This window comes from Fundulus heteroclitus, chromosome 6, assembly GCF_011125445.2.
Source record: "Fundulus heteroclitus isolate FHET01 chromosome 6, MU-UCD_Fhet_4.1, whole genome shotgun sequence".
Lineage (NCBI taxonomy): Eukaryota > Metazoa > Chordata > Actinopteri > Cyprinodontiformes > Fundulidae > Fundulus > Fundulus heteroclitus.
The window spans coordinates 21,935,644-22,077,786 of NC_046366.1; the positions used below are offsets into that span (position 1 = coordinate 21,935,644).

The 142,143-nt window shown below is 39.7% G+C and overlaps 9 protein-coding genes and 2 long non-coding RNA genes across 16 annotated transcripts; 2 read left to right on the forward strand and 9 right to left on the reverse strand.

Annotated features, from left to right (window-relative positions):
- Positions 1-8,448: 8,448 nt before the first annotated feature.
- Positions 8,449-35,699, reverse strand: gpt2l (glutamic pyruvate transaminase (alanine aminotransferase) 2, like). 3 transcript variants are annotated; one of them, XM_012882604.3, is made up of 12 exons: positions 35,491-35,699; positions 29,618-29,804; positions 24,133-24,222; positions 23,863-23,971; positions 23,367-23,500; positions 22,393-22,636; positions 18,851-18,930; positions 18,603-18,739; positions 18,285-18,459; positions 17,869-18,024; positions 16,660-16,772; positions 8,449-11,386 (listed from the first exon to the last, which is right to left on the reverse strand). In XM_012882604.3, exons 1-12 carry the CDS (start codon positions 35,523-35,525, stop codon positions 11,296-11,298), a joined length of 1,551 nt encoding a protein of 516 aa, XP_012738058.2. In that variant the 5' UTR covers positions 35,526-35,699; the 3' UTR covers positions 8,449-11,295. The 3 variants fall into 3 exon arrangements, with proteins under 3 accessions (XP_012738058.2, XP_021164139.2, XP_012738050.2); XM_021308464.2 differs by lacking the exon at positions 35,491-35,699 and adding an exon at positions 30,082-30,227; XM_012882596.3 differs by lacking the exon at positions 35,491-35,699 and having other exon boundaries at positions 29,618-30,183.
- Positions 32,595-35,484, reverse strand: fuz (fuzzy planar cell polarity protein). Its single transcript, XM_012882615.3, has one exon. The coding sequence runs from the start codon at positions 35,180-35,182 to the stop codon at positions 33,893-33,895; it is 1,290 nt and encodes a 429-aa protein (XP_012738069.2). The 5' UTR covers positions 35,183-35,484; the 3' UTR covers positions 32,595-33,892.
- A 1,771-nt stretch (positions 35,700-37,470) lies between the features above and the next one.
- Positions 37,471-42,276, reverse strand: LOC105940172 (guanine nucleotide-binding protein G(I)/G(S)/G(O) subunit gamma-5). Its single transcript, XM_012882647.3, has 3 exons — positions 42,088-42,276; positions 37,931-38,073; positions 37,471-37,774 (listed from the first exon to the last, which is right to left on the reverse strand). Exons 1-2 carry the CDS (start codon positions 42,163-42,165, stop codon positions 37,948-37,950), a joined length of 204 nt encoding a protein of 67 aa, XP_012738101.1. The 5' UTR covers positions 42,166-42,276; the 3' UTR covers positions 37,471-37,774; positions 37,931-37,947.
- Positions 42,277-42,357: 81 nt separating this feature from the next.
- On the reverse strand, positions 42,358-52,213 carry ssx2ipa (synovial sarcoma, X breakpoint 2 interacting protein a). 3 transcript variants are annotated; one of them, XM_036138338.1, is made up of 14 exons: positions 52,018-52,213; positions 50,916-51,056; positions 50,541-50,698; positions 49,225-49,431; positions 48,208-48,318; positions 47,985-48,120; positions 47,818-47,893; positions 47,552-47,729; positions 46,954-47,089; positions 45,001-45,137; positions 44,733-44,906; positions 44,534-44,651; positions 42,957-43,110; positions 42,358-42,861 (listed from the first exon to the last, which is right to left on the reverse strand). In XM_036138338.1, exons 2-14 carry the CDS (start codon positions 50,947-50,949, stop codon positions 42,720-42,722), a joined length of 1,761 nt encoding a protein of 586 aa, XP_035994231.1. In that variant the 5' UTR covers positions 50,950-51,056; positions 52,018-52,213; the 3' UTR covers positions 42,358-42,719. The 3 variants fall into 3 exon arrangements, with proteins under 3 accessions (XP_035994231.1, XP_021164151.2, XP_035994230.1); XM_021308476.2 differs by having other exon boundaries at positions 50,541-50,701; XM_036138337.1 differs by lacking the exon at positions 52,018-52,213 and adding an exon at positions 51,841-51,995 and having other exon boundaries at positions 50,541-50,701.
- A 911-nt stretch (positions 52,214-53,124) lies between these two features.
- On the reverse strand, positions 53,125-59,564 carry LOC105940157 (mucolipin-3). Its single transcript, XM_036138339.1, has 12 exons — positions 59,005-59,564; positions 58,458-58,625; positions 58,215-58,368; positions 57,380-57,461; positions 57,203-57,299; positions 56,917-57,016; positions 56,696-56,808; positions 55,663-55,812; positions 55,473-55,574; positions 55,267-55,389; positions 54,959-55,165; positions 53,125-54,870 (listed from the first exon to the last, which is right to left on the reverse strand). Exons 1-12 carry the CDS (start codon positions 59,224-59,226, stop codon positions 54,718-54,720), a joined length of 1,671 nt encoding a protein of 556 aa, XP_035994232.1. The 5' UTR covers positions 59,227-59,564; the 3' UTR covers positions 53,125-54,717.
- Positions 59,565-62,764: 3,200 nt separating this feature from the next.
- On the reverse strand, positions 62,765-66,206 carry bcl10 (BCL10 immune signaling adaptor). The gene is made up of 3 exons (XM_012882636.3): positions 65,750-66,206; positions 63,408-63,696; positions 62,765-63,321 (listed from the first exon to the last, which is right to left on the reverse strand). The coding sequence occupies exons 1-3, from the start codon at positions 65,798-65,800 to the stop codon at positions 62,900-62,902; spliced, it is 762 nt and encodes a 253-aa protein (XP_012738090.2). The 5' UTR covers positions 65,801-66,206; the 3' UTR covers positions 62,765-62,899.
- A 7,735-nt stretch (positions 66,207-73,941) lies between these two features.
- Positions 73,942-87,337, reverse strand: LOC105940180 (outer dense fiber protein 2). Of its 2 annotated transcripts, XM_021308498.2 has the most exons (17): positions 87,252-87,337; positions 86,787-86,953; positions 86,549-86,672; positions 86,324-86,455; positions 86,127-86,201; positions 85,950-86,021; positions 84,249-84,365; positions 83,970-84,155; positions 83,787-83,896; positions 83,564-83,699; positions 82,884-82,994; positions 79,954-80,058; positions 78,990-79,148; positions 78,550-78,650; positions 77,407-77,569; positions 76,278-76,403; positions 73,942-76,174 (listed from the first exon to the last, which is right to left on the reverse strand). In XM_021308498.2, the coding sequence occupies exons 2-17, from the start codon at positions 86,936-86,938 to the stop codon at positions 76,001-76,003; spliced, it is 2,043 nt and encodes a 680-aa protein (XP_021164173.2). In that variant the 5' UTR covers positions 86,939-86,953; positions 87,252-87,337; the 3' UTR covers positions 73,942-76,000. The 2 variants fall into 2 exon arrangements, with proteins under 2 accessions (XP_021164173.2, XP_021164175.2); XM_021308500.2 differs by lacking the exon at positions 78,990-79,148.
- A 135-nt stretch (positions 87,338-87,472) lies between these two features.
- On the forward strand, positions 87,473-89,725 carry ift22 (intraflagellar transport 22 homolog (Chlamydomonas)). The gene is made up of 5 exons (XM_012882676.3): positions 87,473-87,722; positions 88,632-88,714; positions 88,901-88,984; positions 89,075-89,277; positions 89,369-89,725. Exons 1-5 carry the CDS (start codon positions 87,684-87,686, stop codon positions 89,515-89,517), a joined length of 558 nt encoding a protein of 185 aa, XP_012738130.2. The 5' UTR covers positions 87,473-87,683; the 3' UTR covers positions 89,518-89,725.
- A 10-nt stretch (positions 89,726-89,735) lies between these two features.
- Positions 89,736-97,607, reverse strand: atp5l (ATP synthase, H+ transporting, mitochondrial F0 complex, subunit g). The gene is made up of 4 exons (XM_012882687.3): positions 97,507-97,607; positions 92,196-92,231; positions 91,801-91,961; positions 89,736-89,926 (listed from the first exon to the last, which is right to left on the reverse strand). The coding sequence occupies exons 1-4, from the start codon at positions 97,520-97,522 to the stop codon at positions 89,828-89,830; spliced, it is 312 nt and encodes a 103-aa protein (XP_012738141.1). The 5' UTR covers positions 97,523-97,607; the 3' UTR covers positions 89,736-89,827.
- On the forward strand, positions 97,606-98,502 carry LOC118563450. Its single transcript, XR_004931231.1, has 2 exons — positions 97,606-97,689; positions 98,085-98,502. It is a non-coding gene; the product is annotated as an uncharacterized LOC118563450 (long non-coding RNA).
- A 15,180-nt stretch (positions 98,503-113,682) lies between these two features.
- LOC110366586 lies at positions 113,683-133,215 on the reverse strand. The gene is made up of 2 exons (XR_002426806.2): positions 132,961-133,215; positions 113,683-114,197 (listed from the first exon to the last, which is right to left on the reverse strand). It is a non-coding gene; the product is annotated as an uncharacterized LOC110366586 (long non-coding RNA).
- Positions 133,216-142,143: the final 8,928 nt, after the last annotated feature.

Sequence of the window (142,143 nt, forward strand, 5' to 3'; positions counted from 1 at the left end):
ACTATTGGCGTTCATCTCTCTCAGGTGTGCCGGCGGAACCAACATGCCCGACTAAAGATCCCACCTGAGAATTTTAAAAATAAATCCTGATGATGCATATAAAAAAAAAAACATGCATAATGCAAAAGGAAACATATTCACTAAAACGATGGCAGTAAAATAATTAGTCTTTTCACCACAAAGAACCTTTTTGGACAAATATTATATCCCACATTTGAATTGCTGTTATGGTTAAATGTGAATTAGACACTTTTTTAGATGAAAAGCTTTCAAAATATGTATAAATAGCGGCCAGGAACGTAAAGATTTTGATTTCAATGACAAATTGATGGACACAAACCCCAATTACGAATCATGAGAAAATGTTTATGAAATATTTTCACAGAATTTTTTTAATTATGTTGAATATTATATTATTATTATTATTAATTATTATTATTATTATTATTATTATTATTATTATTATTATTATTATTTTAAGCCATTGCCACACTCTTTCTGGTCTGATTGCAGGTTGTCACATAAAAAAGAACGTAACATACGTTTAAGCTCATGTTACAACCAAACACAGCTTAGGCAGACAATGGAGTGATTGTTTGGGGATGTTGATTGTTTCAATTGGTAAAATGAAACTCTTCCAGTTCCAGCACAGTTTAACTGCAGCAAGAAAGTAGACATAACCTTGCCTGCAAGATTAATTCTCGCGGTATTTGCGCGTTCACAAACATACAAGAATCCATCTTGTACCGCTTGGGCTTCAACCGTTTGTGTCTGAACTAAAAAACGGTTCGGGCCAATCACGTTGCAGTATTGTGCTTTAAGGCGGGACATACCGGCTGTGATGAAAGCAAGAGCTGCTGAGCCAACGGCCGAACCAACATAAACATGGCAGCGCAGGAGGAGGCACAGTTAGCTGATGTTATCAAATCTGTTTTGTAAGAATCCACAATTTCATCTTTGAAAGAAGAACAAAAGTGCCTCGACTAGCTTACCTTCTCATGACGCATGTTGCTTATGTTGCAATTTTGATACCGTGATTGGCTAAAACCAACCTTTGGTAGGCGGGCACTAGGTGTTGCTTTGCCGAATCAGCTTGGAGAGTTCTGTTGAATGTCCCGCCTTTCCTTAAATGGATTCATCAGGACCAGTCCCAGATTGATAATGTGCAGAATGTAGAGTGCTACACGTTATAAATCTGCTTATAGCAGGTTAAAGCAACTGTTTTCAAAAAACTTTTTTGTCAATTTCAACTATGCAAAAAACATCTGTTGAGAACAGGTTCAAGTGCATCAAAGCTGTTGAAAGAAATGACAGATAATCAACTTGCCTTCTCTAAAGCCATTCATCCATGACTAGGGTGATTTTTTTGTCTTGTGCATGTAAACATTTAAAAAAATATATTTTGGTTAATTTTGGATGTAAATGCTAAGCAGAGTTGATTTGTATTTTTTTTAAAGAGACTCACAAGAGTCACAGGTTCTAACACATAGGTTTACTGCATCATAGCAAAAGACTTGTTTTGTATAAATGCAATCTTTGGACAGTTCTGCAGGACAGACAGCACGTATTTTTCATGCAGCTTCAACAGAGTGGAAAAATTTGTCAGATTATAGAGGTTCTGCCTGAAATGTGTTTAAAGGTGTTTTTGATACCTGATAAACCTTTAAAAAATTATCTAAATTCTATTCTGCCATTTTTCTTTTTAGTGTTGAGGAAGATAACTGAATTTTGCTCTAAACCAGGCTCCTGTCTGGCAGACCTGTAGCTCCACTTTCAGGCGAGAGGAGATCCTTCAGAGAGCTGCTTTATGCAGGTAAGATATTGACAGCTTTAATACAACCCTAAGAACCCCACATTAAAATTAACCGTTTTTCTAATCTTTTTGTTTAAAGTAAGAAGAGCTGATTTAAATTTGTGGATCTGAAAATAATCTGCTGTGTGAAATTAGTTTAAGTATGTCCATAAATTAACAATAAGTGAACAACTTAAAAAAAAAAAAACGTAGAACAATATAGATCTGTTTTATTCCCAGTAAAACACTTTAATTGCAGCAACATCTTGGATAACAGCAGAATTAAAACTGTTGAAAGGAGAATTGATAACAAGCAATTTACTGTCTGTGACAGTAAAAAAAAAAACAGCAGTAGACAAGGTGAGCGGGGGCAGGATTGTGCAATATTTAGTGCAGAAATTAAATGAACAATAGCAAAGAGAAATATTTGCAACGTGAACATCATTCACGTGGAGCCAGGCGCAGGTCAGTGTATCACACACACATCACACAGAGTCTGTTCAGAACAGCCGCATCTCTGGGGATCTGCTCCCAGATGGCAGCAGTTCGAATAAGTGGCAGCATGGATAAGTACGGTCCTTGCAGATACTGTTAGCTTTCCTGAGGCATCGTGTCTTGTAGACATCCTCCAGCTTTGGGATTTGAACTCCTACAACTCTATCTGCGCTGGAGACGACGCGCTGTAGCGCCTTTCTGTCTCAACTGCAGAGCCGCTGAGGAACCATGTGGAGATGCAGTATGTTAAAATGTTCTCAGCTGAGGAGAGGTAGAAAGTTCTCAGCATTTCCTCTGGCACTCCGGTCTTTTTCAGCATCCTCGAGAACAGTTGCTACTGCATCTTCTTCATCTGAGCAGTAGTGCTAATGGTCCATGTGAGGTTCTATGAAATGCGTTCTCCAACCTGATGTTGGACACCCTTTCCATCCTCTCTCCACTGATGCAGATCTAAAGGCCATTTGCAGCTTGGAGCTTCCTAACGTTGACGACCAGCTTAACAGGTTTTATCATCCTCACATAAGTGTCCTGCCCTTCAAGGTGAGTCAGATAAATCCTCAGAGGTTTGTTAGAGGAAATTAGTGAACTAACAGCATCATAGTAACCAAGAAACACAAAGCAGACCAGGCAAAGTGAGCATTGATGAAAGAGACCCATAGATCCACAGCTTAGGTGTAAGAATCGATTGACACAACAACAATCTTTTACACGCTGCATAAAACCTGACTTTTACAGAAGAGGGATAAAATATCCAAAACAAAGATCATTTTCAATTTACCTGACAAATATGGAACACTTGGTGTTGGTCAATCACAGTAAAATACACTGAAGAAAAATGTAAGGCACCATAGCATCTATGAGTTAGCCTTTCAAATCAAATAAAGGGTCAGTGCTCCACAGGTCAAAATACAGTGGCTTGCAAAAGAATTCATCCCTTCTGGGGTTTTTTTAACCTATTTTGTTACATTACAACCTGTAATTTAAACGTTTTTAATCTTGTTTTATGCGAGGGATCTGCCCAAAGTAAATTAAGTGCTGGTGCAACCAATTACCTTAAATTGTCACATAATTACTGAAATGAAGTCCATCTGTTTGCATTCTAACTCTCACATGACCTGTCAGTATAAAATACACTTTTTCTGAAAGGCCCAGAGTCTGCAACACCATTAACCAAGACCAAGGAGCTCCCCAAACAAGTCAGGGTGGGGGTTATAAAACATATCCAAATCTTTGACGCCCCCCCTTAAAATTCATCAACTTCAAATGGAAAGCACATGCTACCAAAACAAACCTGCCAGGAGAGGGCCGCGCACCAGAACTCACAGACCAGCCACGGAGGGCATTAAGCAGAGAGGCACAGAGAGACCAAAGGTAAACCTGAAGGAGCTGCAGAGCTTCTCAGCAGAGACTGGAAGATCTGTCCATAGGACCACAATGAGCTGTAGACTCCATAGAGCAGGGCTTTATGAGAGAGTGGCCAGAAGAAAATCACAATTTGTGTTTGCCAAAAGGTACATGGATGACTCCTCAAATACAGTATATCGAGGAAGGTGCTCTGGTCAGATGACATGAAAATGTTTTGGCATCCAAGGAAAACAGTTTGTTTGGTACAAACCCAATACATCCCATCACCCCAAGAACACCACCCCCACAGTGAAACATGGTGGTGGTAACATCATGCTGTGAGCATGTTTTGTTTCGTTTTTATCATTATGGCGCCAAATGCAGCGATATTCGTGAGGAATATCTGCTTGTGATTTGAGACTGAGACGGGGGTTCAATCTTCCAGCAGAACAACAACCCCAAGGTGCTCCTAAGACAACACTTGAGACCTATTCTATTCCATTCTATAAATACCTAGGAATATAAATACCTGGGTGTTCATCTGGACAACAGACTGGACTGGAGACACAACAGTAAAGCCGTCTACAAGAATAGATAGAGCAGACTGTACTTTTTTAAGAAGCAGGATCCTTCAAGGTTGAGACCGTCATCTCATCTGTTGGGGCAGCGGCATCAGAGCCAGGGACCTTAAAAGGCTCAACAACCTGATAAAGAAGGCTGGTTCTGTTCTGGGGACGACTGTGGAACCTCTGGAGACGATGATGCAAAGATGGATTTTGCACAAAATCAAGAAAATTAAGGACAATCCTGAACATCCTCTTCATGACACTGTCATTGGAAAACAGTCTCTTCATTCAAAGGCTTCTTCAGATTGGTTGTAAAACGGACGGCAACAGGAGATCTTTGCTGCCCACAGCCATCACCCTCTATAATAACTCTTTGACCAAATGAGCGACATCAACATTTAATTTCCCTCTGGGATAAATAAAGTATTTTTGAATTTGAATTGAATTAAGGGGTTTACGGGAAACATTTAAATGTGTTGGAATGTCCTAGTCAAAGTCCAGACCATTTGAGAGTCTTTGGTTAGACTTAAAGATCGTTGTTCACGAGTGAAAGTCATCTCACTGCAAAAACGGATCTAAAAACAAGTAAAATGCTCTTAAAGTTAGTCTATTCATCCTTGATTTGAGCCAGTAAACAAGATTATCTGCCAATGGAATGAGTATCTTTGCCCCTAAAATAAGAAAATTAGACATCCTGCACTTGAAATAAGATGATGGAGATGAATTGTTCCTATTTTAAGTGGAAAGATCTTATTCCATTGGCAAATCATCTTATTTACCTGCTCAAATCAAGGACAAATGCACTCATTTCAAGAAGATTTGACTTATTTTTAGTTCTGTTTTTGCATTGTGAAGGAGCTGGAGGGGTTTAGCCTCAAAGAATGGGCAAAAATCCCAGAGGCTCATCCAAAGTGAGTTACAGCTGGAATTGCTGCAAAAGGGTGGCTCTACAAAGTTTATGACTTTAGGGGTAAAGAGTTATCCTTGCTGAAGTTTTGTTATGTTGTCCTATTTGTGGTTTGACTCACAATTTAAAAATAATCCATCTTCAATGTTGTCTGCATGTTCCCTAAATGAAATGGTACAAACTCTCCACTTTAAATCCAGGGGGGGGGTGAATACTTTTTTCCCAGAATACCGTTATGATCCCCATTCACACTCACAGAATAATGAAAACATTATGATTACAAATTCTCCAACATCGGCGAGCTCCAACAGGCTATCAGAGCCGGCTAAATGAATCGCCGCCGATGAGACGGTGCCCTGACTGGTCACTGTCACAACCGGGAAAGCCACATGACAAGCGCTGATGTCTGATGCATAGCTGTCTCGCTGTCGCCCGACATCCTCACCCGAAATAATGATGACCTTTGATTCCCAAAAGATGTCAGGAGACAGGAGGAAAAACTGCAAACGCGGCCAATTAATTTGGGGTGAAGAGGAGTGGAACGAGGGAATGCGTCAAGCAGCTCGAGTGAACGTTGAAGGGCTCCAGGAAAGACAAAGCTCAGGATAATTAGGATTCAGAAAGCCCTTTGTCAAAGATAATTAAAGCTGACAGCCACTGTGGAGTGGAGAGGAAGAGAGCAGAAAATCCCTTCAAACTACAGGGCTCACTTTTAACACTCACTCTGCATCATCCTTCAGCCTCTGTCTGCCTCACACACACACACACACACACACACACAACCTGCAGTAACATCCATCATCGCCGCTCGCTCTGATATTGCACACTAGGCATTATAAGAGGCGACAGATCAAGTACGCAGACAATAAAAGCGGCTGTGGTTATTACAAGGGAAGCCTGTTGAGCCAGCTGCACATTATTAGAGCTGATGGTTCCTGAAGTGTGTCAACATCTCACCGTCTGAACCTCATTCTGCTAATTACTTTGTCTATAGGTTCCCACGCAAAAGTTCTTTTTCAGGGCCTAATATTTTTACATTATCATCACAAAATTAGATCTGTGAACGGAACAGCTTTTTTTTTTTTTTTTTTGTGACAACAAATCTGATTTTCTCATTTTCTAAAGCCTCAGTATGTTCATACAAACAATGGATGAATTGGCAGCAGCTTACAACAAATGACTAATTATTACTCAGCGGTGAGCTCTATGAATTACATAAACCCTTTAGTAATTCATCGGGGATGTTTTGGTTTTGTTTGGGGTTTTTTTGCCCCGTAGCTCCGATCCAGTTTTTATGTATTGAATTTTAAGATATTTAAGTGGACACTAATTTTGTTTTGTTGATTGCACGCATACAATAGCAAATTATTCACACCCCTTGAAGAATTTCATGAATGCTTGAAATGTTGACGTATTTGTTGATTTATGCTATTTCTATTATCGTTTTTGGGTTTTTTTTACATTATGTTCACAACCCTTGTTTTGCTAATCAGCATCAAAGCCTTTTTGAACACGAAAAGCAATAAACCTCTTTTTTTTTTTACCTAGATGTCTGTGACAACCTTTAGCTCTTTGTGTTTGCTGATCCAGTTTTTGTAAACTTGCAATTTCGACCAGAAAAATGGTGCAAACACACAAATTCTATAATAGGTGACAAAAAGTAACTACATTTAACAAAAAAACAAAACAAAGTGCAAGGAGGTCGTTCAAACATCAATAAATGGTAAAAATGAGGCAAAACTGGAAAATATGTCATGATAAAGTGGCCCTTGCCGACCTCTTTATTTGTCAACCTTGCTACCACCATGCTGGACTTCCCTTTTGCCTTCAAAAGATTAAATGAAAACTTTCTAGGTAGCTGCTGCAGCTTTGTCGGCCGCACCTCCATGATGTGACTCTCACGTTCTAACACATCTTAAAGATGCACTGTGGGTGCATCTTTAAGATGTGGGGCCACTGGCAGCACAGTGAACTCGTCGTCCCGTTAAACAAAGCCGCTCCAGAACGTTTGAGCTTTGCGACAGGGAGCCTTATCCTGCAGGAAGCAACGCTCAGATGTCACACAGCTCAGATGTCCTGAAGAGATGGACACTGTCGGCAACAACACTCAGGTAGGCCGTGTTGTTCAAATGATGCTCAGTTGGTACCAAGGATGCTGAAGTCTGATTAAAGTTTGCGCGTCTTTAAATGGTAAATGGCTTGCACTTGTATAGTGCTTTTAACTAGTCTTGACGACCTCCAAAGCACTTTAACACTATAGTTTAGTCATTCACCCATTCACACCCTGACGGTGGTGAGCTATGTTAGTAGCCACAGCTGCCCTGGGGCAGACTGACACAGGCGAGGCTGCCATGCATCGACGCCACCGGGCCCTCTGACCACCGCCAGCAGGCAATGCTGGTGAAGTGTCTTGCCCAAGGACACAACGACAGAGACAGTCAGAGCGGGGGATCAAACCGGCAACCCGCCGATTGCAGGACGAACTCCCTAACCTCTACGCCACCGTCACCCCATTTAACTGTCTTTAACACCAAAATGTAATCCCAACCGTTGAACGATGCAACTGAATGTGACGCATGATGATGGACGAGGCAACACTTGTCCGTTTTTGGTCAGTTTCCTGTTAGCTGACAGGAGTGGCGCCCAGTGTTGGGCTTCTGCTGCAGGTTCAACAGGCTCAGAGGGGGGATTCTACACGGCTCGGTTGTACGGCGCAGACATTTGAGCTTCTGTCGCCTCTCAATCATCTAACCAGTCGGGCTGTTCTCCTTCCACCCCTGACACCGACTCATTTTCAATCCACACAACTGCTGTGGTCTGGACGTTTTCTCCGAACCGCGCCACACTCAGTAGTCACGTAAAACCCTCCCTCGTCTCCACTCTGATGCTCAGCTTGAACTTGGAACAACTTGTCTTCTCCCCCACATTTAGACGCTTAAATGCATCAAGTCGCTGACATTTGATCGGGTTATTCTCCGTTCGTCTTAACAAGCAATTTACCAGGCTAATAAAGCGGCCGGTGAAAGGGGAACGCGTTGAAACGCAGAGCCAGCTCCCGATTATTTGCAGCTCCGGTTCCTTTAGTTTTCAAATGGAAGTGAATTTTTTGTCTAAATCAAAGAAAGAAAGAAAAAATACGGTTGAAAACAACTCCTTTACCAGGCTTCTGTCATGCAGCCAATCAAGCGTAGGAAACAGTGAGCAGAGCCGACGCAGGAGTGTTGAGAGCCTTGTTATAATGCTTTTACATTCGTTCATTCATTTTTACGCCATCCAGTATGAACTGCCCATGAACTACGCTTTAGAGTCATCTGCCCCCCCCCCCCCCACACAGCAGCGTCAAACACAGACATATTCATATTTTTAATCTCATCGTTTAAGCGCATCGATACAGTCACAGCTCTGTGAATGGAAAGCAGAATGTTCTCGAATCCTCGTCAGTCTGAAGTTCTTTGATCTTGGAGGCTTTTCCACCGTCCACACCAAGACCTCTCTGTCGAGTTTGATCTCAGCAACACGTCCTCCTTCAAAGTTTTACCAGCGGCGAAGGCAAGCAGGTACATTCCTCTCTCTGGGAAGCGGGGAGCTCCTTGGTTTTGGGTCTAGGGTCCGTGAGTTTGGCTGCAGTGTCCAGGACAAGAGGGATTAAGCGGGCTAACAAATAAATAAAAATAAACCTTCAGCATATACCTGCTGGCCATGTTTGGACCCTAAAAGGTACTTGAAAACAAGTCATTCGGGACAAAAAAAAAAGAAAAGAAAAAAGTTTATATATATTATGTTCTGGGGGAGAACAGATTGTTCCAGCAGAACATTTGAACCAGACAGACAGACTACCACCATATGCATCTTGGAACAGGCATGAGCTGGTTATCAGCAGCAATGTATATAGAGAATTATATATATATATATATATAAAAAATGTGTCTGTAATACAGTTTCTATAGTTTAAACCCCCTTTTTTTAAAAGATAACAGAGAAAGGGACGGAGGTACCAGGGTTTTCTCAAGCTGTATGGAGGACAGAGTGATCAAGCACTGCTCCGTCCCAATTTGTTGCTGTGCACTGCTGCTCAGCTTGCCATAATAAAGCATTGCTTTCAAGGAAGATAAATTTGGCTGTTTGCAAACATTTCTAAGCTGAGGAGCACCAACCATCTCTCTTATAAAAGTAACACTTTTTGGGAAACAAACCGGGAAAACGAATACCGACATTTCTGATCGGCATCGCGCTGCAGGCTAGCTGCTGGAGCAGACGGCCTGACTAACCGGTACTTGTGTTACTCTATTAAGAGCAAAATGGCACCGAGGTATAATATTCTAGCTAAATGATCACTTAACGTCTACAAATTGATGCTTTTTTTTTCTACACGTGTTTAAAAATCTATGTATTAAGGGTAAAATGAATGTTAAAATGAATATAGGTAATATAATTGTTGCTTTTATGTTTTAAATAAAAACGGATCGTGTTTTCTGGAAATATGTTGGTTTTTTTAACTCAAAGTTACCAAAGTGTGAAAATCTTCACACCAGCCTCAGCCCGTCTGGGGAGAAACGAAGCAAAGTTCAGTTGTGTTCAGGCGCTTAAGGATCCAAAAGCTTTTTAACCTTGAGGACCTGGACAGAGCTGCAAAACACAACTGACTGTAAAGATACGTCTTAGTTTAAGGAATTATTTTAGAAACTTGATCGTTGCAGTGGTGAGTAGCAGAATTAAATGTAATAGTTTTGAAAATGAAAACTATTTAGTAAAAGTAATATAAGACTTTGCATAAGCCTTTCTGAAAAAAATGCTGAGCAATTGTTAGTTACCTTTATTCATATTAAATCAGAAGAAAAACTAACTGGGAAACTAAAACTTTACGACTAAGCAAAAAAGAAAAAGAAAAAAAAAGGTTGAATTTATTATGTTTTCACTGTTGGACAAATGTGTTTTAAAAAGAAAATAATCAATGAATTTTGTTTTAGAGATCAAATCAGTGAACTTCATAGTAGGGTAGGTGAAGGAGGAATAATTATACGTGTATTTCTTGAGTTTTTTGTGTAAAAGAACACTGTGCTCACTTCCTAACAGGAGGAGATGAAAATGGATACTCAGTCAGTGAAGTGCTCACTAATCCCAGTTGTGCAGCAATTTTAATCAAGAGTTTGTTGGAGAAACTCAACGGCTTCTGATCCAAATCAGGCTGAAGCAGCACCACCCCAGCTGGGATCATTATGCAGAGGCTCTTTGCTTTAAACTAAACAAATTAATCTAAAAAAAAAAATGAAGGAAAAGTTGTCACTGCTCCTTTAAAACATTAAACTGCCGTGTTTAATGATCAACAAATCTTCTTAAACCGGTGACATTTTAAGAGCCCTGTATGTACAGCAAAAAAAGTGACGTGTGAGATGACAAATGTGCTGCATTCTGTTTCAATTAAGAAAATAAAACTAAAGTAAAGAAGAAGAAGAAAAAAAGAGAGTAAACTTTTCAAGATTAGGTAAAATTAAGTAAAAACAATAAACCCGTCTACATTTGTGTTTTGACAAATAAAAAAATAAAACTTTCAATACAGTAAACAACGAAAGCAAAGAAAATCCATGATCCGATTTTAAAACTCAAAAAAGAACAATTATTTCTCTAATTGTAAAAGGTCATAAACTCATAAAAGACATTCGTACAGTTATTACTACTCTATAAAATTAATGCCTATTGAAACGTCATGCAAGTGAGACTTTTTACGTATATTCTCACAATCAAGTTTAGTCTGCAGGAATGGCGTTTTATCAACCAGTTAAAACATTTTTTGAGATTTTACCTTTGTCTTTAACTGCACCGCCTGTTTTTTTCAGTTTCGCATCAACAGTTACCGTAAGCCCCGTCGTACCCAGAGAGTATTCACCGTCTTTGAAAGTTAAACATCACAGACTTTACAGGAAGCCGCACTTTGTGCACCAAAACTAAGACAGGGCCGTCTGTTATTCATTTCCAGTTTTTTTTTTTTTCTTTTTTCTCCAGTTCCCCTGTAAACTGGGTCCGTAAAAGTCCAAATGAGCTTGGCTATAAGTGCTTCGTCACGGGGACCACCAGAGAAACGGTCGTAGAAAAGGCACTTATTAGGGACAGATATATTCTGATTGGCTTAGACTTTTTAGTGTGGTTGGCAATATCTCCTCCTAACGAAGCGGAGGTCCAATAGATGCTTTCATCTAAGAATACTGCTGGGTGAACCTCTGGTGGAACTCCTTAACGTTGTTCAGCAGGATCTTCAGCTTATCTGTCGGTGGCAAGATGGTCATTCTGGGAAGACGGGAGAAACAAATAGCAAAAAATTAACATGAGTGTTTGGACATGTTGAAGTAGAATTGATCAGAATAGGAGAAAGTTACTTTAGGTGGAGTTATTTGTGCCAGCCAGACCTGGCAGCAACAGCTTTTAAGCATTTTTAAATGACAATGGCTGTTTCACATCAGTGGGGAGGAAGCAACTCCTCCAAGTCCTAAGCAGCCACGTCTCCTCAAATCACACTACAACCACCATGTTGGTTTTCTTTATTAAATGCTATTTTGATATTTAAAACAGAATATTCACAGAATATCTGTGGGATCAAGATTCGTTTTTTGCTAATGTAAGACAGACCTTTCTGCTCTTCTCGGTCAGCAGTGGTTTTCACCTTGAAATTCTTTGCCCATGATTTTAACTGAGGTGAGGGAGGCCTGCAGCGCTTTAGATGTTCTTAAGTCACCTTCTGGATGATTTGTTATAGAGCCCTTTTCACCCTAATAGCTGGGTGTAGATAGTCAAATTGAACTCAGCTTTCTTTTAAAGGGGACCTGTCATGCTTTTAAATCCTTTCCTTTTCACATTGAAATCATTCAGTTGTGCTCTAGATTAAGTGAAAATGCAATTCTTTGGTCTGAATTCCTCGTTAATTTACCCCCACTGTCCTACTTTTTGCTCCTGTTCTGAGGTGCGTCTGAGAGCGACACGTTTTGTAATACTGTGGTACTGTGTAATACTGTGACTTAATTGTAAAAAAACAAAAAAAAACAATCAAAGACTAAAAACTGACATTTAATCTGGTAAGGCAACTTATTCAACTACACAGCTGCATCCACAATCGGCTGAATAACATGGAACATACCTGTGAGGGTGAATGGAGTAAATTAGCATAACAAGCCAGCAACTCCAACTGGGAATGTGCTTGCCAGTAAAAGTTGTCAGAAATATGCTGAAATTAGACAGTGATCTTAACGGTGCTACGTACTAAGCTAACAGTACGACACCGATGACTCAGAGCAACATAAAGCTCACGTTCATCAGTGAAGTTGTAACCTGGCCAGACAACAGAGCTGTAAGCTAGCGCTAGCTGTTGTTAGCTTCACTGACAGCCCAGTAACACGGTTCTGTCTCAGTCTGGGACCTTCAAGCTGCACCAATCAATGCTCTGCTGTGTGATTGAAGACTGAAACAGCGGAACAAACAAACATGTGTTCAACCTTTAAGTTGTCTATAAGTTAAAGTTTCAATACATTTTTAAGTGGTCCAGGAGCAACCTAGAGCGCCTTCTTGCGGCTGTAGACCGTAATGTTTACTCCTTGGTTCATGGTGGTCAAAATGAATTCTCATTTAAAATTGATAGAAGTGCGGCTTATAGTCCAAAAATTACTGTAATAATTACGTAAAAAATAAGTAAAACTGAACAGCTTGAAAAACATGTCCCAATAAGAATATAAAGATATCTACTCAGTACACAGACAGACTAAATTCACATTTTCTTCACTCCCAGAGACTCCAAGTACACAAGCAGCATCTTTTGTTTAAAAACACCTCATTTGTGAAAGAGTTTGACCTTATCTTGTGGCTTAAATCCTTAAATGAAGTGAAAACAGGTCTGAAAAAAAAAAAAAAACTAGCTTCCACGTCTACGCCTGTGCATGCTGGTTAGCTGTATGGCAAACCTACTAGGTGTCATGCATAAACAAACCTGTGATTGGGCTATTATTGTAAATAAAGATGTCTGACATAAAGCGTGCCCATCACTCATCTCACCCTGAGTAAAAGTGTTGTCTTAGCACAGAACCCATCACTGAATAGTTACGGCAGACAGCAGTAACCTCGCGTAAGCAAACCCCAAACCATTTTAGCCTTTGTTACTCAAATGCTTTTATAGGTTTTAAAAGGGCTATTTAAAAATAATTAACAATAAAATAAGGTCATTTTCGGCCCAAAGCAGCAACTTTCTGTTCTTTCCTTTGAATGAAAAGGGACAACGATAAGACATTGCAGCCGCGTTCCCAAACACTAGAGTCCTCTCACGGCTGCCACTGTTGAGTCTTTTCGTTCGGTTTGAAACCTTCTACAGCAACATTCATTCGCCTGCCAACAAGGTCGCTCAGGAGGAGCTGTTCTTCCAGCAGCGAAAGTGCCCTTTGTTGTGTCAACTTACATTGCCTTGTTGAAAGGACTCGTCCCCTTGAAAATTTTTTTTCTCCACATTTTATAAAGTTACAATCACAAACTTCAAGGTATATTATGGGGATTTTATGTGCTCGACCCACACAAAGTGGTGCGCAATCATGAAGTGAAAGAAAAATGGTTTTTCGATATATACATATATTTCACAAACTAAAATATGCGTTTTGCATTTGTTTCCTTCCCCTCTGGCTCAAAACACTTTGTAAAACCACCTTTCACTTCAGTTACGGCTGTGTTTTGGGGTAAAGGTCTACCTCCTTTTGCAGATCTACACACTGAAACGTTTGCCCCTTTCTTGTTAGCAAAAAAGCTCAACCTCAGTCAGAATGGATGGATCTCGCCACAGATTCCCAGTTGATTTCAGTCCGGATGTTGACTGGGCTACACAGTGTTTTGGATTCAAGCCGAAAAGTTCAAATTTGGTCTCTACAGAAATCCTCGCCACACATTTTAGAATATCTTTTTGTACACAGAAAAAAAGGGAAACCCAGGCATAATTTTCTTTTCACTTAATAATTAATTGCTTCTCTGTCTTGTTCTGTTATATAAGCCCAAACAAATGTGGTAAAGTTGACGGTGCCGTCACAAAGGGTGACAAACTAAAATACCTCTGCAAGGCACTGTACAGATGGGACCAGTGTTGGGTAAGTTACTTTAAAAATGTAATCCGTTACAGTTACAAGTTACTTTGTTTAAAATGTAATTGTAGTGTAACTTTTTCGATTACTTTTAAAAAGTAATGTAACTAATTACTTTTGATTACTTTTTGATTACTTTGTTTTAATGAGTATTGACCCATGTTCAACATTTAATTTTTGAGAACTGAATGTGAACCTCAAAAAAGCGGAATTTCCTGTATATCCAATCAGTAGTTTAAGGACAAGAGTCAGCAAATGCAAATTCTGCCCTGTAAAACAATGACAGCACAATTGTTGCTGTATGATCTGAAGCCCAATTTGGAGCTTTTAAACAGGCTTTGAAAAACTTTGATAATTTGCTGCTGTAATATTATAGATTTTTTTAGAATAAAAAGCTAGCAGACGTGCATAATTAAAAATAACAGAAATACAATTATAGAGCATTCAGTATTGTAAGAAAGCCCACACTGTTTCTGGATAAATACATTATTGTATGAGTTAAGTTCTGTTCCGTTTTCTGCCTTTTTCGTTGTAAAACGGAAATGTCCCATGCTCCTGAATGCACCATAGCTTTCCGACGCTCACGAACGCAACACTGTGAACGCTGAGCTGTCTGTGGACGCCACTGAGCTATATAATACACTGGAGTGCTAATCACCGTCTGTTTGAACGAGTCGCTTTGAAGCCACCAGCCGCCATATTGGTACTCCCTATTTCCCCCCCAGTAAATAGGGAGTATGTGCGCTACAGCATCGAATAACGAGGATTTTCTCGTGTTCAGGGGGGGCTTAAGACTTTTAAAATGTCAAATGCCATATAGTTTTATGTTATGTTCTAAAAATATCAAGTACTGAGAAAGTCATATGCTGAAATATTTTGCATTTTATTCATTTAAATATGTATTTTTAACATTTATAAATATATAAATAACAATATACAAAAACATATATTTACATATGTGTATACATATATATACATATATACATATACACATACTTATATATACATATATATACATTTAATATAAATAACATGTAAAATATTTCAGCACCTAATTTCCTAGTAGTTCATAGTGTTAGTACATCCACTGACTGTAGAATTACCTATGAAACGTTTTCACAGAGCCAGAAAACTGCTTGTTGTTGCAACCAAATCCTATGGGATTCTGTGAGAATAGGGAGTAGCAAGATGGCGGCCAGTGACTTCAGTTTTTCGGCAAAATCAGCACTCCAGTGTATAATATAGCTCAGTGGTGGACGCGCGTTTGATTTTCCGCTTAAGACAAAGTTTTGCAGTTTCACAACACACGTCGGCTCTCACTGTTTATTGTTGTGGGTGAATAACAAGAGGTGGCTGTCAACAAGCTTGAAGGCTGTCATTTTTGATGCGCTGCTTGAGCTGAAATAAAACCGTGAAACGTCCGCTCGCTTGCTGTTCTTTCAGAAGGCTCAGGACAGGATGGATCATCAGAGTGATAGAGACAAGGAGCCGTAGCGGGACACGGCGATACAGGGCGCAAAGCGCAAAGGTTTTTCTTTATATTTTGAAAAAAATGTAACTAAATTTGTAATTCTTAATATTTTCGGAAGTAACTGTAACAGAATTACATATTTTCTCACTGTAACTGTAACGAATTACAGTTACTCTTTTTTTGTAATTAAATTACGTAACGTCGTTACATGTAATCCGTTACTCCCCAACACTGGATGGGACCCACAAGCAGTAAACAGGGTTCCTACAGCATAAGGCAAGTTAAATTCAAAACTTTTTAATGCCACTTGAAATAAAAAGATCAAATTCACGATAAACAAGAAAAACCTGGTTGCGACAACTTCACCCAAATGTTTATTTTAACATAAATCATTACTTTCTGGCCCAGTAGACATTTTGAAAAACATTTCATATAGGAAGAAAGCTAAAAAACACAAATTGCAGATATATTTTTAACAACTACTGGACTGAATTCACAAACTTTGTTTTGTTCCCTACTAAAATAAACTATAAATCAGTTTTAAAAACCACAACATAACCAGTGCCAACTCTTTTTCCCAGCTACGGTCCGGCCGCAACAGTTTTTATTGGTTCCGCTATCGGGACAGAACCAATAATTGTTAAATTGAGCCGTTCAGTAAATTTAAAAAAATATAATTGTGTCAATTGTTTTACTGTTTGGTAAGGATTACAAAAATAAAATCCTATTTATGACCTGGTAACAATTTTAAGACCTAAGAAAGACTGATTTAAGACATTTTAATGCCAATTAAGGCCTTAGTTTTAAGTTACAGAATTCAATGCCTTTTAAGACTTTTTAAGGATCCGCGGGAACCCTGGTAAACAATGCAGACAAAGGGAAGACTTTCAGTTTCATTAAATGGACTACTTAGTTTATGACAAAATGATTTCAACCAAAGACCTCCCAGCTATTTGCTACAGCCTATAGGTAGAAAGGTTCTGCACCTGAAGTGGTAGGTTCCCTCCTTTTGGCCAAAACCGCTTCCAGGAACGAGGCAAATTCCTGTCTCTTCCAGCATCTTCATGCAGTAAAACATGTCCGGCAGCTGACCCAGTTCCTACAACACCAAAACAAAGACGTTGAACCAAAGCAAGGACACCGGATGTTCTTTTGATAAGAGTCTATTGTGATCGATGGGAATGTTGAGCTTTTCCTGAATTTTTAAAAAGAGAACAGAGTCTTCCTTTTTTAAAAAACCGTAGATTTAAATGAAAACTTACTGACTTTGAGTTTTAATTAGAATTCTGTCTTTCAGATTACTTGAATTAGTAGGAACGTTTACATAATAAGTCCATTAACACAGCGCTGGACTAAAAAAAAAAAAAAAAAAAAAATCCAACATGTCCAAATTAGTCACCCTTTCAAGAAAGAGTTCCCTGCTGTACCTACCTCAGAAAAATGAATCAGTTATTAATCAGGCACACACTCCTGATAAACACTTGACTTTATTCCTCCCTGCGTTAATTGTCTTTATTCTGCTTTTTAAAAGCAGGCATCCTTTGTTCAGACTCCCTCACAGCAACAGTTCCTAGCGCACGCATCAAATGGCTGTTGATTAATCTTTTTCGTTGACATCAGGAAGCGGGTATCTCTACAGGTGTACGTTTTTTGAGGTACCGTGGGAATGAATGTATTGAACGGAGCCAGGCAGATTGATCAGGCTTCAGTAGGTCAGGCTGACTCTCACCTTATCCTCTAAAGCTCATCGGTTTCTCGGTGGATCCGCTCTTCCCCGCACCCCTAAAATTCCTACTGGGCAGCCAACTGTAAGGCAGACCGGCCACCGGAAGCCATTGGAAATCATTTGTTCTCCTTAGCAAACGGCGCGGGAGGGGGGGGCGAGGTGCGACATCACGAACAAGTTCAATTATTTAGTCCCAACTGTTGAACATAATTGCGGACCTAGTTTTTTTTTTTTTGTCCTGCGTGGACGCACGTTCATGGCTGTCGAGGTAGGCGAACAAAAGCAAGTTCACCGAAGAGTGACTGCTAGACTGGAGTGTTTTTCTTTTTTTTTTAGAAAAATATTCGTGTGCTTCACTCAACTCATTCTTCTGCTCTTGCTGCTCCTAATCGATGTAATTAGCCTGAAGCAACAATGCAAGGCAGCTCGAAGCACTGGAACGTTTAAATGAATCGGGCTCAGAACTGACCTTGGCCTCTTGAAGGGCCTTTTCAGGGATGGTCAGGCGAGGGAAGGAGTACATCGCTCCCTGCACAGGATTGCAGCGGATGCCCTCCACAGTATTGAGTACCTGCTCGGTAAGTTTGGCCTTCTCTGCTAAGACACTTAATGTAGCTGTGCGTTCCTGGTAGGGGAAGAAAAAAAATAATAACCATGTGAGCTACAGACATATTCGAAGGTTTTTCAGTCTCAAGCCGTAAGCGGAACACAAGGGAAAATGTTAGGTATAAAATATAATCCTTACTATTGCACTGACAGCATTTGGCAATGACAAAGCATGATATTCATGCTACACCAAGAAAAACTGTAATAATTAGCTATAATTAGCACATTACACCAGATGTGGCAATCAGTAGGCATGTTCAGTGTGCATCTTGTGTTCACCTTGATGAAGCGCTCATAGGAAGGTTCCCCAGGCTGAGGGGGGTTGACCACCAGGTCCATCAGAGCCTGTCCAGGAACGGGAGGACACAGACGCACCGACAGCAGCTTGGTCAACTGGGCTTTCACGTCGTCGTCCATGTTTATGATCTCCATGTAGCCTCCGCGGAAGCCACACCTGAGAGCAAGAGAGATCGACCGAGACGTGCGGTGAAAATAAAGGCAGAAGACCGGACATACGGCGAATAAACGCAACATGTGTTTTATGTGTTCACATCCTGGTGAGTTATTTGATTCAAACACAGAAATAGGAACACTCACTCGCCCATGTAACACTTTGAGGAAGAGTGGAACGATGCCAGTTCGACCGTCTCAGAGTACTCCGGGCCCATCTCAAACAGGACCTTCTTGAACGAGTGGAACTGGCAACCCTCGGCGTACACGTTATCCTGGTACACCTGGCAGCACGGGACACGAGGCCTGATGTTAGGGGGGGGGGGTGAACTGGATCCAAAGCAGGCAGAGGTTTTTAAAAAAAATAAATACACAACAGCATTAGCTGACAGTACCTCATCAGCCATCAGGAAGAGCCGTTCTTTTGCAGCGAATCGGATTACATCCTCGATGCACTCTCTGCTCTGCACCTGACCTAAAGAGAAGAAGAGGACCGCTTAGCTGATGCTTTGTGTTGTTCTGCTGCCATCTAGTGGACAGAACGAACTGCTGGAAAATATGTCATGTAGAAAAATGTCTTGCCCTTCTGCTTTTGTTCCAACATTTTAAATCTCTAACTATCTTTAACTAGTGAAAAATAAATAAATAAATAATAAAATATACCACTGATAAAAATTGAGGAGGAGAGTTGCTGGGAAAACCAAAATGTCCTTTAAATTTGTCCGCTACTTTAAGCATCCTAAAATGAAAAGCTTTTTGTTTTACTCTTAATTGATCAATAAACTACAACAAAATGATTTACAAATAATAAGGATGGCCTCTATCTGCAAAACAGAAGCAAATAGCACTTATATGAAATGCTTTACTTTGTTGTAAAATATGAAATGAAGTGACTCCTTCGTTGAGATGCACAGAGAAATTAGCTCGTGACCTTAACCAGTGAGTTTTGATATTGACTGAGCCGACTCGGTGGTCAGCCAGTTGGAAACAAAAAAATCGGCATCTCTTATCCTTATGTAAATATTTAATGATTGATCAAAACAGAAGGCTGTTGCATAGTTAGAATAAATGAATGAATGATTCAACAATCTAACAATACAGTGAGCTATAAAGAAGTTATATAGAATATCAAGGACACAGCTCTTATTAATGTTGAAATGACCTTATGCAAACAAAAAAGAATCCAATATCTTCCAGATTATGAGATGTGCAGGAAAAAAAGAAGTTTAGAAGTTTAGAATGACGCTATAGTTCTTAGCTCGGTTTTATTTGCATAGAGAGATTTGTCTGATAACTTCACTGTATTTGATACAGAGCTAGTAAATCCTACAACCTTTTTTTAAAGAGTAGTTCCACGTCGTTATAAATATGTATTTTTAGACAGTTGCATTTTTAATTTATTGAAAAAAATAGAAAAAAGAAAAAAGTATTTTGCTGTCAGTTTTTGTTTTTAAAGAAATGTCTGAATCGGTTATGATCAGCCAAAATCTCTACTGTTGTTGTCTGCTAATCTTTTCGCTGGCGTTCACAAAAATACTCAGAGTCCTCTCAGAGAGCTTCCATCTGAACTTAAATATTCCTACCTTGGAGTCTTAGCATAAGAGAGATTCAGATCACTGCTGTGAGCGACTCTGAGGAAGGAGATGACAGAAATTTCTATCTCAGTGAGGAGGTGTGGTTGAGCCTGATGCTAGTTGTGACGCTGTCTTTTAAGAACTGTGATTGGTTGATAGTACAAGAAAAAAAAAAAATCCCATTTCTAGTAATCAAAGATAATAAACTGGGTAAAGCAATCTGTGACACGATGATGAAAGTTATCAAAATTAAATAATTGTTACCCAGGATCAAAATGTTTGAATGTACCTCATTTACATCCTCATCAATGTTTTGATTTGCTTATTGTGATGTTTACGCGTTAGACAGAGGGTTCCATGGTGTAATGGTTAGCACTCCGGACTCTGAATCCAGCGATCCGAGTTCAAATCTCAGTTCAAATCTCGGTGGGACCTTCAAGTTAGTAAGAGTGGTGGCCTAGTGGTTAGAGCAGCGCGCTTGTGCTCAGAGAAGGTTGCAAATACCCGGTCGGTTCCATTCCCACAGGGTCCCTGAGTAAGACCCTTAACCCCAGACTGCTCCCCAGGCGCCGCACATGGCAGCCCACTGCTCCCCTAGGGAATGGGTTAAATGCAGAGGTGAATTTCTCCATTGTGAGATCAATGCTGTTCTATTATTATTATTACTGGTCATTTTACTACTTCATCTATTTGATATTAATGTGCACTCTCTGTCAGTATTTTACTGGGATTGCCTGCTGGTATAAAGCGGTTGTATTTGGCAAAACAACAAACATAAAATGGAGATAAAATGTGGAGAAAACCTAACTGTACAGAGGAGAAGCAGCTCTGAGAGGACAATAAAGGAGTGTTGGAAGGGAAATTGGTTCCTGAATCACAGCACAAATACACGGACTTTGAAGCGTAGTGCCGTAGATCGATGCACATTTTTCTCTGAGCGTCTTGGTGCTTTTACGCAGCAGCCTGGGATGTGAGAAGCTCTCCGTGCAGCAATCAAAAGCGAGGAGATGGCATCACACAAGCAAACTTCATATGACCATTTAGGCTACTGACATCATCAGGTACAATACAGAACAAAAAAGCTTTTTCACCTCTTTTATCTTGTCTAGAGTGTGTATATATTTTTCTGTGACTTTTTCAATTTCTTCTAAAATGTTTATTATAGAGAACATGTTCTGTAAATAAAAAAAAAAGAAAATGTTGTCCTATATTCTTTGTAAATTTCACACATTTTTGTTCATGATATCCAATATTTTTCCTATTATTTATTTATCCTGAATAAAATGACGTTACTAGAGCCACACCTTTAAGCCATCCGGACGCTGAAACTAATTAATTCCACCCTGTGGGGTTGATAAATGTTATCTTATCTACATATTAATAATTGAACGATTGTTAAAGAAATGTGTGTGCTCATTTCCTCCGTATCACTAAGAGCTATTTTTAGTCTTAGGATTCTTTGTAAATACGGGCACTGGGTTACAGAGTCACTTACAGACGCAAACACTAAAAGTTAAAGGAGCAATAAGCTAAATTTCCTTATTTTAGATAGAAAAACCTAAAAAAAAAATAGTTTAGTGAAGAACCAGAGGTATCCTTTTAGATGGATTATGGTATGACGTCCCACGCCATCTCTCTGTGTTGTTCTCCAGTTACTTACTTCTTCATTAGACAGGTTCCTCCGGGCTGCTGTTTAGCTCTGTATTTATTCTTTGTAAATATGTGCATAGGAGGTGACGAGTGAGAAGAGATGGGGTAATAGATGCTGAGTTGAAGCTGGAGCAGAGCTAGAGAGAGGCCTTGGCTTGATACAGATCTTGTTTGGGTCTACTGATATTGCTCAAGCCCCACCTAGTGGTGAAAAATCACGAATTGCTCCTTTAAGGTACTGTCTATAAGTTGTTTAAATAGTTGTTTTTATTTTGAGGTTTACAAGCCATCATCTAACCTTTGACCATAATAAAAAATATATTGCAGTCACTCAGACTATATAAAAGCATTTATAACTGGTTTATATAATCTAGAGTTCAACCAATTGTTGTAAAAAAATAACAACTACCGTATGTTTCAGACTATAAGGCACACTCAAAATAGCGATCAGTTAAAATGTGTAAGTACGACTTCGGTAAGCAATGAAGCCGCTGCGCTAAATGGGCTAAATTCTTACTTTTTTCCTGTAAATAAGTTCCTCAACAATATATGTGGATAATTTATTACATTTATTTTTGTTTTCAAGCCACTCACACAACCGTGATCGTTGCGACTGCACTCTCGCTCTGAGTGCAGCTCTATTATGAGGCATAAATAACATCATCAAGTGCGATCCCCTCCTTATAGGTCTGACAATAGTTCTGAAGGTGTACCTGTGGGGTTTCCAGGGTTGATGATGCACAAGGCTCGGGGGTTGCAGTAGAGTCTGGCCTCATTCAAAGCTCGCTGAAGCTCATCGATATCCAGACTCCAGCACTTGTCCTCGTTAAGGTAATAGTTGATCTGCACGGCGCCGAGCTCAGCGAGCGCAGCCGAATACAGCGGGTACTGAGGTATGGAGATCATGACGCCGGTGCGCATCGCACCTTCGCCGCACACCAGCAGCTTCAGCATGGTCTGCGAGAGAGAAGAACAGGGAACACACCATGAGGCACAAAGAGTCAATCCCTCCTGTTTACCTCCTGTATAGCAAGGTAAACGCTAATTATTACTTTATAATGATTAGCGTACGTTTTTACTTATTTTGCCTGCTCTGCAATTACTTAATAGCTTGAACGTTTGTCTTCATCACTTTATACGTTTTTGGTCAGTTAGTTTATTTATATAACACCGATTCACAACATGTCTCATCTCATCGCAGCTTCATTAAGTCAGTTTTATCAAATCACACAGCCAGACTGGTTAAAACGGTTTCTTCCTAGGAAAAACCCGCAGATGGCATCAAGTCATTGACTTACAGCATTCACTGCTCCTGGATGAGCATATTAATTCCGGAAATGTTTTAAAACCCCACAAATTAACCAAATTTTCACCTTGTGATTAAAAAAAACACAATGTCTGACAAACTTATATTTTACATTTCCAAAGATTTACCTTAAAGAAATAGGAATAAGTCGTGTCTCTGCAACATGTGCAACGACACAACTTATTTAGTGCGTCTAAATACAAAAGTTGTCGCTGGTTTAAACCTTATGGTCCTTTTTAAGCTGAAATATTTCATAGATCAATAATGAGCATCTCAAATAAAATTCAGATTATTGTATTTGTTTCAAAGATACCACTTTTGTGTTTTTTTTCTTCCCTAAATTCAAATAAATCACTAATTTTGTCTGATTTAATTATGTACCACAATGCCGTCGCTGGCCCCGGTGGTGAGGTAAATGTTGTCTGGATCGCAGGGCACGCCGCCGTCACGCCTCTCGATGTAACGAGCCACATCCTGGCGTACGGACTCTATGCCCTGACTGGCACTGTAGGAACCTGCAGGGAGACAAAGGCCGCTATAACAACGACTTTTCTTTGTTTTTCTTACAAACTAGGTTATACAAACTTTTGAATATTCATCTTTTTTAATTATTTTAATGTTTTAATGAAAAAACAACAGAACTGTAACCTTCATTCATTGCCGGTTTGTCTTTCTTATGTGGCTAAAAAGAAATTTCACAATGATAACACGTGGTGACAATAAAGAATCTTTGAAAACCAATCATTCGCAGAAAACCTTATATATCAATCCCAGTATTCAAATTCATACATCAGTATCACATTTTAAAAAGGTACTGATTAGTAACTAAAGTCAAAGCTCATTGGGAGTACATAGAGTGCATCACGGCCATACATACCCATGCTGTTTCCTCCGCAGGAGTTCAGAATGCGACATGCTCTACTTTTAGCATCCTCTGGGAATGCGCTGTCGCTCAGCAGCTCAGGATAAGAGCACAGTGCCAGTACCTTGAAATCAAACATGAGTCGGCACAATGATTTGAGCTCAAGCCTGGATCGCAGAGCACAGCAAAGCTGACGGAGATTTATTAAGTGAGGGGCAAACGGTTTTGTATGTAATCGACAATCTGAGAATCTATATTTGGAAGAAAGGACAGAAGCGGACCAACCTGTCGGAAGAACGTGATTGGCTGCTGACCCATGGCATGAGCGTCACCGATGTTGGCCTTGATGACCTCGGTGAAGGGCTTCTTCATTCCCTGAAATCATGAAAGGCATATGGAGAAAGTGTTGAATGCTTTACATCACAGGTGTCAAACTCAAGGCCCGCGGGCCGATTCCGGCCCATCAAGGTAAATTATCCGGCCCTCAAGAGCCAAAAAAAGGCATGTTACATCATAAAGTAAAGACATATATATCCTTTTAAGTGTTTAAAGTAGCTAAAACTGTAAGTGTAACTCACCCCAATATCAACTTTTTTTGCAGATAAACTATATAAACGGGGCCTAAGGGGGCTACTTTTATGTTACCGTGCATATTTTATACTACTATGTGAACTGAAATGAAACTATGAAATGAAAAGTATCGTCTCTACACATACAACTGGCCCTTTTAATGACTTCATGACGCCAAAGTGGCCCCATATAGAAATGAGTTTGAACCCTTGCTTTACATGATGCACAGTTTAATCCGTGAATATTTCAGTTTTTACAGAGAAGGAAAACGACTACAAACTCTCTTGACAAATAATAAACAACCGAGACACCAAGGCTTCTGCGCAGAATGTTAACCTGTTCCTTATCTCTTTAGCTTTGCAACGCTTGGATTTACTGAGGGAATAAAACACTTCACAGCTGAATGAGAACACACCCCAGTGTCAAAACTGCACCGGAAATTTACAGAAGCAACTGCGTCTTAAGTGGCTTCCTGTTGCATTTTCTTATGCAAAGAAGCCATTTGGAGAGGGGGAAAAAAGAGTCAGAGACAAATAAAGCTGCTAGAGAAGAAATGTAATCAAGATACAGCGCCTTGTGAAGGTGTCCATACTTCTTTACATTATTATGAGACCAGCACAGAATAGTGCAGAACTATAAAACAGAAAGAAGCTACATAGTTTGCTATTTATTTGACAAATAAAAATCTCAAGTGGGTGATTTATGATTGTGATTAGCCTCCCTTTACTCTGACAGCCCCTAAAAAAAATCAATAGCCATCAGTTCAGAAGTCCACTAATTAGTAAATGCAATCCACTCATGTGACATTTAATCTCGGTCTGGATAAAGCTGCTTCGAGAGGCTCAAAGATGTTCGTCGGGAAACATTAGTGAACAAACATCTTGGAGACCAAAGAACGCCACGGGCAAGTGAGGGGTAAAGTTACGGACACACTTAAAGCAGGCGTAGACTGCAAAACAACATCCCAACCCGTGAACCTCTCACAGAGCAACGTTCAATCCATCATCTGAAAAGCAAGGCACAACTTCAGACCGACCGCGGCACAGTTGTCCCCCTAAACTAACAGGGGCGACAGCGAAGCCGTTTAGTTTATGAGAAGCTCAGTGGAGACAAATATGGGATAAAAACCTGTTGCAGACGGTAAAAGACTTGAGACGGTGATGGAGGTTCGCCTTATAGCAGAACGGCGACACTAAACAAGACAACAAGAGCCACAATCTGACACAACAGGGGGGCTGTACACATTCTGTCTGCCCCACTTTATTTATTTACAAAATAATTTGCCTTCCATTTAAGCCGTGCATCAGTTTGTGTTGTTCTATCACATTAAAACCCAAATAAAAGTTATTTGTGGCTGTAATCTGATAAAATGTGGGAAAGTCTAGGGGCTAGAGTATGATTATGTCTGCAGAGCAGAATTGCTACTGGTATTGAAACACTTAAAAAAAAAGGGTAAATAAATGGAATAATAAGAAAACCAAAAGCAAATGATTGATAAACCCATAAAGGGAAACTGGTTATTTGGGACATTAGAGACTAAAACTACTTTAGTGAAATGAGAAAAAGAAATTGTCCTTTTGAAACAGGCTCGATGAAGACAGACTAAATATGGGGACAAGGCTGCAACTGGAGCAGAGCCCCTTATCAAACTGTCAGCCTTTGAAACACTGAAACAGAATCTGGTTTTAAAGAGGCGTTCAACCCCTTTGCTGTAAACTGAAAAAGAGCAAGATTACACAAAGAAGCAGCAGACTCCAAGTAATATTCATAAAGAGTGTGAAATTAAACTTTTAACTTAGCACATTTAAAGCCTGATAACACTGCTGAAAGATGAACTCCAGAGCTGCTGGGATCGCTGACACAGCACAAAGGCAAGCTGCTCCCAGCAGCGATCAGAAACAGGGTGACCGAGCAGAGGGAAGCCACCAGAGGAACCTCAGGAACTCTGACGCCCCGCAGCAACACAAACAGCAGCTTTGTTTGTTTTGTTTGTCCGATTTGTCCAATCCAGCTCAGGTTTTATGAAACCTGCGTCTCTGGCTGCGTCACTGGCTGAGGCGCAACAGAGGCGTATCTGAGGCTGAGCCAATAAGATCAAACAATGCGACTCACTCCCCCCTTTGTGAAGGGAGCCTCCCATTCAGGATGGTGACCTCTTGGAAACAAGTTAACCTTTGCACCACTGAACTAGAGTGAGAAGCACGACGCTTATTGGTTGTATTCATTGATACAATCTAAAGTACAAATAGTATTTGTCTAAAAATGTACTTTGATACTGTATCTCTGGTTTAATCCGCTTGGTTGAGAGTTCAAATTGTTTTATTAGGCCCACAATGAGCACATAATAAATCAACATCTATGAAAAAAAAAATTCAAGTTCTTCTTTATTGCTTTTATTCTGTAAAAAAAAATCTAAATCAATCAGACTAATGAAAGCCCCTTTGTCTCCGTCAACTTGGCTACTTTCTCTAAAATGTCCTTATTCGTTATCAACAAGTGGCTCATTGAGACGAAACAAAGGCTGCAATGTAATAACTTCACATGCAGCTTTTATCAGTGCACCTGCTGGGTGGCACCGTGTAACGCATACTGTGGATTATGTTAAAAACAAGGCGATACTTACACAGCCTCAGTCTGAGAAAAAAAAAAACCCTGATCATTTAGGCAACATGAGTAGGGAATTAAACTGTACCTTACTGTGCTTGTGTTCAAGTCCCAGACAAAAGAGAGAATGCCACTCTGACCCGTTTCCCAAAGTAACCCAACCCCCATCCAAAGAAAAGCTTGATAATGTCAGCACCGAAAAATGGAGGAGATTGTTTTGTTTTTTATTGTTTAAATCTAAAAAAAAAAATTTTTTTAACAGGTCAGTGGTTATGCAAAGTAGGGGAAAATGGGAAGAGAGAAATAATGTTTCCTCTGAATTAGTTTAGTAACAATACCAAAAAAAGAAGAAATGCTGCACCTTCCCTCCGCACCGATGCACTGATCACGCTTTTTAGGGACAATACCGATTTTCTTTTACCAAGGTTTGCCCTGCTAATTCAGATTTTATTTCTGTGAACTATAACACATGAAAAGAAAAAAAATACTTTATTGTGATCTTTTTTTTATAAATATTTATGTAGATTTTAATGTCATCCTTCTTCAATCTGAAAATTGCACAGCAATTCCCATTTATGCATCAAAGCATATGTTATCTGGGTATAATTAAACTCAAAAACAAAAGTGGATAGTGGTGGTTGGTGAGTTTATAGACTAAAAACGGTGGGAGAGACACAGCTTTTCTATAGTTGATCTGCTGAACCCAGTTCTGATCTCTGACCAATTATCTCCAGATCAAACCTAATTACATCTTCAGAAATGTATTTAATCACAGCTGAAAATCCTTCAGCATCTTGCTGAGCTTTACAAGCTGGATCCAACCGCAATGTCTTCTGCTTTTTGACCATCAACATATATCAGCTCAATAGCACCTGTTCCAGCTTTGGACTGCTGAGAAGAAAATAAATGAGCTGGAAGAAAACCAAATAAAACACAGCACCAATAAAGAGGAAGATCAGCCGAGGACAAGCCCGTGTCAAAGTAAACAGAACGTTACGTCTGTGAGGCCCAGTGAAGGATCTGGTTAAAAAGTTACCCCTATCATTACACTCCCAGCAAGGACGCGCCACAGAAACACGCTCATATGCTTATTCTTTCCACGGCAAAAGCACTCAGGAGAGGACAGTGTTCACACCAGACTGCACTCGGTACATTAACAGCTGCCACATCACCATAAACAGCGGAACAGGAAGGGATTCATCTGGGGGGGGGCAACAAAAGATGAATACAGGAAAAAAATATGATAGACTAAAACATGTTTCTCATATTCACAGAAGACACACTTCTCTTTTTTTAAGCGCTGTGTTGAAGGATGACTGGGATCAGTTTCATAAGTAAACGAATGAAGAAAGAAAGAAAGCAAATTTCTTTAAACTGTGAAAGTCAGTCGCCCGAGGAACTGATCGATCAGATTTCCCTTGAAATCGGTGACAGACAGGTTGATTTCTTTCTGTTCAATAATAGGAAAACTAACACAAGAAACTTTGATCCATTTTGGGGAGTTTAATGAAAAGAAAAAAATAGATAAAGGTTGGACATGGAGTCTTTTATACTTTTTGCATGTTATAGTAATTGGATCTTTTACCCCCAAAAATTTATATTGGCCAGTTTGCTTTAAGTTACCAAGGTTATATTGTGTAACAAAGAGAAAAGCATTTGATTTTTGATGTTTCCCATGAACAGCTATAAATTAACAAACTCAAGCTGAACAAAAAAAAAACAACTAGAGAAAATTGAGGGTAACCAACAACGGGGGTTTCTGCAAGCTTCAGTATGCAACGTGTAAGACCTTTGATTTTATATATATATATATAACCCTGGTAACTTAAGTTGTTAGTTTAATTGCTTTTAAACTATATTTAGGTTTCTTAATAACTGCAGGGAGGTAAATATAAATGTGGCAGCTTAAACCAATGTATTTTGATTCTAGCAGGGAAGTCCGGGTCTTTTAGGTTACCTTCTAGAAATCCAAGCCGTGAGCCCTAGAAACTTAGGAATTAACAAAACGACAATTAGGGAGGTTATATTGAGATATTTCAATTTAAGGTGCTGCAGAATGCATATTTATTACAAACTGAGAAAAGGAAAGCTAACATGATCAAACTGGTCTAGCTTGTCCAGAACGATCAGGGTCAGGAATTACTAACCAACTGGTGGACTTTGATATGTAGTAGCCTACAACAATGTTAAATTGTTGTCTTTCCTTGTTGGCATTTGTCCAGCTGATTCAGTATCATTTTTATTTATATTTTACATTGATCCATCTCTTCTTGACAGGTAAAATGTGTTTTTTTTTATGCGTATGTGTTTAGCAACAGCTGTTTTATTTTTAACACCCCCCACCCCTGTCTGGCAGGGATTAGAGCCTGGACCTGGGACCTTTTACATCAACATTCATTGGTTTGCATTGCCCCTTTGCGCAAACGCGCCGGACCCTCGCTCATCTGGATAAAAACGCGGGGTTCGCTCGTTCCCACTTCCGACCAAATTACGCACACCTTGAGAGCAGAGACATTTTTGACTCCTGGCACCACCAGCGGACCAGAGGCGCGCAGGCTCCAGATGGTTTCCCCATCAGGCGGCCGGCTCCACTAACCTCACTCAGCTCCCTCTCCAGCTCCACGGCGCGCTGCACGATGGGCCCCCGCACGGCGTACTCCACCTTCTTCACGGTGGGGTTCATGGTGTCGATGGTCAGCACCTTGGCCCGGGACATCATCCCGTTCTCGGACATTTTCTCCTTGGGAAGTCCACGCCGCGTAGTGCTCAAACTGGACAAGGCTCTGCCGGGAGGAGGAGGAGGAGAAGAAGAGGAGGACAGAGGGGGAGAGGTCAGTGAGCGGAACCTGGGAGCACCGCCACCCCGGTGCGCTCCGCCGGCGCCGGCGGACAACAGCGCGTTTCGCCCCGGGCGCAGAAGCTGCAGGGTTCTGGGCGACAGAAGCTGCGCACGCATGGCTGGCATGTTGCAGGAGTCGCTTTAGGAGAGCTGGTCGAGCTTTTTTTTAAAAAAAAGGACGGCAGCTCCACGGAGAGACCAGCGCCACGCCGGCCGGTTACCTCACACCGCGGCAGAGGAGAAATTCAAAGTTGTGTAATTGGCCCCTCCGCGCTCCTTTAAAAGCGGCTGAGCGATCGGACCTTTGCACCTCCCAGACGCGACTAAACCAAAAGGTGGCGCTTAGTAACATCTACCCCGTTACAAACTTTTTTTTTTTTTTTTTTACTCTGGAAAGTTTCAGGGAGAGAGCGCGGACCCCGCCCCCTTCTGCCCCATAAGCCCGTTATCCCAGCCCTCTCCCACCCCCAGCCAGCCGCGCACCGTGAGGCCGTCAATCAGGGTCACTTCTCCGGTTACTGGACCAGGACAGCTCGGGGGAAGACGCAGATCGGAACATTGTGCTCCGTGGCTCTGAACGCTGCTGTGTCTCCTATTTTACCCTGAGCTCCGTGCAGTTTGGGAGGAGGCGTATTTTTCTCCTGGAGTTATTCTGAATTCACTTCCTGCATGTAATGAAACCCTGATTTTACACTTTTTGCTGAGAAGCGTCCACCCCTGTATCTCCCTCTAAAACTGCCTGTAGATGCCGGGCAGTGTGATATAAACTAACCTTTGAACATTTTAAGGCCAGGCTTCACAAACTCCAGGTTGAACATTGGCTGTTTATGGGCCGTCTTAGTGCCACTTAGAAGCTGCGTGGCAGGAAAACATATCATCAAAAACAAACATCACCGTTAAATATCTAAATTTACATTAACTTGAATTAACCTATGTCTTCTGCGACGTCCCCTGCATTTTCCCTAAGCTTTAGGCTCTCGATCACTCAGGCGATCAGGTGCGGGACTAAAGCAGTGGAAAGTCCATCCAGGCTGCCAAATGTTTTGTAACTGCTCTTCTTTTTTGTACCTGTTGCAACACGTTCATTAATGATGCAAGTCGCTGGTGCAAATTAAGTTTGGCACAACGGCTGCTGTGAAATGATTGTGACATGGTGATTTATTTATTCTGGATAATATAGGACGGTTTTGGTCCGTCCCTTCTGTCTATACCCGCTAACCCATGCAGGGTCGCAGATTGGGTGCTGCTGCAGAGTCTGAATAAAGACAGATTATTTGAACTGTATGTGGGGAACAGGTTATAAGAAGGCTCTCTGATGCAGAGAATTCATTCTGGGAAAAGTCGGAGATCCCGGGTGGGTCCATTAGATTTATATGCCATGCAGCCATATTGGATTTTCAGGTTGGGACGAGGAGAAAACTCAGGCTCCATCCAAATACCCTTAATAACAGCTTATAGCTCCTGTTCCTTGACCTTCAATGGGGTCAACAGTAAGAACGCTAACGTGGGGAGGAAAGGAGCTTCACTGCAAAAATGGAACTAAAAGTAAGTAAAATTAACTTGAAATTAGTGCATTTTTCCTTGATTTGAGTAGCTAAAAAAGACTATTTGCCAATGGAATAAGAGTTTTGCACTTAAAATATGAACATTTCCTCTCCATCATCTTGATTCAAGTGCAGGATATATAATTATCTTATTTTAGGGGTATAAATACTCACTCCACTGGCAAATAGTATTATTTAACTGCTCAAATCAGGGGAAAATCTACAAATTTTAAGAAAATTTTACTTACTCTTAGTTCCCTTTTTGCAGTGCGGACTACTGAGCTGAATTCAGACAGCCTTTAACGCCGACGCCATTACATGATGGAAACGCACAGGTATGATCAGAGTCAAATCCAGGCCTACAGCCTTCTGGAAGTGTACAACACATTGTGCGGTCTCTTCTCTCTGCACATTTGCGTTGATTACCATGACGGCGCTAATACGGCATGTCATGCAAAGGATTGTGGGATACCTTAAGGGTGGTTGGCACCGGTAAGGGACGTTGCGGGGTTCCTAGGCAAAACTAGCCATGGGAGGGAGCATACAGGCTACTCTTCCTACCTCCTTCCTTACTGACCTCATTATTCGGACAGCACTTATCATGGCGACCGCTGACACACTTCCACTATGGCTATGAGTCCTTACTCTATACAGGTTTTCGGGTTGAGCCTCAGACTTTCTCTCATGGACCTCTCCGTTTTTCCCCCACAGCGAACATGGAAGTTTCAACATCGGAGTAAGAATGAAACGGATATTTAAACTCCTCCTTTAACCAACCAAAGTCGTGCCATGGAAAATAAGGTTATCGTTTCTGACTTTGTTTCTTGAAACAACAAAAGTCTTGTTGTGACGTCGTTTTCAAATGTCTGCCATGATGGTGCTACTTAGAAAACTTGATGCTCGCTGTGAACAGTCGGAGAACTGCTGTCGTCAGAGGACAAATATACAGCAGTGTCCTTTGATTGCAGAGTCAAACAGAAAGCAGCACCGGCTTCAATGTATCCTTTCACAGGAAAGCTGGGTGTGACGTTCTCAGAAAACACAAACTGTTCTATTCCCTGTTAGAAAAAAATCAGGGTTACTTACCGTCAGAGGACCCTTTAAAAAAAATATTAAAATATTTCAGCGTTTTTTCAAACACACCCTGAACTTTTTCACATTTTTGCCACTGTACCACCACAGACATCAGGGTATTTCACTGGGGTTTTATTTGAAAGAGCAGGATGAGGCATCTCATAACTGTGAAGTGGAGTTAAACCGGTGCATGGTTAGAAAGAGGCTTCACAAGTCAAAACGTGAAAATAAACACCGCACGAGGATTTCTCTCCCCTGAGTCGATCCCTCTTTGGCGCGAGTCTCTGCGAGCCATAAAAACTGAGCGTTTTTGTGCAACGCGGGCGAAACTTTGCTCTCAGCTGATCGCAGCGTCTGCTCATGTCCCAGACGTGGCTTGTGGTGAACTGCAGAAACAAACTCTTTCTGACTTTCTCTTCGCCACTCCTCCGTAAAGGCTGATTTTGTGGAGTTTCTAAATAGTCGTCCTGTCAGCAAATCCTCCCACCTCAGCCATGAAATTCTGCAGCTCCTCCAGAGACCGCCTCGCGGCTGCTGCTCCGGCTCATGCTCTCCCTGCCTGGCCAGGTCAGCTATAGCTCTTCAGTTGTTGTGCCATACTTTCTCCACCTTTAGACGACGGCCCAGTCGCTGCTTTGCGAGATGTTCAGAACTCGGGCTTTGGTTTATAACCCTTTGCTTTGCACTGAGACATAACATTATCCCTGACCCCCCCTCCTGCTGTGTTCCTAAAGATGCTGATGTTCTCCAGCAAACCTCAGACAACTGCACAGAGCAGCTGTGGTTACACTGAGGTCAGATCACGTGCGAGTGTCCTCCGTTTACTAAATGTCTGAATGTGTTACGCTTTCACATCTTCATTCCTCAATTCCTTCCCTCCCCCACTTTAAGAACATGACCGCTGAGGAGAATCGGGACACACCACGTACTCGAACTATGCTTTTAGGTAGGGAACCAGCACCCCCTGAAAAAACAACTCAGGATCTCTTGTACAATGAACTCTGAACACTAACACAGTATATGCTTGTCTTACATTAAACACGACACATGTTTCAAACGAACACAAAGCTGTGGACAAACGAAGCTCAGGAGTAACACAACGTCTGGGGTCATTGCGTCGACTCAAAGACGCCTAGACAAGAAACAGCAGGCGCCCGTTGATCTCAGTGCGACACAATCTTCACATTAATCTCCAGAACAGCGTGGCCAGATTTTCAACACAAGCCGGTGCAGTTCGGACACACGTGCCCAACAGGGCCTTTACTGTAAATAACAACACCAGTGAATCATCATCATCATCATCATCATTATTGTCAGGTGCTTTGTCCCAGTTGTATCGCCGATCTACTTCAGTTCTCTTGGCGACTAATTCGGAGTGAAGTCCGTCGCTGGGGGTGTCGCCCCGAAGGAACCGTCAAAACGCCGTTGCTGAGACGATGTCGGAGAGAGTCTGCGTGGCCGCCGTACGCAGGGCGAAGGTGGGCACAGACGGCGACATGAGCAGAAAGAGCTGGTGCTGCGGGGTCTGAAGTCCGTAGCTTTTGCACTCTTCGGTGACCAGGTAGCACTGCTGGGGCTGGTGGGAGAATCCGCGGAGGAGGTCTTCCGTGGGGCCCCCCCGCGCGCCGTCCTCTGGCGAGACGCCCGACGTCTCCTCCCGGGCGAAGTAGCGCGACACGCCGAAGACATAAAAGAGTCCGAGGAGCTCCCAGCAGCGGGAGCGCGAGAGCGAGGGGCCGCCGGACGGGGGGCCGGACGACACCTGCACGCAGGAGACGGAGCGGCGGCTTTCGCGGTTAACGAGGAGCAACGCCAGCACGTCGGGCCGCAGGGGCACGGAGCCCGGCAGGCTACGCTCGCCGACGGCCAGGCAGCCTCTCAGGCACTCCACCAGGGGCGACCACAACGGAGCCACCAGCTCCGCTTCCGCCCGGCGCAGGGACGGGGCGGGGCCGCACAGCACGCACACGTCGGCGCCAGGGAGGAGCCGGAAGCGGAGCAGGCGGTGGGCGACGGTGGGGCTGCCCTGAGGAAGGAAAACCGGGTAATCACAGGAGGCGGAGCCGGACGCGGACAGGGTGCGCACCAAGGCAGACAGCAGGACGACCTCCTGAGGCGCCAGGCGCCACCACTTCTCCGTGGCGACGGCGACTCTCCCGTGGACGAAGAGGCACCCGAACTCGCTGTCCGCAGCCCGGGCGAAGCCGTCCACGGCCTCCTGGAGAGGAGCCGGGTCTGGGGGGAGCAGCGAGTCGGCGCAGTGCGTGAGGCTCCCCAGAAGCCCCTGCGGCCTCTCATCCAGCAGCTGATCGATGAGGCAGAAGCAGGAGCGCAGGTCCCTCTTGAGTCGCTCCACGTTCCTGGGGCTGACCAGCTCGTCCTGTCCCAGCACCAGCACCATGCAGTTCCACGCGTTCTCCAGGAGGCGTTGCAGGCGCACCTCCTCCTCCCCTCCGCCGGACCCACCTCCGCTCACGGCGATGAGCATCACGCTGTCGCCGAACACCCTCCACGCCACCTTGCCGCCGCCCTCCGTCTCGCAGCAGGACAAGAGCACCCCGTGTCCGCCCCCGAACATGTGCACCCCGTTCAGGGAGCCGATGACCGAGAAGGGCAGCTGTTTGGAGGCCCCCCTGGTGAAAAGAGGAACCCCGCTGCTGGCCGTGAGGCAGAGCAGCTGAGTGGAACCATCCTGTAGCATCATCACCACCACCGCCACAATCAACCCACTCAACAAACTCGCTTTTCAACAGTGGCGGGTTACCAAAGCGCTCGGCTAACGAGCTCCATAGAACCGGTTGTGTAATGAGAGCAGAGGCTGAAACTCCCGGTGTTGCATCAGCAAGAGCTAGCCGTTAGCGTCACCTTAAAAAATAAATAAAAAAAATACTGGATAATAAACGGAGACAGACGTTAACCAAACTACCAACCGCTGCCGCTTTGTTTTCTGCCGCTAGCTTTCTGCTGTTCTAGCCGCGTTTTAAGCATGCTAGGGGTATCAAAAGAGGTTACCGTCGTTTCCACAGTAACGCTGTCCCATGATTCATTCTTCACATCGGCGAGGCTGGTTTCATCCGGCTGGTCGAGCAGCAGTTCCCAAGACACGAGCCGTGTTGTAACAGCCTGGGAGCGGAACACAGACACAGACCTGGGTTCAGCCCTGGGAGCTCAGGGAAGCGTCTTTCACAACCTAGAACTGAACCGGAATGCGCGTCTCGCGAGAGTGGGATTCAACAACTTCGCGGGCTCGCGAGCAGATGACGCGATGTAGTGACGCGTTTCCCCCACGGTATTACGTTATACCTGTCATATAACGAGGGTTTTATAACTAAAATAATAATAAAAAAAATGGCTAAAAGAAAAATAAACATTAAAACATTCAACATTTATAAGTCAAAGCTTATAAATATATATATATTTGAAAGGTATTTAGTTTAAATGTCTGCATTCTTATGCAACCAGGTTATGCAGCGTTTGCTTGTTTTTGGTTGACTTTTACAGAATGTCACATTAAAGATGGAAAATTTGTTTTTTAAGAGTTAAATATTTCTGTGATCTAACATACAAATGTCATCTATGAAAGGGAAGGGCACGAGTCAGACTTTCATTTTAATCCTTTTTATTTTATTGAGAAAAGGTTATGTTCGTAAATGGCTCAATAGGAAACCCAACACAGATCACTTTTGGGTTACAGTGGAAAATAGTATTTAATCATTACTACTTCTAAACCCTCCAAAGGCTAGAAATACTTTGGTCATTTAAGATAATTATAAAATTCCTTCAAGTTATAATAAATTATAGCCCCTCTTCTCATTTCCCTTTTTTATATTTACATTTAATATTGTTTTTTTATATATCGTTATTTACTATCTTTTTATATCTTATTTATGCTTTATTCCTTATTAACTAATTATAAATACAAAAATTATTTGTAGATACAAAATGTTAAGCATTGAGAGAAGAAAACAAATTAATACCTTTTACTCCAGGAGTTTGCTTTGTCCTCAATGCCAGCCCAGCAGGTTTGAAAGTATGATCAGTTGCAAAGTGAAAACTTCCATCGCTTACTTTTCATTTATTTTGTTTATTTTTTTTAGCAATTATAGGGTAAAGTCAGACTTGTTCTTGACTACCAAAACAAAAACTAAACATGTAGGAGAAATTATCCTTGGAAAGTTTTTTTTGACAACTTGTTGCTCTTGTGTAACTTGGGCTCTGGTATGCAGTGGAATGCCAAAATATTGATGCTGGAGATTGAACTCCTTCTTAAATCTTGTAGAGCCTCTGAGCTACTGAAGAATAGCATCCCCACACCAATGATATTGCCACCAGCAATAAATCCTGAAGTCACTTGGTGTTCCAAGTTGACGTGCAGTGCAGCGTTCTCCTCCACACATGGGGTTTTTGTGTGTGGGCTAGAAAGTTTCACTTTGGACTCATTTGACCAGAGCATCTCCTTCTCCGTGTTTTCTGTTCTCCACAGAGGTTGTAGCAAACAGCACCTCTTATGCCCTTCTTCCTTCCACTTTTCTATAAAGGCCAGATTTTACTTGGCTCATTACTATGTGTAATGCACGTCTGATATATTTTAGCAAAAAGGCAAAAAGTCTTGAGGGGATCATGCGATTTAGTTCTGCATTGGGAAAGTATACTCAATTTTGTTTTTTTGTTTTAATGTGTTCAAAGCGTTTTAAATCATCCTAAAGTCTATTCCATGCACCTATCTAAGATGACAGTAGTCTGGTTAACTTTATACTTGAAAAATCAACTGTTCACATTATTATTTAACTGTGTCAGATAGTGGATAAATAGAAGTATAATAATGATTAATTGTCTTTTTAGCATTTTTACCCCTCCTCAAATCTGTTTTTTTTATCAGACAAAAAGAACAAATCTTTGCATCAAGTCATCGCTGTAACTTTTCCTTCACTCTTTCTCAAGCTGTACTGTTTAAATGATTCGATCTCAAACACAAATAAAGCAAACAACAACTCTGTAGCTATGAATGTTTTTATTTTTTTAAATACAAAAATTCCAAAGCAATAAAGACCACTACAGATTGATAGAAAAAGGCACAATTATTGACTTAAAAATCACAGTGTGCCATGAAAAAAACCCAAAAGAAAAAAAAAAAAAAACGGGAAAAAAAAACAAAAAAACATTCCTTTTATTTGAATGTTACTAACAGTTTCTTTTCCTGACTTGAATGTGTTCTACATTTCCCGTGGCAGTAAAATGGCTTGGCATGAGGAGGAGTGCTGAGGTCAACGTTTCCCTGTAGCGTCTGAACGAAGGCCTGCAGGGTGAACAGACAGAACCACAGGTAGAGCGCATAGCTTTCACTTAAAAGAAAAAACAACAACACGTGAAACGAGACGACTATTAAAGCTACTTTTCGCGTTTCTTTATTAAGCGTGGGTGTGGTCGTGTTGCCTGAGTGCGTCCTGCTCACCAATGAAGACGGTGATTTCACAAGAAGGAGCAGACTTTCTGCGGCCTGAAGGGGTTGGTGCTGGAGGACACTCCGGTGAGCAGAGGGTCCTGCAAGGCGTTCTGCAAGCAAAACTGCTGCAGCTCCACAGCTGCCTGTGAAACCTGAAGGAAAAGAAAGCATTATTTCAATTATTGGAAATATACACAAACTGGAAAAATATTGAACAAACTGGATATAAGATATAGATCCCAGAGAGTTAACTCTGTGCATACATAGAGAACATTCACGTTATCCCTTGGATGGAGATTTTGGTATCAGCAGAATAAACACAAACTGAAGCAGCAGGGTGTCATTCCAACTTAGTAGTTGAAAACCTGTTGGATCGGCATCCGAGCCAACAGGAAAAGCGGGAGCGGCGTAAAAACAGAGCATCTTTCGCGACGTGGCCCTGCTGCTTTAAGAACGAAGCAGCTGAAAGTCTTTATCCGCAGGAATAGGTTCTGCCGAAGCCCCCTGAGGCGGTGGCGGTCTCTTTTGGATTTTGTGAGTTTTGATCACGGCGACACAGGCGGGCTGAGCTTTTTTTTAATCGCAAGGACCAGAAAAGTCCAACAATCTAATCTAACCATTAGATTAAGATTTAAAAAACTAAACGTTTTTTAACGTCGTTTCTGTGGTTCTTTAAGTTTAAGTACAAATCTTGTCAGACGGAGCAGAGTTTTCTGTGGAGCTTTTTCTAAATATCTTAAGCTGTCATTATCTCCTCTGGAGAAATGTTTTTTTAATCAATCTTAAGCTCGGTTTTTCTTCATCCTTCAACTATTGTATTTTTCGGACTATAAGGGGCACTTAAAATCCTTAAAGTTTCTCAATCCCTGAAAAGTGCGCCTTATAGTCCGGTGTAGGTACCAGATCGACTCGGGGGTCCTGCGCCTTCTCATGACGTCACTATACATGATTGGTTTAACGTTTGCACAATTACGCAAAATATTGTGATTGGTCTGGACAACTTACTAAAGTAATTATAGCTGGGTGTATGTTTTTATTCGAGAGCGGGATTGCGGTTTGTAAACGGCCAATTTTACGAAGAAATTCTCCATGGTCCCGATGACGTCACATTATGGCAACACCACTCAAACAAACTACAATGAGACCGCGGTTTGCATTTGTAATTAATCAAATTTATTTAGTTAATTTAGCAGGGTTTTTTTCTCAAAAGCTTCAGGCTTAAAGATGAACATAGACAAATGTGAAATCTTAGCAATTCAAAATAATCAATCCACTTTAATTGATAAAAATTAGGTAAAATATTTAGGTATAATGATTAACAAGGACCACACTGAAAATGACACAACAAATATTCAACCTATTTTACAAAAAAAAATCAACAAATATTTGACAGTTGGCTCAATTTTGGTAAGAATATTGTTAACAAAAACGGAAGGGATATCCAGATTAATTTATCCAGCATATATCTTAAATATACCAAATACGACATTAAAAAATTAATCAAATTCATCACAATTTCATCTGGAATAATAAAAAACATGTGATCAGAAAGAACGACATAGTAATATCAGTAGAAAAAGGAGGAACAAACGTTACTGATTTTGAAGTGATGAATGCCATGATTAAATTAAAATGGCTGCAGACTTTTATTAAAAATGAAAAGAGTTTATGGTTTAGTTTCCCTTCACAACATTTTTTTTTTTTAAATTGGAGGAAGGAAATTTCTCTTAAGATGTAACTTTGATCCTGCAAAATTACCGATTAAATTGTCAGACTACCACAGAAGCATTCCAAAATGATGTTAAAAGTTTTCATGCCTCGATTAAGTTACTGGAAAATAACCGTAAATTAACAAATAAAATTGATTTGTAGCAAATGGAGACCGCGGGCGTAATGTAGTTTGTTTGAGTGGAGTTGCCATATAATGACGTCATTGGGAAGCGCCAGGCCCCCCCGAGCCGATCTGGTACCTACACCGGTGCGCCTTATATGTGATTAAAGTTGTGCTTACTGACCAACTTTATGTGGTACGATATTCTCAAAAATCAGTTAAAATGTGTAAGTACAACTTTGGTTAGCAATGAAGCTGCTCTGCTAAATGGAGATGGAGCATTACGGTACACTGTGTCACTACCTGATGGGATCCCTGAGCTGTCTACAAGACTGCCTGACTGTAATGTCTAAACTAGAAGTGCGATCATGTAAAGGCCCCCCACATACCCGGACGTAGTTCACTCCGCGGAAGTCCGCGCGTTTTTGAGGCGGATTTTGAGCAGACTCCGTGTATTCATGTACGTGAGGAGCTCAGTTTTTACAACTGCGTACGCGGTGTCACACAATAAACTTCTTGGTGGCACGAAGTCTTTACATGGAACTGTTTTATATGTGAGCTTGATACACAGAGCCGCTCCAAGCAGGCGGCTGCAAGGACGCGCAGCATCAGTCCCGCTCTGTTCTCACTGACGGATGTGTGGTGAGTCAGCTCTAGGTGTTCAGCTAGCTAATTACACATTTTACCATTCCAATTCCCAAATACGCTCTACTATGAAGGGTAAAACATCAATCCATCAAGCTCACAGTATGCACAGAGTACATTGAGAATGTGGGAGCCTTTTGGCAGTACAATAAACCTAGTAAATTAATTCAATATAAAAGTTTTTTTTGGCCTTATGTTAGAAACAGGGCAGTGTCGTCCAGCTACTCTGTCCTGCCGACAGAGACGGTGTACGTGAAAGGTCGGAGTGATATTACCCACTTGGGAAGAATATTTAGTGCGCCCTATGGTTAAAAAAAGACAGTACTTTTAAAAATGTAAACCAAGTAAAATGATCAGAAACCTGTTTTGCTTGATTCACATTAACTGACAGCAAAGTTTAAATGGCTGAAACAAAATGAGCATATTTTCTATATGGAATTATTAAACGTATAATCCTTATCTTTTGTCAAACGAGGAGAGACGGAGGCATATTTAAGCGCTTTAGCTCCCCTTACCTTCCTGAAGGAGCTGAAAGCCACGCCTCGTAAACAGCGCAGCTGACTTAGGCACATCAAACATTTTGTATTGTGGACGCTGGTGCGCCTGCTTGTTGATTGACAGCTCCGTCCAGATGAATATGTGAATTTATTATTTAACGCTGTTAGGCCGATGTCTGATTCTTTAGCTGTAGAGTGACTACAGGAAAATGTTGCACTATTGTCTGAGTCTCAGTGTTGCAGCATGAAGCCCTACAGAACCTTCCACACTCAGGGCGGACTTGGAGGGGGGGCCCCTTCACTAAAGTTTGCCTAGGGCCCCAAAATGGCTAAGTCCGCCCCTTGTGGCATTGCACTATAAAAATACCTTAAAATGTCCCCTCATCTCATCAAAATAATGGTTATGTTTGATAAACCTGCCGCAAAGGTCCGTTTGGGACCAGCGCGTCGACTTTGACGTCTCATGAGGCGTTGCTGCGTAAAACTAGGAAATTATTAAATCATGAAGAATACATTTTAATCAATAAAACAAAAACCCAATATTTTTCTGAATACATATTTCATACATCTTAAACGAGCTATACATTCGTTTCCAGATGTAATTAATGGAGAGATTAAACCATTAATTTGTTAAATTGTAGGACTTTTGGATGTCCCATTTCTTTAACTACTAAATTGCATTTTTAAATATTGGAATTTCTATATAGAAATATGTTTAAAAGAGGATAAATGAGTAGTGGGCTAGTGTGTGAATATTCAGATGTTTTGTAACTAGTTGACTGAAGGCACAAATTATTAACTTGAGGATCAACTTTGAGATTATGGTTGTAAATAAAAAAGTAAACTTAAGTGCTAGAGGTTATCAGATCATAATTCTGGTTAAAATCAGTGTAATGCATATCTTCCAGCACAAGTTGTCCATTTGTTAGGAACTCCTGATGCTACCCCCGGCTAGCCTGTTAGCTCAACACATTTTAGCCCCTTTTTATTAAAAAAAGGTTACATGTTTAAAACAAAGAGAAAGGTTCCCTGAATGCCAACTCTTGAAGGTGAACTCCCTTCCTGCGCCTGTTGATCGTGGCCTACAACACGCTGGCAGCGTCCAGCTCTGCTAGTGTTAGCGGATCAGCGTAGCTGGCGACGTTTCTCTCTTATTTAACACAAAACACAAGCCAGCGGAAACTCCTGCTTACCTTCACTCTGTTTATGCTCGCCTCGAAACGGAGCTGCTGCACCGCCTTTTTCATGGTGGCCACGTTAGAGCTTGACATTCTTTGTGTTTCTGGATTTTCTGTTTATTTTATTTCTTTTCTAAAAGCAGAGCGATAGCAGCGATCCTTTTTGGGCGACGATGCTCTGACAAAAGCAAAAGATGCGAACATCCGGATTCCGGTTGTTCTGCTGCTTCCACTTTCGGACGCCAGAGGGCGCCAACGTACAGAGAATAAAAAAAAATGAAACACTTGGAGAAAAACCTTTATTGCGTCATCAGATTTATATAAAATTATGTTTTCACTGCCCCATTTTATTAAAACCTATAATTTTTTTATACTTAAAAAGTAAAATATATACATTTAACTCACTACTTGGCTAATAAATAAAGCGTATAATCTAACTTGTCAGTGCTGATCAGTTTGTAAAGAAATAAATAGGTGAACTGAGAACTCTTTAAAAGTGCTTATTTGGTCACTGACCCATCTATAGAAAATGAGTGTTCATCACCGCTGAGAGGGCAATAATTCAATGCTAAAGTTCATTACTGGAAATAAAAACCCATATTAAAAAAAATGACATTACAAAGGCACAAGTGTTTTCTTTTTGTTATTTAACCAACACTTTGATCGTCGCCAGATGTGAAGATGCTCATTTCTCCAGCGTGAGGTTGGATATTGGACCTGATCCGAGGGCGTCGATCTTCTATTGTGCTCGACTCTTGCCAGCGTCCTCGAATTGAATGATTGTAGGAACTGGATTTAAAAATAGAAATGCGATTAATAAGTAGTTGGACTGTGTGATCTTTAATAAATTGTGTGCGTGTGTGTATAAATAAATAGCGTACTACCTGCTGTCTGATAGGAGACGGAGTGTACGGTAAAGTTCAATCGTGGATGGCACGGGAGAACTTCGTGAAGGTTTAGGAGTTGAGAATGTAGTGTAGGTTGGTGACTTTGACCGCTTGGCTCTCACAGACGATGCCCTGATCTCTGGCTCACTTCCTGCCATGCAAGACAGACAATTTAGGGAAAAATCTATAATGACAGACTTGCAGACTTAAAGGTTATGGTGGGACAGTATCAGTAAAACATGCATTTGGGGTACTTTTGCAGAACAAAATCAGTAAAATCAAACATGATTAACTCTTATCCTTCAGCACAATATCTTCACCAATCTATGAGATTTAGCATCTCAGCTACTAAAGATATACCTCAGTTTGTGCATTAAGCACAGAGTCCATTCAAAATGACCCAATGTACTGACATGATACATTGTGCAGCTCTACTTCAGGTAAAAATCTTATGCTCACAAGACCTTTGTCAGTGGAACAAATTGAAAATCAGTTTATTTTTGGATGTTTTCTATTGAGTTTACCTTTACGCTCAACATTTAATAAACCAACTTTGGGCTTTAGTAGAATCTGCACATCCCTCTCAAACCTTTGGAAATCTAATTCAGCAATGGACGTCCTGGATGAAGCTGAATCAATCCCGAACAGACCTGAAATCTGGTACAAATGTTTTCCACTGACAAATTCTGAACTTTTTATATGTTTAGAAACTGTATTACAGCGCCTCCCAGATTTATGGACATAATACCATCCTTCCAGATCACTCTTGAAACCTTTCCACACTTGCATTTTGTTAAACAGCAGGTTCCAAGTAAAACCTTTTGCTTTAATAGACACGCTCAGACTCACTGAAGATCCCTTAAATAATTTGATTACATGAGCAGTGCCTTGCTACTACTCAACTTGTTCAAACAGCGAAGCTGTACTTATAGCTAATCATTGCCAAGGTTTAAACCTCCTGTACAAAAAGGTTTTGATGATCTCAGACTATGGGTATATACAAATCTAAACAGACTACAAGTTTATATGCCTGAGCGAGTCAGCCGTCTCACAGCAGAGATTTGACAACCTGAAGACGAGCCAGCCTCCGCCTTATTGAAACATGTCCAGTCGTGTAGAGACAAAATTATGAATTATCCTCTCAAGTTCGCTTGTTAACGCCATAAATCTCAGCTGAGATGTTCCTCAAATAAAAAAAAAGCTGATTCTTACATCCTGTTTTAAAATGATATTAAAAAAGGGAAAAAGCCACTCAGCAAAGACATCTAGGCTGAAATATCCTCCACACAGTGAATGACAAACAATGTTTAGTTATGGATGCTTGATTTGTTTTATAAGCTTTGAAACTAGGAGTGTTTAACAAAATATTTTCTAAAATTTTGTTGACCAATAAAAAGGACATTCAGTCCTGATATTTCTATTTGTTTTAGTGTACTTAGGACATGTAAGGAACAGACAATTATCTTGTTATAAGTAAAATCTAGATTTTAAAAACAGAATAAATAAAAAATAAAAAAAGGGGCTACATCCATGAAGGATCTCTTTTAAGCAGCATATTTATCACATTGACTTACTAATCGATAAGGCACTATGGGCATCTGATGAGGAGCCTCTCCTGCGATCTCTAAAAGGCGTAATGTTCAAAAACTGATTCTTGAGCCAGGCAGCACGGTCTTCCTCAAAGGCCATTTTCTGTGGGAGAACAAAGTTTATTTAGTTAAAGAAGTCATTACAGCAGTCACTAAAGGTACGATGATGCACACTGGCGCATACTTCTCGCCCTAAACGGATTGCAGCCTCGGTGAAGTTCTGTCTCTCCTTCTCAAAGTTTCTCTTCTGCTCCTCAAAGAGCTTCCATTCTTCTTTGAGGCGCTCCTTCTCCTCCAGCGTGTAGCCGTCGTTGAGGAGAGCTGCCGTCTCGTCATCAAACGACGCGTTTAGTTGTTGCTAAAAAAAAAAAAAAAAAAAAAAAAAAAAAAGTTAAAAATTAGCCTTCAACTTGCTTGCTGATCTTTCATTATGCTAACTAGCTGATGCTGACCTGGAGAAGTTGCTGTTGTGCATGAATGAACTCTCGGCACTGCTGGACTTCCCGCCTCATCCTCTCCATCTCATCCTCGTGGGTTTCCAAAGGTATCGTGTCCTTGTTTGACTCCATCTGATTCTGCACCTGAGAAGCTGACGACACGGAAAACCCATAACTGATTATTCAAAAACTTCCTTCCCAGCATAAAGCATGCATTACTCCCCCCCCACAAATAAGCAAAGTTGGTAGATCAATACCCCAAAAGCCTAGCAAGTGATATTGCAGAGAAAAGTGGTTTTTGCAAAGCACTGACTCAAAGAGGGACAGATACAAATACACACCAACCTTTTCAGGTTTTTATTTGTATGAAAAAAAAAAAAAAGTTTTTCTTCTGCTTCAAAATGGTGCACTACTATGTGTAATGACATGTCCAAAAAACAAACAAATCATCGTAGGTTTGCTGTTGTTACTTAACTAAATGTGAAAAAGATTCAGGTTTTTAACCTCCCAAAAAAAAAAAAAAAAAAAAAAAAAAAAAAAAAAAATTATATATATATATATATATATATATATATATATATATATATATATATATATATATATATATATATATATATATATATATATATATATATATACACACACACACACACACACACACAGGCCACTTTATTAGGTACCCCATGCTAGTAACGGGTTGGACCCCCTTTTTGCCTTCAGAACTGCCTCAATTCTTCGTGGCATAGATTCAACAAGGTGCTGGAAGCATTCCTCAGGGAGTTTGGTCCATATTGACATGATGGCACACAGTTGCCGCAGATTTGTCGGCTGCACATCCATGATGCGAATCTCCCGTTCCACCACATCCCAAAGATGCTCTATTGGATTGAGATCTGGTGACTGTGGAGGCCATTTGAGTACAGCGAACTCATTGTCATGTTCAAGAAACCAGTCTGAGATGATTCCAGCTTTATGACATGGCGCATTATCCTGCTGAAAGTAGCCATCAGAAGTTGGGTACATTGTGGTCATAAAGGGATGGACATGGTCAGCAACAATACTCAGGTAGGCTGTGGCGTTGCAACGATGCTCAATTGGTACCAAGGGGCCCAAAGAGTGCCAAGCAAATATTCCCCACACCATGACACCACCACCACCAGCCTGAACCGTTGATACAAGGCAGGATGGATCCATGCTTTCATGTTGTAGACGCCAAATTCTGACCCAACCATCTGACTGTTGCAGCAGAAATCCAGACTCATCAGACCAGGCAACGTTTTTCCAATCTTCTATTGTCCAACTTCGATGAGCTTGTGCAAATTGTAGCCTCAGTTTCCTGTTCTTAGCTGGAAGGAGTGGCACCCGATGTGGTCTTCTGCTGCTGTAGCCCATCTGCCTCAAAGTTCGACGTACTGTGCGTTCAGAGATGCTCTTCTGCCCACCTTGGTTGTAACGGGTGGTTATTCGAGTCACTGTTGCCCTTCTATCAGCTCAAACCAGTCTGGCCATTCTCCTCTGACCTCAACAAGGCATTTCCGCCCACAGAACTGCCGCTCACTGGATGTTTTTTCTTTTTCGGACCATTCTCTGTAAACCCTAGAGATGGTTGTGCGTGAAAATCCCAGTAGATTAGCAGTTTCTGAAATACTCAGACCAGCCCTTCTGGCACCAACAATCATGCCACATTCAAAGTCACTCAAATCACCTTGCTTCCCCATACTGATGCTCGGTTTGAACTGAAGGAGATTCTCTTGACCATGTCTACATGCCTAAATGCACTGAGTTGCCGCCATGTGATTGGCTGCTTAGAAATTAAGTGTTAACGAGCAGTTGGACAGGTGTACCTAATAAAGTGGCCGGTGAGTGTATATAGCTGGTCTAAAAAATTGCATAAGTACATTTAACATGAAAATAAGGTGTAAAATACTAAGCAGGATCCTAGCGTGCCAGAGATAGCAACCCTTTTACCGTGGTCTAATTTTTCCACATGGTTCCTCAGTTTCCTCCACTGCTGGCGGATGCTGTTGAGGAGTTGCTCCCTGGCAAGTTCACAGGACTGGTCCAACGCTTCCCTGCTCGTGTCTGCAGCTTTCTCTTCATCCACCTTGAACAAATGGTTAAAAAAAAAAAAAAAACACGATCTGTTAAAGCGCGCCAAGTAAAACAAGTCAAAAAGCGTTGAGATTTAAATAGAGAGGTATTTTCAGAGCGTGAAAACAACCCCAAATGTCAAGTACAGGGGTGGCAGCAGGGAATCAGGGACTAGTGCGCTTCCCAAACTACAATGCACTATGAGGAAATAAAATTATATGGAAATATTGACGCAATATTTCAAAAGAATTTAAAGCTCAGGCATAAATTAGCCTTCCAAATGAGCAACGGTCCAAACCACAGCACTAAATTAGTTAACTCTTAAGGACAACAAAGTCAGTATTTCTATACAGTGCATCCAAAACCTGGTTGCACGAGTTCAGCCGCCTGTCAAGCACCACTGAATCTCGTCTTTTGACCAACCTGCAATCTTCACTTCCTACTCCTTTATTCTGTCTGTGTCTAATCTACAAACCTGCTCCAGGCCGTCAGCGGCGTCTCCACTGATGGGTTGCTGCTGAGGACTCAGGATGTGCATCATCTCCTTCTTCATCTGCTGGAGGACCTTTTTAAGCTCCGCATTCTCCAGAATCAGAGCCTTCCGACTCGCCTCGTAGTCGTCGAGCAACGTTTTGTACATCTCCCTCTCGTGGCTGCAGGAAGACATTATTGTGCACTCAGACTGTACGTGCCTTAGAAATAAAAATAAAACTCTTATTGGCCAGTTGGTTTCCATAATACCTGGGTGTCAATTTGGCTGTCCTCCACTGACTCCTTTTTCCATCTGATCGCCCCAAGCAGTTCAGAACATCAATAGCTATTTTTTTTTAAAACACTAATTAGCTTTGGATAAAAATAAATAAATAAATAAAGCGTTATATAATGGTTCAGGAAAAGAATCAATTTACCTAGTTTCTTTTCCTTTCTGTCAACCAGCAGCTGACTGAGGCGTTCCTTCAGCTTTGAAGCCTCCCTCTCCTTTCTTTTGGCATCATGACTGCATTGAGAGGCACGGCTGGCAATGATGCTTTGGAGCTTCTGAACCTGTCAGGATTGGAGCAGACGAGCTGATCAGGCTTTCACCAAGAAAGACGGTCATATTATTTCTGAAGCACACGGGTAAAGCTCTACCTCCTCTTTTTCCGTCTTCAGACAGCTCTGTAGAGTCTTGATTTTCAGCTGAAGCTGCCTCTCGGTCTCGTGCAGACCCGACTTCTCCCTTATTGACAGCTCCAACTGGTCCTAAAGGAGAAAAAAAATAAATTAAAATCAAAACAGTAAAAAGGGTCACATTACAGGAGCTGCTCCCCTAAGCTGAAAGCCTCCGCCCTAAAACTGGTTTGTGCGATTTGAAGCTCAAGCAATTACTCCAACTACATAATAGGCAAGTCGCTCACAAATTGTTATGCAGTTATGTTCTGCTCCCTTATTTAGGGGTCGCCACAACAAGTCACTACAAATCGCACGCAGACGTGGCAGAATTTTTACACCGCATGTCCTAAATCCCTGAAAACGCACGTTACTCTTTGCCAGGGCGTGTTATTCAGAGAGAGTCCCTGGACCTGCGGTTCTGAGCATCCCTCTTCTCAACTCAGCGGATAGAGATCTCAACACATCTGTCAAACTGAAAGTCAAGATTGTTTTATTCATGGAGGCACTGACAGATTTCATCTGGTATAGGAGGAGTTCAGTGTCCGGTACGTCCTTTCTTTGGGACTCATAACCAAATTGCCACAAGTTTTAAGAAATATGTCAAAAAAAGATAAATCTTGCTGAAAAAGCTGCACATGCATGAAAGGAAAAAAAACAAATATTGCATTGCCTAAATGTTAAATAATAGAAGGTGAACAAAAAAAAATTACCATGTATAAACAAACTTACTTTTCACAGAATGAATCAACCTTAATAAATCTGATTGAGCTTTTTGGCTTTGCCTCTTAGTCCCTCGGCCCATTATCCAGACCGTCCTCATCTGACTCGACACGAAGAGGCCAGTCCACGTAAATCAGTTTAGCAATCTAAAGGTTGTAACCCATCGTGAATAATTACAGATCAATTCAAATATGTGTACACACATGGGAAAAAAAAAAAAAAAAAAGTCACATTTACAAGGTTGCATAACACCACAAGAGCCACAGACATACTTGCCTTTAGTCTGGAATTGCTCATCTGCATGTGCTCCAAGGTGTTTAGTTTCTTTAACTGTTCGTTCCCCATCTCCTCCAAAGTGCACATATTTCGCTTTTGGATTTGGAGCAATTCATACATGACATTTAGAGTTGGCACCGCATTTAGGCTCCTTCCCTCTGGTGAGCTGGCCTCAATACCCATGGAGAGGCCAAGCAAGGCGATCTCCTGCAAAAAAAAATATACATAAAAAAAAATAATACATATTCCTATTTCATTGTGTCATCAAATGATCGCTATAGCTTGTTTTATATTCAGCAAAAGATTAAGTGTTTGCAGATCAAGAATGTTACTGTACATACTCAACAAAAATGTATCTGAAAAGAAAAGACAAAATCTGATTTAAAATTAACAGAAACAGTACCGTTTTTCTTCATTATATTATCAAATTATTAGACAATAATCAGCACTCTGCATGTTGATTTATTGACTTACCTGAACTATTTGAGTTCTTAAACTTCAAATGAAAACACTTAAATTCTATAAAAACTCACACTTTCCACTCCTAACTCAAATAAAATCTACACTTAATCAGCCTGCTACCATCTTAAATCATCAGGGATCTGCAGCTAATCCAAAATATAGCAGTCAGAGCCGTAACCAACACATCATGATGCTCGTGAAAGCACCATGGTTTGTAAGAGGGTAGTTAATACAGTCTTGGTGGTGATCTATAAATGATGTTGGATCTCAATACATCCCAGAGTTGCTTGACGGGTAAAAATGATTAAAAACTCTCAGGTCATCAGACTCATTTTCCGAAGACTAGAACTAAATAAGAAAGTTTGAGCATTATTCAAACCTTTGATCATTTGGTTAAAACACGTGTACATCTAAAAAGATTAGGTCTTAACCAATTTATTTTACCAATGAATTTTTTACTAATAAATTTGCAATTTAGGGTAAAACTTTTTGCATTCATCTTAAGTACTTATATTTTCAAGCCTTTTGTCTAATAATACTATTTAAAAAGGCCTGGTAAAAAAACATAACATTTTCAACCTCCAATTTTCAAGAGTGTTGTTAAAGACATTGTTAAGAAATGTGTAATTGTTTAGTTTTGCCTTTTATTGGAAGTGACTTGTGTTGGATTTTGGACCATGCAGTAGATTTCTTTTAAAAGCAAACTTTATAACCATTTTATCCTGTAACTTTGTCTAAAAATGCTTTTATTTCAAACAATTTTGCTATCTTGAAAAGAAGAGACGCTCTCTTTATAGGATCTTCCTGGATAAATTAAACGTTAATGAAAAAAAAAAAAAAAGACATTTTCATACCTGATTGAGGTATGAAATGCACTGATGAACATTCTCTTCAGTACAAAAGGCACTTATTACACTGTAGGAGCTCTTGGAGAAGGGTAAAGAGCACACCGCCACATGATTTTGTCTTGAGGGAGACAAGGTCACATGTGATATGCTCGAGATCTCAGCGTCTTCTGAGAAGAGAACGGAGAGACAGAGAGAGAAAAAATATCACAGAAACCGTTATTACACTGCATCTATTGTGCCGTCCACCGAGTAGCCTGAACTGGGTTGATTCTATTAATAAGAATGAAAATGTGGGTCATCTAAAGCAGATCACAAAAAAAATAATACAGGCAAATGTGCCTTCCTATTCCTGAAATCCTGGAGCAGATTAAAGAATATTACCCATAGGGGATTCAGTTGCCCTCCACTCTCCCATTGGACAGAAACATCAGGACCCGGGGGTGAGAGGTCATGAGCTATTATCGGCACAGAAGTGGAAGAGCAGTCAGGCGGTCGATCAAAAGACCTCACTGGACCGGAACCCTGCAAAAGAGCATCAAACCATGAGACGGAGTGGCAATAATCTGGGCTGATGCCTCAATCACACGGGATTAACCGACAGATTTCCCTGGAACGGGTTTTTTTTTTTTTTCCCGACATGCAACCGGGGCCTCAGCCTCTGAAGCAGGTTGATCTCATCCCCAAGAGAGGATTTGCAAAGAATAATACACCGATCAGGCATAACATCATACCCCCCTTGTCTAGCAGCGAGTCGGTCCCTCTTTAGCTGCCAAAAAAAGCCTCAACAAGGTGGAGAATATACTTCACTAGACTCCTGATGGTGTTAAATGTTAACAGCAGATCCTTTAAGTCCAGCGAGTTGCAAGATGCTGTAGAAAGAGGTAATTTCTCCCATCAGCAGTCTTGATTTTATGCCTGATCAGACTATTAAATAATGCAATTAAGTGTTTGTTTCCCCTCCACACACATACAAATATATATAAAAAACTTGTACACCTTCAGGGGATGATTATAGAAAGCCATTCCCCTGGGAATACAGGCTGGACCAGGGAGACGCCAGACCAGCCACTCCCATTACTTTCCACAGTCAGACAGTGAAAAGCACATTGCGTGAAGAGACGGAAAAAAAACAACTGGCAACGACAGGGCGATAATGGTGTCAGTCAGATAAACTGTTGTCCGCTCCCCTGAGCCAGAAACACAGCCTTTATCTTCAGAGACAGGCTGCGGCGGGGAGCACAGCTTGTTAATGTCAAGTTACCCTGAAACAAACAAACAAACAAACAAAACAATGGCGTCCACTCACCTAACTTCACACTTGAGCTTGACAGGCGGTTATGGTTTGCTATTGTTTAAACTAAACCTGCAGCTAAGGTCGGGTTTTTGTTTTTTCCTTTTTTAAAAAGCGCGGTTCGTATCTAGGTGACAACTTGCGCTGAGTTCTAACGCCATAAACATAATTGCTTAAAATAGGTCAACTAACCTGGACTTTCTAAGTTTAGCGGTGAGGTTTTGATTACCGTCGCGGTCTGTTTATTGGAAACACCTGCGGTGATTGGTCCACATCCTGCTAGAAACGCTAAAAAACAACAAAAAAAAAAAACAAAACACTACTTTAAGACAGCTAACTGGAGATAACAACCCACAGGTCTTCTCAGCTTGCAGGCTGCAGCAGCGGCTGTATGTTTTTTTTTCTCTCTCTCTTTTGAAGCCGATCCTTTTGGTGTCTTCTAACCAAACTGCGTTGTTATTGGAGGAGGCGTTGTTAGGTAACCAGTGAGCCAGGCGTTCATTGGACAATCGCGTGGAAGAGAAAGCCTCCTGTCAGGTGTCTCTAGCAGGAGGGTGCTGCACTGCCCCCTAGAGCCGAGAGGCGGTAGGTGTCACGGTGTTTTCCAGCTGTATCTCATGACAGCAGCATTTACAGATATATGTAGCCGGCCGGACCGAGAATAATTTTTTATTGGGGGCCCAATTTTTCTAAATTTAATATTTGATGAACTCAGAATATGATCTAGGTTACTTTGCACAGTTAAATGGATCAAATTATGAACTCTTATTTTTGTCAAAGCAGGGGTGCCATTATCATGGGAGGGAGCTTGTGAGAAAGCCAACATCCAAATTGGATATCAAGATAAGTAAGGGACATTTTTGGAGTAAATGTGAAAAGTTATCAATCTACTAGGCCCATTCTAGACGCTATATAGTAAAGCAAAAAAGTGCATGCACGAGCAGTAAAAGTGCCTACTGACTACTGAACATTTCACAAATCTTAGAATCAGCTACATCTAGATTCCAGTCCTTCACTTGTGTCACTTTAAAAATGCTGCTGAGACACAGCTTTGGGTAATGATGCTCAGGTTAGATCATAGTCTGCGTGCACTACCTGTTTTTATTGTGTGTGTGTGTGTGTGTGTGTGTGTGTGTGTGTGTGTGTGTGTGTGTGTGTGTGTGTGTGTGTGTGTGTGTGTGTGTGTGTCAGTAGGGATAGGTTTTGTGCAGTGGACTTATGTTGTTGTAAGTACAGAAAATTAGCTTTGAAAAAATAAAAAAATCCTTAAACTGAGAAAATTAAAGAGTTAACTTATTCATGTGGATAAAAATATGTTTAATGAGATTTAGTGTAATGTCAATATCACTCTATAGGCACCAAAGTACAAAATATGCATATTGAATGAGAAGGAGTCTACTTGGTGAGAGAAGCAAATAAACATTGAACCAGTTAAAAACACATACACAAGTAACATAACATCCCAGGCAATATTTACAGTATATATAATCTTTTTACTGTATATATTTACAGTATATATATAATCTTTTTTTAATTCTCTGTGTGGAAGGACAGAGACTCTATTTCTGAAGCCCATACTAGGAAGCACCTTTAACCACCTAATATTCAGAATTTTGGTAATTGAGTACATCTCATGACCGTAGGTATAGGTGGACTAGAGCAACCTTTTTTCAAGACAACAGACCGAAACAGCTGCATTGCTGCATTTGAGGCTCCAATCCGTCTGTTCACGTCTCGCTCCCTCCTTCCATCAGTTGTGAACAGTATAGGAAACCTTAACTCCCCCTGTGGAAGACACTGACCCCTCGAACAATACACGTTTTTACTGCTTTACAACTATGGCCTCAGACTCATAGGAGCTGACCTTCACCCAGGCCTCTTTACATTCACCTGGAGACGGCCTGGTGAAGTCCAGCCTGCATTGCAAACAAACTCGATTTTGTGTTAAAAATGAGCGCAGAGAACTTAATTTTCTCATAAAAGAACTATAGGTACTCCTTAAAAGCATTCCTGGCATCTTGAGTCCACAACACCAGCAAATGGATTCCATGATTACCTCAGAGAACACAAACATTTTGCTCCTGAATTAGAGGGATGACAGACAGACAGAGCCACTTTTCTAAAACCCAAAGTAAAATGTTGCCAGGGAGGCTGAGACATGTAATCCTTTCACTGTTTCTTAAAGAGAAGCCTTTGAGTGTAACTTGTGTCTTTGGTTAATAACAGATCTGAGCAACACAGACCATATATGAAGGGCCTCTAGGCTCCATTCTAGAGGCAATATTACTTCTACACGATCCCTCCAGATTATGGAGTACTAAAACATCTCTGACAAAACCTGTGCATCATAGTCCACCACTATCAATGTGAACCAATTCTATCTATGAGTGGTTGTGTCACAATTCCCTCCATCTCAATGTAGAAGAGGCAGAAGTTGCTGCTTTTGGTCCCACAAATGTAAGATTAGAGATCAGCCCTTAACTAGACTAGCCAGAAGACTTTAGAGCAAGCAAGAAACCAAGGTGTCAGCATGGACTCTTAGCTGAATTTGAACTACCTCAAAGCGGATGACTAAATCAGCCTATTACCTCAAAGTGTTATCAGAATAAAGTTTGTTTCGTCTATACAGGATAAGAAAACGTGTGCATGCTTTTACATTACATTAGATTGTTGTACTGGTGTCTATGCAGGCCTCTGTCAGACATAAACCAGGGTGCTGCGGCTCATCTAACATCATCTCGTTCGTATAACACTGTTAAACAGTTTCTTCATGAACAAGTAGACCCTCAGCCACTGATAACGCTGGGCGCTACAATCAAAGACCCCATTGAGATGGTACCTTTAAGGGTCATTGTAGATTTATTTACTACAATTCCCCCCTCACACTTAATACTACGTCCTTGGGATTCTTTTAAGCCAGCTCCACGGAGAGCAGCAGCAGCTCGAAGATTCGCTGTGCTGCCATTGTCCAGACTCAGGCTCCACCTGGCATTCTGCTATGAAGGCGTGAAGCAGGGACTCTGGTTCAGTGTCTCTCTGGGAATGCTACAAAACAAAAACAAAACAGAAGTATGAAAATGCGAGGACGTTCATTTCAGGGAGCAAATTATCGGCTCTGGTAACACGAACTGACTTTGATGGTCTCGTAGGTGTCCGTGATGAGGGCGATGAACAGACTGAGCACCATGTAGATGAAGAGAGAAGTGAAGGAGTAGAGGTAGACTCTGCTGAAAAGCCACACCGTGTAGCTCTTGTCTCTCATATTCAGGAAGGTGGCGAACATGTCGTCTCCGTTTATGAGAGAGAAGAGGCACTCTGTCACTTTGTCAAGTGTTCGGAACTGAAAAAATGAATAAAACACGTTCTGTTGATAATAACCAAGTGACTATTTTGCGGATCGGGATCTTCTATGATGACACCCACGAAGTGAATGATTTATACCTTGTCGTGATAGGGTCCGAGTACGATCCAACCACAGAAGCAGTACCCGAGATAGATCATGGCAGCGCAACAGCAAAAACGGATAACGTTGGGAAAGGCGGCCCTCAGGGTCAGGATTAGGATCTGAAAGGAAGTGAGCAGGTTTCAGGTTCTCTAGATAGGATGGATGATCTAGACATGAGGAGAAGGTTTAAGGAAGCTCATACATTGTATTTCTTGAAGTAACCAAGGTAGCGAATAACGCCGATCCACACCAGCATGGTGGCTGTACCGAGCAGGATGCTGCAGACGTCATAGCTGGTCAGGAACTACAAAGTCAAAAGTTGGATTACAAGCTTGGAGGCACCTCCTTGAGAGTTTCCTGCCAACAGTGGGTGACGACACAAACAAGCAAACCTTGGTTTGTATTCCTATTTTCAGCACCGACCCAGCGATGGTTAGCGTGTCGCTGACGATGATGAACATATACCAGCCATTCACAAACTCCATACGTTCTGACCAGGTCACCAGTTTACTGAAGTAGGCATGGAAGAAAATGTTGAACTCCTACATAACAGAAAACAGCAGAATGTTATTTACACCTCGTCGTAATAATAACCCCGTCTTTTAATCCAGTACAGCGCCCTCCACAATTAAGGACAATCCTGATAAAGATATAATGCAGTTGCTATAAAATAAGCCTAATCTATTTTTGGAATTTAGTGTTTATTTTTACAGTCCAGAAGGTTTAATAAGTAATCCATAAATTCATGTTTTCTTTTGTATAAATAGGACCAATTTAATCAAAGTCCATCCTCCGAATCTTCCTCCAGTACAGTGTGCAATACAGTTTAAATAAAGATCCAAGAACTATTAGGTGTGCCAATAATTGTGGACAGGTCACCTTGCATGTTTATAAAAACAGATATTATTCATAATTTGTTATTATTATTGTTACATGCCCCCAATCCCGTGACTAAATAACAAAAAATCTAACATTTACAGCATGATATTATTCAGCATGACATTTATTTTGATGATTTTTGCACATCTTTACCAGGATTTGCCTGTAGAGGGTGCTATATAGCATCACTTTTTGAAATGTGACAGCACTTGGTGGGTATTTTACCATGAAAATTAAGTCATGCCTTCTAAATAATAACAACATTCGACAAAATAAGCAAAAAAGGTCATCAAAAGAGCAACAACAAGACATTAAGCGTGTGTATATATGTATATATATGTATATATATATATATATATATATATATAATACAAAAGAAAAAAGGAATTTAATCTAATTTACTCTTATAATTAATGACAGAGTTTGGAAAATTATTGCATGCACATACAAAAAAGGAAAATCTATTTGCAAATAAAGACGTATATTATCAGCGTTGAACTGCTTTATTTTGTATCCGCTTGTGCATTCTACTTTTCTTTAACTTACAAACTGGAGTTGAATTCCCTTGACAACAGATCGTGTGCAGAGGATGAGGGAGGCGAAGCAGGCGAGGATGACCAAGGAATCAAACATCAAGAGGAGATAGTCCATCTTCCCTGCTGGAAAACCAGAGTCACAGCTCTCAGGTCATTTGTTCATACTTTTCTAGATCTTAAATAGTTTATTTTTTTAGATTTTTACCGCATACGTTGTGGGTAAAAACTCACAGTTGCCTCTCACGTTGTAGTCACCGCACTCGTAAATTCTAGCATCATTTTCAACACCCACTTTTATCTTTCCGCTGTGTGCACGGTTATCAAATATGATCTGGGGGGGATAAAGGGAATTATGGTTATTTTTATAGTACAACCAAAAAATACAGATATATAGAGAACACTAAAACCTACCATCACAAAAAAGTAGGAATGGATTACAAAAAAAAAAAGATTTAAGATTTTGCAGAGTCCAAACATTTCTTATATGAGAGTATGGAAGTCAGAGGTTTCCACCAACCTTTATGTGGAAGCCATAGCAGTCCGGTAGCTCGTGGTGCCGCACAGTTTGCAGATTGATGGATTTCAGAGTGAAGTTGATGTTAACGGAAACGAGCCTGAACACACAGACATGCGATCAGCGGACAGCGCTGCCTTCAGCTGCTGCTACATCGGCCTTTTTATTTGGCTTCCCTACCTTTTGAAATCTAAAGAGAAGTTGATGTTCTTTGCCAGACTACTGTTGTCAAGCAGCCGCACCGGTGATATGGAAATACAATCTAAAGAGGAGGAAGAATGGGTTAAAATGTTAATTAGATCCCCTTCAGCAGGGAAGGGGAATTATTCAAAACAAATCTGACCAAGTTTGTTATTTCCTCTTTTCATGTCACACAAAATTCCAAATTATGGTCATTTTCCAGTCTTGACTTTGAGTCAGCTTTTATAAATACAGGAATCATGCCTCTTGATCTATTTCAGATTTTCCCAGGTTAAAAGCCACAAACGTTAAGTGTTTTATTAAGATTTTACGCGATGGACCAACACAGAGCAGTATATAAATAGTAGTGGAAGGAAAATGATACAAGGGTTTCAAAAACTGTTGCATGCATTACTTTCCAGACTCCCTTTACTCCGATACCACTGAGTAAAATCCAGCTGTTCTAATAGGAAAACCTATTAGGGGCTGCTGAAAACCAGAGCATACTCATGTGCTAGAATGGCCCAGTCAAAGTCCAGAGCTCCGTTTAATGGACAGTCTGTGGCAAAGCTTGAAAATTGTTTTTGTCAAACACTTGCAACATTTTTTTATGAAGATTTTTTTTAAAACTGCAAATCATTTTGCTGCCTCTTCTCAGTTATGCACTACTCTTGAGTGGGTCTGACACATAACACTTAAATGAAATAAATCGCAGTGTGCGGTTGTTACGTGACAAAAAAAAACTGCAAAAGTGTGAAGAGTAGGAATACTTATGAGAGGCTCTGAATGTCTTCCATAAAGAATTAAACCTGCCGCGGGTTTGGGGCCTCTGTACCTTCATCGATGCGTGGATCGATATAGAAGGTGTCTCTCCCCGGATCAATGGTGCTGTTTCTGTAAAACAGCCTGCAGACGGACAGCGGGGTGTACTCGCCGCCAACCCTCTCGTATGCAAGATTCCCTAAGGTCAGGTTCTGAAGGTCGGCGTACTGAAAGGAGGAGAGGAAACTGTTCTCAACGCGTTTTTACAATAAAAAAACAACAACAACCACACCAGCTTTCTGTGCCGTTCATTTACCCTGTTTATGACGTGGTAGATGTGATCATACAGGTCAGCTTTGGTGTAAAGAGCGTAGTTCCCCTGTCCGTGGTCCTTGAATCCTTTCAGGAAAAGGTGTTTGAAGGTCATTAGATTGTCCTCCTTGAACGTAGCCATCATTTCATTGCTCAGCCCGAAAAAGACCAGCTGTAAAAAAAAAACGCAACAGTGAGATGAGAAGCAAAACTCCGCAGATTCAGTACACTGCAAAAAGGGAACTAATAGTAAGTAAAATTTTCTTGAAATTAGTGCATTTTTCCTTGATTTGAGCAGCTAAAAAAGACTATTTGCCAATGGAATAAGAGTTTTGCACTTAAAATATGAACATTTCCTCTCCATCATCTTGATTCAAGTGCAGGATATCTAATTATCTTATTTTAGGGGTAAAAATACTCATTCCAGTGGCAAATAGTATTATTTAGCTGCTCAAATCAAGGGAAAATCTACAAATTTTAAGAAAATTTTACTTACTCTTAGTTCCTTTTTTGCAGCGTATAAAAACAAAACATAGAAAGTTTTCAACCACCTGTGCCGTGATGATGAAGATTTTCAGTATCTGCAGCAGCAGCTTCCACGGCTTCCTTCCCCTGGCTCGGTACTTCTCGCATGGATTCATGAAGAAGTACCTCAGCCTCCCCCTGAAATCCTCCACCGCCTTGGAATCCAGGGAGCGAGTGCTCCATCCCAGGCGTCCGCTCGGCCCGCTCCCCGCCGACCTCCGGGTCAGCAGCGGCTCCGATTCCTCCATCAAACCCGGAGAGCTGCAGGAGAAACCTGTCGTGAAGGCGGCTGGGCGCAGAGTACACTGTAAATCAGAGATCTTAATTGACAAAGGAACGCCGCTCAGCCATTCCAACCATTCAGATGTTTATCTAACTGGTTCTGCTGCATGTTATCCCCTTGGCTGTAGGTTTACTGTTCCTACTCTAGAACATTGAAATCCTTATGTAATTGGCCAGAAGGTTCTAAGAAACGACAGATGTCTTTGACGTACTCTAGCGTCACGGTGGCTCACTGTAGCACAGAGAGGTGAATTTAGTAGCAAACCAATTAGTTGTTGTTTTTTTAATTCTTGCTGGTAAATGTATTCGTTTGACTTAAAATAAATGACAATAAAAAAAATAAGTGAAAGCGATGAAAACTAATCCAGCTTGTGCATGTTCTGCAGCTCACTGCTCATGTTTTACTTCCAGCAGTTATGGTCTGTCAAATTCCTTTAACACATGTGTGGAGAATAATTTGAATAATATTAATGCAAAACTTACCTGCCAGCACCAGGCGAGCACCAGCGATCCAGAGAGCGATCACCCACCGAGCCGGGCCTTCAGCGTGATTTCCTAAAAGCAGCTTCTCACAGTGCATCACCACAGCCGCTTCACCGCACTCACCGTCATACCTCTGTGTCACTTAGGGTTTTTCCTGTTTTTCCACAACAGAAAAAAAAAAAAAGAGCCCTCGGGTGTGCGACACATCAGTCAGAAGCTGATCGTGTGCAGGATGGAGGAATGTTTTGATTCGTTTTTAATCAAAACTCAAAAAAGGAACACGTTTCAAGACATAAAAAACTATAACTGTGGAGGTTATGTGTTTTAGTTTGGCATAACTTTCTGTTTTTTGTCCTTTTTATCTTCTCTAAGTAAATATTATTAGCCAGGGAAAACACAGACAGTCGTGGTTTACGCTCAGTCGACCCAGTTATCAGCGAGAGGAATCTGCCGGCAGTTGCTGTTTTTGATTTGGGTGATATGACAGGGTTAAAAGGTTATTCTGGTGTTCTTTAAAAGGTGTCTGGACTCCATTTGATCCCCTCTTTTTCACAGTCATAACGTATTAACCCCCATCTTATCTCAACTGAACAATTTACACTGAAAAGCCATTTTAGATTTGTGAAACCTTTTATTGTAAAGAGAGCCACACAGAAGCATCTTTGTTGTTTTCATTGTCATTGTGAGTGCCCTACTGTGGGCTACGCATGAAAACCATAACATACAGACTGGTCACCCCCCCATCTTGAATAGCTCTACAGTCATAATGTTTGCTTTGAAAGAGTTTGTGAAGTCTTTATGTGTAAATAGGGGGTTTCTCAGTTTTCTCAAAAGCATTGCTGAAATCCATCCTTTCATCTCATGTGTTTTTTTAGGGCTTAATGTTTCTGATATGTAATAAAAAGGATTTTTTGAGCAGAATGGGTTTTTTTTCTGTCTGTTCCAGTGGTGGCTGTGTTTTTTTTTTTTTTATTAATGTGGTTGCAGAAGTTGGGGCATGCCCAGGGTAGCATTCATGCAAGGACCACCACTGTCTGCTAAACAATGGTTTTCTAAACCACATGATGAGCGAGAAAAACAAAAACAAAATCTTAGCCGATCCTTTTAAACCTGACTTCAGGATACAACAGAGACAAGGTCAGGCACAGAGATTTGAAAAAGGCAGGATATATTTTTTTTTTTATTCACATTGTGTTTTTTTATGACTGGAGACTTGTAGTGAAGACAATTTGGCAGAAATTCTTGTTCGCGCACGGTGACGCGTAAAAGCACCTCTTACATCAACTAAACGGCACCTGTCATGTTTTCACACCCGACAGTATCAGCAAGTTTTGAAGAAATCACACCTTTAATCTGAGAAAAAAAATAATAATACAGGATGCTTCTGATGGTGACTCAGATTTTTTTTGAGCTGATGACATGGAGTGGAAATTATGTTGTCTAAAGCAAATATTAAAGTATGCAACTGACCGCATCTGCACACGTTAAATCATCTGAATACAGTCATATATATATATATATATATATATATATATATATATATATATATATATATATATATATATATATATATATATATATATATATATATATATATATATATATATATATATATATATATATATAAAAAAAACAAACTTTTGGGGCTTCAAAAGCAAAGCAGGCCATCAAGGTGGCACCAGAATGATAAACCTTAGGTGGTAGAACAGCATAATTTTTACCATGGAAACATTGACTGGTGTAGTTGTGGCTAGGCGTGGGCCGCAAAAAGGTATACAGTAAAAAAGTCGACTGAGGTTCTTAAAAAGTTATGGATTTTAAACTTCTAAATGTCTCCATCAAACTACGTTCCTCATAAAGCTCTTTATGTGAGCGGATGAGTTTTGTGGCTGAACAAAGCAAAGAGTAGCTAACGTGCAAGGAATACATTATAGCTATAACAAGGAAAAAAAGAAGGAAATAAGGGAGACAGGAAGGGCAGGAAGACAAGAAGGAATGCAGGAGGGATGAGAGGGAGGACACAAGGAGGAGAGGATGAATCAAAGGAGGGATATGAGGGAGGAAGGAAAATAGGACACAAGGTTGAAATGAATGATATAAGGGAGAGAGGACGAACACACGGAAAGAAAAGAAGGAAATCAGTGCGTGTAAGGGAGGAGAAATAAAGAAAGGGCAGACGAGGGACATAAATGAGGGAGGAAGCAAAGAAGGAAACAAGGTAGAAAGGAAGGAAAGCAGGAGGGACAAGTGAAAAAGGTAGGAAGAAAATGACAACAATGCAATGGGTCTGAATTAAGCTTCCTTGTGAGAAAGGACAGATCGGACAGCTTTTAAATAATCCCAGGCAATAAAAAACAAACAAAACAAAAAAAAAATAAAAGTAAACCCTCTTCCTGTCATAGTGGAGAACCTGAAGGAGCGCCACCATCACTCTCTGAGGTAACAGTGATTCAAAACCGCACGCTAATGAGTATGTTTCAACTGCAAAAAAAAAAAAAAAAAAAGGAAATAAAAAAGGTGAACATTCAGCACAACAAGCGCTTGAAAACTAGTGCTATATTTAGCAGGAGTTTAATCTATATTTGTATTTAAAAGTGTGTGAAAACATTAACATGTTAGATTATTTTAGCAGCATATGAAGCGATTGTTCCATCGAACATTTACATCCTGTTATAAATCACCGTTTTAAGAATGCTTAAGTAACTGCTGTGATGAGAACCTTGTGGGGGTGGGGGGGGGGTAACATGCAGTGTCACATACATGGCATTCTGCTAAATGACAGGCAGGAAGTGACAATGAGTGTGTTTTATTGCGTGAAGTGGTCTGTCCCTGGTTGCACTGCAAAAACAGAACTAGAAATAAGTCAAATGTTCTTAAAATGAGTGTATTTGTCCTTGATTTGAGCAGGTAAATAAGAAGTTTTGCCAATGGAGTAAGATTTTTGGACTTAAAACAGGAACAATTGATCTCCATCATCTTATTTCAAGCGCAGTATATCTAATTATCTCATTTTAGGGGTCAAAATACTCATTCCATTGGCAGATGATCTTATTTACCTGCTCAAATCAAGCATAAATACGCTAACTTGAAGAATATTTTACTTATTTTTAGATCCCTTTTTGCAGTGTGAGAAGTGTCCTACTGAGGAAGGTGAGCTCAAAAGATGTTCCTGTGGGATGTTGGGGTGAGCGAGCGCGACCGCAGAGGCTGGAAATTAGGATCCCCCCCGCTGCTGCTGGTGCACCCCGGCGAGGAGGTGCCTACGCTGGAGGGAGACTCCACCAGGACCTCGTCTGGCAGCGCAGGGGCTCCCGGGTCCCCCGGCTTCGGGAGGCTGGAGGAGGCGGAGGAGGAGGAAGGGGCCGCGCCGAGGCTGGCCCCCGCGGCGGAGGGCAGGTCTCTGCACTTCTGTAACGAAGACATGTTGAGAGAGCTGGCGAGGTCTGAGGTGGAAGGGCTGCGCTCCCCGTCCGGGTGGAACAGGAGGGTGGAGTTGTTGGAGAAGGTGTTGGGGAGGTCGGTGGTCGTGGTCAGGGTGCTGAAGCTGCTGTCAGAGGACGAACTGGAAGCCCCTGCAGCTGAACGACGGAGGAACCCGATAAAGGCCAGATGAGCGGGTAAAGAGCACGTCGTGCATTTTGAACAAAGCAACAAACAAACTCACCTCTGAGGGATTCGAGCTTCTCGTTCTTGGCCTTCTGCACCTCGTCCGTCATTTTGACGATGATGAAGTTCTGCGAGCGCAGCTCCCGGATGGAGTCGATCAGCGCGTCCAGACCCCGAGGGTTCTCCGCCAGGATGTCCAGCAGCGTCGCCGTCCTCTTGGTCTGCGTGCTCCGGCAGCTGATCTCCTCCGCGTCGTCCCGGGTCAGGATCCTCCGGGAGCGCAGGAAGTCGAGGTGGCGGTCCGCCCGGATCTTGTCACAGAGGTAGGGCCGCAGTCTCGTCAGCACCTGGAGAGTCGGAGGCGGAGGCGTCGCGTGAGCGGGCAAAGAAATATCTCCCAGGAAAGCATGAAAATTATCTAATCGGTCATCTGAGACAGACCTCAGAGGTTAGAACATTATCAAACGGCACAGCTAAAAGGTCAGAGATAAAGTAGTGGAGACGTTTAAAACAGGGGTTCGCTTATAAAACAATATCCCAAGCTCTGAATCTTTCACAGAGCAGTTTTCCACTCATCATTGGGGGGAAAAAAGGACAGCCAACCATCTACATTCACTGACAGGCCAGATAAGGAGGGCATTAATCCAAGAAGCAGCAAGAAGGCCCACGGTAACTCTGGAGGAGCTGCAGAGAGTCACTAACCTGACTCTGCTAGCTGTATGTCGCTCCGCCTAGCTCCCCTCACATCCATCTGGGACATCTCCCATAGAAAGTGATTTCTCCAACCAATTTTATTGTCCAGCCAATCAGGACGCAGGGCTGGAGTTTCATAGATGTGATGTAGTGGAGAAGCGACCGTGACGTGAGACTGTTTTGATTCAGATAGCAATGGTGGCTCGCATCGAGGAAGCAAGCGTTAACATTGATGCTGCTATTTCTTTCATGTTGTCCAATCTACCTAATATTGTTTCATTAAAAGAACATCAGAGAACGCCTCTGAAGGCTTTTGTTGGTGGAAACCATGTTTTCGCCCTTCTCCCGACCGGATTTGGCAAGTTTTGTTTTCTGGGGCGCGCCCATGGCGGAGCGGTTAGCGCGAACCATATTAGGAGGCTTTAGTCCTCAACGCGGTCGGCCCGGGATCGACTCCGACCCGAGGGCTCTTGCCGTTCTGTCTCCCCCCTCTTCCTGTCAGCTCACTGTCATAAAACGGGCCATAGAGCCGCAAACACAATCTCATAGTAGCTTCACAGCATCACGGGTTAGCTTCGGATGTGAGTGGTGAAATAGCACCGTCCATAAAGTGGACAGACAAGTGGTCTTATCCAATCATATTCTAGGATTTTTGATAAGGCTCAGCCTTCAATAAAGGCAATTCCTATGGAGAGGTCCCAGATGTATGTGAGTGAAGCTAGGCGAAGCGACATACATCTGGCGAGAGTCAGGTTAGAGAGTCAAGGCTATGGTGCGAGAATCTATCATTAATTCTGGCCTTTATGGAGGAAGAGAGAGATCGTCCAAACAAAGTTTCCTGCTTCCAATATGCCACTAATGAGATCAAAATGTAACTTGGTAGCCTATATGTAACCCTCCCCCCAAAAAAAACAAAAAAAAAAAAAAAAAAACGGAAGTGACCCTTAACACACACGCCCCATGTTAAAACAAGGGTTGGCAGCATCATACTGTGGGGGGTTGCCTTTCCTCAGCAGGGAAAGAGAAGACGATCCGTCGATGGGAAGAAAACTGATAGATGGGGCACAGGTTGACCTTCCAGCAGGAAAATGACCCTGACCATGCAGGTGACCAAGAGCCACAACGGAAAGATTTAGACTAAAGCAGATCCACGTGTCAGGATGGATGGTCTAGTCAAAGCCCAGACCTGAATCCGGTTGGGAATCTGCAGCAAACTATGGGCTCTGAATTTTGCTGAGATCCTCTGTCCATCTGTGGAACTATTATGCAAGAAGATCCCTTCGACTTCACAACAATGCCTTCCTTTGTGTCGGTCTATATCCCATAAAATCCTAATAAAACCCAGTAATTTGTAGCTGTATCGTTAGAATGCGTGCAGGAAAGTTTAAGGGAACACATTTTTAAGGTACTGTGGCTGTCAACCCCCACATTTACCCTCGACAATAGTTCTCAAAACCCATTTAGTCAATAATGAAACAGAAAGCGCCATGATCTCTCGGTTTGATCTGTTTCTGACTGGACAGGGTGTTTCTATGGACAGAGAGAGAGATAGAGGGTGTGGTGAAGTATTTCCTCGTTTAATGGGCCTTTAAATCCAGACAACTACTCACAAACTGTGCCGGTCGGGTTAGTTCCCACACTCCTTACCTCCCCATCAGAAACCATTTCTATGATCGCGTCACCTGACGAGCCGATCGCCATACTCACGTCTTTCTTAATCTCTGCCATTTCGTCTTCAGTGAGGTGAGGAGCATCCATCTCTCTCTCTCAAATCAAAATCCAGGTGTTCCGGGTGAACGACGGCGGCTCAAAACAGCGACTTACAAGTTCCAACCAGTGCGATAAACCACACCAATAAATAATAAGCGAGCCTTAAAGGAGCTGAGGCCTCATAATTGATAGTTAAAAGACGGCCTAGACCCTTTCTAGCAAGGGTTTCTCTCTCAATCACGGATGAAAAGCGGCCGGACTTCCTGATTGTGTCGAGGTTATAATACGTCGACGGCAGAAGAGAGAAGTACTCCCAGCAGAGGCTTCACTTTTCCTCTCACGGGTCGCTTTTACTGCCCCTTTCTGCCACATACATTCAAACGCCAGACCTTTTCATTCACGGGAACTGGCAAAAGTTTCGACTTTCTGAAAGTCGCAACGCCGGCGAAAAGAAGATCTTTCACTTTTAAACGTTTTGCGACACAGGTGAGGCGCTACTCTCGCCGAGACCACCAGGGGTCGCTGCTGGACGCCTTTTCACACAGCGAGTTCATTTGTCTCGCAGTGTCACAAACAAACAAATAAATGCTTTTATTTTACCGTAAAGAGATCTGTACAACTGCAAGAGGCCTTCTTTTGTTTTCTCCCAATGCCAAGGTGCTGTACATAAAATATGAATTAAAATAAATCTGGATCTGGAGGACAAATTGCCTCGCAGAAGGTTTGATACCACTTAAGCTTTTTGACACTTGACACTGTAAAATCAGACTTATTTCGATTTTTTTTTTTTTGGTGACAGAGTGAAATACATTTCTGATGTGAAAGGAAAATGATGCATAGTGATGGGGCCACATAAACTCTTGGGGTGGCACACTGAAACTAAAAGCAATAATTTCAGGATTTTATTCTACCGTCGTAATAAAGCTTCCTGTAGAAAACTATCTTACCGTCGTAATAAAGCTTCCTGTAGAAAACTATCTTAAAGACTTAAGCTGGTGAAGATTCTCTGTCATCCAGGTCATTGTCATTCCAAAAAGAGTAAAAAACAAAGCAACTGGACTTGTTTTCTGTAGTTTGAAGACGTTTCGCTTCCTATCCAGAAAGCTTTCTCAATTAAATTCAGTTGAGAAAGCTTCCTAGATAGGAAGCGAAACGTCTTCAAACTACAGAAAACAAGTCCAGTTGCTTCGTTTTTTACAGACTTAAGTAAATGCCTACTGATATCTTTTGGTTTAATGTGTGACTTTTAATGTTACTAATGATCTAATGTGCATAGACAGACCAATAACAGTACAGTTAACATTTTGAGTTGAACAATAATTGCTTTTTACTGTGTAATCATATTAGGAATAAGGTGTACATTTATTCATTTATTGAAAACAAAAAAAAAATTACTGGGGAAAAGCAGAAACTGTCAGATAAAAATAAAAGCAAGGACAGAAATTATATCTTTGCTTATGTAACAGGAATTTCCCAACAGGGAACAATAGTTTTATTCTGATTACAAAGCTATACTGGATGTGTAAGAAACATTTATATCATTACTTAGTGTAAAACAAAAATACTAATTACTTTTACAAAAAGAACTTCCCAGCAAAGATCCATAGTCTCCAACTCTGGTTACCAGGCTTCAGAACAGCTTTATTCGCCTGTTACTATGCTTTTTGGCAAACCCATCCACACAAGTCATCAAGGTTTATGGCCCTAGCCCTTTTAGATTCTACACTCAGCACACCCAAATTGCTTAAACGCTCATCAGTCATGGTTCTCCTCAAGGCAGTTTTGATTAACTTTAACACAGAGGGAGAGCGGCAGGTGGTCTACAGTGTGTGAGAAGGTCAAGAAGAGTGGCTGCATTGCTAGCTGTGCATAATGGGATAAATACTAAACTTATTCTACTACAATTTACACTGGCGAGTGAGGTGGCCATGGACATGGCACAGGTGGCCCTGGCCACCCGCTGGGGGCACCATTGTTTTCCACCAGCATTGTAACTGAAATTTTAACATGAATTTGCTTTGATCTAAGGTAACCCACAGGAGCTTTGGATGTACTTTTTTGTCTTCTACTTGCTGTAAGTTGAACAAGCCCTATAAACAGACTCCCACACCTGAGCTTTGGATCCCTGCAGCTCCTACAGAGTTAACAAGGGACGCAGGCTTCTCAGATCTCTTTGACTGGCCTGTCATTTGAGGTGGGCTTGGTAGAATGGCTGTTGTGCCATATGCTGCCATCTTTCTATTATGGTTTAAATTGTTCTCCATGAGGCGTTATCTTCCATCTTCTCCACAAAATCAAACAAATACAAAATGGAGATCAGGCTGAGAGATCCGCCTTACAATCACTGACAGACATACGTCTGTCCCAGTTAAAAGTCAAAGCAAAAAATCTGAAGAAAACAAACTATTTCTGTATGTTTTTTTCTTTATTTTGTCTTTTATCGGTGGTTGTATAAATATTTTAAGCAGCCTACAGCTAACATGTGTTCTGCTATTACTAAAAAGTGTAAAAAGACTCAGAAGGGTGCAGATTTAGACACAACTACAAACCAATAGAAACAAATAGCAACATAGTATCGGTAAAAAAAAATTATCCAAATGAAGAATTACCAGTGAGGAACGACACTGATGCAGGAGACTGTGCTGACATAATTGTTTAAAACAAGCATCCTACCTATTAAAACATTTTTTGACCAGAATAATATTCATGGGGGGGAAAAAACTCATAAAATTAGTTTGAGAAAGGGGAGATGGAAGCCATTTACGTAAAGCGAGAAAAAACAACTTTGAACATAGGAGGAGGACTCGGGTTTGAACTTTCAAAAACTTACAACACAGCAATAGGTTTGATTCCTGCTAAGTTTCACCCCAATTCACACCTCCACGCATGTGACCACAACATTCTTCCTGTGAGCCAGGCAAACGCTCTCTGGTGTGAGGGACGATCAATTCCACGTTAATCTACATGTGAATCTAAGCTTTAACGAGGCCTCGCTGGTCTATAACGCTTGGAACTCCACACTACTCCAGACATTTTTAATTGAGAACGCTTCCTGGATGGGAAGCGAAAACATCTTCAGCTTCAGAATAGAAGTCCAGCTGTTTTATTTATTTTTTTCAACCTTTTTTGGATTGATCACGATGAATGAGAATCTTCACCAACATGAAATTAAGATTCTCGCCTCCCTTTAATCCAAATATTTCACAAACTGAGGACTCTTCAGAAGACGTCCTGCTGGACTTTGAATCATGCTCTGCCGTGCAATTTGCTCCCTTTCAGAACAGCCATCCCTGTGCAGAAAGTCAGGCTAATTGCGAAGCTAATTGCGGGGCTTCCCGTTGCCCCGCTGAGAGGTTTTCATGCAGTGAGAAGGATTTAACGCCGAGGAGAAACACAGGATCAGATAAGTGCTGCCCTAAAGCCAGCAATTCTGGAGCAAAGGTGTGACAGAAAAAAACATTATCTTTAAATGTCAAGTGTTGAAAGGTCAAACTCAATGTGGACGATTGTCTTGAAAAATAAAAAAAAGGAAAGAAAAGCTACACAGACATCTACAGAAATGACAATGCTCACCATTTTCTCTCCAGAAAGCCCTGGTGACATTTCACAATGTTTGTGCCGAACGATTCAGAACAGTAGCTTGGAGCCAATGCACAGTTATTTGCGAGAGCTTCGCATTAACTCCCCGTACAGACTGGATGCTGTAAGGACTGAGTCAGAGAAAAACAGACATCTATATGAATTATAAATGAGCTTTTCCCTGTCATTGAGGCATTCTTGTTCCCTTAATGTTGTCATCTTTAATACAAGAGCATATGGTCTGTTCCCAAAGATGAAGAAATGTGGTTGAAAACAGGAAATATGAAAATATGCCTGCTTAAATTGTATTATGAAGGATAAGCACAATGACCAAATATTTTAGTTCTCACACAGTTTCCCACTTGGCTTAGCACTGAAAAGAATGATTATATGACTATTTCTATTTGCTTTTACTAAGAAACTCTTAAAAGTGATGTTCTGTAAAGTTATTATCAGTAATTGTTGCCTGACCGGTGGGAGGCAGAAAAAGGAATCCATTTCTCAGAGCAACTGAAGGCCAACAGCTACCCAGACAGGCCCCTCGTTTGAGCTGATTTCAGCCTTTTAAAACATTTCTAAAAGTTCATATCCGTGGTGTGGTGGATGGGTGTGGTATTGATCACGTGGTGTCAGCAGTGATTGTAAGATCACCCGTTTTGCTCACCTGAGTAGTTGTCAGTGAGTGGGTGATGGGGGATGTCTACTTTTTGCTGACCGCTTTAAGCATTGGATGCCTTTTGTACTTTTTGCCTTTGATCACGGCTTGAACCTGTGGATTCATTTTTTTGCTTCATTGCAACTGGTGTTTTGAAGATCAACAACAATAAAAGGATCTTAACCGCAGCTTGGACTGAAGTTTTGAATAGCGAGCGCGTCAACAAGAATTCCCCTATTCAGCCGCTCGGCGACGCAGAGTTTGTTTGACTGTCGCCAATACGTGGGATACAGCATTGTAGCAAATTATACTAAATGTCTACACTTTTGCAACACACACACCGTAGTTATGCTCGCTGCTGTTTTCTCAGCCCAACAGTGTTACCACATGAGATCATGTTGGCAGTACGCTGGCTGGGAGTCATTTTTAAAAACAGGTCACATATAGAAAAAAAAATACATAAAAATACCGGAATCAAAACTGGAAACTCCCCCTTTGTTGGTACATAGTTGCTTCCATATGAATACATCTTTGTTTCGGTGCTGGTAAAACTGAGATGAAGGTTATGAGCTTCAATGCGTTGATGGGGACACACATGCACTTCCTTTACTTTCTGTTACCTCTATCGAACAACGTGCGACACAGTTTTTATTCTTTTTGCTATAATAGTTAAAAGAAAGCAACATTTACGCCTCCAAGCTTGGTGTGGTGGTGTTCTCAAAAGGAAAATGGGACGCAGCGGGTCAAGTCCTGAGGGAAAAGCAAACGTTGCCTTCCGCAGGCGAAAGCCGAATCGGTGCATCTCCGTACAGCTTTGTGAAAAAGCACTCGCTTCCACGAGAAACTGCACCAGGCTTGTTTGCTCTTTATGTGTTGGCACTGACTCAAAATGGCCTTTTGTAATCTCTGGTACGTAAAGAAGAACAAGGTGCCAGTCTGCTCCGCGCAGAGTTTCCGATAAAGGGAAACACACATTTTCCATCACGATTTCCTTTGTTGTTTGATGTGGATAGAGCAGGATGCTTTTTGTGCTGCTGCTACAAAGAAACCTTGCAATGTTCGTGCTGAGAAGTTTAACGCTTCAGGCTTGTTTTCTTCTTTCCTTGGACTGGATTTCATCCTCCTTAGAACTACACAGAACTCGTTGGCTTCAAGGAGACACAAATTTGAATCAACCTCACACCCTGACGGTTGATTGACCGGAATCACACCCTTTGCAAAGGCTCATTGCACGCATCTTCAAGCTCTCTAAATAATTTGTCTGTCAAGTTAGGAAATTCAGTTGCACACTGTTGTCAGCACTGCAGTGAAATTGTGTTGATTCCTGGGCCGATGCATACAATGAACAAATGATACAGTAAGTAAGCGTAAGTCATAGATTAAACGTCAACAAAATACGAATAAATCAGTGTAAGAAGAGTTTGCATCTATGTGTTATGGACAGATTATAAACAACGTCTAGGTGAGAAGGTGAACTAGAAAGTTATGAACAGCAAGAAATGAAGGGAAATAGACAACTGTGCATGAATAATAAATGAATAAATGTGGCAGAGACATCAGCATCAAGAGTAAACATTTAAGTAATAAACGATGCATAGAAATGCATTACACATATCCTCATTATGCGTATTACATCACCGTCTAAGGAAAAAAAAGCTGTTTTTCAGCCTTGACATGCAGGTGTGACTGAGTTTGAATCTCTTGGCAGAAACGCGTCTGGGATGACATCGATCTCAAAGATCTGACTGACCTGAAGGTCAGACCTGTAATAATAATAATAATACATTTGTATTACCAGACCATATGCCCATAGTCACATAAAAGACACAACACAGAAATACAAACTATCCTTAGTTAAAAATAAAAAATCAATCAAGTGCCTCCACAGACTGGATGAGTATTAAGAACTACTCACTGTCGGATCTGTGAGTGCTAAAATAATGCAGTTACCGGAACCATCCAGTTGTTCTCATAAAAGTTTACATTAAGCTTATTAAAAGTACAAACACCCACAGCAACAAACATCTGACGAGCACTTCCCCCCTCTGAGCATCCAAAGAAAGATTCTCATCTCATCATTCCATACAACATGCGCTGTTGTTTGTAGAATGCCCACAAGGGGGCAGTATACAATGGCGTAAAACAAGCTTTAAACAAAGCCACTTCACTTTTTCTATAGTTGTTCAGGCTGCTCACCTTTTTCAGTATGTTTAGTATTTATATCACAACTTGTGGTGCATTGATGTTCAATCCTCCAAGTGGCTCTCACACATGAATGGAAAGATGGTTGAATATTTTATAATAATGATTATCTTTATTAATATATATACTATATATGATAATAAAGTATATAATAATTATATTTCATGTGTCTGTAATACATATGTGCTTTAATGATAATTTCCTAGAATGCCTGCAGCCGATCAAGAAAGAAAACCACATGCGTTTTCCGAACAAAAAGAAGAGAGCCACCAAGAAGAGGTAAAAATGGGACAGAAGATGCAAGTTTGACTCTCAGACCCTGTGAGGTTTCTTAAATGCTGCAGGAGTTTTAAAAACATACACCACATTTCTGTAGCTGTTTTGATTTCCTTATTTTTTTTTTTGGAGGCGGGGGGGTTCAAGGGGTCTATCACTCTCTCTGCCTCACACCCCCTCACATATGCATTTTACATAAGACTCACTGAGGAGGATCTTGAATTGACTTCTATTCATTTCCATCCCTTTCTGTGGCCTAACCCCGACCCTTACATAACCAACGTAAACCTTATTCACACCTATTTCCTAAACCTAACCCAACAAAGGCCCTGTTTTTTGGTGGTAAAATACTTAAAATATATCCTCACTCAGTGTCGAGGACAAACACACACTAAATGCTTTGGTTAACTTATTGCCAACAGCTAACCATAGCTGAGACTCCAATCAGAGAGCTTCTTGCTGAAAGTAATCTGCAATAAACACAATGTATCTCCGCACAGGCTTCATTCTGTTAATGTAATTTACAAGTATGACTGACTTTATAACATGCCAAGTACCATAAAATCACATCAGTGTATAAACTGCACACTTTTGACTAAAACACTAAAATGTTAAGGCAACAATGATGTCAATAGTGACATACAGTTGAATAATTAGGCATGGGACTTTACATCTTGTTTAATTTCAGCTACCAATTATGCTTTTTGAGTGAGATTTTGTGTGATAGGCCAACAGTAATCTGAAGTTACAAAGTGTAAACATAATGATACTTGGTAATTTACTTTTTTACCAGAGTCCCCCCTGTGCGTAATTTAATCTCAGTACAAACCCAATGTTCCATGGAGGGCACAGTTTTATCCACCTTGGACATTTCATACAGCACTGTTTGATCCATAATCTTAAAACAAAGTTTGGCAAAACGTCAACTGCACCAATATATGTGCCTCCACCTAAACTGCAGGCTGGGCCGGGAGAGTCTGAGGAGTTGCTTCAGCATCTAAGTCATTCACTTCTATAGAGACCTAGACGCCAGTAAATACTGCAGATAATGCCTGTTATGTAAACCTGACTAGCTTTTCTGCTGCAGATGGTGGGCACAAGGTTGAGTTACACATTCATAAAGTTAAACTTCCAATAATCATTTATACTATGGTCAATGGAAGACAAGCAGTCAACCCCCAGCGTTCATTTCCAAACTTATCCAAATTTTGAAAGTTGCATGTTTTAAGTAAATTAAACTGAGAGGCTTCCTTACAGAGTTTAAATGTAATAAAACTAACAAGATGTCTGATGAAATTATTTTTGTATGTGTTTGCGCTCCAGACAAGAGACACACAATGTTCCAGTGTTCAAAAGATTAACCAGCCAGACCAATAATCATTAGCATGAAAGTGATGCTCAGTGCCAAGGTTGTTCCTGTGATGAAAACCACAGCAGCACTTTCTGTCTGAGATCCATTACAACCAGCACAATGACAGTACACAAAAAAAGACATGTTTTTATTCAAACTCTGACAGATTAGCCCCAGCAATTCACTTTTATTTAAAAAAAATAATTATGAAATCACCAGCAACTAGATTCGACATGTTTTGGGAAATATCCCAAAATTTCAAGTTATTCAGCGATTGTGCTTGCAAACCAAAAGCATGGCCTTCACAACTGAACAAATCATTTACAGCCTTATTCATCTCATACCAGCTGAGAAATAAAAGGACAGAAAAAAATCTCTGCAAAAACAGACGTTTGGTTTTACAGTCAGCAACATAAAGAAAAATGGCTGAGACATCGGAAGAGTAGATCTGCCAATATTAAAAAATATATAACCAAGCCACATTATATAGCAGTTAAGTGCATCACAGTCAAGTTTTTGGTACGTTCACAGACCAACGCAATTGTTGCATGCAAAATAACAGCGCTTAATGAATTGTTCATTTGTTTGCAAAACTGCAACCTAAAAAAAATTATATCCAAAATCACTAAGGGTGAGAGATAAAAGTAGGCAAATCTTTAGCGTAAGAATGAGCCTCTTGTGTGTTCATGTTAATAAACTGCTCAACCACTTAAAAGAAATTTCGTAATTTTTTTTTTTCTTAAAGGTGCACCTTCACCCAGGAGATAGTTGTGGGTTTCCCTCCATAAATAATCCTGCCTGGTTCTGCTCTGTGCATCTTTTTAGGATTGAAGTCCTGAGCATTCAAATTATTTGTGTTTAATTTTTACTCAGAAAATGGATGTTAGCCAAAGATTTTTTTTTAAATATCAAGTACAGACCAAAGATAACTGGTGCTGCGTGGTAATGAGTGCATGCAGGTCAGAGTTCTCAGACAAGAGAAACTCAGGAACCTAAATACAATAAAATCCATGTACAGTGAACAATTTGCAGGAACCTGAGATCCAACCAAAATTTAAAAATGCCCAGAATAATTAAATATTGCAATGTTCCACATGCAGCGAGCCTGGGGCTTGAGAACTGGTCAACACAACTGACCTGCAGCACACTGAGGATTGAGAACCAGATAAACCATCAAACAACTGCCCCGATTAAAGAGCTGAGAAACAGAAATCCTCACGGTCCACATTGGATCAACCATTCAATCTGAAGTTGAGCTCCTTAACATGGACGAGCCCTCAAAACAAACAAAAAAATCTGATGATCTCAGGAACTCTTAAAATGAAGCTCTTCCAAACAGCTGGACCCAGACGATCTGCAGAAACAGGAAGTGGACGCGTTCTCTGTGCAACAACATCAAGTTCTTCCACCCGGTGTTTAAGGCAGCTAAATCCTGATGACCGTCCACTTCCCGTCATCAACATTTGTTTTCAAACGATGAGTCAGAGTTTCCTAAATCCTCCACCGACCCTAGTTGCTCATTTCCCATCAGGGAGATGCTGGACGCTCTGGCCTCTCAGGTCATTTATGAGGTCAACCAATCGAAACAGAGCCTGGTTAACATTCAGAGCCAACAAGACACACAGACCAAGTCCTCAGATAGTCTGCTCATGTTTTTTGGTCACGTAAACAGAAATCTACTAAATGTTATATTGTAGGAAGACAAAAGTAGTTTGTCCTTCTGAATGGTGATTTACTGCCCCACACAAAGGTATGGATGCTTCTTTGATAAAACAATTCACATATAATCACATTTCTAGGCCTGCAATTAAACAGTGTTTCATATTAATTTAAATGCTTTTGCTGTCAACAACTTGCTATTAAAAAAAAAAAAAAAAAAAAAAAAAAGAGAGAAAATTTGACCCCGTTATTATGAGGACAACTGCTGCTGCACCTGGTTCACGTCACACTTAACATTTAGCACCTGAGAGTGTGCATTTATAAAAAAAAAAATATTACACAGCCTCTCTTTGGACCTGAGCTAAAATTCAGCCATCAACACCTAAAAAAAAAAAAAAAAAAACAGCATCTGAAGAGAGCATAAAACAAACACTGTTTTGAGTTTGTGACAAAACATTCCATCCCCCTTGTTTGCAATAAATATTACAGTGCATACTCACATTAAAAAAATTAAAAATACAAGCCATCATTTTAGAAAATACGATGATCCAAAAGCTGATGTTTGCAGCCCTTCGTCAAACATTGTTTTATACGAGTTTTTGAGGAAATCGATGTAGTTCTGAATGCTCTGCTTGTGGCTCTCTGATTGGTCCAGACTGAGCTGCAGGTCCTTGAGGCGCACCTCAAAATGTTTTTCCGCCTGCAGAACAAGGAAACACAAGCAGCAGTTTATTCTGACGCCTCATCGTTTGCTATAAGAAAAAAAAAAGAAAGGAGGATGCTGTGGGAAACGGGGTGCTCACAGTTTGCTTGCTTTGGCGAAGAAGCCTCAGTTCATTGTCCCTCCTGCTCTTCTCAGCCTGCAGCTCCAGGATCTTTGTCTGCAGAGCGTCTTCTCTGGAAGACGCCTGGCTTTTGACTTTGTTCACCTGAGACAAAACCAGTTGTGCGCTGAGGCTTTTCTCTCTTGATCACATTTATCACTGGTTGTTGGTTTGTGGCGCACGTTTCTCTTTAGTCTATGCCAGGGGTGTCAAACTAATTTTTGTTTAGGGGCCACATACAGCTTAATCTGATCTCAAGAGGGCCACACGAGTAAACTCATTCCAACATTAAATAGAACTAATAAAAGTGGACTTGTTGTTGATTTTTATATTAAATGAATTTCACTTTTACACAATATATTATGAATAACCTCAGCGTTTTTAAGAAAAGTATGTGCAATTTCAACAATACTTTTACTCAGTTAAACATTTACTTGTGCATTATGCATAGGAACTGATCACAGTGATTGAACAATGTTGAAAAAACATTTATTCACAATTTTTGGAACTTAAAAAAAACAGTCCTGCATGACAAAATACATCAAACAGATAAAAATTAAGAAAGGATTTAAAATAAATGTTCCACATATGAAGCTCAGTGCTACCATCTGCTGATTAAAACACAGCACATTATAGGAACTGCAGATTTTCAATTAAACGAGGTACATGTTTTTTTTCAATAATTGTTTTATCATTCTCTTTCTTTTATCTCCTCTTTCTTTCACCTTTTCTTTTTTTCTTCTTGTTCTTCCTTTCCTCTCCTATTTTCCCATTGTAGTGTCCATATCATTTGAGAGATTCCCCGCATGAATCATAATAAAACTATTCACATTCATAAATCAAGCGGAGCACTATGGCAAAAGCAGTACTGCTCCACTTGTGAAAGTCAAATCTGATGAGCTCTTTTTGGCATTAAGACAACAATTCGTATTGCCACATTGCCAGACAGGACACTAAAAAATATATATCTATATCTATATATCTAAATTGTTCGGCGGGCCAGAACCGGCCTGCGGGCCGTATGTTTGACACCCCTGGTCTATGCTATGAAACATCGTCTCTCGTGATGATAACTGCAGACTAGGCCCAGAGCACAGCTGAGGCTTACCTGCTCTCTGACATCCGCCAAAGCTGCTTCCAGCTGCCGGTTCAGAGCCTGACACTCTGAGGAGCGCTGATCCAGCTGCCGGTTGCTGTAGCTAAGAGCCTCCTCCTGAGCTGCGAGCTTCCGTACCAGCTCCAGGTTCTCCTGCTGCAGCTGGTCCATTTTTCTAAACAGAAAGGTTTAAACTACAGGTGTCAAACTACGGTCGTTGCGGCCTGGTATCCTGCAACCTTTAATAATTCTGTGATTATTAGCAGGACTCTGGAGAACTTTTGCGTATGCTTAGGAGGGGGTTCACCCATCTGCTTCAGCTACGTTGGACCAGGGATGCATCTAATACCTGCAAAGCCCAGGTCTGGAGCTGTAGACTAGAGTTGTACAACCACAGTTTAGACCAGGGGTGTCAAACTCATTTCTATATGGGGCCACTTTGGCGTCATGAATTCATCAAAAGGGCCGGTTGCACGTGCATAGACGATGCTTTTCATTTCATAATTTCATTCCAGTTTACATAGAAGTATGAAAAATACACAGTAACATAAAAGTAGCACCCTTAGGCCCAGTTTATACAGTTTATCTGCAAAAAAAGGTGATACTGGGGTGAGTTACACTTTAAGTTCATCATTCTGCATCACTTTTTCTCCTTTTAGACATTTCTGGGTTGTTTTAATGTGTTGTGGGAAAACTGACATCTAGTGGCAGGATGCTCTTACTACACAGTAAAAAAACAAAAAAAACATTCCCTACAGGAGGCACAGTTTCAGCCACTTTATACACTTTAAAAGGATATATGCCTCTACTTTATGACACAATATGCCTTTTTTTTGGCTCTTGAGTGCCGGATAATTTACCTCGACGGGCCGGATTCGGCCCGCGGGCCTTGAGTTTGACACCTGTGGTTTAGACTAAAGCACATTTGTTAGAACGGCCCAGTCAAAAAGCAGACCAAATCCCGAGAACATCGTAGGCTGGACTACAGAAAGCTACGCAGGCTTAGACAGTCTCCATCCAATCTAACTGAGGTTCAGCTCTATTTAAAATACAGACAAGCAAACATTTCGGTCTGTAGATGTGCAAAGAAACATACACCAAAGGACTTGCAGCTGCAAGTACAACAAACGGTGGTTCTGCAAAGGGAGTTCTTACCTTTGGAGAGCTTTGACTTTTTCTTGTATCTTCAAATTGGCCTCATGAAGAGACTCTTTCATCTCCACAGATGATCTCAGCTGCTCGGCTTGACTCTGCATCTGCACATCCAAATTTTTACATTCAGAATCGCATTATATGGAAGCCAATGAAAAATGAATGAATGAATCAGATAGTAAAATAGGCGGGAGACCAGACACAATGTAAGTGATGGAGAACAAACAAACATCGAAATACACACAGGGGTCCATCAGTCAACATGCTACACGGCAATCTAGTTGTTGTTTTTTTTTGTTTTTTTTTTGTTGAAACCAGAAAAACTCACAAGATCGAGAAGCAAAACGCACCAGGAGACACAGGGGGCTTACTACCACCTAGTGGTCAGATGAAGTAAGTTTTACATTTTACAACTGCTGAGGACAACAGCTAGCGTTGCACACCTTAAACTGCAGCTGCTTAACGGACTCTGACTTTTCTGAGCAGCTCCTCTCCAAGCTTTGCAGGTTCTCCCGGCATTCGAGGAGACTCTGCTCGGCTTCGCTCAGTAACTCGGGGTAAACCCTCAGCTCGTCTACGCGCCCCTGCAGCTCCCGCCTCACCTGAGCTCCGGAATGGGTGCAGTGCGGGGAATAGGCACAGCATAGAGAAAGTTTTAAGTTTGCAAAACTCCTCATCTTCTCTACTTAGACTTAGGATTGTCAAAAAACAAGTATTTAAGGGGTTTTATAGAAGAAATCAATTTATCAGCAGTAAAGGAAAAGCTGTAGAGATGAATATACTAGAAAAAGTGCAAGAGTTTTCTGCTTAAAGGAGACATATCATGCTTTTAAATCCTTCTTTTTCATGTTTAAATCATTCAGTTGGGGTCTATATGAATGGGAACCGCAATGCTTTTGTCTGAATTCCTCATTGTTGTTGCCCCACAGCCCCTCTTTTATCCTTGTTCTGAGGTACGCCTGAGAGCAACTGGTTTTGGTGATGTCTCTTTAAAACTAAAGGACGCACTTCACACCCCGCTCCCCTCCAGGCTGCAGAGAGTTCGACTCGTTCGGCCATTTTTGTAGCATGCTGGGGGACGGTTGTAGTGAATTGTGGCGAGAAATAAAAATGTGATATTCGAGAAAATGTTAAGCTAGAAGTCCATGACCTTATTTAGCAGAGCCGCAAAAAAAACATAATACAGAAAACTAAAAGGATTGAAAAATATGACCCAAACAGAAGATAAAAGATATCTATATAGATACCTGGAGAGAGTTAATTCTACTTTTCTGCCATCATTGAGACTTTAAGTATACAAAATATATTCAAGAGCTAAAAAAGTGGATTTTGCATGATATGTCCCCTTTAAAACCAACTGTTAGTCATTAATTGGTAAATAGGATGAACATGTGGATGTGGGAATACCTTCTCAACCTCTGTTTCTTTCCCCTCTCGGGTCCTTTCTGTTTCCCTGAGTAGATTTGTATATTTCATTCGAAGGCTCTCAATCTCAGTTTTAAGTTCTTCAACCTAGACAGATGGAAAAACAGTTGAGTCTTTGAGGAGATAACAGAGCTCCGAAGTTATAATAAGATACGAAATCCTTTATTATCCCACAATGGGGAAATTCAGTTGTGACAGTGGCAGAAACACAGACAGAGTTACACACAATTCTTAGAAGTGAAAAAGGCTAATCTAATGTTAGTCATCTCCTTTTTTTCCAGTTTTTCCATCTGCTTTTATTACATCATGGATATTTAAGTACAAAACACTCAGTTGGGTTTTACAAGCAGTCCCACCAACAAATCACAAAAATAACAAAGGGCTGAAGCTTGTTGCTGATTAGGCAGTGTGTTAAAGGGATATTTTAATATTTTTGGCATCTGTACAATCAGATCAGTCAAAATGTAGATAAAATGATAAAATCTGGATGATTAAATGGATCCATTAAGTCATAGTTTGCAATCATTATTAAACTTCAGAACTCCTCGTATAAATATTATAAATCTGTAAAAAAAAAAACTACATCAAAAAAGCATCACTTTGAACAGCACAATTTTTTATATTACTAAATAAAAAAGGTAAGACTAAAGCATTTGGTTATTCCTGATAATCCTCCATTTAAAACACTTAACACACAGGAAAACAAGCCTCAGGAGCGCAAAGAATTGAATACATCACAATAATAATATTAAAAAAGGATTTTGAGTTGATAAAACTACTAATGCAATGTGTCGTCAGCTTTGATCTCAACATCCATCCGTTGACTTTCACTTTGAGATCCAGAGGGGGAAACCCAGTCGTCCCTCTGCAGCTCATTCTGGCTCAGCTACTCTCCAGGAAACGGTAAGATCATTTGCATTAGCTCGGATATTTTAGTTGCTGTTCTGCTTGTCTGTTTTTTTGGGGGGTAAGTTTTGTTTCACAAAGCGAGGGTTGGAATCCAGAGTCAAATTCTTCATTTTTACCCACAAAATTGGCAAATAAAGTTAATTATGATTCTGATCTAAATGAGTTCCCAGCCCAGAAGAGATGTATAGGCCCTTGAGCATGTTCTGAGTTTCCTCCAGGATCTTCTCCCACTGAGACGTTCAAGTAAACCTCGCAAAAACAGAGGATCCCAGGAGGCATCCTAATCATTAGTCCTAACCACCTCAGCAGGCGTCTTTCAGTTCAGAGGAGCAGCGGCCCTCACCCCGTCTCCAAGGATGAGCCCAGTCAACCAACAGAGAAACCTCATTTGGGCCACTTGTATGCAGGATCTTGTACCCCTCCATCCTGCCATCACTCATGACACAAAAATCTTTGAAGTCCTACGAAGCGACTACATCCCTTACTTGAGCCTTTTAACTTCCTTAAATCCCACCCTTACATTTCCCTAAGAGTATTTCAAGGATTCCCCTTAATATTTTTATTCATTCTTTATAGATCCCTTTCTTGTCACGTTCAATGTGGTGTTCCACAGGGCTCTGTTCTGGGGCCATTGTTCTTTTTGATTTATCTGCTCCCGCTTGGCCCCCATTATTGTCATCGTTTAAGGATATTTCCTGTCATTGCTATGCAGATGATATCCAGTCGTATATTTACTTTCTTCCAAATGAAGTTTCAAAACTACGTAATTTACTAAAATGCCTGGATTTAATTAAAAGCTGGATGACTGAGCGTTTTCTTCAATTAAATGAAGAAAAAAACTTTAGTAATCATATTTGCTCCAGAAAAAAAAAAAAAAGATAAAACAACTATTTGGCCTCTTGGCACTTTGGCTAAAACTTCTGTCTGAAATCTTGAGATAACCGTTGATTTAGGCTTGACGTTTGAAAATCATGTCAAATCTCAGGTTCATTGCTGTTTCCACCATCTGCAAAACATTGCCAAACTTAGCCCGGTTGTATCTCGACTTGATATAGAAATTTTAATTCATGCTTTTGCTGCATGACGTTTGGATTGCACTTTACACATGACTTACCAAAACCTCCCGACTGGTTGCAGTCTGTACAAAATGCTGCACCTAGGCTCCTGACAAGAGCTTCTAAATTTTGTCATGTAACTCCACTTCTTATGCAACTTCTATGGCTTACCAGTTTATTAAAGAGATTTTGACAGAGCTCTCCAAGTAAAAATCTTAGTTAGTTTTGACTTGGAGAGCTCTGCATGGACAGACACCAGTGTACACTGCTGAACCATTACATCCCCACACCCCATTAGGGCTCTGAGGACCAGAGATCAAGACCTGCTGATTGTTACCCATACTAAATTGAAAACTAAAAGAGACAGAGCTTTTTCTTCTGTTGCTCCAAGACTCATGAATACCCTTCCTTGGACTTTGAGATCATCAGACTCTGTAGTTTCTTTTAAAGGCAAGCTAAAAACCTATCTTTTTAAATCTGCTTTTGTTAAATATTGTCTTGTGTTTGTTTCATCTTCTGTTGTAAAGCACTTTTTTGTGATTTTTGTCTTGAGGTGTTATATATATATATATATATATATATATATATATATATATATATATATATATATATATATATATATATATATATATATATATATATATATATATATAAGTTTGACTTAGTAGCCTTAGATAAGAAATTCAGAGATAACGAGTATGAAAACCAAATAGTGAAACAAAGCTTGGATAGAGTTAAAATCTCTGCAGGGATCCGGCATTAGTCTCTTAATCTCCCTCTACAAGGGGCTTACATTTTCTCTTGGCTAATAAACCAGAAGGACAATCCACAGAGAGTGCACAACTGTGCATCTTTCATTATGGTCTATGATTTAAGATGATGCTTGAATCAGTTTTAGACCTTTTTCTCGCTCCCTTCAGAGCGTTTGTTATTCTAAAGAATACAGACCTGATACTGGCATTGTTCCACATCATGTTTCCTTTCTAGAGAGACGGTTTTCTCTTCTATGAGCGCCGACTCGCAATCAGCGAGCTGCTCCTCCAACCGAGTCACTGACGCCTGCAATCATGCATGAATAAATATCATTTCAGCAGCAGATTGGAAGTAAAAGCTAGAAAATAACAGTTGTGTGAGAAATGTTGCCAGGTAAAAAAAAGAAAATAAATGCAATGCATAGGTGCATTTTGATCATTTAGATTTAGACAACTTAATTTGTCATTTTGTATGCACAGAGTGCGTACAGAACGAAATTTCGTTGCATACAGCTTGGATGTATGCAACGATTTGGATCAATTTCCATCCATCCATCCATTTTCTTAAACACTTATCCCTCATGGGGTTGCGAAGGGTTCTGGTGTCTATCTCCAGCTCATTTGGATAAATTTATTTCAGTAATTTAACAGAAGTGGGAGAAAAATCATGGATTTATTACACACAATGTCAGAAACCATATTTCAATCGTTTTTTATTTCTGTTTAGTTTCTCTACAGCTTACAGCTTACCTACTGAGTTGCACCTGAAAGCATCTAATAAACCACAAATAGCACTGCACAGAGCATTTCCTTTAGAATATTATATGATTGAAAAAGTGACCTCCATACATACACAAACTGTGGGGCACTTCATACCTTGAGCGTTGCATTACTGATGGTTAGGTCGCCGTTGTCAGCGATGAGTTTGTCGACCCTTCGCGTCATTCTTTCATTAGCTGCGCTTAGCTCGTCTTTCTCTTTCTGCAACCTCAGTGTCAAATCTGCAAATTGACTTTATTGGAGACGAACGATCATATGGTTCATCAGTATAACTGTACAGCTGTCTCACTGACATGCTGAAGTCTAAGATCATACAGACCTTTTCAGAAGGTCTATATGAGCAACAAGTTTTTCTCTGTCATCCGTCATCTGCTCCTTCTGCAGTCTCCTGGCGTCTCTTTCAGAACGGGCTTTAGCCAGTTGAGCATCCTAGCAGTGAAAGCAACTTCCTGAAGTTTTGTTGCACCACAGTGCGTAAAACCTGCCACTCACGATGCCTTACCTTTTCCTTTAGCTGAGCATAGCATTTTTCTATAGCAGCTTCAAACCTCTCCGCTCTCAGTTTCTGTGCTCGCGTCGCTTTCTTCAGAGATTCCTTGTCCTGCGCTGCCTTTTTCGTCACGGAGGCGAAGGATGCCTTCAGCTGATCGATCTCCATCTTCTTCTCAGTTAAAGTTCTCTCAAGGGTCTAGTAGAGCATATAAATGCATATTAATATCTTGTACAGTTAAACAAAAAATTTCTTCAACAGCCTTGGGTTAATAAGGTGAAGGGTCTTTACCCGTAACTGCACAGTCAGGCGATTGTTTTCTGCCTCCTTGTTGCGCAGCTGCCCCTGCAGGCGAGCACGAGTTGCTTCTGCAGACTTGGTGGTGTGAACTACGCTTTTAATGTTCTCCTGATAAAAAAGAAGACAAACAGAAAAAAACAACAACAACAACAACAACAAAAAGCCATGCTTTCAAACTGAATTGTTAAGTAAGCCAGAATGTACTGTAGGCATGGGCTGGTATGAGATTTTCATAGTAAGATCATCTGGACTAGATACCAAAGTTTTAATCTGTCTGTAAAAAACAAAAAAAAATCCTATTTATTTACAAAGCACATCTAAAACAACAGCAAGTTTTCCTGAAATGCTGTACAAATATCAGATAAACATAAAATCTAAAAACCAATGGATGAAAACTGATATTAAAACACTCAGACTAGAACGGAGACCATAAAATAGAGTATGTCAACACACACTGGGCTAAACGCTATCGAAAAAAAAAAGAAGTGTTTTTTAAAGAGACTTCGAAACAGGAAGCGAAGATCCCTGTCTAAAATTTAGAGGCCATGGGTTCCAAAGTTTGGAAGTCACAAAATTGCAAAATGTTAAATTGTAAAATGAACTCCGTGATGCACAAGCAGCTAATGAAGGGAGGACAACATGGGTGCATTGTGCTCATGTCTGTGTGTGCCAGTTAAAAGACGGGCAGCAACATTTAAAACAAACTGAAAACAGGCAATGGATGCTTGACTGACACCAGCATGAAGTGGATTGCAATGGTCGAGACAAGTTGAGATAACGTATTTACCTATCCGAGTTATGCATCAACAAAACTGGCTTAGGTTTTACCATCTGCCTCAACTAGCATTTTATTTATTTTTTTGCTAAACAGAGCTAATCTGTTTATTAAATTTAAAATCAAAGTCCTTAATGTCTGCCAAATGTGTTACATGCTGTTTGACGATTTGAGTACTTTTAGGCTTAAATAAAATAAAACTTTTGCTTTTGTTAAAGTTTAATAAATATAGGACTATACAAGCTTTAAATCTTCAAGGGAATTTAATAGGCGTTGGATGGAGCATGGACTATAAGATGTTAGAGGCAGGTAGGTCAGGCCGGCCTCAATGTTCTCTAAGAATAGACCCCAAAGGGATCAGGGGTATAAGGAAAAAAATCTGAGGAACCCCACAGGAAAGACGGGCTGAGGTGGACAGAGACTTTCCATATTAACATTAAACGTTCTGTTACTCAAATAGGAACGAAGCCAAATCAGTGTTGCACCTTCAGTCCCAACCAAATTAGTTGGTTAATTAGTCAGGCTATCTTGCTCAGGTAGCCAGCCTACAGTTGACCGCAGACATGCAGCTCATAATGCGCCTACTGAAGTTTAAAAAACATCACTTTGTTACAACTTTCAACCTAAAGTCGCTGAAGGCTTGGTTTCCTTCTTTCTTTTAAGAAAAACAAAAGTGTAGTAGACTTCTTTCAGCCTGCTGACCCCCAGAGTGCAGCAACGAACAGCTTGGGAGGGAGGGTCGTGAGTCAAATTTCACCTTCTCTAGCACCTGATGGAAAGGATGGTTGATATGGTGTAATGGAACATTTTAGAGAGCTTTACACCATGACATTTTAAAACGTTGGTATAACTTGATACCGGCAACCAGCCCATGCCTACTCTAAAAAAAAATGTGTATGAGCACTAGTTGTGCTTACCTGCTCTTCTCTCCGCATATCCATCAGTTTTCCAATCCTCAGCTCTGTCTCATTGAGATCTTTTTTTAAATGCTTATGGACCAAAAACAGCACAATTGTCAGTTTTTTTTTTTTTTTCCCACACCTCAGACCTTATTTACAACAATCATTTCAATATGGTTTAACAAAAACAGTCACCTCATTTTCACTTTCAGCTTTTCTGATTCTTCTCAGTAAGGTTTCCATCTTTCTGTCAGCATCAATTCGATAAATCTATCAGACAAACAGGGTAGCATCAATGCAGGCTAGGACAGACTTCCGAATAAAAACTGATTGCATATAGTTTTCTAGTCTGAATTTACAAAAGTAACACCACATAATAAAAAAGAATCTACCTCTGCATCTTGGAGATGTTTCAGCTTCCGTCGCACTGATTTGTTCAGACGCTTAAATTCCTCCAACCGTTCCAGCAAAAGCCCTCTCTGCCGTGTCATCTGGCTTCTGTCTTTAATAGACTTCCCAGAAGCCTAAAGTAACGCAAGTCTTATGGTAAGTTATAAATACATTGCAAATGTTTTAATCAAATGTGTTGGATACAAAATTGCTCAAACGAAGCGCACAGCAAATTCGTCTTCCACGGCATCTTTGAAGGCCACAAGCTGTATTGCTGCAGCGCTGGCAGCAGCTTCTGCATCAATGAGGACTTTCAGAAAGGGGCTCTTCCCATTGGTAAAGTTATCATGGCTAAAAGAGAGACGGTAAAGACAGAAATCTTTCAGGTATCTAATAGTTATTTGCCTTTTTTTTTTGCACAGCATATGCTGTGTTTTCCAAAACATGTGCATTACAGATCCTCACCCAGACTTAGCTGTTGTCTGGGGGCTGCTGTGTCCCATGTTCTCTCCTCCGGGTCCATGACTGTCGTCTAGGTCACAACGAGTCAGAGGGAGATCCTCCCTGGTGGGGCTGAAACCAAGGGGGGCACTTTGGGGTTTACCCTCTGGAGACATACCTCACACTAAAAACTAAAACAAGAGAGTAACAGTCAGCGCTAAAACAGAAGACAGAGCTATTGTGCAATGTGTTTTACTTTTAAAACGTGTATCATGATCTTAGCCGTAAAAATTTTACTTATGCCAGCACCGACGCTAGGGTCAACCCACAACAAGACGAGGTTCAAGTAGCGACTAAGCTTCCCGATCCACACTAAACACTTGCTTTTTTTAACGAAACAAGCAAGACCACTAACATATCTATTGTTATTACTTAATGCAAACACAGTTCCTTAAAAATATATGCTTTAAAAACACAAATATCACTCACGCTTTGGCTTTGTCTCTGTTCTTGTTGACGCTACCACAGACGGAAACGCTCCTTCGCAATACCCAAGCTTGATTGGCTAGCTTTCATGCGACGTCATTACGCAAACACAGTGCCGACAGTTTATTGGATTTTGAGACCGGGAAAGAGGCGGGTCTAAATTTGAGTAGAGTTCCCAGCAGCCAATGAACATAAGAGAAAGAAAAGCACTAGCTGAAACCATAGAAACGAAAAGGAAGTTTATTTCGTCTGCACAGATCACCTACCGATCTAGCGGGACCAGCTATCCACGAAGCTAAATTTATATTTTGTCTGCTTAAAACGGAGAATACTACTAGAATGTTTTAAAAAAATATAGCTTAGTACATTAGCTTTGCGTTGTCGGGGCTTCGTCGTCGCAAGTTTGCCTTCCAAGTTAATGCTCGGCTGGTGAAAATGTTTAAAGCAAAAATTATTTTCGTTGGTCCCAATGAGGTAAGACTGGCTGCCGTATTGCTCTGTCTTTTGCTGTAATCTGTGGACAAGTACGCTCTCATCTGGACTGTGACCGTTTGCATCAGTAAAATCATTCAGTAATACACGGAGACGTTTCTCAAAATCTAACCTTGTCGCATAAAATGACGTCGGTAATCTAGTATTTCTTCGTGCAAGCATGCAAAAGTCAAAAGTAGCACCTACTTAAATTCAATATTTTTGTGTCGTTTCAAGTGTTTCTATTATACTCCGCAATAGAAATACACTGGGCTGCAAAAGCATTCAAAACCTTTGAATTTAACCACTTCTTAAATTACAACAACATATTTTAACTTTATTGAGACAAATGTATCTATCCAACATAAAGTTGCTTTATTAACTGTGAAGTGGAAAGTCATTGATAGGTTGGTTTTATATGCATTTGTATAACACATCTGATGCACTACTCTTTAGAACCATCTTTCATTGCAATTGCAAGCCTTTGGGACAGTCCTGTGCACACTTTACTCGTCTTTAGACACGCAGAACTCTTCACAATATATGCCAAGCTCTGTCAGATTACACGGAGAACATCTGTAAATGCAAATGTACAAGTGTTGTTACAGTTTGTCAGTGGGTTTAGGTCTGAACTTTGACTGGGCTATTCTTGCACCAAATTTATATCTATACGGTCTTTTTTGACCCATTTAAAACAAAAGGTTGCAGAAATGCTTAGCACTTATTGTCGTAAGAAAATATTAATCTGGACAGTCAGACGTAAAGCAAAGCAGGCTAGGAAAAGCTTCATCAGTGCTTTTCTACTTGGCTGCAGGTTCCAAACAAAATAACACTACAAAGCGAATCATTTATTGCAAAATGTGGAAAGGATGCATGCATATTTTTAAAGCCAGATACACGCTTCTTTTTCAGAGTGGCAAAACTGTCCTTGCCAACTTTCTTTCGGACACAACAGAAACCGTGGGTGGAGAATACAGGCCAACTCAAGGAGTCAGGTACACTAGTCCTGTGGTGATGGTAGATGGCTGCACGTAATAGTATACTTAACAGTTTAATGTCCCCTTTGCTGATAGTAAAGTAATATTAATTTATCTCACTCAAGTTTGAAGCATTTTAGTGTTTAACGTCACAGCTCAGTGTAAAATTCTGTCTTGATTACTGGACGGCACTTCTTTCTCAAGGATCCTGGAGTTTGAATCCCAGCCTGACGGCAGTGATGTCAAGACCTGCGAGGTTGAACTTTGGGACTGTTCTGGGGATTTTAAGTTAGTTGACGTTTTTTTAAAAAAAAAAAAAAGGCTTATAATATTACAATGAAAAACAAGATTTTTCATAACTGGACTTTTTTTTTGTAGATATGAATCCTGCTGGCCTGCACTCATGAAGGACAGCAGCGGTGTGGCGATCATCTTCAATCCGGATGTTCCGAGTCACCTCAAAGAAATCGAGACGTGGCACTCCATGTTCATCTCCACCCAAAGTTTGCAGGACAGCCAGTGTTTACTCATAGCTCACCACAAGCCAGGGACTGAGGTGGAAGCTGGCCGGCTGCCTTTAGGTAAGCTTTATGTAGCATCTCTCAATTTAGTACTTATGTTAAAGGGCGTTTCCTGGAGTGATGTTTTTTTTTTTTTTTTTTTTTGATGCAGCACCAAATCTGAGCAGGCTGCCACTTATTCACTCCAACCTGGAGGAAGAGCCAGAGGATTTGCGACATGCTTTCTGCAGATACTTGGGAAATGTTGTGAAAGCGATGTCTGAGAGTCGGGAGCGGGAGGAGATGTCCATCATTACGTAGCAGTAAAGTCTACCAAACATCCATCGTACTTAGTTTGACTCACAGATTTTAAGTATGTGATCATTAATAACTTGAGATCTCAATGAGGTATTATAAAGCATTTTGTAACCCTGATATTTACCAACAGTTAGATGCTCCTGCTGGTTTTTGTTGTTAGATTGTACTTTTGTAAATCTTCTGTAAATAAAACATATCCACATATACAATGGAAGTGAATATCCGAGGCTGATTCTATAGTTTTATTCGAAAAGCAAAGGGAATTTTCTTGAGAATGTCACAATCAGAAGCGTGAAGAGAGGAAATTCATTAATTAGACATCGTATCCAATCAGGCTTCCTTTCCCAATGCACTCGCCGATGAAGAACCACATCAACACCTCGGTGGTCACAAGTCCGTTCCTCAAGGCATCCTGAAGCAGAAAAAAAAAAGAAAAAGAATTTTCATGTAAGAACAGTACTTTAAATTAGGTTCGTAAGTAAAAACAAAACATGATTATTCAGATCCCCCCTCCCACCCCACTCTACGTGGTTTGTTTTTCTTGTGATCGGGAGGTTTAGAATATGAATATCCTTTACTTAATGATAGTTCATTATAATCCATTACTATTGATTTGATTTCTCCACAAACCTTTCTGGAATGTCAGGTTTTTCATGATATGTTAGAAATTGTTTTTATAATCCGGACAGTCTTTTTTCCTGCAAAACTGTCCTTTATACTTATATATTATTAATTAAATTTTTCTGCAGGGATTATATTAACTCTGGCCCGTGCTCAAACATTTACCCGCAGGTCATTTCTTAAAAATATAAAGCTCCACAGAGTGTTTGCTCACAAAACAGACGTTTAAAGCATTCTCTGTAGTTGCCTCAAATACAGATGATCTGGTCTGCAATATGAAAAAGGGCCTTAGAATCCTGCAGTGGTAATCTGGCTCTACTGACGTCATCTGAATGTTTACGGCATCTTTCAGATTCACTGGCACCAGTAGTTAAAAAAAAAAAAAAAAAAAAAAAAAAAACTACTTCAACTTCAGTCGTATGACAGGTCTCCAACAGCGAGCTTTGAAGAATTTGACCGTCCTCACCACAGCCTGTTCGCCGTGTGTGGTGACAAAGTTCGCTCATAATTTACCCCCGTCTGTCACACTTGTAGCCGTTTTAAATGTTTAGCTAAAAGGCCATTTGTCGAGCTTTTGTGTCTCTCCCATTGTGAAGAGAAACTAAGCGAAGTTGCGTTTTTGCTGCATCTTCATAGAGATTAATACAGAATATTTTGCTGCTAATCTGTTGATAACCGGAAACATTTAAATGTGACACAAAAAAGCAAGATGAGAAGAAATCTGTTGGGAGGCTGAGTAGATAATTTTTTTCTGAAACGATGATGTCATAGCTTTGCTTCTCTCACACATACGCCTCACGCTCCCAAATGACAACAAAGATGGCGCCCGTCCGGTGTTGTGTTTACGCTAAGGCCAATATTGGCTTTGTTATGGCTGTCGGCGTCCTCAGACTTTTCCCTCCTAACGAGCCCGGTCTACACGGCGTGTCCCCTGCCAACCCATAAAGATCTTATTGAACATGCTTGATGTTTGTGTCAAACCCCATGCTACACTGCCACCTATGCATTTGACATGTTTAAAACAAAGCTTAGAGGGTTGTGTGTGCAGGTTTGTGCGGATGAAAACTTCTCAAAAAACAGTCCTATGTGTCCAAGATTATAAAAAAAAAAAAAAAAAACTGTGTGGGGATATATATATATATATAAATAAATAAAAATAAAATGATGAGTCTCTGCTCCAGCACACCCGATTCAAATGACTGCATCATCTCCTCAGCATCAGGTGCTAAGGATATAGTCACCCATTAAGCCTGGTGTGTGGCAGTAGGGAAACACCTAAAACCGTGCAGGACCAGGGTTGGTAACCATTAGAACTAAATGATATTCTTCTGAAATAAAATATTGGAATAGCACCAGTTTATAGATTTAAAAGTTGGATTTTTCTAAAAATTTTGTGAGATAAGACTGTTGCTGCAAAAAAAGTAAATAAGTTGTTTCCAAGTTATATTTGTCGGTTTTTGCTGTTTGAGCACAATCAAGGATTTAAATTTGTAGGTCAGTGGACAGAGCTCTTGAAAATCTTTCAAGTGAGAGATGTTTAGCTCCCAAAGAGCAAACTGTGAACCTGGGTGAATTAATGAGACATTTTATGTGCAGTTAAATCTGCCAAATAAAAAAAATAAAAAAATAAAAAACAATATTCAGGTTGTGGTCAATGAAACTCACCTTGACTGTGGTCTGTCCCAGCCGTCCCATCTGGTAGCTCTTGACCAGACCTTTGGCGGCCTCTATGGCTTTGGGGACCTCAGCAGGGGACGGAGGGACCAGCTCCACTCGGGCGTAGTACCAGAAGGTCGCTAGCCGGGGTTTGGAGTAGGTGACAGCGGCTGCAAGCACACGAACACCACCTTATTTATTTCAAGAAGTGAAAAAAGCTGGAGCGTTGTGTCGGGTTTTAATAGCCAGACAGGAGAACCTGAGGTGAAAAAATACGCAGAGGTCACAGAGAACCTGAGCAGGTGTGACACGCCGACCCAACGCAGCTTTTTAATCTAACTTCCTGCTTCTAGCTCCTTTTATACCCGCTGGAAAAGAAGAGCATAAAAGCAACGTTCACTTACCAGCGACAAGTGTGGGCACTTTAGCGACGAGATTCTTCTTCTTCTTCTTCTTTTCTATTATGGCGGGTCGCAATCAACTTTAAGGTGCATACCGCCACCTACTGTACACGAGTGTGTAGCAACTGTATTCTACATCAGTCATATTCTATTTTTTAATTTTGTGTTATGAAGAAAAATAAATAACGCTTTTCTTATCATACAAATATCCATTATATTTCCATCATTTCCCAATATTCCTTTCAAACTCCATTCTTGATCTGTCTTTCCAACTATTCTTCTCAATTTCTCCCTTTCACGTTCATATGTTTTACAGTTCAATAGTATATGTTCTACATTTTCTTTCTCTCCACATTTTTCGCATTTATCATTATTTTTCTTCCCTATTAAATATAAAGTATCATTTAAATATGTGTGCCCTACTCTCAATCTACTCATTATTATTTCTTCCCTTCTATTTCTCTCCTTAACATTTCTACTAAATATTGACTTCTGTATTTTATATAATTTCCTTCCTTTCTTATCTTCATTCCATCTTTTTTGCCATATTTCCATTTCTTTATTCTTAATAATTGATTTCCCTTCCCCTTTGCCAATAGGTATTTTAATCGTTATTGCCTGATCTAAAGCCCTTTTTGCTAATTTATCTGCCCTTTCATTGCCTTTTACACCTTGATGTGCTGGTACCCAACAGAACCAAACATCAATGCCACCTCTGTATAATCTAAATAAGCTATGTTGAATTTCTAGTACTAGATCTTTCCTATTGTTTCCTTCTCCTTGAATACTTTCTATGACTGCTCTGGAATCTGTGCAAATTACTACTCTGTCTGGTCGCACCTCCTCTACCCACTGCAAACTGATGATAACTGCCACCGTTTCTGCCGTAAATACAGATAGTTGATCAGATAGTCTTTTAGATATGTCAATTTTAAACTCAGATATATAAATTCCTATTCCCACACATCCTTTTGAATTCTTAGAACCATCTGAATATATTTTAACATAATTATAATATGAGTTTCTTAAGTATATATCAGTTTTTACCCCTATTTCTTTTAAATACCAATCGTTTTTCATTTTAAGTAGTTTTATGTCTACATTTACTGCCGGAAATATCCATGGAGGGCTAACGTTAATTGGATTAAATTGAGCTATTTCTTTATCTTCTAATTCATATATTTTAATCCATTTGTTTATGTTCCATCCAAATCCATTACTATGGAACTTTGAATATTCCCAACAATATTTTAATATTGTTGCATTTACATTTTCATCTTTTTTACTTTTTATTTTCATCCAGTATGTCAAAGCTAATTTTATTCTTCTTATTTCTAGTGGAATCTCTCCAGTCTCTACTAGAAGGGCATTAATAGGTGTCGATTTTACTGCTCCTGTACATATACGTAAAGCCCTATTCTGTAAAGTATCTATTTTTTGTAATGTTGTTTTAGCTGCTACTCCATATATAAAACTACCGTAATCTATTGTTGATCTCATGAGAGCCCTATATATGTTTAATAATGACTGTCTATCTGCACCCCAGTTATTTCCAGCCACAGCCTTTAATAGATTTATCACTTTCTTACATTTAGTTTCCAGATTCTTTGTATGCGTTTTCCATGTATATGATTGATCCAACCATATTCCCAGATATTTAAATTCTGCTACCCTTTCCAATGGTTGTTCATATAATGTTATTGTACCTATGTCTATGTTTTTCTTATTTGTAAAAATCATATAACAAGATTTACTTGTTGATAATTTAAAACCCCATTCAAAGGACCATTTTTCTACTTTATTAATCGCTTTCTTAATTTTACCTATAACAAATCTTGTATTCTTTCCTCTCATCCATAAAACTCCATCATCAGCATATAATGCAGATTTTATACATTCTTCTGTTTCAGAAAAGATATCATTTATCATAATATTAAATAGTATTGGGCTAATTGCACTACCTTGTGGAATTCCATTTTCAATATTCAATTCTTTTGAGTAATCATTTCCAATCTTAACTTTTATTTTTCTATCCTTCAAAAAATTTGCTATCCAATTAAACATTTTCCCTCCTATTCCCATCTGTTTCATTTTTATAAGTAATCCTTCTCTCCATAATGAATCATACGCTTTTTCTATGTCAAAAAATACTACAATCATAATTTCTTTCATTTTTAAAGCTTTCTCTATATCATTACTAACTCTAGTTATTGCGTCCATTGTTGATCTTCCCTTCCTAAATCCGCACTGATTTTCATTGATTAATTTCTTATGATCAAGAATAAATTCTAGTCTATTAATCACTATTTTCTCCATCCACTTACTTAAGTGTGAAGTTAATGCTATTGGTCTGTAATTATTTGGATTTGTAGGATCTTTCCCTGGTTTATTAAACGGTAGAATTATTGCTCTCTTCCATCTATTTGGTATTACACCTTCTTTCCATATTTTATTAAACAGTTTTAATATTAATTCTAATGTTACTTCAGGAATCTGTTTAAACATAGCATAGCATAACTGATCTTCCCCAGGAGCTGAATATCCTGTCCCTTTCAATACTGCTTTAATTTCCTTCATAGTTATATTTATGTCTAATGTTGAATTATATGTTTGACTTTTTCCCAAAATATTTTTATGTTTGCTAATTTTTTGATTCATCTGTTGTCTATGAATGTTTGTAAGATGTTCCCCACTATGTACTGCCGCAAATGCTTCCCCCAACAAATCTGCCTTATCTTTATTTAACACTACTACTTCCTGATCTCTGACTAAGGCTGGTATTTTAATACCACTCCTTTCCCCAATCATTTTCCTAAACATTGACCATACATTTTGCAATTTAATTTCAGATCCTATTGAGGAAGTATATTCTCTCCACGTTTTCTTTTTGGCTTCTTTAATAATTTTTCGAGCTACTGCTCTTTTCTTTTTATAATTAATAAGAGTTTCAAGTGTTAAATTTTTCTGCAGTATTTTAAATGCCCTGTTACGATCTTTAATCGCTTTAGTACATTCATCATTCCACCAAGGGACTACTTTTTTCCTTCCTTTTATTATTGTTTTTGGTATACTTGAATTTGCAGCATTTAAAATATGTTTTGTTATCTGGCTTGTACACTCTTCTATGTTACCTTTTAATGTAACCAAATGTCTGCTTTCCTCACACTTTACTTTAAATTTTTTCCAATCAGCTTTATTAAAACACCATCTTGTGATTATGACATCTTCTTGCCTCTTTATATTATCATTAATTATAGTACTTACTGGAAAATGATCACTCCCTATTGTGGATTCCCTGTTGACGTTCCATTCACATGATCCTACAAGACAGTCAGATACTAATGTAATGTCTAGACATGATGTTGTATTTTTATGTACATTAACTCTGGTACCTTTTCCATTGTTAAGACAAACTAGTGACCTTTCATCCATTATTTCTTCTATTATGTTGCCATTTTGATCTGTCTTTTTGCTGCCCCAGAGACTATTATGAGCATTAAAATCACCGCACCATACTTCTCTTCTATGTAATTTCCCAGCCATTTCCTTAAGCTTTTTACAATCAAGATTTTTACATGGATTATAATAGTTTATAATTTTAATATTACCATATTTTCTTACATTAAATATTTCTATAATAATACATTCTAATTCATTATTCATTTGGATTTTCTTATAAGCTATTCCATCTTTAATTAAGGTAGCACATCCTCCTCCATTACAATCACTTCTATCCTGTCTTTCCATATTATATCCAGGGATCTTAAAATCTAGATTTGGTTTTAACCATGTTTCTTGTATACATATAATATCAGGTATTATTTCTAATTCATAAATATACTTTTTAAATTCTTGTCCATTGGCTATTAAGCTTCGAGCATTCCATTGAAGTATATATAGAACCATTAAAAAGAACACTTGAATCCTAGTCCTGGGTATTTCCTGTAGTTTCAGTGGCACTTAGAATGGTATGTATTTGATCTGCTTGTATTTCTTTCATATCTAAAAATCTTCCAGCTGCTGTAACTATTTCCTTTATTTTATCACTTTTCTTCTTCATTTGCACTGTTACATTAACAATATGGCATATAAATGCTACAAAGTTTTCTTTTTTCACCACCATCGTATCTTCATCCACTCTACATTTATGCAAGCATGCATTTTGGATATTTGTATTTGGAGCCAGTATTTGTCTCTGCCCGTTCTGCACTTGATTTATATTCCAAGCTGAGTTTCTTTGACCTGTTTCTCCCATTCCTCTATTACTGTCTTTCTTTACTCTTTTTAAGGCTTCAGCATATGAAATTCTTTCTGTAATTTTAACTCTTTGAGCTTCCCTAGCTTCCTTTTGTATTTGACATCCACCATAAGCTGCACTATGTTCTCCTCCACAATTACAACATTTGATTTTTGCATCTTTCTCACATTTTCCATATTCATGTGGACCTCCACATCTTGCACACCTGATTTTTCCTTTGCATTCCTTTGCAGTGTGTCCCATTCTTTGACACTTGAAACAGCGGAGGGGTTTAGGGATATACTCTCTAACTCTATAGTTCATGTAACCCAGCTGGATATTTCCAGGCATACTATTTTCAAACTGTAAAATTACTGCCATAGTATCTTTAAGTTCTCCGTCTCTTTTACTTTTAATCCTAGTGGCATCAGTTATTTTCCCTCCTTTGATTTCTGCTTTTACATCTTCCATTGTCATTTCCAGCGGAACTCCTGAAATCACTCCTCTTAGCCTCGCTAACAATCCTGGTATATGAGTTCTAACTCTTTCCCCCATTAGGTTTTTCATTTTCATGATCTTTTGTTGCTGTGATTCGCTGTTAGCATGTATCAACACTCTTCTGTTGTTCATGATTCTAGCCATTTTTATTTTTCCTATTTCTGCCTCTATTGCTTTAGTCAGTTTTATGGGATGTATAGCTCCCCCCTCTTGCTTGAATTCTACCACAACTTTATATTCTGCTTCTAAATTAACTTGACTGTGTTCATCTGAATTCGCCCTTTCATTTGTTTTTGTTCTTTTGCTAATGTCTGCTCTTGTCTCACTTTCTTCTGACCAACTTCTTGCTCTTTCTTGTCTTTTCTTAATTGTTCTTTTCATTCGTGATGATCTAGAAATCATCCATTCCATCTCATTCCCACTATTTCCTCCTGATGTAGAAGCCATGTAGCTACAGTCAATGTACAGTTTATGCTAACCGCCAAATTTCAAATCCTACCGCCTTGTTTGTTCCGTCCACAGAGCTTCGACCAACCCCGCTCTCTCTGGGCGCAGTTTTCTCCTCCGCGACGAGATTCTGAACTTTCTGAGCCATATTGAAATCTCTCCAAGTACACCGCAGAGGAAAAAGGAAGAAGCGGGATCTGCTTCCGGGTTGGTAACTTCAAAATAAAAGCACGGACATGGAAGACTCCGCATAACTGTCTTACGAAAGCGGAGTCGGACACGGACAGCGCCTCAGAAGATGAAGACCTGCCACCAGTAGGGTTTTTTTTTTTTTTTTTTTTTTTAAACATTGTTCACAAAGAATTATTCAGGTTTACAATTTCTTTTGAATCCCCAGCGAATATTATTTATTACACGACGAGACACGGTGTTAAGATAAAAATCAAAGGTGTTTTATCGGGTCGCAATCTTATCTGTAAGATTGTTCAATATGAAACTCTGGTAGTTAGGTGCATAATTATTTACAACTGTATGACATTCATAAGAAAGCATAAATTATGAGAACCATACTCGAACTATATTGTGAATTATTTTGAATGGCACTTCAAAGTTATGATATGAATGTACATGTTTTTTCGCATGTTTTCTTTACATCCATAAAACAACGTATTCTTTAGTTTTTAAAGTATTTTGCATGTAATATGTTTCAGTTGCTGAGTCGCCGAGACAAAGGAATGTTCGGCTGATGATCTTTAAACCCGATGTGCTGACTTTCTGAAAGACTTCAGCACCAATGCGACAACCTGGAGAAAATTACAAGGACACATAGCCAGAGTTTACTGTGAAAAATACTCTGTTAAAACAGAGCCACCGCTACTACACCCAAGTTCAATTTCAGATGTATGTTTGTAAAAAAAAAAAAATGTTCTGCGACTTTGTTGTGTTTACACACGGAGGTGTTCATGTGCAAACAACAAAGTATGATCATGCTTTTGTACAGGAGCTAGTTTCAAAATGTATGTCTTTTGCAGTAGATGAACTTGTGCCAGTCATCATCCAGCAGAAGTTTACAAGTTGAGATTTTGTATCTTGTTGGAAAGTTAAGAAATAAAAGCAACATACAAACTTGTTGTGATTGTATTTATTGAAATGTATTTTGCGTTCAGTTGGTAGATAAACATTTTGGTATTTGTCATACATAAATACGTGTACACAAACCACTCAACACGCCCCCTAGTGGGAGCTTTATTATAACAACATCTTTACCAAAAACAAAATTGTTGACAGCTGCTTGTGTCCCATATTTTGTCACTTCAACAGTTTAGGCAAAACATTTGTAATTGCACAACATATGATCTGTAAAGAATCAATATGATGAGACAGTGTTAATGGCATAATATTTTTCAAAATTCCATATCGTTTTACAAGCTCAATTGCTCGTTCAACATGAATCCTCAGCTGCGATATATGCCTTGACTCTTCCACTTCTTTTTGCGAGAATTGTTACTTTCCCTTGGAAAATGGAGGCATGGCTAATGATGCCCCATAAGCAGCCAGTTCTTCTGCAATTAGAAATGCTCTATCGGCCAACACCAAATCAACAGGCTCATGTCTATCATAGAAACCGGATTGTTTGGTCAGTTCTTTATTGGAAGCTCGTCCACCCCAGTTGGAAGAAACAAAACTAACCATTCCATAAGGGGTGATGCCAATCAAGAATTTTGCTGTATTATGATGCTTGTAGTTGGACCATGTCGTTGCCCGGTCACTCAAATTCGCAGGTCGCTGAATGAAAATCTCACTACAGTCAATAATTACCCTAGCTCTCCTGTAGCGCCGCCTGAACAATTTTGGCATATTCTTCAGCACCTCACCTTTTGTTGGCCAACGTATGAGGAATTCCAGTTTTTTAGCTATTATGGGTATGGCGCTATTCAAGATGGCAGACACCTGTGTCGGGGCAACCTTAAACCGTATTGGCAAGTCTTTATTGGTACAGCCAAGTTTCAGTTTCATCAAAACCAGTAGAAGAATGTCACCAGAACACAATTTCCCGACTGGTTTCAGATAAAGACACACAAGGGACATTAACCACTGGAATAAGTCCACAGTAGGAAGTCCTGTCAATGTTTTTAATCACTGAGTTGTTGAGTATTGTGTCGGTAAACCGACTTGCTTCACATTGGGCCTTGAGATGTCGATTTTCATCCAGAAAACGTTGATAGTCCTGTTGAAGTCCTGCGTAATCCCTTTGTAGCTGATCATACTGCTGCTGAAGAGGGTCAGGGTCTGTTCCTGAAATGTATAAATTTTCTTTTTTAAGAATAGTTCAAAGCCTTACTGTTTCATTTGTACATGTACACACACACACACACACACACACACACACACATACATATATATATATATATATATATATATATATATATATATATATATATATATATATATATATATGTACATATACGTTCCAAAAAGAACCCGTGATGGGCGAAATCTGTGAAGTAGTAACCTTTATTTTCATTTAATTTCTTTACAATTATTATATACAATGAAATACTCCATAGTACATTGAAACTATAGAACAAAACCTTTTTACAGGCCCAAGCATTTGTTTAACAAATAAAAGTACTATATAAACGTTTTTTTCATTATTTACAAATAACTACTGTGCTGTAAAATAATAATTTTAATCATCAAATTGCGGAGATCAGCAACGACCCACCGCGACCCGAGTCATCGGATTAGAACGGGAGAAAATGAAAAATTATTATAAAAAAAAATAAAAAGTACAGTAGGACAAATAGTGACTTGTGTGTATTGCTGCTCAGTCACTGTTCTTCTGACTGAGGCGCTGCATCCGTGACTCCGCTCTGTAGCGTTTTTTTCTTCTAAAGCCCGTGGTGCAGGTGTGTTTTTTTTCGGGAGAAGAACATAGTTTTATTGGTAGTTGTCGCTCTCTTTTCTTCTGGGCAAAAAGATTCTTATAAACTGATATGCCACCATCGATTATGTTTGAGAACTGTAATGAACGGCTCATCAATGCAAATCCGTGAAGCAGCGAGACCGTGAAAGGTGAACCGCTATATAGCGAGGGTTCACTGTATATATATACATATATATATATACATATATATATACACATATATATATATATATATATATATATATATATATATATATATATATATATTTATTTATTTATATGCTGTTTATTCACTAATGTCTATCTGATGCCTTCACAGAGCAGATGCAATTTTGAAGAGACTAAGTCACAAAGACTTTGACGTGTAGACCCTTTATCTCTCTACCTAATATTAGAAAACTCACATTCTAATCAAAAATATGCGGGGTCTACTCTTATATTATGTCTATGCCAGCAACCCCCGTGACCCCATGAGGGATTAAGCGGGTCAGAAATTGGATGGATGAATTATTTAAGTAGAACATTGACTAGTGCAAAATTAAGTTGTATTTACCGGAGATGAAGTGTAGACTGCAAATTATGTCGTGGTATGATGGCTCCCACAGTCGATTGGGATTGTCTGCCTGCATCCTATTCATTGAAATTATCCATTTCTTTCGTCTTTGTTTGTCCTTCGGTTTACGAAAAAAAAAAAAGGTACATCCGACGACTTGAAATGCCTCTGTGTGCAACCGGGAGCACAACAAGTAATAGGCATTGTTTATATTTAGAAAATAAACAAACTAAAAGCATGCTCTAATTCACCCGTTTTGTCATGGTGGTTGGCGAGAACAGTCCTACCAGCGTGACCCGGGTGTAGCGCGGACGTAGGTCGTAACGTCACGGGTGAACTGGTCTATTGTGAGTGGCAAGCTTGACAAAATTTCTATACATTTTTAATACAATGATTTATATATGAGCATATGTTTATTTTAGTATTTGATTAATTAAATTAATTTAAATTTAAAAATATCTTCTAACGAAAATAAGACAATGCAATAAAATAGTTGGCTTTAACTAGATCTAAATTTACCACCGACAACAAAACAATTTAATTTTATGTAGTTTAAGTCAAGTTACTGAACTTTTTTTCCCCCCAGCTAACGTTACACCTAGGCATACCACATGCACATCAGTAAAGCGCTTTCACTCAGCATTGTGAAGGAGGTATGCCCTGTTTAAACTCAGACATTTGAGACAAGTGGAGAACATTAAAAAAAATGCTGCTGAAATGTTCATCTGGCTCTCCAAACAAGCTCACCCTGAGAGGAGAGGTCAGGAAGCAAAAAGTTGTCAAAAACCTGTCAACATGGGACTTGTGGCATGATTTTTTTTTTCTGCTAAACACATGGAAGTGTATTTCTCTACAATCAGAGACTGCACATGTTTATCTTTTATTGGAGATGTGCAAGGAGGAGAAACCTTTGCTCTCTAAGAAATGCATGAAGGCTCAACGGAGGTTTATCAAAGAGAACATAGATATTCTGTGGTCCAGATTGGTCTAAAATGTAATTATTTAGACACCAGAGGTCATGTTGTACAATCAAATATTTCATTCCAGGCAAGGCAACCCATGCCAGCTGTGATGTATAGAGCTGGAAGTGTTATGGTTTGTGGACGGTTTACTGCAGAAGGACCCGGCCAGAATTCTACCATCTAGCACAGGGTACACACATTTTCCTCACATGTGAGGAAAATATGAGAACATCTGTAAATAAAATAATGTTTAGTGAATAAAACAAAGTGATCTCTGTTGTTTACCTCTCCTTAAATCACTTTCCTCTGCATGGTTAATAAAAAAAGATTAGACAGTGACATCTCTTTTGAAAGAACTGTAAAGTTCCTAAAGTCTTAACCACGTTTCAATATCACTTTAGGCTCCCATACATTTCCAAAAAACTTTAAGAACAACAATAGTATGTATGTAGTGAATAACAATACATACTGTACATTCACTGTGCTGATTTTATGCTTCGCTCAACTCAGTCAAACATACTGTAAATGAATTACAGTAGAGATACAGTAGCGGTGTAATTGAAAGCACAGCAATAGTAATGTAAATGAATCATAGAACTGATTTTACTTTTTTAAATTGCATTACAGAAGCAATAGTGCAAACGCTATGTTCCTAGGTCCTTATTGGTATCCAGCTGCCAGTGAGTTATTGTAAAACTGACCAAAACCTCTTTACAGTGAGGTAATCTAAAGCAGAATATTGCAAGAAAACATTTATAAATTCAGAAAATGTCTGAAGGGTTGCGTATTACTGGCTGTAGTTATGAAAGGAGGGAAATAAACTGTCAGTTTTGTAATGTTTCGCCTGTGCGGTTTTACATGGATGACTCACTCTCGTCTGACTCATCCCGTTGCCCTCAAAAACAAAACACTTCCAAAACAAAACATGGCCAACAAAAGCAGAGCTGACATATACTTTTTAACGATAAACAAAAAATACCTCCCAATGCCATTTATTCACAAATTCAACTTACTTTATCAATGCAGGACACATATTATCTGTAAGACAATGTTAAATTGAAAACAGTCTAGGTGTTAATGTGCAGTTTAAGACAACATTTTTAACGTATTCGGGCATTTTCACTTTGGTTCCTAAATCTTTACGGCATTTATTCCAGTAATAGAAGACAGCGCTAACTTGAGTAGTATGTCTAACCTAGAAACGCTTTTAACTTGGAAACAATACTCGGATGTCATGTAGAAACTATTTGAGATTTCCTCAGCGCTAAGCTTCAGTGCTTCCTGTATTCATCAATTCTTAATTCTTTGTGACTGTTAAAGCCACACTAAAGTCTTACTAATAAGAATCCATGAAAAATAAAAACAACTTCAGAACATGAGAGCAGCATAAATCAAACGCGAGAAAGAAGCTCTTAATTTGTTAGTGACATTTGTAAAGTGTTTTACTGAGCTCATTGCTTTTCATTACCATGTTTTATACTGACTTTGTGTGTTGCATAGCTTTTTTACCTTGTATGAGGGTGCTTCCTAAAAAGTTTAATATCATAGCAAACATTTTATGTTAGCAATTTAAATCAAAAAGTAGATCTCATGGATTCATAGCCCTCATATCAGTAGTGATATTTATGGCACTGTTTTCTTAGTTTTGATGATTATGATTTACAGCTAAAGAAAATCTAAATATCAACGTATCTGAAAATTACATTTATCAGGACTAATAAAGTATTATAACACATGAATGTTATGGCCTGCTCAGTCACAGGCAAGACTGCTGACTTGATTTTGTCGGGCAAGCAGTCTTCACACGCACTGTAATCCACAAATGGTCGTTTGCTAAAGAAGCTGGCTGCTTGCACAGCGCGGTATCCGAGAGTAAGTGGGGTAGAAAAAAAAACACCAATGCGACAAGGTTGACTGCATCATTGAGCCAATTGTGAAGGAAAGTATAATTTTTTTTTAGGTGAAAATTTATTTTGCATTTCATATGGAAATCAAGAGCAGAGAGACAAAGTTTACACAAGCCTTGAAGTTTACACAGTATAATGATGATTCGAGGAACCGTCTCATCCGCTGCAGTCGGTCCGCTGCGTTAAGCCGTCTACGTAGAAAGTTTAGAGCACTTAATGCTCTAAGATCTTCAATTTCATTTTCCAGCAGGACTTGTCACATGACCACACAACCTAGAGTACCACTACCTGCTTTAATGACTTTAGTATTGCAGCAGGTTATACCATGAAACTGCCCTGACCCAAAACCACATACATAACGGAGTATTGCTAAGGGGAACATAAGGGACACCAGACCCAACATTGCAGATGAGCTGAACATCGCTATTAGAGCAACCTTCGCTTCCTTAACGGCTACAGGCTGATGACTTCAATGCCTTGCCACGCCGATGCAGTAATCCATGTAAGAGTCCTGACCAAGTGTTGACTACGTATACATGGCTGACAGTTTTACATTTAAAACCCTTTTATTGTTGGTCTTAAATCATGCTGAAAGTAGCTGAGAAACCACATTTCTGGCTTTCATAAGCTTTAAGGCATACATAATAGAATTAACAGGAATAAGAAACCCTGCAAGCAATGCATCTATATAATTATAAGTTTTACTTTTTGACCTGAATTACTGAAATAAATGAGCTTTTCAACAATATTCAAATTTGCTGAGATTAACCTTTACTCTATGAAGCCCACGTAAAGCAATCTAGGACAGTCACGTTAGGTGTTAAATTATTTTTGCCATATGCTGATGTGTAAATATTGCAGATGTGGTCGCCCTGTTGGTTTGATAATGCAATGTTTCCATATGGTTGTCTAATCTCTTCCTATCTTAAAGTTCAACCGCTGCTGTGGAGGTGAGCTGCCATCAGGTATTCACACATACCACTAGGGGGAGCTCTATAGCACGTCATAACAGATTCTGGTTAAAAGTTTTGTGTTGACTGCAAAAAAGATCAATGAACAGTGCTTAAATTTACAGTTCTGGGGGATTTAAAGATGCTTGATTATATTTTAGTAACTGGGTGTCACTTGTATTATTTTATGAGCTATTTATATTCATGTGTTCCTATAATGTAAAATAGTTCCACTCCTTTGGCTTGTTCTTTTATGGGGATTTAGTTTTACCAGATTTTGTTGGTTCATCAATGCAAAGCGACAACCAGAGTAACAGCACACAGATTTGAACTTAAGTGATCATAGTTTCCAAACACACCAGACACGTCAGTCTGACATACATAGAATGACCACTAAAAGAAAAAAGAAAAAAAAAACAGCCGTTAGAATTTCCATTTCAACATGTAATAAAAATGTCACTTTAAGTTTAATTTATAGAAGGTGTGACTGTTGTTCAAGGCATCAGTGCAGAGGCAGAAGCAAATTAAAATAGTGAATTTTGAGTAAGCCATAACATTAAGGAGCATTTATAATGACTTTAACTACTTAAATAAGCTTTAATGGAACAACTTTTTTTTTTTAGCTAAAATGGCCTTTACAAGAGAGCATCCTGGCAAACTCAGCTGCTATTACAATGCTGCACATGAAATATGACTTTATTAAGTGCGAGATGACTGAAAGGATTATAATTAATGATAAAAAAAAAAAAACATATTGGCTAAGATGAAATCACTGTATTTCTTTTGGAAAAACAAACTCAGTATCGTAAATGCTCCTGACTGATACCTTTTTGTGATTAAATAATTTTGACCCTTTATAATCTCCAAAACTAAAGGAAGCAAATAAGAAGAAAATCTTCAATTTAACTGGTGTTTTAGGTTAATCAGATTTGTTCTAATGACAAAGTACCAGTTCAAAGGTATGCCACCTTATGCAACCAAGCAGTTGCTGCATTTTGTCCCCTAGTAAATTTGTCTTTCGCTCAAATTAATAATTAGTAATGGATAAATGCAACGTTAAAGGTGGAAAAATCCCTCTCTCCAGCGACATCCTTCAGCACCTTGTGGATGGATCCTAAACGATTCCCTGGATGGGCTGAATAGTCCCTCCAGTGAGTCCTGGGTGTTCCCTGGGTTCTCCTTCCAGTGGGATGCGCCTGAAAACCCCCAAAGGGAGGCAACCAGGGGGCGTCTTGATCTGATCCCCAGGGACAATCCAACTTATTCCAGTCAAGGACCATGGCATCAGACTTGTTCCAGGATGTGTTCACTTTTTGAGATCCACTCTACTTCCATACAAGAGTGAAATATTCCTTGCATAGGGACAAAGAGAAAGTGTAAATCCCCAAACTTTGATGTGGTGTTGCAGTATCTCCTCTTTTCATGCTGTGATGCGGCCTCTACATGCAGACATGGCTAAAACAAATGACATCACCTCCTCAGACTTGGCTTTAAACACCAGCGCGCACAGACAGAGCTGCAGTGCTGGGCAGTAATCAGTGCGTTATGCTCCGTAGACAGATAAAGACCTCATTCAGTATTTATGGGGAAGTGTGAAGTTAATTGCCAAGTCTGGGGCTTTGACGTCATTTGTTTTAATCTGAATTGTAGATATTTTGGAATCCGAAACAAACGGTCTGTCTGTTTCTTCTTTGTAATTCCCATCTTAATCTTGACCAGACTGTTTATTTGCTTTCCTGTTGTGATTATGTTTGGCTTTCATCACATTTGTGTCACACAGTCTTCACATAGTCTTTGTCGAGAAAGACAGAGGAAAGAAATCTCCACTCTCATTAGATTTTAGCCCATACACGTCGATTACATTTTTCATCAGTGTTTGCAGAGTTTATCTTTAGCCTTGCAGCCTGCAAAGAGGATCATTGCCAGTATTTGGATATAAGATAAAGTTTTGATTGTCAAAACACAAGATTTGATAAATATTTAAATGAAAGAGCATTTCACAGCATTTTCTTTCATGAAAATATTTAGCATATAATTTGCTCAGCGTGAGTCAACATTGCAAAGTCTAAGCACGGTTTCTGCTTGCTAACATTAGGCATTAAAAAGCTGTTTGCAAATCAGCCCAACTGTGAGCTTTATGGAGCTTTGCATTCGAAATATGAGTTTAACGGCAGTCGGCAAACGTTAGTATGATGAAACTAAAGGTAAAAAGGCTTGTATAGCAGAGAAACACGTCCTGCCTTGCGGTTGTTGCTAAGAATTAATTACCTGCCATCACAGTTCTTGATTAAATATCTGTCAAATCAGTCAGCTGCTAATCTAGCACTCTGCACAATACACTCAAAAGAAGTCACACCTTTTTCTTTTTAACTTTCACATATGGAGCCTTACTGCTTTCGCCATAGTGCTCCACTTGATTTATATATGCAAGAAGCTTTATTAGATTTCATGCAGAGAGTATTTCATGTTCAATGGACACAGAAAGGGGAAGGTAGCAGAGGAAAAAAGGGAGAAAATCCATTGAGACAAAATGCTAAAAGATGAAAGAGAAAGGGGAGATAACAATAAAACATCCTCTGAGTCTGCTTCTACATCTGCAAAGAGAGATATAAAAAGAACAGCAAAACCACCCGATAAAGTATTACAGGTACAATCAGTCAACGATTGAAGAATATACAGTATGATTTAATACGAAATGTATAAAGTGACAGCTGAAGATGATAATAGGGGTTTTCTGTATAGAAGTGTGTCTGTAAGTACCTGAATCCAAGTTCAAGTCACACCTTTTACATGCATAACAAACTTCAGAGCTTTTCACTAGGATTTTAGGTGATGCACAAACAGAAATTAGTTCATATTTCTGAATAGATATTGAAATAATACATTATTTTACTAAACAAAATTATATGGCTTCACATAAACATCCATGTGCAATGAATTCGAATATTATTGAAAGGAAAATATTGCAGTAACTCTATTCAATATGTAAAATACATTATATAGATTATTTACACACAAAATTATGTTTTCCAGCCTTTTTTTTTGGCTATTTATGATTTTTCGTTTATAGTTAATGAAAACATTACATCTAAAGTGGCAGGCCAAGCAAGCAGAGAAGTAGCCAGAAGGTCTATGGTATTTCTGGAGGAAGTGCAGAGATCCTCAGCTCAGGTGGAAGAATCTGTTTAAAGTACAAGTATTTCTTCTGTACAACTACTTTCAAATCTACGCTCACTTTCCTCTTAACACATATTAACATGTTCACAAACATATTTCCCAGCTAAAGCATATAGGATTTTTTGCAGGGCACAACAGGGTTTACAATCTACTTAAGTCTGCAGCTGATCCAAAACAGAAACATAAGTGTGTTTTTTTTACACATACATATAATTGCTTCCCCTTTTCGAACCCACCATTATGATTAAATCAGAATGTTTTACAAATAACGCAACTTAGGTGAAAGGGAGGGTTCAGCTGCAGTAGATGTTTAGCAGCTAATTAGTCTCCGATGATTTATTCAAACAAGAACGTTTTACAAAAATCCCAACAACAGGATAACACAGTGCCTACAAATAAACACACATAATCCTCCAGGTGTTTAATGCACATACTAATAATGTGGTTATAATTCATATTGATTGTACTCATCTGTTTTTTTGGCCATTGAGTTCATCTCTAGTTGTGTGCATGCGTAGGTAATCATGTTTTGATTTTCAGTAAGAAAGAAAATCGCTTTATTGTAAACAAAAGCTTCAAAAATGAGCAAGCAATCAAGTAAATATGCAGAAACAAACCCCACAACACCCACCTAACGGAGCAACAGTACAGTACCTCACACTGGAACCAATTAAAAAAAAAACTTGATTTCCCTTAAACTCCATCCATTTCTGCCATTAAGCGTCTCAGGTGACTCATTAAAAGATTTCAAGTGCCCAGAAGTAACCACATTTGGTCACTCCGTGTGATTCCTAGCAAATTAACTTTGTAAAGACTCTCAGCAGAGGATTATGAGACATAGAATTTAATCTAAACTTATCTTAAGGTGTGCCTTGAAATCTAATTAATCTAGTCTCATCTTGAGTTACTACAGCCGCAGACCTCATGCTGCCTTTGGCATTGAAGGCTGTCAAAAATGTAAACACTTATGAATTATTTACTGTCATACTGAATGCAGATATGAAAAAAATACAAACACACCCTCTGAACGACGGTCTGTTGTTTCTCTGCTGTTTTTCAAACAAGGAATATCCTTCGTTTTCTCACAGAAAATGGCTTAGCCTCCAGCATGATCTTACATCTGTGCAATTTTCATTTAAATACACGACGCTGAAAACTGGTGACTCATTCATTTTTCAGTTGGAAAAAGTTGCATGCAGTGGTGCATTGAGTTTGTCGACGTGTACATGGGAAAAGTAGCAGGGGAAAAAGTACGCCTTATATAAGAGTTAAGTTCGCCGTGATGCAAATTCGTTAAGAGACGTATCTCTTTGCATGATTGCAAAGATCAAATGACACAAAAACAACAGGTGTATGACTCACCGCAGGAGAATCCAGATGGAGGAAAGAATGAGGGTGAGAAGCAAAAAGAAATCTCCTTTATCCTGTTCCAGAGCTGTAACACCAGGATCATAATCACAGTTGTTAATTATCTCACGTCCACTGGGCTAAGCATCTGTGGAAGCAGGTACTATCTGTCGCAGAACAATCTGTACTGCCTAAAGAAGTGTCTGCATAGTATTTAATGTCATGAACAACAAAAGATTAGTAAAACTCAAAGTTTGAGCAATGTTTTATGCTCCTCTTGTCAGTCTCCTCTTATAATAGTTAGAGATAAAAACTTGGAATCTGTGCCTGTTCTTACAGGATATATTTTACAGCCTCAAATATGAATTATGATATAAGGCTTTTATGTGATAGACTAACATAAAGAAATGTGTAATTGTAATGGGGAAAAACAAAGGAACAGCAACGACACACATAATAAACACACACAATAGCACATGTGCCATCGTGTAAAAAGAATGGAACCTCGAAGGGGCCTGGTCACGTGACTTTATGAATCTTCATGCAAGTAGCCCACTCCAGTTGCATACAAACGTTTTCCAATTAAATTATCGCTCCATGTTGGCTTGTTATATGTTATTTATGTGTTTTACACTTTGTTTTTATGTCACTTGTTAGTAAATGAAGCACTTTTGTGTATATTGACCATGACAAGACCACAAGATAGGAAGTACGGTATTGGGAATGTGCTTAATGAGTAAACAAGGAGAAACAATGGAGCCCAGAGTCACATATATTTTATAATGATGTTATAATGAATAAATAAAATCATAATTACAGTATATGTTCATTCTTAACAGGGAAAGCTAATGCCAAAGGATCTGATTTGCACTGTCAATTTGTCTGTACAATACCACGCAGCACATAAATGAGAAGTCTTCTCCGAATTGCTCCAATATGCCACCTCCAATATGGGGACAACTGCAATGCGCGATGCAGCACCCAACAAGGCTTCTACATATATATGTCTGTGATTAAGCCGAGTGAGTCAGCAACTTGAGTCAGCTAGTCAGAGGAGCAAAAAGGAAGAGGATAAGTAACCCCAACTCTTTAGATTGGGTTGGTCTTAGGGTTAGGACATGGCGAGCTGTCGCTTTACTGCGAGGCATTGCAGGACTGGCTCTTAAGGTGTGCTCACACCGAATGTGAACAAGGTGAATGGAGCGAGTAATTTACACGTTATCCCTGTGTAAAGGTGTGATCAGGAGCGAATTAGCGGTCGGGAATGCAAACAATGTGTTTCGAGCGCTAATTGGGCAGATAGAGCGAAGCAAAACTGCAAAAAGCACAGTGGACGTGAAACTAGAGTGAAACGAAATTTCGCTCAAGTTCAACAATCTAAAACTTTCTGTCAATTTGCGTTGCATTCAGGGTTCCTCCTCATGCATTTATATATAGATACATATTTAGACAGTAAGATTAGGCTATATTTCTATTGAGCGCTGATTTATTTACTGACCAAAGACAGATGCACAGCCTAGTTCATGTCCCAGAGGGTGATGCATCCCGTGACGAGGGGAAGCAGGTCCTCATACTGGGTCCTAGACAGACGGAAGTACTGGTGGAAGCGACCGTCATCCAGACGCGGCTCCCGGAGCAGGTGGAGGTACTTACCCAACCAGGTGCATCTCTGGAGGATCTGATGGACGCTCCACCTATTTGATGTGGTGAAGCAAGCGGGGCTAAATTTTGTTGCGTTTTCCATGCAAATTCTTTGCGAGAGAGAGGAGAAAGAGAGAGGCAGCAGCAGGCAATCAAAGCGAAAATTTTGTCTTGTTCGCATTTGGTGTGAACGCACCTCTACAGTAGCTGTGTCAATGGTCACCAGCATTTTGATAGTTCTGTGGTACTGCCGGCAGATGGCAGAACAATGTTGATTACTGCTGCCCGAGCCCGATGCAAAGGATCAAAAAGGACTAATTAAACACTAACAGGACGAATTGTTTTCATTTGAAGAATTTATGTTGTTTTCTTGAGGGCGTGTTTTCTTTTTTTTGGGTCAAAATACGTGATTAGGCCCCTTAGGGAAAAACCTAAACAAACACAAAACTGAGACATGGTATAAAGAAAATTATGACATAATATTTGCCTTTTACTGGTAAGCTCTCATCTCAGATATCCACATAGCTGGTTGCAGAGTTAAGTGGAATGATTTATACCAGAGAATGTCCACTTGTTGAAATGGCTCAGTCAAAGTCCAGACCAAATTCTCACTGAGAATCCACCACAAGAAACATGTTATTTACAAATACTATCCATCTAGCTTAACTAAGTAATGCTATTTTGCAAAGAAGAGTGGGCAAAACTCATGCATAGCTGGCAGAGACATATCACCAAAAGGTTTGCAGCTGTAATTTCTGCTAAAAGTGATTCTTCAAAGTATTGACACAGAATGCAAATGTTCATCATATGTCTCAGATTTTTATTTGAAAAAACAAATAGGTAAAAAAGATAACCATGTATCACTTTTTAACTTTACAGTTATAGCAGGTAACATAGGTATTGAAGATGTCCATTATTCGCTCAGTAAATATATTTCCAATATTTCAGAGATTCAGGTGGAGTTGAGATAAAATTGTCTCTACATGTTTGTAACAACCCAAGTTAGCCACACATACAAAGAAACTAAAATATATTAGTCCATATTTCAAGTTATCTGTAATGAACCATAATGATACAGAAAATAAGTATTGAACAGAAAAAGGGGAAAAAAAGGTCAAAAAGATTTCTAAGAAACCAGCCGAAATCTGTTTTCATGTACAAAGCATTCCTGCCAGCATGTGTGAATCAATATAAACTGGTTTAACATCAAATTATGGTCTATATAAAGGTTGCGCATTACCAAAGTATTGCACAGAGTGTTAGGATTGAAAATAACAGAGAAACATCTGCTAAAAGGTCTTACTTTACAGCTGCATTTCTAAACTCCTGAGTGCTCCGGTGAGCATTGTTGAAGCCATAATCCGGATGTGGAAAGAAGATCAATTCACTATAAAAGAGACATCGTCTGGTGCCCCTGGTAAGCTTTATGACAAAAAGCCAAAATAATAATCAAAAGAATTGTATAAGAGCCAAGGACCTGAAAATGAAAGGTAGAGTTTTTCACCCGAAAATAATTAGGTAATGCATTCAATCACAATGGCTTTCATGCATACTCCCTGCGCAAGACTCTGCTGCTGCAGAAAAAGCTTGTTGAAGCTTGTTTAGAGTTTGCTGCAGAAAATTTGGACAAACCAGGGAAATCTATGGAGATTATAGACTGATCAGATGATTGTGCAATGATATCTTTGGATATCATTGCACAAAGCATATTTGGAGAAAGAATAGTTCTGCACATTGCACCAAAATCCTCTTTTTTTATCAGCGGTTGATGTGCCTCCAATAAATAGCTGTCTCACACTTAAATAGGTATATGCCTTTTTTGTCATATAATTTGGATCAGTTGTTGCATATGCAATGCAAATAAATTATGTAAATCTGCAGCTGTGGTCACAGAATGGGACTCCTTTGAAGGATCTCAGAAAATTATAACTGTTAAAGTCAGAGATTCATAGCTGGAGCCGAGTAAATCTACAAAATCACAGTTAAAGGGAACATATCATACAAAATCTACATTTTTATCCCTTAAATACATTTTGTTTTGTACTTGGAGTCTCTAGGAATGCAGAAAGGGCTTGATGGGTTAAATAGTTGTCTGGCAACCAGAAGGTTGTGGGTTTGATTCCAGCTTCCCCTTGCCACATGTTGATGTGCCCTTGGGCAAGGCACTTAACCCTAAGTTGCCTACCGAGCTGCGTCTAGGTGTATAAATGTGTGCGCGTTAGTGAGAGCGACTGGGTTAATATGGCTATAGTGTACAGCGCTTTGGGTGGTCAGCATGACTGGAAAAGTGCTATATAAGTTCAGTCCATTTACCATAGAAAAATGCTATTTAATCCATGCAGGAGCTGCGTAGATATCTTTATATTCTGTTTGGCTCATATTTTTCAAGCCATTCAGTTTTTTCTGTTTTCTATTACTTTTTTAACAATTACGTCACAGTATTTGCTGTGGAATAAAATCATGAACTTCCAGTTTACCAATTTTGCGTATAGTGATTTTACAGTCCGAGCTTCAGGATGCCGAAGATCCAAGTAAAATGTTGAGCTGTTCCTTAAACTGTCCCCCAGCAAACTTCAAAAATGGCAAACTGGTTGATTTCCAGGCAAAGACTCTGTTTTTAAAGATACTCTACACACTTTTGATTTGACTGAGGTTGAGGTTCTAGGGGAGGACATTGTGGAAGTGTAATATTTAAATGCTTTATCTAGTCCAAGACCAATTTAGATGTGCATTTTAGGATCAATTATCTTTTAAGGCACCCATTCAAGCACTGCACAGGAAAACCACAGCCTCCTGCAAAAGGATTTATACCCCCTGGACTTTTTCACAAAATATAACCACCAACTTTAATGTATTGAGATTTTATTTGTAATATCAGCACAAAGTAGCACATCACTGTAAAGTTGAAGGAAAATGTGTCAGGGGTTTTGAAAACATGAAAAAAGAAATTATCATGACATTCCAATAAACAATGTAACAGTTTAGTCCATATACGATCATAATCTTCAAACTGGATTCCAGTTAAAGGCTCACATTGCGAATCTGAAAGTTCTTCAACAAAACCTTGCTAGCAGCAGCCCTTGGGTGACGTTGGAGCTTTCCTGGAGCCCTTGAGATGTACAGTGTGGTGATCACAGCTGGAAAAACTCTGCTCCTGTGATCTTTTAGATACACCGAACCAACAGAAGCAGATTTCCTCCATCACAAGCGTTGCAGTGAGAGGTTTAGAGGGGATGTGTGGAAACATTTACAGGCTTCCTCTGCTCTGATTAATGGATGATTGCGTTCCGTTCTGGCTGCTTCTTGGAGAGCGGCCATGATGAGGCTTTGCTTGACATGTGCAACGGGCCTATAGAAGCACTAGGGTAGAAAAACATGACTTTAGTTAGAGACAACTTTTTGAATTGAATACATAGCAAACACTAATTACAGATGCAAATTGTTTCTGCACAGAGCGTGGTATCTCAGTTGGACAGGCGATCCATTCCCGTTGGTGGCAGCGCTGTGTGTCTAGAGAGGGCCTAACTCCGGTTCCTGCTGAACTGAGCCAGTATTTGTTTAATATCAAACTGTTATCAGCTCAGTAGGCACAGGAGGTTGAGCCCAGGCACCTGCACCTCTCTGTTATCATCAGCAGGTTCCCTACCCCATGGAGCATAAGCCTCAAATTAGACACAGAATATTCAATTAAAGGACTTTAAGTGCCATTTAAAATGATAATTATTAGCTGCACTGAATTTTTTTTTTCCTCAATGTAGATTTCTAGTTTAGGTATCAAACAAACATTATTCAAAATCTACATAAAGCAACATTGCCAAACACTTTATGAAACATAAAAAAGAAAATATTAAATTACTATGTTAAAAGCAGCCAATCTAGAAAATACTTTTCAACATCTAAACACCACTTTGGGTAAATGAGAAGGTAAATAATCCCTCAGCTTTCCATTTTTTATTCAATATAGAAAGGTATAATTTAAGAAACGGATGGTGTTTGAAGTTTAGAATCTCACAAAATATCAGATGAACAAACGGAATAACATCAAGTGCTTCTATTTACCAAACATAAGGCCAAAAATAAAGAAGCAGTGAGTAAAAGTAAAAATCATTGCCATCAGCAAATGTACACATAACTAGAAAACATGTGTTCAGTAACTTCTTCAGCGTGAATCATCCAAGTGTTTTTTAACAAAAAACATTGAAAGGATATTACAAATAAACGTGACATTTGTTAAAAACAAAACCCACTTAATCACTTGCAAGCATTTAACAAACAATCTAACTCAATATATTCTGCCATTAATATCATTACTAAGATCAGTATAAGAGTTTTTCCTTTTCAATTTAATAGAATATTTTTTTTTTCAGTTTAATGGCCTAGGAGATTAAGTAAATGTATATTAATTGTTAAAAAAAGGATGGTTCACATAAATATCTTCAATAAGACTTCTTCTGTAGTTCGTCAGCTGCTAATCCAAAGATTGAAATTCCCACAGTTGTGTGTAGAAACATTTCTGCTATAACTGCTGCCCACACCAGCTGAACCAGTTAAACTGGAGCGTTCGAACAACCGAACATCAGACAGGAAGAGATGGCAGACACTCTCCTTCTCTGGAGAGTTGAGACATCAAGCTTTTTGGGGGAAATGTGATCAAGTCAGCTGCACCCATCACTGTAGTGTCATGCATGTTTTCTGACAGCTCAGGTCATATTGCGGCTAACCTAGCCTGTTTAGTGTGGTCATGCTGGATGTTGAGTTTTTCACTCACAGAGTAGCTCTTAGGAAATCACAATATCATTGAATTACTGAATTTGTTTCAGTAATTCCTTTCGAAAAGTGAAATTGTGTCGATTCATTACATATTTTAAGTTTTTATTTCTTTTCATTTCAAGGATTATGTACTACTACTACTACTACTACTACTACTACTACTACTACTACTAATAATAATAATAATAACAATAATAATAATTATAGATTTTCAGAATATTTGAACTATAAGTAACAGCAATAAATGAGTCTTTAATACAGAAAATGCATGTTATGACTGAGCAATCACGTACAAACCGATGAACGAAAAGTTGGGTGGAGGGAAAATTTGTGGTAGAAAGCATTGCGCACACAGCAGGGGACAGCATTGAGAAGATTGGAAAGCAAAGTCCATTCAAGAGGAATCAACTGCAGACAGAGGCACATCTTTTTTTGTCTTTTTACAAAAACCAGACCAGCACTTAAGCATGGAACTGGAGGGGCCATGATATGGGCTTGTTTAAAATTTGGGCCAAATATATATATATATATATATATATATTTGTAATATATATATGTATATATTAGTAAAAGGGAAGACGGGGGCCGTTGCTCACAGACTTCCCACACTACAGTAATAGAGATTGGCTAGATGAAAAATGGCCATATCACTTAAAGTAATTAGAGCTCAAAGTGATTATATCTGCAGTTGGACCATTGGGAGTGGCTAGTTTTTCAAATTCTAAAATGAATAAACAAATTATAAAAACTTTATTTGTTTTATAATTTGGGTGAAACCAACCGTTGAATTCTCCTTCCGGTTAAGCTGTTATCTGCTATTAGACACCTGAATATGTGCTACTCTTTTGAAAAGGGCTTTTTAAAAACACAAACCGGAAACCGCGTTTCGTGCTTTCATTAAACGCAGACACAAAAAGAAACTGGAAGTTAAACAAAACAAAGCAATTATAATTAGACATGGCTTAGGGAACAATGAGGAACAAAACTTGTGAGATATATCGAAAGTAAAAGGTATGAAAGGCATTTTGAACACACATCTTATCTGAAAACCTCGAGCTCTCTTCAAATTAGTTCTTGTTTATTCACACTTTGGCGCTTACATTTATGACCGGAAGCTACAGGCGGAGTACAAATCGCATCTGGCTGTAAATAAACACAGAAAAAAACGTGCAAAAAACGACATTTCTAATTCAGATTTTCTATCTTCTACATTGTCAATTCAAACCAGTTTTCTTTCTTGTATTACATGGTAAGAAAACCCCCTGTGAGACTGTGAAGAATAACATTAGCAGGACACACACACACACACACACACACACACACACACACACACACAGATCCACAATCAGGGCTGTTTGTTCGTGACCACCCATACAGTAAATGAGCTGAGAGTTCACAATCATGTTTGCTACTTGTTTTCCTGATGGGACATTTCCTGTACTTCCTTCCTGTATGAGTAAGGGTCCCCCCCCCCCCCTCCCTGCCTGCAGGCGTCGTCTGTCAGCTTTTATACCTGGTATCTGTATTCTCTCAGAAAAGGCTCCAAATCAGGTGTTACATAAAATAAACGGTGACAGGAGACACTGAATGAAATGACGAGTGCCTTTGGGACTTTCTTCCCCACGTATTCAAGCAGAGACGCTTGTTATTTTCACACGGTCGCTTGGAAACCTTGTGTCTCTGTTATGCAGCACGCCCAAACATTATTATTAATGGAAGCCAGAGACAGAGAACCACAAAATTATTATGAAAAAACAGTGTGAATTTTTATGTTTTTCTTCCTTCAAACGTGGCCCCCTTTTCAAGCCTTGGTGCGTTTTAGTTTTACATTAGTCCATGTTTGCCCGTGTTTACATGCCGACTTGCTTGCTGCTGTCACAACAGCGGAGAGCTGGAAATGTTTGCGAGGAGCGGAACTTAGCCACTGTGAACACAGGCTTTCACTGAACTGTTCACGGAGCGAGCTAAGTCCTTCACCTCCGCCAAACCGATCCACAGAAACACTCCCAGAGGCTCCACGCGACGAGCGCAGTGTCTACACCACTCCCGAACACTGTGGCATGATTTCAGCATTCTTTGTTTTAAGTCATTCGTTATGTTTTGTTTGTATGGTCACCTGTAATGTAATACATTATGTTTTCAGCCCATACCAGTTAATATATTTTTATAAAACCAGGCTGTTATTCCCGCAAAAATAAAGCAGTATGGTGGAAAAATATATTACGACACAAGCCTTTCATATCAGTCGATATCGATAAATATTGAGTATTATCTTACTTTGAAGTAAGGACCAGGAGAAAAAAACAGAATTTAAACTGTATTCCTAACCCTGTTTAAATGTAAACTTTAATATAGGTCAGCCCTACCACCCACCTTGCTTAGTTTGGCTGTGAGAGTCTAAATCCTTTGATTGAACATTTTATCTTAAGTATTTTATATTGATATTGATCAGATGTCTATCGCGATACATATTGATATTGATTTATTGCCCGGCCCTAGCTGGCTCAAACGTTAACTGGTAACGGCAAGATAGTCGACGCTGGTTACCTTGTCAGTATATCACTACGTGAGATATTAAATAGTTCGCTCAGCCATTTCTTGTGAAATACTTTCGATTTTAACCCATTAATGTATTAATAATTGATTTAATATTCATTCATTTCATAAGTGGCCATGGTATAAGCTGAATTTGCATTATCAGGTCATAATCTATCTATATAGATATAGAAATAGATATAGATATATAGATATAGATCTAGATATAATATTACATTTAATATTCATTTATTAAGTTTATTCAGCAGTAATTTAAGTGACCATGGTATAAGTGGAATTTGCATAATCAGGTAAAAACATCTATCTATCTATCTATCTATCTATCTATCTATCTATCTATCTATCTATCTATCTATCTATCTATCTATCTATCTATCTATCTATCTATCTATCTATCTATCTATCTATCTATCTATCTATCTCTCTCTCTCTCTCTCTATCTATCTATATATATATATATATATATATATATATATATATATATATATATATATATATATATATATCAATCTATCTATAGATATAATATTACATGAAGCCACTCCATCTCTCAATAAGACACTTAAAATAATTCCCAGATGGTGGAGGAGCATTTGTTTCTGGAACATGCATAACAAAGACCTCAACAGAGAGCAGTTCATGTTGACAGCGTCACGAATTGAAGACTCCTGTCGGTGTCTGCTATAGCTGGTTGGAAATCCCTGGCAATGTGATTTTCATTACATCACAACCAAATCACTCTGCCAGGAATCCCTCCAGCTAAAGCAACCGTTTAGCGTCCTGTTTGGCAGGACTGGAGGAGGAGGAGGAGGATGGATGAAGGCTAAACAGGGTGGGGGATCTGTGAAGGGAATGCAGCAGGTGAGGAAAGACAGAGAAAGCCTTGGAACGGCAGGTGTGTCTGTCTGAGCACACATCAGCGTGACATGGTACATTTACCCCTTCATCACTATGTAATTACACCACGCACGCTTTTAAATGCTAACACATGTGCACCCACACGTCATGCTTGTGGTGTAAGTGTGCGCTGAAAGGGTTTTCTGTCATTGATGCACCTGGACAAACAACTCTATTTTACATCTATAGGTTCCTGGTGATTGTGGCCCCGTAAAGCCGCTGCTGACTGAGTGCTTACGGGATTGTGTGCTAGTGATCCATCAGCCTTGTGTTTTGGAGCTCTGTGTGTGCCTGCGTCGTCTGAATTTCCAGAGTTAATTTTCCCCCTGAGAGCTGCAACCACACCCCTCCTGCAGGATATTTATCCATTCTGTTATATTGACTAAAAGGAATCGTCACAAAGAAAACCGAAGATTTTTTTTTTTTAAACGGTTCTCTCTGTCAATGTATGAAATCCTTCAAAATCTGAAAAAAAGTATCCAAACTGCACTAAATACGCAGACCTGTTTGAACTGATGCTTGTAGCTGATTGATAGGAAACCTGACATCTACAAAAGGGCTTTTATATGAAACAATAATTTAACTATATAATAAACCCGAACAAGAAGCATATTCATTACAAGAGATGGTGATTGCCAGTAGTCAGAAAGACATTCATACATTCATATTCAATAAATTACAATCTGTGTTCCAATAAGGGTAATTTCTCAGAAAAAAACTACCTTTTGAAGCTAATAACCTTTGATCTGGTATTGAACATATACCTTTATTCTATTCTATCGCAATTAAGCCCACGTTTCCAAATGAATTTTTTTTTTTTAAATATTGTATAATATATAATATTTTTCTAATATTGTAAAATTCAATCCTTAAATGTTTTTTATTAGCTGTAAGCAAAAAATCATCACAATCAAAAGAAATAAAAAATTTAAAGCATCAGTTTGCGTGTGATTAATCTACATAGGAATTAATCTCCATAATGTGCCTCTATTTGTACATTGAGTAATTGAAATAAATGAACTTTTCAATAATATTATAACCAGCTGAATTAACCTATTCTTTTAATTTTCGTAATTATGCCTCACAGATAATAAAATCCCAAAATGTATTTTTCTCAGAAAATGAGAATATTGCAAAAAAGTTTCATATTGGAAACTCATGGTGTTACACCCACACACCTGGAGGTAGGCTAGAAAATCAGGGGGAAGACTGCTGACTTGACAGAAGTTCAGAAAATAGTCGTTGGCGTCCTTCACAAGGAGGCCGTTGCTAAAGAAGATGATTGTTCCTAAAGTGCTGTTCACAAGCATATTTATTGAAGGGTTTGTAGGAGGAAAAGTTGTAGGAGGAAACACGATGCACCAGCAACAGGGAGAAGCGTTGCCTTGAGAGGATTGTCAAGTAAAAGCCGTCCAAGAATTTGGGGGGAACTTCACCAGGAGTGGACTGAGCCTGGGGTCAGTGAGTCAAGAGCCGCCACACACAGATGAATCCCACATATGGGCTACAAGCATCTTACCTGGGCTAAGGAGAAAAGGAACCTCACTCTTGCTCAGTGGCCCAAAGTCCTCTCATCAGATGAAAGTAAATTCTGGATTTAATTTGGAAATCAAGGTTCCAGAGCCTGGAGGAAGAGTGGAGAGACACAGAACCCATGCTGCTTGAAGTTCAGTGTGACATTTCCAGGGTCAGTGATGATTTAGGCAGACATGTCATCTGCTGGTGTTGGTCCACTGTGTTTTCTGATGACCCTAGTTATCAAAATCATCTACCAGGAAATTTTAGAGCACTTCATGCCTCCTTCTCCTGTTAAGCTTTACAGAGATGCTGATTTCATGTCCCAGCAGGACTTGGCACCTGCCCACACTGCCAAAGGTACCAAAAACTGGTTCAACAACCACAGTGTTGCTGTTCTTGATCGGCCAGCATACTGGCCTGACCTGAACCCCAGAATATATGGAGTGTTGTCAAGAGGAAGATGAGAGACGCCATAACCAACAATACAGATGTTGGACTTTGATTACGCCTCAGCAGACCCACAGGCGGATCACCTCCATGCCACACCCCACTGATGCAGTAACTCACGCAAAAGGAGGAACAACCATGCATTGAATTTAAAATAATTTTTCTCATTGATCTTTTGTATTATTAAAATTTTCTGAGACACTGAATCTTGGGTTTTCATTGTCTCTGAGGCAATCATCAAAATGACAAGAAATAAAGGCTTGAAATATTTCTCTCTATGTTTAAAGTGGCTATATAATATACAAGTTTCACTTTCTGAAAGCAGTGATAAACAATCTTGAACCTTTTCATAAAGTACATTTTTTTTAAAAGACTTACCCGTATACACACCCAAACACACATACGTGTGTGTGTGTGTGTGTGTGTTTGGGTGTGTGATTTAAATCTGAGCTTCTTAGATGCGTTACGTCTACCTTCGGTGTCTTTGCATCTTCATTCAATAATCTCATTTCCCCAGTCCTTCACACCACTTTACATTATTTATGCTTTTGCCTTTTATTTTCCATGCTTCACCTTTTTATGTTGATTCCCCCCCCCTTTTTTGATGTGGTTTTTCACTGCCTCCTGTTTCTACTTTGTGTTTGCCTCTTTGTGTGCAACTGAGTGGTTGAACATTTTTTAAATAAATAGATTACATTAACACAACTGACTCTTCAGTAGAAACTACTTTCGATTTTCTTAGTCACTATTTATTTCTAACAAGCAGGGCTGACTCAATAAAAATAATAATAATAACAATAATAATAATAATATGTTCATTTTATTATTCTTTTATTTTATTTGGAAACCACAGGTATACATCTACATCTGATGATTTGCAAGGCCACTCACTGTGCCAGGTACAACATGGCCCTGACAGCTTCTTGTAACTGGGTGAAATAAAGGTGGTGTCTGCTCTTTTCTATGTCTATGTTCCAAATAAACAAAGATAGTCAGTACAAAGGGGAACAAAGATGAGTCCTAACTAATCAATAGATTAGTTTGGTAAATATGACCTAGGTAGGTGAGGTACTGAGAAACTACCTTGATCTCTCATTTCTTTAACTTCTTTTAGATACATTTAGACTGTTCAAAAATTCATTGATTTTCCAGGTTGTTAGGATCTGTTTGCAACAAAAAGTAAAATTTCTGCTGTTTGATGTCAAGTACAATACTTTGGATGTTGAAATGGTTGGGGATTAGCAGCTGATGCCTCAGAATTGGTGGAAATACTACAGTGTAATATATTTCAGTTTAATTATGTTGAATGAATATTCATAATGCATTATCCACTTTAAGATCCCTCTGAGAGATATCAAAGTTATTGTTTTCTTGCGTCTATTTACAGATGTTTTCTTGCAAAACTATTTCGTTTATGAAATGGGACCAAAGAAGGCCCCATGCACCTCAGGGTATTTCATGGTAGATGAAAGATGGAAAATTACAGAAGAGATTGGCCTTTTAAACGATGACTAATAGCTGTAATGTTAACAGTCATACTGCACTGTTTTTATCTTGCGCACCCACTCAGTGGACTCAATAATTAATGTTTCCGTTCAGATCCATTTCGGTCTGCCTAAGCTGACCAAACTTAGTCTCAGAAATAAAAATGTTGGACAAGTCTTATGCAGGCGGAGTTTTAGATGCTGGAAATTTGAAATTTCAGACTGAAGCAGCCAAATAATTAGGTGTATTTAAGTATGCAGTTCCTCTCCCTTCAGAGCTTGATTTGAAACTGGAATTATTGCTGGATTGTGTTCGATTTTGAGGGTAAAATAAAACCACAGGACGCACAAGAGGCAGAAAATGTAACTTGACAACTTGGAAACACAGCTGACCCGCTGCCTGGTTTTACGGAACAGAAGTAAAGAGCGCACTGTGGCTGGCCTTTGAAAATGTTGATCCCAGCAGTGTTTGATAGAAGAAAGAGGAAATTTCAGAGACCGTTCCAGAGTAAACAGCCGCCTTCCTGCTCCTCTGATATTGATATTCTCGTTTAAGATTTCTCCGGCTGTGAGCCACAACATCGGGAGTTGCTACTGAGAGAAAAGAGTAATGTTGGAGGCGAAATGAAATGGCCTTCAAGCTGCCATTTTCAGTGCTTTATATAAACAATAACACAGATCCAGTTATGTGTTTGGAAAAGTTGCTCCTGAATGTGGCAAAATCCACCAAGAATATTTAATTGGTGTTACAGGGGTTTGTAACTTTAGGGTGTTTGGGTTCTTCCACCTTCCTTTCAGGGTTCCTACACGTTTTGCATGAAAAAAAAATCTTAGAGTTTTGCGGACTAAACTGTCTGAGGTTCCCAGTCCGTAATGTTCACATTTAAATATAAAACATATTTAACATATAGAGAATAAAATATCATATTAAACTATATAGCTATAATTTAATTTCTAATCTGCTACAAACAAGAAGCAGGAATTAAGAAAGGACACACGGACAGGAGGACATAAGGAAGGAATGTAGGACACAAGGAACAAAGGAAAGAGCTCACAGGAAAGGGAGGAAGGACACATGGGAGGGAGGTAGAAAGGGCATGGGTACAGAAAGAAGGTTGGACATGAAAAGGGGGGAAGGACACAAAACACAAAAAAAAAACGACAAAAGAAAAGTTCTCGACAAAACTCTGCTCCTGTGTTAAAGTTCTGCCTGGCTGACAGTAATAGACATAGACAAGTGGGTTTTTGGGCCTCAGCTCTGACACTCAGTCATAGTAACTAGATAGCGCTCTTTCTGCTCATCATCATATACATCTCCATCTCTAAATCTCTCCATCTTTCAGCCGCCTGTCCTACAGTGGTGTTTCCAAATGGAAATATGCCCCACTGCTTTAATAATCCTACCCTGAACTCAGAAGGCTCTTCACAACCATGTGAAGGTTGAAAAACCCCCCCAAAAAAACAGAAATGTTAATTATGCAATGGGTTGGTCAAACAAAAAGAGTCTCAAATGCTACAAAAAAAAGAAGAAAATCAGCCCAAATATCAATCAGCATTAAAGCATTTCCCCCCTGGGCTTAGGACTGCATCTCAGCCATGACCGTCTGACAGCTAAATGAGCAACAATTGGTCTGGCAGGGATCCACGCCGCCTCGACTTCCCAATAAAAGCAGGAAGTTCGGACATGACTAATGTCCTCCAATCACTCTCCCCGCCGGTTCCAACGTCGCTCATGTTTTCCGCTTTTCATTGTTCCAGCACAGAAGGGTGGATTAAAAGACCATGAAAGAACAACTTCAATTCTTTTTGAAATGTGAGAGCCTATGACGCAGTGATCCCTCCGTCCACCCATTGCCCAACGCCTACGTATCAGCGACCATGCTTCGAAGGATTGCACCTCATGATGATTAGGATCTTCTGAGAAATGTTGGTTGTAAAAAAAAAAAAAGAAATCTAAAACAACAGCTGTTGAACCTTCTCACCCAGAGGGTTTTTCAACACACTTCTGCACACACATGCGCCTTATTCTCTAAATGCTGGGTGACCAAATCCTTGTATTTTCACTGCTTTGATGATCATTGACACATGCAGCCCCACCAGTTGCTCCTTTCTTTACGTCACCACTCTGATCCTCTGTCCTGCACACGCTACCAAGAGTCCCTTTCAATTGGTTACATCACACAGATATTTTAAGTTCTCATGTGGCGCCTTCGGCTTCAGACGCTGTTTATTTCAGGCTGAAGGGTTCTCCGATGGTTTTAAGATACCTCAATTGCCCAGATCCTTGCTTTCTGAAGTTTTTTTTCTTTTTCTTTTTTTGGAAAAGTTTCCTTGAACTTAGGCTGTTTATCAAATCGTCATCTGCTTTTTCAATTTTAGGGGAAATACCGTAGTCGTTTTTGGGGTTTTTTTGGCCTTTGTGTGTCTATCTAACCTATGAATTATTGCGGCAGAAAAGCCTCATGAACATAAATAAAAAGACAAATAAGTGTTGATCAGCAATTAATTTCTTAAAAAAAACCCCAACTCTTTAGACAACGGCATTATATATTAACTCCAATGAGTGCTGAAGACTTGGTAGAAGATGATCAGCTGAAGGATAAAGCACATCTGAATCCCATTCATGTCTTCCTTTTTTGCCAATTTTCCTGAACTGTTCATCCGCTGCAAGTACTATTTGTTCCCAAAGATTTTTTCATCTAACTTAACATGAAAAGGAATAAATACATACAAAGACTAAAAAAACAACAAATAAGGACGATCCAGAGCCTTTGATCAGAGATAGATAAAGAAGCACCCAGTTCTATTTGGTGAATGAAGCAGCTCTACTAGCAGAAGGCGACTCTGCCAACCTCTTACTAACTTACTTCCACAGCTATACAGATGTGTATTCTGTTACAATAACCTGGCTGGTGCCCATATTGGCCCCAGCCAAGCTGTAGTGCCCGTATTAGCACAGATTCTCCACAGAGCTGGGCACTCTAAACCAACTTGCAGATTATCCAAAAGCACTGAACCAGTTCTTGGCTCAAGATGTGATGTTAATATGAACCTAAGCACTGACTGACACGTGCAGGGGAAATTCAGCATAGAGTTCTAACAAACCTTTTTATTAGAATTAAATGATGAGTTTGCTCACTTAAGCTGACATTAGGCCCTTTTAGCTGCTAAGTAGTTAGCGCAAGCTAGTGCTAACTGTGTAAAAGATTCAGAATTGGTCAGTCAATATATACAAAGCAATCGCTTTTCAAAAAGTTTATTATTCTTAGCTTTATTCATACTTTATTTGGTTTTAGTTTTTTTAAAATATGCACTGAAAATAACACACATATGATTTTTTACAGTTGCATGAATTTTTGAATTTGAATTCAAAAACTGAGTTTGAATTTTACTAACTTTGTTCAACTGTTTGTCTTTGATTTGTTTCATCTGATAATTTCTCATGCAGAATTGAAACATATTTTACTTGTTTAGTAATGAATGTTATGTTTTTTTCTGTTTATAGGCCTTTTTTGGGCAGTTTGAATGTGAGAATAAGGACTGTAAGAAGAAATTGTTCAGGATCTTTTAAGTGAGATTCTCTTAATAAGTTGCCAGCGGTCAATTGCTTGCCTGCAGTGAATAATTGTCTTGGCTTTTTTTGTTTAGTTTAAATCCTAATTAATTGGCCAAATCTAATGACTAGTCTGAAGGGGGTCAAGGGAAAAGCGGACTTGAAAAAAACATCTTCACAGTTCATGCCAATGCTATTTTATCGACCGTTAAACGATCATTATGCTTCCCATAGAAGGTTATTTACAAATAAGCTGATTATAACTTACATGGGAAATGAAGGTTGGAAGCAGTGTGCCACCTGTGATCGTGCAAAACTCTTCCGACAGTGTTGCTATAGTGGTATTCAGACGCCCCCCCCCCCAGTAGTGATTTCTGGTCCCAGCTGGAAACCCTCCACATCCAGACTTCAAACTAATCACAGATACACAAAGCTCCCACCAGCTGATCCTCTAATATTCAGGGCGCCTGTAAATACAACATTTTCTTTGTCTAAATGGATCACAGAATTATGATAAAACACCAGCTTCGTATTATCTCTTATGTAGATTGTTTATGTAGATTGTCTACATATGAAGTCAAAAACCAAAGCAAACTTACTAAAGTAAACCTATGTAAATACAGATCAAACTCTGCCATCTGGTCTTGTTTTGGTCACTTTTTCCAGTCCCAAGGCCAGTTAACATACTGATGAAATTGTGAAACAAATAGAAAACAAGAGAAACAGTTACTTTAGTGTTTATTATTATTAATATTCCCTTTTTCTTGCTTGCAATCCCCTCATATAAAATCTATTGTAATTGGGGTAGCCAAAAGCTCTTTCTCCTACTGAGGAGTTGGGAACCAGTGTTTCCACTCAGTAATAAAGTAATAGAAAAGTAAGACAGTGTAAAAGTCAATAAAGTAGCATTTACATGATTTTTTTTTACCTGCTTTACCATTGCCCTTGATGATTACTGTGACTAAAAATGCTTTCCATATTTCATTTACAGCATGTGTTTCCATACAGGAAGATCACTGCTGGCGCATCGATTTCAAGCTCAGTTCCATGTGCTAAGAATCATCGGCTTATGAATAAATATGAGCCCAATGCAAACGTAAAGGTTCTTGAAAGGTTCAGAAACTGAGTTTCAACAAACAACAATTGTGTGTTTTTAAAGGGGACCTCTTATGCAGAATTCACCTTTTGCATTTTTATTTTGTACTTCCATTTCTGTCTCTACTGCTACTAGTAAAACAAAACATACAGCAGTTTTTTGGCAATAAATAGATAAGTAAATGTTTTTTTGGTGTCTGAAAAAAAGAGCTGCCAAATATTACGTCCCAGTTGGCAGGCACTGCCCCTCGCCTTGCGACCCAAGCGGAGCTCCGCCCACTTCATTATTAGAAAAGGAGCACGCTGTATGCGCTGTTGTTTTGTTGTTAGCTGCAGTAAACAACATGTATCCATGCATATGTCATGGAGAGCAAAGCTGCTTGACTTCATTTTATTTTTGATGGGAACGTCCCAGCAACGTTGCCAAAGAAAGTGTGAGCGTAAACATTGAGTTGGGGGGGCGCGGCCAGTCCTAAAACAGCTCATTCTGAAAGGATTTGAAAATAGGCAGAACAGAGGAGGTAAAAACTCGCTATCTGACAATGATTTTGTGCAGAAAATGTAATCAATGCATTGTTTACAGCATGTGGTCCTAGCCTAATTTGTTTTAAAGAATGCATAATAGGTCTCCTTTAACCTCTTAAGACCTGAGAATTTTAGTCTAAACATAGATATTTCTAAAACAATCAGTTTCTCTTCAAGAATATATATTCTTTCTTCTGACAGATCTGTAAATGAGGTGTATAACTGATGAAACATTGATGTTTGAACAGAAACAATTTTTAAGCCCTCATTCAGGTGTAAGCTTATGTTAAAATATGTTAAAAGCTTATGTTTGGACCAGGGTTATCAGGTTATTGAAGTTGTTTTAAGTCTACATTGATTTTGGACAATCTTAGACTTTAGCTCTGGCTTCTCACACCATCCAATCTGGTTTTATATTAAAATAAGATGACAAAATTATTTATTGCTATAACATAAAAAAATATCTAAAAATTCTGTATTCTGTGTTAATCTTAGTTGAGTTTCATAGTGTCAAAGAAGAAATCTAGTGACAACTTTATTTTGCTCCTCTTTTTCACAAGTTGCCACGTTTGCAGCCCTTTATGATGACCTTCCACCTACAAGTGCTGGAATGTTCCATAGAACGACTAATAAAGTTGGCAAAAATTAGCTTTTTTCCCATCCTCGCTTTTATCAGGTAGCAAAGGGTGCTTGAAACACAAAAAGTGCTGTTATGGGAAGCCTGAAAGTGCGTCTATTTCCAAAGCACCCAAACATCGGCAGCTGCTACAGCAATCTGGGAGTGCATTAAGCCAACACTCGGCGCACAGATGGACCTGTTGTACCGGGGCCCACGCCGCCTGCTGTACAAATCCGCGGTCCTCTCAGCTTACCATCTCGCTCACTGGAGAGCTACTCGCCTGAGCGCTTCTCTTGTGATTACCCCGTGATTTTAACAGCCTCGGCTGTGCTGTATTTTGGCTAGACCCTTTTCCTGGGAGCCAGCCAAGAGCGCACATGATTGGTCGGCGCTGTGTTTTGGAGCGTGTAGATGCTAGGTTTATCCCAGTTTGACCTACAGCGTCCAGTAACCCACACTAAACGGCATCCATTAGACACTTTGATCAGTTCTGTGCTTTAAGGCAGTGCAAACTAAAGGAGGCGCTGCATTTTCACAAATTTGCGGGGAGGTTTTCTGAGCATATTGGCCTCATGTGAGAAGCAAATGCAGGAAGCTTGATCGAGTGGAAAGAGTAGAGATGGGGAAGAGTCAGAAGAAACATGCCGTTTGTGTGTATAGTAAGAGCGTTAGTCAGATCCTATATTAGCCTATCTTTGCACAAATTATTTTACTTTAATTTTTTATCTAGTGTAATATCGGCATTATTTTCCCTTTTTAATTAATCAAGTCTGATCATCAACAACACTTAGCACAGACTATAGTAATCAGTGGGGTAAATTGCCCTAGGAAAAACTTTGATCTTTTATCTTTTGTGGGTGGAAAAAATTATTTTCTTCCCTCTGCTTATAATTATTTACTAAAATTAAAAGATAAAGAGAGTGGTGTTTCATTATGTTTATTGTTCAACCGGAACCTAAAGATTTCATAATTACATCCACGTTCAACAACACCACTGGCGCACACTTGAAGGGTTTCGCTTCCAAACATAACCTGGAATGGACGCCTGTTTCCAGATAGTCTTAATCGTCAACATATGCGTAAAACTAAATTTAAGAAAAGCTCCAAAATAGGCCTAATTACAAAGCAGAAGATGGTTTACATTTGCCTGTGAAACAAATCAACAAAATTAATTTGGTTGCGGTTTCAGCTGCATGAGCCAAATCACTTCTGCAGGAACTCCTTGCCCACTAAATCTCTTGCAGGCCCACATCGTGGCGAGTCTGGGAGCTAAAAGACCCTAAAAAAAAGGGCCCTTAATTTTATTTACGTCCTTATGTGTTGCATGGGGGGAGGTAAAGCGTCTGCTTCTGGTTAAATTGCACTCTGCAGAGTCAAAGCCTAGGGTCTCGCTTTGAATGGTTGAACAAATTGCTACTTTGGGTGCAAGGAACCAAAGAGACCTTTATGGACCCTAAAGTACAGTACAATCCATCAGCAGAAGGAGTTTTCCAGAAATACACAGCAAAGGGATGCATCTATTTGTTTTGTACACACTAAATAGAGCTGATGTGGACAGTTACAGCTTTTACTACAATTGTTTTAATTGATAAAAGTGTTGACATGGTTTACTATTAAGCTAATGTTACTGAATCAGAGTGTGACACTACATCCTGCTGCACATTACTTATTTATGAGGAAGATTTTCCCTGCAGGAATTTTTTTCATGGCAAGTTTATGTAATTAATTAATTTCCCATTTGTGAAATTGTCTCTTATTTAGATGCTCTGTCCTTGCTTTGAGCTTTCCGGTGTAACCAAAGGTCCACTTGGAAACCGACTGTCAACAAACTACTCCTCAACACGACCAATACTGGAGAACTTTTTCAGAGGGGTAGGACTACAGGGAACAATGCAATAAGCATGCAATCCACTGAGATGAGACCCTAACTATGAGTCCAACCTCCAGCCAATCAACAGCAGCATCAGCAGGAGCAGCAGCAGGAATCATGGTTTCCCACACATAAATGAAGGTAAAGCGAGTTTACTGGGCTCGGAAAAACCAATAAAAAGCCTTTCTGTGAATGCAGCCATCTGTGGGACTTTTAAAACAACTTCCTGTAAACAAGTCTGAAAAGAACAAATCCTCTCGCACACATTCAACACATCGCCACTGCCTAGGACATGCCTTTCATCTCCGTTTTCCTCCATTTCTTCCCCAAGTCCGCTGTGCTTTCAGCTCCTCAGCTATCAGCTTTCTTTCTGTCTCGATCTCGGCTTTTTGTTTCCCTTTTTTCCTCGTTCACCGTCCACGTTTTGTCCCCGAAACACCTCGCCGAGCTGTTTCCCCTTTCATCAGACCTCTTATATCCACAATGCTGTTTTTACTTTATTATGAGAAAAACATACAGTTCTCCAGTAACATGGTATGCCAAAGTTTTAAAAAGTCATGGCTATTAAATTGCTGGTTTTTCACATTGTACCTAAATTTCTTTTTAATTCCGGTGGAAGAGCCGGAGCTTAGTACCCCTCTCCAAATTACTGCTTTTCACTGCCTGTCAGCTGGCTGAAAAATGGCTTCTTGCATAAGACAATTTAAGAATTTTTAAACATTGGGGGACAGAAACCTCCCCAAAAACAAAACATGGACCGTCATGATGTGGAGGCTTTAAATGAAAGCCAGCCACAACTCTTTTTTTGGTAATCCTCAGCAGAATGGCAAAAACGTTTAATGTGCTGTGAACTAAATATTTGAAAACTACTGCTAAATTTATCCAGCATTTATGGACTTTTTTTCTTTTATGTACTAAAATATTAAAATAAAAATTAAACATTGTGCGTAAAATTGCAATATCTGTCTTAATATTTGACAAAATACTGCAAAACCCTCAGACCTCTAGAATCTCACGCTGGCCGATGCCTAATAATGAGAAATTTTAGAGTCAACTATTATCCGTGTAGCTGCGGAAGCAAATAAAACTGAATTACTATACGCTTATGTATACGAACCCAAAACGTTAAAATGAGCGTTATATCCATTCACATGCAGCCCTACGTCACAATTTTCCGAGTGGAAATCTTAGCCAGCTCCTCAGCATGTCACACACTCACCCAGCATTTCTGGAGCCAGTGCATATAATTGACATAATCCATAAAACAGTGTGGGTTTTCCTAGTGCCTACAGTGCTCATGAAGTATCAGGCCAATAAAATTCAATAAGCGAGGCCTGGACACTGTCTCAGTCAGTGCTCCTCCAACGCTGTGTATTTTACTAGACGCGCCGTGCGTCTGAAGCAGTTTTACAGCGACGCCATGGCCAAACTCTGAGAAGCTGGACTTTTTCTATTTCCTCGACTAAAATCAACACTGATGTTTTGCTGTTAATCAGGATGTTACAGAAATATAAGACTCGTAGCAATTAAAAACGGCAGAAATAAATATCAGCTTTCATAATTTTCAGGTCCTGTCGTGGTGACATGCTACTGCTGCCACCAACCCTTTGTTCCAGGCCTTGCTTTCACCACAGAAAAGCTAAACCAGCTCTGGACTTACTCGACATATCTGACATACAGAATGAGGCAGGTGTGTTTATTCTGGGTGAGCTTCACAGGGTTTTGTCACAGTACCGGTAAGGTTCTTTTTATTTTTCTCCGAGGAAGCCCAGATCAGCCATAAAGAAAAAGCAAATCAGACAGGAAGTAAAAGTCTGCAAGCCTCGGTGTGCTGTATGCGCTCGTGTGGGCAATCACAGAGTGAGGTCAGGTGATGAAAAAATAAAAAGATCCTGGCTGCTTCCTCTGCTTGCGCCAACGTTCAACGTATGGAGAGGGAGGAAGGAAAGCAGAGAGCATGAGAAAGAAAAGACAAAGCCACGTGGTCACATGGAATCTTACGGTCTGCTTTTTTTTGTATTTCTACCACAATAACTATAATATAGTTTTTTATTTCGTCAAACAAACAAAAAGAACTTTGTATTCTCAGCTTAAAAAGCCAAATTGTCTCCGAAAAATGTAGATAACTGAAAAACACTGACAACGATGAATGAAACTGCATCTAGTAAAAAAAAATAAAAAATCATAAATGTTTTTAGAAAATTATAGCTTAAAGAAATGTATCAACTTTAAAATGGAAAGAACAAGACTGATCCCAAAAACCAAAAACAGACTGATATTTAAGTCGCCTGAAAAAACAAAAGCGGACCTTACTCAGATACGCTTCACTACATTCGATGTAGCTTGTACCATGAAGTTCAATCTCCGCTTAACTATTTATTCCTACTAAAAAACAAAAACAAAACAAACAAAAAATACAATTGTAGACGCTTGTTGTTTTTTTCTTTTTTCCTGTAATATTATTTTCGTTTTCACCACAGCTTTACATTCACAGGCCCATAATCTAGAATTATTTATCAGCAAAGGTACATAGAAATTTGGAAAATAAACATATGTCCCCCCCCAACAAATCCAGTTTAAAAAAAAAACCATATAGTTAAATAATCCAGTTTCAAAAGACAAACGCACATACTACGGCACTACTCAGTGTTCTTTGCATTAACTTTTTTTTTTTTAATTAAGTGAATACTCATTCAGACATTCACAGTTTCATTTCACCTTCACATGCACCACTTTTTTTTTTAATCTAAAATCTACTTCACAGAAGCAAAAACTCTTTTCATACTCACACATGTCTTTGAGAGCAGACAGCTTTAGCTACAACAGAAAAAAAAGCTCAAACTGAAGAGATCCACAAGTTAGGGAAAGTGCGCGCGGCGCAGAGCGAACGCGGGCCACGGCGTGCAAACATGTTGCTCACTAAAGCCTCAGAGCTCAAGTCCAAGGCTCAAACTGCGCTCGGAGCAGTTGCTCTGCTTGCTCCACCTCCTGCTGACTCCTCTTTAAGTTTGAAGGGTGTGGACTAAGTCAAAACTGCGACTGGAGAGAGTTCACATCATTCACATGAGTTTGCCTCTTGGAAAAAAAGAAAGAAGAAGAAGAAGAAGAAGGAAAAAAAAGGCACACCCTGAGGAGGGAGATGGCGCAATGAAAGGGAAACACTGAAGTCTTTCCCCCCCAAATAACAACCGAGGAGGACGGAGGAAACCTCTGGTTTCGTGGGGTCACTTAGACCCTCCATGTAACCAATCAACAAGCTCTGTTAGGAAATGATGATGACGCTGTAGCAGCAGCCGTCTCAGGATGTTTATGTTATTTGGCAGAAGCTCTTTACTCCTTAAGATGGCGGTAGGCGTACTGTGGGCACCCATGTTAAACACTGGATAAAAGGAATCCGTTCCCCGAGTACATCCATTCAAGCCTCCACATGCTCCCGCATCCGGCTGCATTGTGTGTAAATTTTGCAAACATGTGCATATATTCATGTGTGTTTGTGTAGGCACGACTTGCGGCCTATAGTTTGGGGCTGCCGTGCGTTCGTCTTGATGGCAAACAGCTGCCCGTCCCTTCCTGTCTGAGTGGGTATACAATTCTGGCTACATTGCCGTAATCATACAGTTTGCTTACATCTGGTTGCTGTTAACCAAACATGTGCACTCCCAGAGCAATTCTTTGGCCCTCCGTTTATTTGATCTCGTTTTATTATGATATGAGGGCCCCTTTTGGTGGCTGCTTTCATCCAGAGGGATTTTACAGTGCCGTGAATGCGAAGGCAAGGCCTGGCACAGATCAGACAGGTGTTTCCGGCTGTCTCGTTGCCACGTTCTACCTTAACACATTTTATATCTCAAATATGCTCACGGCCATGCATTTATTAATGTTTCATAACCTGCAGGTAAACTCAGTTGAAATTAGGCGTTTAGCTTTACAGGGAAATGCTACACTTTTGTTCAAAACGATGTCTATAAACTTAAAAAAAAACTAAATCCTAGTTTGACCCCTTCCGGGTGGCCCTAGAGGAGCATATGAAAGAGTTATTATATGTCTAAGGAGAACAAGAAAGACCTGAAACTAATTAAATTCTGTATTTAATTTAGCATAAAAAAAGATTTAATTTCCATCTGAGGATTAAAACCTTCGTTGGAGAAACATGGTGACTCATCCAGGCCAACATGAAACGTCACCAATAGGAGGAACCGTCTTAACCAGGGTTTATGCAGGGTTTTAAAAAAACTAGTCATTATAATCCTCTCAATTTTAGACGTCAAAAGGTTCAAAATAAGCTTAGAAATTATTCTTCTCTTAAAAGTCATACGTATAACTTTTTTATTAAAACGATTTTAAACAAAAAAACACAGAACGTCTAGAGTGGTGCACAGCAAAAAATATTAATTTCACTGAAAAATAAATATATAGTATAGAAATTATAATTTTATAAATTTAGACTTGTCCAAAATAGGTAAATATTTACTTCTGGTTACCTATGCCAATGTCAACATGGCAGGACTGTGCACCAATAGGATTAGTAGGTTGAACTCATGTGAGATGGAGGCCAGGCGTTGCCGGATCATAGTAGTGATAGCGCTCAGAAAACGGGTTCTTCTCTGCTTTACATTTCTCACATTCAAGTGGACCATAAGGGCAGAAAAACGATAGTGAACATCGGGCGGTGGTGCCGACTTATTGAATTTCCAGCAGCATATTTCTTATTGACCACCTGTCCATTTGTGTACATCCATCACCATTTAAAGTAATTTTCTTAGTAGAATATACGCATAGTCTCCTGTAGAAAAAAATATTGTAATATGACTCCTTATCTGCAATGTATTAAAAAAAAAACTCTTAAACAGTGTTAAAGAGAGTTTGTTTTTCAAAAATTATGCAATAGACTTCAACATTGTTATAATCCTGAAATCTATGATTCATTAAGATACTGAGCATTGGTACAAAATGGTATCTTTATAGGTATGAGATGGAAGCAGGAAGAAGTTAAATGGTGACACAACACAGTATACTGAGAAGAATATAATATAGATTCAAGTAGACATACAATCTTCCTCCATTATTGTTTAAAAGAGTAAAAAGTATGGGGACTGCAATGGAACAGAGCAAGAGAACAAAGATGTTTAACCTTTTTACCAAACCAGCGGTTCAACATCTCATCGGGATCTGAAATGCTAAAAAAAAACAAAAAAAACAAACAAAATCAACAACGTTTCAGCTACGGAATAATCAAAGAAAAGAAAAGAAATTCACAATATTTTTGTAGGTTTTGTATTTGCTGCTACCTAAAGAGTCATTTACAGTTTGTTCTGACCGTGGACATGAGCTACCTCTGAAGTTTCCCAGTAAAAGCTCCAGTAACATGTAGAAGCTTGCGCTTTAGCCTCCACTCTCATGTGCAAAGATCATTAAAACCAGTGTGTGATCCTGCACTCAAAGCCCTATCTGTTTGTTTTAGCGATCCTTACGCTTGTTTCCCTGAACAATGACAAATGATGGTTGGTTAGGTTGAAACAAGCAGTACATTTAGGCAGTACATTAAAAATGTGTATAGTTTTATTATTATTTTTTCTTTAATACCTAAACAAATTACACAATATGCTGTATTTGCACACAAGTACATGTTTCATGGGTCAAACAATTGGAATTAACTCTTCCAGAAGTTTGAAAATTTTTTTTTTTTTCTGGGAGTTCCCTTGGCTTGTGCCTTCAATGTAATTATGGTAACTTTCATACTTGGTAATCATTCATAAAAATGAGCATTAGGACTAGATCAAGTGTTGTCCATTACTTTCCATTTATGACCAAATATTAGGTTGCCAGGAAACAGCCGGCTCCATCGAAGTGATCAAATGAACATTAACGGCTCAGCAGCGCTACACGTCAACTCTCATCTGTGGGTTTGTGAAGTATAGAAAGCACAAATAAATGATCCAGCTGCAAAATCTGCCTCTGGTAGCTTCCCCCTCCCCCCCCATTAGCGAAACAAACCCAATACAAACTCCAGTAAATGGTGTTTATTTGTCTGGCCCGGTGTAATTTACTGTGACTAAATGAACGCTGAAATATTGACAAAGCCTGTCCGAGGAAACCACGTTGAAAAGGGCCGTCTCCTCACAAAGGATGGCTCCAGAAACAAACGCTAAAAAGTCTTATTTGTTTTGGCAGGTCGCCCGGAGAGCGAGGGAAAAACAAAAGCCCTGCGCTTGCTTTCAGTGTCGAGAGACAGACGGCTAGACAGGCGTCCCCCACGAGGAACACTTTCACCTGTGCTGCAGCTGAAAACAACAACAGGGGAGAGATGTTCAAAGTGAGCGCGAGATGCTTTTTTTTCATTCGGCTATTTGTATAAAGTGTGTCCTCACGGTTTGGCAGGGGTACACATATTTGCCCCAGATAAGTGATGTTTTGAAGTCGGAACAGTATATACTCAGTGTGTGTGTGTGTGTGTGTGTGTGTGTGTGTGTGTGTGTGCGTGTCCCTGTGTTTGAATGAGTCATCCTGAAGTGACCCCACCCAACGTGGGCGGCTGGCTTGGCGGGCTGGGAGTATTTGGCCTCTGTCAGTCTGCCTATCCCGAAGAGCACTGTTCACATAACTGAGCTCTTTGTTCCAAATGTCACTCCTCTGAAAGGAAGCGAAGGGATCCCATTGCTGGCGCATGTGCTCCTTCCCCTTTCTCTCTGTCGCTGTGTGCAGCCAGACCCACATGATACTACCGCCTGCTGTTGTCCTGTTATAGACTCGTGTAAAGCTTCGTCTGACAGCTCTTTCTGGATCTTTTTTTTTTTTTTTTTTTTACTTTTCTCTGTGAGCTTTATGGCTTTGATTAAGATCTTGAAAATCTAAGAATAAAAAGAAGTTTCTATGTTGTTCCCTCATGGCTCCTATAAAAGTAAGGAATGAGCACAACAGAGGTCTGGTGTTTCGCCTTAAGCTGTACTTTCCAGCAAGAGACTATCCTCATCTACATGCACATAAACAACTGGGCCTTAAATCAAACTTTATCTTAGTTACATACATGCCACATAAAAGGCTAGCTCAAGATCAGGGCCTTCTGTTTGTTACTTTGGTATCAGTGCTTTTAAACCTTTTGTCCAATTAGTTTTACTTTTTCTTTTTTACATTTTTAAATTTTGGCTCAGTTCCACTTTGTTTAAAATATTGTCAGGAACTGTTATGTTTTGTTTTTAGAGGTTTTGTATACAATGTCCTGATTTCTTTTTACCCTCTGGACTCTTTTGTGGCAAAAATGCTCACGGTAAAAAAAAAAAAAAAAAAAGACTTTTCTTTAATCATCACACAGCCACATTTTTGGGGCATCGTAGCCTATCGACTTTAATTTTTACATCCCCATTTACATCTCATCCTAATACATACCCCAACCCATAACTATTACAAGTACATACCTAACTTTAATCTAAACCTTATTCACACTTTACCTCGATCCCTGAAAATTATTTTCTGCCGAAACAGAACCCTGGTCTGGTCCCTACAAAGTCACGAAATCCTTTGAGCGCCTGCTGCTGAAACACCTGAAAATACAGAATTCGTAGCATCATATTATGAATACATTAACTTAATCAAACAATGATGATTAATGTGTGTAATTATACAAAGTAAGTAGGCCAATTCCATTTATATATTTTTCAATATTTTATAATGTATGAATACATTTTGCATATTTTATTTGAAGACAGTAATGTTACAATAATAATAATTGAGAAGCAACACTTGGAGTTTTACATGGGAACAACTAAGGCTACGTTCACACTGCAGGTGTTAATGCTTATTTCTGATTTTTTTTTTTAGGTGGTCGTTCATACTACTGTTGAAGTCCCGCTGTGTAAGATTTTCACACTGGCGCACCATCTAGTAGTGTGCTAAATTAATTACAGACGACCTCGCCGTTAGGCACGTTATAACTACTACAGAAGCCAAGAAGTATCACAAATGTGACAATGTAAACATGTCCTCCATGTATTAGCTGCTGCTAATAGCTACAGTCATCGTGTAAAATGGTTCTTGGCACTGTTGCCGAGTCCCCTTGTTTTTTTCTAAAGTCCAGTGTAAATTCCAATGGGTCATAGTCTTTTGGACTCATTTCTGCATGTGCAATCGCTTATTTAGGGTCTAATATAAGTGTAAAGAGTGTAAAGAGACCCGGTCTCGTTGCTGCATTATAGACAGTGAACGGCTGATATCCCTCTGCCGCTCCCCGTCCACACATACACAAATCGAGGGAGAGGGAGACGAATTATCGCCAACTGGTAATAATAGCTGCACCGATATAGACTCATTTCCCCTGCTTATTACTAATTTTTATTTTCTTGGCTACTTTCTCTTCCCTCTCGCCGGGCAAACAGTATGGATAGTCATTCATTTGAACAGAAACAGCAGATAGAATTAGCTACGGTCGTCTTTGCTTGTTTTCTACTCCTTCTTCTACTTCCACCAACACAGGGTCTTCTTATCAGAATCACAATCAGAAATACTTTAATAATCCCAGAGCGAAATTATTTTCGTTACACGCTCCAGATATACATTTATATCTATATATCTATCTATATCTACATACATATATATATATATATATACATACATATACATATATATATATATATATATATATATATATATATATATATAGTTACATATGTATGTGTATATATAATTATAGATCTAAAATACAAAAGACATAGAAGACAAATAGGGAAAACACATAAGGCTGACAAATGTGGCCCCTTTTGGCTACTCGAATCAGAAATAATGACGCATCATGACGCATCACGCCTACCAGTGGGTGCACTGACAACTAATTCTAAGTTATGAGAACGCTTTCATTTTTTACTTCATTTTAGAGTTTGCCAGAATATGCATTTATAAAAGCGAAACTTAATTTTTGCTAATTAAAAGCCAAAATAGTAACACACTGTCCCTTTAAATGCCATCTTACTTTTGTCTGAATGGTTCAAGACATCGAAGCGACCCGCATGCGCAGATAACAGAAGAAGACATCACACAGCAGCGCGCTGTTTGCAGAAGTAATGGTGAATGTAACTGTTTTTAGAAGTGTTCAATGAAGTTTTGGAAAAAAAATAAAATTTGAAAAAAAAAAAAAAACGGTGACACTGGCTGGCATCACTTCTTGTTATTATTAATAGTAATATCATCTTCATTGAAACATACATTACAACACAATTTGTTCTCTGCTTTTAACCTATCACCTTTGGGGAGCAGTGGGATGCCATGTGTGGCGCAATCTGGGGTTAAGGGTCTTGCTCAGGGACCCAGAGTTCAGGCGCTGGGGATCGAACCCGGTACTTGCATCTTTCTCTGAGCGCAAGCGCACTGCTCTAACCACTAGTCCAACACTCCCCATTCACCGAGACGCAGCTCAGTAGGCAATTTGGGGTTTAGTGCCTTGCCCAGGGGCACATTGACATGTGGCAAGGGGAAGCTGGAATTGAACCCACAACCTTCTGGTTGCCAGACAACTACTCAACCCATCAAGCCACAGTCGCCCTGAAAGACATGTTGCGCAATCGGAGCCAACAACATGAAGACCACATCATAGCAAGATGAAGTAAGGTATGAAGAAAGCAGCACAGCTATTATCAGCGGTCTTTTGTGGAGCGCTAATTGCTGCTACTGTGTGTGGTTGTGTAGTGAGAGACAGGAGAGTGACGTGACAGATGGATGAAATATGACACGACCTTTTAGACTGAGGACACTTTGAAAAATATCCGATATGTATCTGAATTAGAACCACATATGTAACTGGCCCAAATCGGATTTTTTTGGGGGGGGTGAAAGGCCGGAGTTGGGCCGTTCACACGGCCATGAAAAAGATGGATATGGGTCGCATATGAGCAAAAAAATTGGATTTAAGTCGCATTTCTCTGTAATGTGAAGCTAAAATTGTCACGTTCTGTGGATGTTAGATGTTTCTGAGTTTCATTTCTTGTCTCTGTTTCCTTATTTCCTTGTTGTTCATTTGTTAGATGTAGAACAGATTACTGGATCAATGTGTGCTTCTGTGCTTTTTTGTCTCTCTTGTTGTGTCTCTGCTCTGTCTTCTCTAACCCCCAGTCGGTCGAGGCAGATGACCGTTCATACTGAGCCTGGTTCTGCTGGAGGTTTTCCTTCCCGTTAATGAGGAGTTTTTCTTTCCACTGTCGCTCCATGCTTGCTCAGTATGAGGGATTGCTGCAAAGCCATGGACAATGCAGATGACTCTCCCTGTAGCTCTACGCTTCTCCAGTAGTGAATGCTGTTTGTTGGGACTTTGAAGCAATCAACTGGTTCCCTTATATAGGAAATTTTTGACCAATCTGTATAATCTGACCCAATCTGTATAATATGATTGAACTTGACTTTGTAAAGTGCCTCGAGATGACATGTTTCATGAATTGGCGCTATTTAAATAAAATTGAATTGAATTGAATTAGATGTTGCCTTGTTTTGTGCTTGGTTGCTAGTTCATTCTTGTGCTTTGTTTTATTTGGATTTTCTGATATATTCCTCACTGTGTTTTCTCCCCACTCAGGTTCTGTTCATTTACTCTTCTCTCCCTCAGCCCGTATTGGTCTCAGCTGTTTCTCATTCTCTCTTGATTGCCCTCACCTGTTTGCCCGGCCTTGTATGTCATTTTCTCCCAATATATACTGTTTGGTTTTCATTGTTTCTGTGCTGAAATCTCCTGTTATACTGCTCCACGCCTTTGCTTTGTTGTTCTGCCTCATGGACCCGTGTTTCAAACTGTGTTTCTGAGTTTTTGTACATTTTTCTTTTTCCCCCTAGTAAAAGCATTCTATGTGTGTCTTCCTTCATCCTCAACAATTTCTGTTGTTAGCAGACAACAGAAATTGGCTTTATTTTATTATTTTATCTTTTGAGGTTGGGGCTTCTATATATTATGGAATATGTAGTTGGCAGTCTGGACAGCTTACACACAATAAGGAACAATTACAGTCTAGAAATACATTGAGTTACAAGCTGACAATGCTAACTGTGCAAACCAAGGTAACCCTTGATGGTAGTTGTTAAAAACACCATCTTAGTTTCTTGACTTACTGTCTCTAAACTCTTACACTATCTATAAGTGCTTATCACTTTTCTGCCTAAAAAGACAGAGCTGCTGGTAGGATTTTTTAACCACAGTTAAAGTAGTCCCCTGTACCCCACATCTTCTCTCTATATAGTTCAGATTTGAACTACACACTGTAGAGAGAACATAGACATAACAGGATCATTAGTTATTCGTCTAGGTAAAGGTATGCATAGCAATCACAATACTCTAGCTGATACTACTGTTTGTCTTTTCATACAAGACCAGAAGAAAAATAATTTCATAAGTGTTTTAGACCTGAAAAAAATTGATATTGGTGGAAATATCAGACCAGAATGTGTTAAAGCTAAATCACAGTCATTACTGCACACTCAGTGAAGCACGAAGCCATGTAAACCTTTAAACAGCCAGTCTTCCATAAAACTTGCCTAACTGGGTGCAAACATAGCAGGCTGTCAGATATAGTCCTGCTCCCAAATATTTATTTGGGCCAGAATTTATTTATTTTTTTCTGTCAAGATGCAATCTCTACTTCACCACGCACTATGACTGGCAGTTATCTGACAGCATTGTCAAGACTCCAGCAGAAAAGGTGCTCATACAAAATCTCAACAATTACATGTGCATTTATTTTTTTGCAACTTCAGATCACATTAGATGGAAAAAGTCCTGAATGTGAATCATCAGGCCTACTGAGTTGTCAGTAAACTGAATATCCTGCCTGTGGTGTTGTCCTGCTACTATATTACTAAGAATAATCAAACATTTGAGCCCAAGTATTGTGGAAGGGCTTACACTGCAGGGTTTGTAACCTATGCTTTTGTGTTAATTATTTGAAAGAGTAAATCTTAAACCTTCATGAAAATATTACAGAAAAAATAGATTTTGATGTCAGATT

What these genes read in the sequence shown, in the direction of transcription:
- gpt2l (XM_012882596.3), bottom strand. Translation starts at nt 29,986, where the DNA reads ATGCCAGCCATGCGTGCGCAGCTTCTGTCGCCCAGAACCCTGCAGCTT. An exon ending in CCTATGAGCGCTTCATCAAG is followed by an intron (nt 18,025 to 18,284) that starts GTGAACACAAGA and finishes TTCCCCTACCAG; the next exon opens with GAACGCACAGCTACATTAAG. An exon ending in AGGCCCTTCAAGAGGCCAAG is followed by an intron (nt 16,773 to 17,868) that starts GTCAGTTCTGAG and finishes TTGGTGTTGTAG; the next exon opens with GAACTGGGTCAGCTGCCGGA.
- fuz (XM_012882615.3), bottom strand. Translation starts at nt 35,182, where the DNA reads ATGATGCTACAGGATGGTTCCACTCAGCTGCTCTGCCTCACGGCCAGC.
- LOC105940172 (XM_012882647.3), bottom strand. Translation starts at nt 42,165, where the DNA reads ATGTCAAGCTCTAACGTGGCCACCATGAAAAAGGCGGTGCAGCAGCTC. An exon ending in CGAGCATAAACAGAGTGAAG is followed by an intron (nt 38,074 to 42,087) that starts GTAAGCAGGAGT and finishes CTTTTCCTTCAG; the next exon opens with GTTTCACAGGCAGCTGTGGA.
- ssx2ipa (XM_021308476.2), bottom strand. Translation starts at nt 50,949, where the DNA reads ATGGGAGAGTGGAGGGCAACTGAATCCCCTATGG. An exon ending in CAGAAAGGAAAAGAAACTAG is followed by an intron (nt 47,894 to 47,984) that starts GTAAATTGATTC and finishes AAAAAAAAATAG; the next exon opens with CTATTGATGTTCTGAACTGC. An exon ending in CGTCTCCTATCAGACAGCAG is followed by an intron (nt 42,862 to 42,956) that starts GTAGTACGCTAT and finishes TTTTAAATCCAG; the next exon opens with TTCCTACAATCATTCAATTC.
- LOC105940157 (XM_036138339.1), bottom strand. Translation starts at nt 59,226, where the DNA reads ATGGAGGAATCGGAGCCGCTGCTGACCCGGAGGTCGGCGGGGAGCGGG. An exon ending in TCTACCACGTCATAAACAGG is followed by an intron (nt 58,369 to 58,457) that starts GTAAATGAACGG and finishes TCCTCCTTTCAG; the next exon opens with TACGCCGACCTTCAGAACCT. An exon ending in AGGGAATTCAACTCCAGTTT is followed by an intron (nt 55,813 to 56,695) that starts GTAAGTTAAAGA and finishes TCTGTTATGTAG; the next exon opens with GAGTTCAACATTTTCTTCCA.
- bcl10 (XM_012882636.3), bottom strand. Translation starts at nt 65,800, where the DNA reads ATGGATGCTCCTCACCTCACTGAAGACGAAATGGCAGAGATTAAGAAA. An exon ending in TGGCAGAGATTAAGAAAGAC is followed by an intron (nt 63,697 to 65,749) that starts GTGAGTATGGCG and finishes CCGACTCTCCAG; the next exon opens with GTGCTGACGAGACTGCGGCC. An exon ending in GAAGCTCGAATCCCTCAGAG is followed by an intron (nt 63,322 to 63,407) that starts GTGAGTTTGTTT and finishes TCCGTCGTTCAG; the next exon opens with CTGCAGGGGCTTCCAGTTCG.
- LOC105940180 (XM_021308498.2), bottom strand. Translation starts at nt 86,938, where the DNA reads ATGTCTCCAGAGGGTAAACCCCAAAGTGCCCCCCTTGGTTTCAGCCCC. An exon ending in CCGTGGAAGACGAATTTGCT is followed by an intron (nt 86,456 to 86,548) that starts GTGCGCTTCGTT and finishes GCGTTACTTTAG; the next exon opens with GCTTCTGGGAAGTCTATTAA. An exon ending in ATATGCGGAGAGAAGAGCAG is followed by an intron (nt 84,366 to 85,949) that starts GTAAGCACAACT and finishes CTTTTTTATCAG; the next exon opens with GAGAACATTAAAAGCGTAGT.
- ift22 (XM_012882676.3), top strand. Translation starts at nt 87,684, where the DNA reads ATGTTTAAAGCAAAAATTATTTTCGTTGGTCCCAATGAG. An exon ending in TTTTCGTTGGTCCCAATGAG is followed by an intron (nt 87,723 to 88,631) that starts GTAAGACTGGCT and finishes CTTCTTTTTCAG; the next exon opens with AGTGGCAAAACTGTCCTTGC. An exon ending in GACTGTTCTGGGGATTTTAA is followed by an intron (nt 88,985 to 89,074) that starts GTTAGTTGACGT and finishes TTTTTTTTGTAG; the next exon opens with ATATGAATCCTGCTGGCCTG.
- atp5l (XM_012882687.3), bottom strand. An exon ending in AGTGCCCACACTTGTCGCTG is followed by an intron (nt 91,962 to 92,195) that starts GTAAGTGAACGT and finishes GTGTGCTTGCAG; the next exon opens with CCGCTGTCACCTACTCCAAA. An exon ending in TGGGACAGACCACAGTCAAG is followed by an intron (nt 89,927 to 91,800) that starts GTGAGTTTCATT and finishes TTTCTGCTTCAG; the next exon opens with GATGCCTTGAGGAACGGACT.